This window comes from Accipiter gentilis, chromosome 11, assembly GCF_929443795.1.
Source record: "Accipiter gentilis chromosome 11, bAccGen1.1, whole genome shotgun sequence".
NCBI lineage: Eukaryota > Metazoa > Chordata > Aves > Accipitriformes > Accipitridae > Astur > Astur gentilis.
The window spans coordinates 31,943,916-32,053,353 of NC_064890.1; the positions used below are offsets into that span (position 1 = coordinate 31,943,916).

The 109,438-nt window shown below is 39.5% G+C and overlaps 2 protein-coding genes across 7 annotated transcripts; one reads left to right on the forward strand and one right to left on the reverse strand.

Annotated features, from left to right (window-relative positions):
- Positions 1 to 49,757: 49,757 nt before the first annotated feature.
- LOC126044602 (arg8-vasotocin receptor-like) lies at positions 49,758 to 51,991 on the reverse strand. The gene is made up of 2 exons (XM_049814512.1): positions 51,025 to 51,991; positions 49,758 to 49,957 (listed from the first exon to the last, which is right to left on the reverse strand). Exons 1-2 carry the CDS (start codon positions 51,938 to 51,940, stop codon positions 49,758 to 49,760), a joined length of 1,116 nt encoding a protein of 371 aa, XP_049670469.1. The 5' UTR covers positions 51,941 to 51,991.
- Positions 51,992 to 66,694: 14,703 nt separating this feature from the next.
- Positions 66,695 to 106,842, forward strand: PNPLA8 (patatin like phospholipase domain containing 8). Of its 6 annotated transcripts, none has more exons than XM_049814508.1 (10): positions 66,695 to 66,816; positions 67,999 to 68,852; positions 69,718 to 69,867; positions 71,100 to 71,251; positions 72,254 to 72,348; positions 77,105 to 77,276; positions 82,135 to 82,192; positions 84,407 to 84,601; positions 103,666 to 103,861; positions 105,957 to 106,842. In XM_049814508.1, exons 2-10 carry the CDS (start codon positions 68,022 to 68,024, stop codon positions 106,229 to 106,231), a joined length of 2,124 nt encoding a protein of 707 aa, XP_049670465.1. In that variant the 5' UTR covers positions 66,695 to 66,816; positions 67,999 to 68,021; the 3' UTR covers positions 106,232 to 106,842. The 6 variants fall into 6 exon arrangements, with proteins under 6 accessions (XP_049670465.1, XP_049670461.1, XP_049670462.1 ...); XM_049814504.1 differs by having other exon boundaries at positions 66,816 to 66,925; positions 67,639 to 68,852; XM_049814505.1 differs by lacking the exon at positions 66,695 to 66,816 and adding an exon at positions 66,826 to 66,919 and having other exon boundaries at positions 67,639 to 68,852.
- The last annotated feature ends 2,596 nt before the right edge of the window (positions 106,843 to 109,438 follow it).

Sequence of the window (109,438 nt, forward strand, 5' to 3'; positions counted from 1 at the left end):
TGCCAGCTGCTTACTTTTAGAGCAGCTCCACAAAATCACATGTTGGCATTGCACTTCTCCTTTGTCTTTTATTAAAACTCCTAAATGGGTAATATTTTCCTTCTACACATAATCATCAATACTAAACATTCAGATGATTTAATTCCATGCATATCACATTTCTGTTCTAAGTGTTTGATGCAAAGGGAAACAGTACTCTTAAAACTGATGAAAACCATTGTAACTGAAAACATTTATTTAAGACTTGAGCCAAAACATAAATCTAGTACGAAAAATGTAAGAGAAGAGGAACTAACTTGTGATCCTGAAGGGACTATAAAACATGCTATAAAAATACTTTGAAAGTGGTTTAAGAGAGGGCCAAAGTAACACAAAATATCAAACTTTGATCCAAATTCCATCTCCCATGACCCATTACAACCACAGCACCACTGCCCGCTGGCTTCATTTTCATTACTATGACGAAGGGAACATAAGTCTCAGGGGTAACGGGCCCTGCAAACATACCCAGTATTGAATCTACTAGAAGAACCAACTAGCAAGTAAAAGAAAGATGATTTTACCACCCCTATTCTATAGATCTAGAATCATACAGGGAGGTGGATGCCTTCAGGAAAGTTGGGAAAAGGCTCCAGAGCTTCCAAATGCCAGTCTAGTATCTCAGCCACAAATCACGAAACCACAAAATCCCAGAAATGTTGTTTGTACCAGGTCTCTGGAGGTCACTTCATGTGGCTTCCCTCTCGGAGCAGCTCTGCCTCTCCTACTGCCGCAGCCCTGATGCAGTGGGACTCTCCGGGCTGGGCAGCTCCCTGCCAGGAGCAGAGAGAGGACAGGGGCCCTGGGTACTGGCTCTTTAGAGACCAGGCAGTTATTATTTGTTTTGGAGGAAGACTTTTAAATGACTTTTAATATCCTCTGGTTTTGCTACTGTCAAGAATTTGTCAGCAAGGAAAAAGAAAATAACATGGACCAAGAATGACAGTGGTTTCCATCCATGTCCCATCTCTACTACTTTAAGGCTGCAAAAATGCCATTTTGATTTTAAGACGGCACGCAGAGCTCTGCCTCGGTGGGTGAGGAGAGCATCATCATGATGCAAAACACATCAGAATCGATGGAGGGACTCCCATGCACCGTCCTATAACTGCTCCAGTTAGGGGCAAATGCAAAGAGAAAATATGGTCTTTGACACAGCTTCTCAGAATTAGTACAAATACTTTGGCACTAGCAGTTTATTTTTGCTAACACATACATACGGCTTTATAATTTTTTCACAAATCTTTTGTAAACCTTCCCATTGCCATATTTAGCAAGAAAAAGAATAAAAAGTAGGTGAAAGGTTGGAGAAGAAGGGGGCAGCAGAGTCTCTTGCAGACTTTGAAGTTACAATGGCATTAGAGACATCCCAGGATGATTAAGGGAAAACTAGGAACATCCATTTGAATCCATGGCAGTGGAACAGCATAATCCTCCCATACTAAGCCCTGCTTTGTTTTCAGGTTGCGCTGCTGATCCTGAAAGAGAAATCAATGGGAGAGTAAAAAGGAGCCTGAATACTGTTTATATTCTTTGGAGTAAACAGTGTCATTCCTACTTCTGATAGCATCTCCCAGGGCTGCCAGTTGCCTCTAAACCCTGCCTTTATCTGCCCATTTCCTAATTCAGTCTCAGAAGTCAATCAGCAAAATCTCCACCTATGATTTGTAAGTATATCTGGAAATATATTTACGTACAGGTTGAAGTTTTTTTCCTAAAAAGTAAAAATGCCAAGAAATATAAACCAAAAAAGCCAACCTGCCACTACCACTACCCAGGCTTTATTATGTATTTTGACATACTTCTGTGATTTGAGACAGGCTCAGCATATTCTGATTAAAAGTGTGAAAACACATTCTCAGGGGAAGAAAAAAAAAAAAAGTCAGATCCTTTCCCCAGGGAAATTGAAACTAATTAGCACAGTATTTGCCCAGATATGACTGAAACATACCGGAGAACTTAAATGATGGAAAGAAAGAGAAAGATCTTGTCATTGATAAATCCTCTTATTTCCCATATGGCATTCCAATTATTTCATTGGGTCACACCCCCACAACTATTAATAACTCTGAACACCTGATTCTAAAGGAAACCTCTGATTTTAGCAGCATGGATGTTAGAATATGCAAGCTGTCTTGTTTGACAGCCTGAGCTACCCATATGAAGTCTGGTAGGCTGCAAATAGACACTATTTTCCACACAAAGAGCCTTTCTGCTTGAGCAGCTCTCCTCAGACATCACCACCAGCAGCACAACATGATTTCCAAGCGAGCAGCTGCCAAGCTCATCAACAGGACATGGTAATACTGAAGCATAAGGAGCAGACAGGAGCTTACCACCTCCAGCAGACTAAGGGATCTGTACTGGGATGATGTGGCTGGGGTTTAGCTTTCGACAATTTGCAGACCCCGAGGAAATGGTGTGTCAGTGGGCACTAGTTACATGATCTCTTTTGGTTTGAATTTTTACTGAGATTGCCTTGCATGTATCTTATCGCCTTCTGTAAGCTTTCACTTATTTTCTAGTGTTTTCCTCTATTCTTTGCCATCAATATTTAAGTGTAAATCAAGTTTATACCACGATGCAGCGTACCCAGGGAATATCCTTGGGATGCTATTTTCTCCATCATCTGAAAACTGCTTTCCAGGATCAAATAGGAGTTGCCGACTTGCTAAATCTTATGACTACTACATTTTTTACTAATCTTCTTATTTGGTTTCCCCAGCTGTCATCATACTCAATGGGATTTAATTTTCGTAGCAACTTGCTTATCTTTGAAGTCAGTGTTATCCCTTCATAAAATCCTTTGTGTGCCAAAGCTTAGGGGAGACACTCTTTAGCATGCTCAGCTTTTGCAGCTCCTATAGGCAACCTAGATAGTCCCAGCTAACCACTGTAGCTAGTATCATGTTAATTCTGCTCTGGGGATCAAACATGCTGTTCAGCAGCCCAGCTTAGCTGGAAAGGCTAAAATGAAAACAGTTTTGGACACTGCTGACAGCCAGCAATATTTTTCAGAACTGAGGGCAAAATGAGGATCCCTTTTCACTAACTGGACTGAGGGCATTCAGGTCTCATTCAACAGTCTGAACTAATTTACTCATTTGTCTCAGAGTTCCTAAAAAAAAAATCCACTACATTCAGATGGCACTTTTCAGCATTATGGGCCCTTACTCCTGTTTTAGGGGTAACACACATGCTGTAGGACAAGAAAAAAATAAACAGTTTATTTAACGTATTTTCATTCTAAGATCTAAAGGCAGATTTGGTATTGAAAGAGTTACTTTATTTATCAGTCTGGCTTACAACCGAACAGTTTCACGGCTGCTAATCAGACTAGAGCAGCTGCCACCTTCAGAAGAACATGTGTGTGCCAGGATGTCTGCTGCTTGCTTTATAATTTCCCCTGTACAGCTCCATGGGCTGCTGAGTCCTTCCTCTCACATCTGAAGCTCACGGCCAAAGACAAACAACTTTCTGAAATGAGAGTTTGTAGATCTACAGCACTTTCCACCTGGAAAGAGGATGGTTTGTAGCATTTTATAAGTTTTTCTATTAATTCCAGCACTCAAGTTCTCTCCACCCTTTAAAAGCCACAGCAATCACTGGCAGCAGCACCTGCAGGGCAGAAGCCAGAAAAGGATCCAGCCCTGATCATCTGCACAGGGAAGGGAGAAGACCACCAATGGAGACCAGCTCCAGGTGGTGTAATAAGCCATATGGGTTATTTCCACATGGGTCAAGCCTTGCTCTTGAGTTTAACCTGGCCCAGTTGTTTCTTCTTCTAAAAAGTAGGAGCTGCTCAGATACTGTGTTGGCCATGGAGATCCACATTGAATTGGTTGGCAAATCTGCAATGTATGGTAGGTTTCGATCTTAGAGATGTTATGCTATCAAGAGAGATTACAATAACCAAATACATAGACACATACTGTAGAGGAAAACAGGAGATTACTGACTTTTTTAATTACATCTTCTGTAGAGCAGGCATTCTTTTCCATATCTCACAAATGTCCGAACTAACCAAAAAGAGGTAGCGTTTCATGTAGTGGGTAGAACCTTTTTAGATTGTGAAGTTTTGTAATAGCCAGAGGACACTGTGGGTGCAATTAGACTATTTGGGCTCAAGAGGACACTGATGACAAATCAGCAAGATACCCGCTGGGCACCTTTCTACTGCTTAGACTCACTAAGTAAGCAAAATATATCCAGGATGGTAGGAGGGAAGTGTCATGTATATTTGCCATGTTCTTGCACTTACGACCACTGCTGGAGACAGAATGCCAGGCTAAGTGGACCTTTGGCCTGAGCTGCTACAATCATGCAATGTTTTGACATTAATTTATGATCATTATTATGGTAACTTTTAAATTATTATTCAAATGTAAGGCATTTGAAAGAACTTTGCATACATTGATACTAATAATTATTAAAAATGCATAGTTAATTACATTTAAGGATGACTTCAGTGGAACCATTCATGACAATTCATACAATCATTGAAAGAACATTGGCAGGACAAAACTTTTCAGCATTTTCCATGTCTTCCGTGCTTTTTAATGACAAAATAACCTTGCTTCATAAGTGTGCATGATAGCAGTAATTCTGAAGCTGCTTTGTTATGAAGCCATAAAACAGCTTTCTTTTCTGCAGAATTAAAAATTCAGTCTTGATCTAGCATGCTTTAGAATACGGGAAGAGGTTTGTATGTGCACAACTAAAACCATTGTATTGTCATAAAGTCTCTTCAAACTGTCAAAACAAATATCTCTTGAAACTTGAATCAAACTACAGGCAGAGAAAAAAATTGATGCCATGAAATTGAACATTAATAAGCTTATATCTATGTAGTCTGCTTCAGCACTTCCCATGTAACTTTAACAAATGCGCATCTACTAGGATTAAGATTTTCTTTCTCCCATACGGTACACTTTCACCAATTTTCCATTTATATTTTGCTTTCAGGGAACAAACTCAGTGAACTGAAGTATCATTTTAAGTATTCTATAGTCACTTGTAAATTCCAAGTTGTGTTTTTACTACCCTTTGCTGATAGAGTCTATCATGAGGCTAGAAGATATTAAAGACTTTGCTAATCGAAACTATTTCTATCATAGAATTCAATTTCCCCAGGACAAAAGCTTACCCTTTCTTCCCAAACGTGAAACAGTGCTAATACACACCATGAATTAGTTGTGCTCAGGAAGAAGGTAGCCCCTAAAATCTGCTTTAGTTGATTCCTTTTCCTAAAGTTCATTTTGTGCTGACAATAATCTTGCAGCTATCAATTACGGACATAAAGAATGTGAATTGATTCTCATAAGAATGGGACCATCACCTTCTTTTACCTTCCAACCCCAACCCACAAAAAATAACCAGAAAAGTTTGCACCATCACCACTGAGCAGTGCTTGACCATCCATCTCCCACCACAGCCAGCTACGCTGGCCGTGAAGGTGACTGATGGTGTGCCAGATTCCCTCCTTCTCTGTTCCTGAATCTGGTTCTTCATCTCAGCACAACCTTCACCATCTTTCAGCATCAAATGGCCCTGCTCCCCCATGCTCTTCACGATAAAAGAGCCTCTCACTACAGGAAAGACATGGAGGTGCTGGAGCGTGTCCAGAGAAGGGCAACCAAGCTGGTGAGGGGCCTGGAGCACAAGTCCTGTGAGGAGCGGCTGAGGGAACTGGGGTGGTTTTAGCCTGGAGAAGAGGAGGCTGAGGGGAGACCTGATCGCTCTCTGCAACTACCTGAAAGGAGGGTGTAGTGAGGTGGGTGCTGGTCTCTTCTATCAAGTAACTAGTGATAGCACGAGAGGAAGTGGCCGCAAGTTGCACCAAGGGATGTTTAGATTGGATATTAGGAAAAATTTCTTCAGTGAAAGGGTTGTCAGGCATTGGAACAGGCTGCCCGGGGAAGTGGTGGAGTCACCATCCCTGGAGGTGTTCAAAAAACACATAGACTTTGCACTTCAGGATATGGTTTAGTGGGCGTGGTGATGTTGGGTTGATGGTTGGACTTGATCTTGGAGGTCTTTTCCAAACTTAATGATTCTATTCTATTATTTTCATGCATCCGTCAGCTGCAGGATGTGGTGCAGCAAAGCAGCGTAGCTTTGGGTAGTGCGGTGCAAAGGCCACAGACCCTCCACGCTGCAGTTTATGTCTCTCCCATACTTGGTTACTTCTTTTCTCCTTTTTTTTTACTTTAAAAATAGCTTTTTAAAGGTCTTTACAAAATGGGAACAAAGCAAAAAATAAAAGTGGTAATGCTTTTTCTTGATTTATTATTCTCTTCATTTCTTCCTGTCTGATCACTCACTAGCAGTTTTTGCCATTTGCAGTGAAAGCTTGGGCTTTTGCTTTGCATCATAATATCTCATCTTTAAATTTTTAGCCATTGGTTTATACAACATAAAATTATTCTGGAGATACCTTTTGAATAATTCACTTTGGCCATAACATGTATTCTTTAAATAAAGTGTCCAATGTTCTCATGTTTAGAAGTCTGGATAAGTATTTTTCAGCTTTGCGGTGAGTTTTCATTTCAAGCTGCAGATACCACATCTCACCTTAAAGAGGTACAGCCACAGGTCGTTGTTTCAATGAACAATTTCTTTGATGATCTGAAGCGATGACAGGTGCTGCCTTTGACATAACATCCTTTAAAGAGTGGCACAGCAGCCACTTCTTATTCAAGTTAAAATAGGAAAGTTACTCTTTGTTTGGTAATTAAACAGTAGCAGCTACCACCCACATGACTCACAGACTAGCTTTATTTGGCAAAATAGAAGGTGAGGCAAGCAGGTAAAGATGTTTCTATGGGATCAACTGCAAAAAAAACCAAAAAAAACAAAAAAACCCAAAAAAAAACAAAACAAAAAAACAACCAAAAAAACCCAACCAAACAAAAAACAACACAGAAAACTGCCTCCTGCTGCTCTGCCCGTCTGCATTGAGGGAAATGCACTGCTGGCTGCATTTCTGTAGATAAAGAGGGTTGTGCTGAAGAAATACTTGAATCTCTCAAGAATTTATCTTCCAAGGAAAATCTTGCCAGCAAAGCCCTGAATACTGGCTGAGTATCTGTGCCAAGTGGCAGCACTTTCATCAGTCATGCAGAGCTGACTGCATTTTACAGGAAGGGAGACCACTGGGACTATGTTTCCAAACACCACAAAACAAAAGTTTATTTTCTCTGTGAGAGAGCAAAGCATCAGCTTTTGCACGGTTGTATTGATTTTTATGGTGCAGTCATTTTCATCCTCAGAACACCCTAACAGAATAATGGTATGTTTAAAAAAGTACAGAAGCACCATACTAACTTGATGTGCTGATGATTATTTTCTACATAATACACCTGCAAACACCAAAGGGTAAATGAGATATCAAAACTCAAATGAGAATTCAAAGAATTGGGACCACGACATATGCCTGAGGTACATTGTAATCTCTCCTATTCTTACATAGCTATGGCCAAAGTGATTTGGTAGTGATTCTTTTAACAATGTGACCATCCTGATCTTTTAGACCTAGAGGAAACATACACCAAGCAGACAAGGGCCACAGATGACAGAGGGAAGCAATCTAATACAGGGGGTAAGGATGATTTCGTCTTATGCATTTTCTTGCTTGCTTGCTTGAAGTTTGTAAAAATGTTGAGTAGCGTTTTTAAAAGGGAAAATCTTTATCGTTAGAAACTTCTAAAATAAAAAACCCCAAACTTGATAAACTGCCATAGGCTTCACAGCTGTTCTAAACCCTGAGTTACTCTCCTCTTTCTTTTGTTTTCCACTTTGTTTTCTTTTTGTGCCAAAAAAAAATAGATCTTCTAGCTCATAACCTGATATGTTACAGTTATATCAAACTACTCGTTCTACTAAAAGCAGAGCATGGGTTTAATCAGAGTGAGCAGCAAATCTCTGCAAAGGAGATTTTGTTGTTTCGCACCAGAGTCTTGTGTTTCTGGGTCACAGTTCAGTGGCTGGACATGTGGATGCAGCTTAGCATTCACCTTGGGAATTCCAATATTTGATTTGCATGTATCTCTACACAGGCTGATTTTGGCAATGCAAACGCACATATTAAAATGAGAAAAAAAGCTGGTTCAAAACACCTCTCCAGACTGTATAATAATCTGTTTTGCATTTTTTGTCCCCACTCACAGATTTTTAATATCCTCACAATCAATTCTAACAGTTCAACTTTTAAGAGATATAGTGAGTGCCCTTTATTAAATCAGTGCATTTCAATGTTTGTTTGCTTTTTTTTATAATAGTTTTCTCCAATGTTTTACCTTGCAAAATAGCAGCAGCTGCTAATAAATGTAGCCAGCTGATTAAATGAAATTCTGCTCTTTGCACTCTCAGATCTCTAATCTTCTAGAGGCAAATCATGAACCATATTCAAAGGCCGTGTGGATTTTCTCACCAAACAGGGCTCAACAAGATACTGTTCCTTATTATACCTATTCAGTTGCAGGAGGTTAAGGTAGTAATGCCATGTGCCCTCGCTTCTGTTTGACAATTTATCATCAAAACAAATTGCTGCAAGTACCCTAAAAGCATTTTATATATAAAAGCATTGAACAGATTTGTATCCAGGCAACAGCTGTAAGCTTCTAGATAAATTGCCTATTACTCATTGCTTATAAATTAGTTGCAGCTAATTTCTCTTGGCAAACAACATCTGTATAGGCCTGATAAAGGGAAGTGATTAAAGTGTGTTTTAGGAAAGCTGACAGAACACGTATTGTTTTACCAGTCTCTGGTCCTGCTTTTCTTGTGGATTATGAATCTGAGAAAGACCCGCTGTGATTCTTAGCAGTGTTGTACACACATGCAAATTCGGACCATTGCAGAGTTGCTGACGAGGCTGCATGTTTCTTTTCTGTAGATGGAAATGCTGCTTATTATTTGCACTCCTAAGAATGTTAAGGATGATACAAAAAAAGCATAAGCCAGCTGAAAAAGCATCCTAATAGAAAAGAAGAAACAAGGTGAGCACAGGCTCCTGAGGCCCCCAGTGAGCCCAAAACCTGCTGCTGGTTACAGGCAGGTAACAGCAGAGTCCCTGTTTTTGTCATAAACTGACCACAAATATCTCTCACTTCAGGATCTGGTTTGTGGCAGATGCCTTCAGAAGTTAATATAACCCACAGCATTTTAGAAACCACAGCTCTGCTTACAGACCAGTTGCTGGATTTTGTTGTGGTCACATCTGTATTGGTAAGTGAAATGGAGCGGGAGCTGCTCCTTGGTTCTGAGACAAAGAGTACGGCATAGTGCAGCTGTACAGCTAAACCCTCTGATTCCCCCTAAATGAAGCAGTTATATTAGCATTGTATAGAGAGTAGTATTAATATATTATAATATTGTGATGTATAATCAATATTCAGATATTAGTACATTATTATATTTTATGTAATAATAAAATATGTCTATATAAAAGATATAGTATGTTATCTCTATAGTAGTTATTAAAAATTGACCTATTATTGTATTATTATATAGTAAACTAATATATTGATATTTATACATTATATAAATATATTTTATGTATTAAATATACCTGATATGGTACATTAACGTGCTACTCTTAATATGATGCATAAAATTTAATATGCTAGTATGGCTGTTTGGGAACGCTCTCTGGCTTGTGCTAACCACCCCAAGCCCAGACACTGTTTGGGAAGCACTAGCTGACGGAGGCCAGAACGGGGCCAAAGTCTGTGCAAACATTTTAGCAGATAGTGAGCACATACCAGAGCTTAGCACCAGTCCTATTAATGTACTAATGCGCACAAAGCCTATAATGCCTTCAGCCTTAGACAAATGCCTTATAAAAGACAGATCCTCAGTTTAATCCTGTTGGATCAGTAGGGCTTTCAGGACACCAGCCAGTGCCAGAGGAGGAGGTATCACCTAGACATGTGGGTCTGGAGAAGGAGAAGCCTTGCCTCTGCCTTCAAGTCACCTCATATAGAGGCTTTGGGGCAGAAACGGTGTGAACAGCCCCAGAGGAGAAGTGGGGTATGTCCCCTGTGCATCATGCCTAGGGAAAGCAAGGGTGAGGATGCTCACCCCGCGGCTAAGTCTGAAATACAATCACTGCCTTATTTGTGGAGACCAGATCAGCCCACTCAGATCAACAGCCTGTCTTGAAGACCTGCCCCGATCAGATTTTGCAAAGGAAGGTGCAGGGAGCCGTGTAGCAGGCAGACAACAGCTTGAAATCAGAATCCTCTCATCTGGGTCTGGTGAATGTGCATTTGACTCTTAGAATTTCAAAATACATGCGAAGGAGCAACATAGTGCTTCTGCATGTTTTCAGTCTTTTTTTTCCTCTTATGCTTAGATGCGTTCAACTCTAAGCTCCCTAGAAAGACTCTTATATATTGAAAAACATTAGTTTGTAGAAACTTTTGATAAAAACAAACTTCTGTGACAACAAATCCACTTCAATTCACATGAAAATGAATTCATGAACGATAGCAAGAGTGTCTTTAAAGCACTGGGAATCTATTTATCTCTGTTTCCCTCTTGAATTAATATGCATTAATACTCACAATGTAATCTAACAGTGCATACCTTCTCTATTTGCAAACATTTGCCCATTGCAATTATTCAGTATAGTTCAATTAGATATAATCTATATTTATAATCCCAGATAAAAACTGTAAAGCGGGAACTGTAAAGTTTATAGTAAGCTGTTGAAATATAGAAAAAATATTCACTCACACATATACTACTCTCCCACAATAGCTCTGATTGTAGTTAAGGCCTTTTAGTGTTTAACTAGAGCAATCTGATTTTTAAAAGCTTTATTTTCTTCCAACCCTTCAAGGTGTTACACCTTTCTTTGTTGTCTCCTACTAGTTTTGTACAGGACTGTAATGGAAAAATACCTTGATTTTTACAAAGGCACTTTTAATTATACCCCAAATCTTGTTCCTGAATGGGAGTTGATTTCTGTATTTTCTTCCAAGCCAATCTTCTAAGTTATGCATTAGATGTTTGCATCTAAGTTCCCCAGTCAGAAGTATTTCCAGTGGCTTTGGTAGGATTTGGATCAAGCTTTAAGTCAGAAGACAGGAATACATTTTCTATATAAATTGTCTCTTCACCCTTCTTTCGTGGCCCAGTGAACACATGTGTAACAGAACCAATTCACCTGTCTCCGTCCTTAATACCACTGATGGTTAATATGCATAAGAATGTCATTGAGCCATTGCTCATAGGGAACTGTATTCTAGAAAGGGGGACTACCAACACAAGCCAGCAGAGAGACCTAGATTTAAAAAAACAACACGCATAATTCACCTTCCTAATCAGTGACACAGCAGTGTCATGTTTCTTGAAGCTCCCAAGAGCAAAAGCAAAATCCTCCTCCTGATTTCTTCCATCGGTTTTAATGGGACAAGAATCCATTCCCAGCCGCAGACTACTATTTTAAAGCTACTTTGGATATTTTTCCTAGTTGGAACTGATAGATTAGAAATACCCCTTCTGATTTTTACTTGCTACCTCTCCCAGCCAGTGAGCTTGGTTTCCTGTTATATATATTTATAGATAGCTAATGCATATGTAAGGAACATCTTTACCAGAAACATTGACTCAGTTGATTAGCTTACCAGCTGTTTCTGCTTACCATGAATGTTCAGCTTCCCCCTTTTGGATACCTATCCTAGATCCTAGAGCTAGATTTGCCAAACAAGAGAGAGAAAGTAAAAATAAATGCTTAGTTAAATAAGCTGTAATGGTTTTTTAACTTAATAAGATCCATTGTGCTTCGGAAGAAATGTATTTCCTGCTGTCACATTCTTGTTTCAGTTCTTTCCACTCTCCTTAGATATATATCTATCATCAGCTGCGTTTTCTTCCTTTGTTATAGATTATTTCTGTTGATATCATTAGTTTGCCCTTCTTGTCTGGCCGTGTGTCTGTAGGGCTTCTATGGCGGATATTAAGCTGCGTTAGAAAATCCCTTCCCTTAAGCCTCTTCACAAAAAAAGGAGAAGTGACATATATATGGATGCTGGTCTTTCCCCTCAAATTTTCTTTGGGAGACAAAAAAGAGACATTTTCATCTTTATTCCGATAGCCAAGGCAAGAAAAGAAAAGAAGGGTAATTATTACAGGTGCGAGCTTCAGCCATCAAACCACTTACCAGGGAATAGTCAGGGCTGTTGATTTCACTTGCACAAAAAAGTATTTTTGCTAGAAAGGTCTTATCCTTAAATCTGTCAATATACTTCCAAGAAGTATATTGTTTGCTTTTGAAACAGAATAAAGATGGCAGGCTTTGAGGAGGAGGTGAGGAAACTGAGGAGGAATGTTAGGACTGTTGTCCTTGAAATTCAGATTTCGGAATTTTCTGATAGCCTCTCCATGCTTCAATGTATGAAGTGTGATATTCTAACCTCCCTTTGGCATGCTTCTTTTTTTTCCTGATTTCAGCATACACACAGAAAAAACCTCTACAAAAATGTTATTTCCAGCCTCTGCAACTTTCTTGAAAGTCTAGCAATCAATAACATATTAAAGCCCAGGCTGCTCTTTTTCAAACATTGCACGAAAGCCTCAGGTAAGCTTCTAGTTCTCATATTTTCACCAAAAAGCATGACAAAATGACTCAAGCATGCACTAAATATTTAAAACAAAGCCAAACAACTCCACCCCCAATATATATTTGTTCTTTGGCTTAAAATCACATTTCATTGCTTTAGAAGAACCTGTGAGTCTGTTCTGCTTTTAAACTGGCAGCGTTATGACTGCTACACCTCCACAAAGAGTGAAGTAAATCAGCAGCAAAAAATGACCAAAGCAGCGCCTTTTGGCAATATACCACAGTATGGTTTTTTGTAGTTGGCCTTGAGTCCTGAGCAGAGCTAGCACCTTCCTCAGGCTTGCAAAGTGGGGCAGAAGGAAACGTCAAAGCTGATGCTTGGCTCCTCATTATTTATGACGAAAATTCTGGAAGACTTTCAGTCTTATCTTACCTTTGGGACTTGTGGTTCTGGGGTGTGCAAGCAGCTGTGCAACCACACTGAGCCTGGCTTTGAAGGTCTCAGTCACAAGGATACAAGGAAGAAGTGAATGCTGGAAGCTAGCTGGGCAGGCGGCCTGTTTATTTACCTTCTTAGCCAGACTTTCCCAGGATCCCTGAAGCATCTATCTCCTTAGGGTCGGTGGGGAAAATCCCTCTAGATTGAGTGGTCCTAATCTTATGTTTGTATTAAGTCACAGACAACTCTTTCACTATGGTTTTGAATGGGAGCTTGACAAAACCTGAAGCTTAGCCAGAAGGGAACTATGGAAGCTGTTGCTTAACCAGAAAGGAGTTTTAGTGCATTTTTTGGATGAAGTTTTTCAGCAAGTTCTCACTAAACTGAGACCCTTGCAAGTGTCCTGTCTCCCCTATTAAATATTCTGTCCAACCATCAGGAGAAATTCTTAGACAACTGAACAAATATGAAACTAAATCTAATAAAACTGCTCTTGACTGCATTCTCTTTAAATTAGTAAAATCACCCAAGACAACAACTTAGGCTAGAGTAAGTGAATGATTGTTAAATGGTATTATTTCTAAAGATTAAGTAGCAGCTATGGAGAGTTCATTACACTAGACTAAATTGGTCTCACTTGGAAAAAATCCCAATAAATTGGTTGTCCTGGCTAAGCCAATTACAATTAAATGGAGAAATGGCACCTTCAAGTAAATACAGAAAGTGAATTAAGTATAACCTTCATGGGGACCTGTACCTTTAAAAGACTGTTGTAGAAGGTATTCCCGTGAGTTAAGGACTTTGAATGAACTACACTTCTGTTCAACCTTTGGCTGTTAGCAATCACCAAACCCATGATCAGGAGTGTCAGGCATATGATATAACAGGAATAAAACCTAAGTAGAAGGCTAGAACAAGTAACGCCTCTGCAGAAGTAAAGCTTTATAGTATACTGAAGACATTTAAAGAGGGCTTCAAGATACATTAAAAAAAAAAGACATTTAAAATGCCTGAGACGCCAGTGAAATTTTAGCCATTCTTCATTCAATCGGACAGAAGGAACTAAACCCTAATTCCCCCAAATCTCAGTAGCTTGACACGTGTGGCGTTGTATGCCACAACAGTGTCTGGGCCTAGGGTAGGCTCGGGTGGAAAGTGGGGGTTGTAATATTATCAATATTCATGTTAAACTCAGTATTCAGTAAAAACAAAAGGCAGGGGACCAAACGTAACAAGATTCAGGATGTGTGTTAAAGAGCAGTTCTTCGGCAGCATTTGAGGTATTCTCAAAAAAGCGCGGCGTAAAGCTGAAAGAGCCCATGAGCTGTGTTTCATTCTGCTTGCCCTAAAGCAGAGTTAGAAGACAAGATGAATAGGTTAATTGCTCATTAAATTGCAGAGTAATTCCTTGTTTTTTCTTCAGTGGAAAATTCTTGTATCTTTGGAATGATCTGCAGTTCTTGCCCTGTACAAACCTAGTGCTGGTAATAGTATTAGTAACTAGCAACATTTCTCCTGTCTTTTTTCCCCATTCAAATAATATCAGCACACACATATATGCATTAGAAAAGGACCTGTGTGCACTTGCTGCTTACATTGCTGAACACTGCAGGAGAATTTTGAGTAAATTCACTAAAAATTTCAGCTGGAATAAATGGACTCTACTATGCACAGGGTCACTCTTCAATGCTGTGTGATTTGTGATTTTGAAGCCTCACAATCTGAGCAGAAAACTGAAGCTAAGCGTCTGCCTTCCTGGACAAGTATTCTCACCACTAGACTGTAATTTCAGAACCAGACACCACTAATGATCCACCAGATAAGCCAGCTTTTGGCACATTTGAAAAGGAAACAAACTAAATATTAGCTCTGTTCAGTTCTCCAAAGGAAAAAAAAGGGGGGAATAAGAGAACCATCTCCAAGAGAAGACTCAGCTTTGGAGACAAAATCACAGAACAGAAGAATTTTAGGTCTACCTCTTTCTTGAGTATTTGTTTGTTGGCTTGTGTGGGCCTTGACACCTGTCCTTTGCAGTTTAGTGGGTGCGTAGGCACCTCATACCAGTGCTCTAGTGTCCAGGCCTCTTCCAACCATCTAACTCATGGCAAGTTCTGCAAGGTCCCTCAATGGATCTTGCTCTTACTTGTAAATTCACTTGTTAAAATGAGTGCTCTTTTTGTATATTCAGCTCACTAACTCTAGTGTGTTTATACAGCCATAAAAAACCAATCAGATAATGAAATTGCAGTAATCTCTGCTGACATAAAGTACAGAAATGACATATCTGATCTTCCTGGAACCATTTAGTTACATATGATTTCTTCCAGCCACCCTTCTCTATATTTGTCATGTATTTATACTGTCCACATTCAAAAGCATTCATAACAGAAATGAATTATACCATCTGGTCTAGATGACGAAAACATTTTTAGATGAGAGCATTTGCCATCTAATGGATACTAAAAGACCTAACTATGAGAGACTTGTTGACAGAATGGCACCAAAGTTTACAAAGAGTTGAAGCAAACTTGAAAAAAAAAAAAAAAAAAAGTACATTGTGCAGTTCAAATCCTTTGGTATCTGTGAATGAAGTCACATCTTTTTATCCATCCTGAGCAACAAGAGGAACAGATGAATTCAAATCAATTACTGTTCCTAGGGTGCACTTCAGCATACAGCAGGATCCCCACTGCATTTCTAGACTTGGCTTGAGCTTGCTCCCAAGTCCAAATTTGCCTCTCACCACATTTTTTGCCAATCAAATTGTGACCAGAGGCATATTCATGTTTACTTGCAGGGTGATGGGGTAGATGTCACCCTCTTCTGAAATACAAGAAAATACGTCGGCTCCCAAGGAGCGCTGCTGAGTGTACACATTAGCTTCAGTCTGTAAGTCCCTAGTGAATCTAACCAGATCATTCCAATGGGAAAGACTACATTTGCATCCTTGTATGTCATCTGCCTTGTAAAAATATCATCTAATGATAACCGCTGCCTTTCTTCTAGAAGGACTCGATATTTCTGCAAGGATTGCACATTGGGATTTCTCAGAAAAGGAGATATATGTAGGTTAAATTTCCTGTAAAGAAAGCTATATACTAATAAAAAATATGCTAGTGATCACAAGCAGGATTCCTCTTCTAATGAAATATATGGCACGGTCAGAGATGACTCTTTAGTTCTACGTAATGGAAGGAAGATATATCTCAGAAATAAAATGTGTTACATTTGAAATGGTGCCAGGAGTTAAAAGGGAGACTATTTTGATTCATTTCCACTAGCCTCTGCAGAGGCATTATAAAGTTGGTGCGTATCATTGGAAAGTCTATGCTGCCTATACTTGCTAAATTACTGCTCCCCCTCTACTCAATGGGCCAGTGTGGAAAGCTACACCACCATTCCAAGGTCAATGTCTTATCTCCAAGGCACGCAGGAGCTGTCAGTCTGTCCCACATTTTCCTATTGGACCCATGGAAAATTTCCTATAAATAACCCTGACCCAGATTGAATATGTAGTATAACATAGTCTTATTTTGTCAGACAGCTTTTCTAGTATGTCATTTACACATGTATATGGCAGAAGCTGTGAGGGAATGTAGCTGGAAATAAAAATCAAGCTGTGGCATAGTTTACTTGTTTTCATGCAAGCAGTTTTGTTCTGGTATACCTTTAGCTACCCTGAAGGGCATACATCCTTGACCGTATTGTTTTATGTATCACTTTGACTATACCTGTTCTTAAACCAATATAATTAGTGCCACCCCCACCCCCCACAAATTTCCAGTTTTCTATGTTCTTTTCAACCACATCCTATACCTGGGACAGGCTACTAGCTTTTTAAGACCAGTTGCTGTGATCCCAGTTCATTTAGGACAGCAATCAAATTGGCTCTGACAGCTATCCCAAGCAAGGGAGAGCTAAATGCAGAATATATAAATTCTGCCTTGAATCAAAGGTTCCAGCACTAATTTCAGTACAGTTTCAAAACTGAAGCTGTAAGGAGAGTTCTGCCAGCTTGGGATCACCAACCATCATTATACAATAAAATGTTGCTAACAAAGCTTCCGGCTAACGCTGTAGTCACCCTATGTATTGATCTGTTCTCAAATGAGATGGGTGCAACACCTAAAGCAGCATTTTCCTCGGTCCTTAAAGGTGCCGACCCCCTTTGAAGCACACCGCAAATGGCTCCCTACCAGTCCTGCCTTCTGGCATCCTTCTTTAATCCTGCTTTGTAAATGCAGCAAGTCATGTCTTGACTGTGGGTAGACATACACTGCACAGTGACGGAAAGGAGGAATAATATGCCTTCTGTTAGGCATCTGTATCGCCCTTCTCTCTCTGGCTAGAAAGGTCATTAATTGGTGATTGCCTGTGCTTTTGTTTCATTCATCTCAGGAGAGGTTATCTTGTGTTTGTCACAGATGTCTTAAACAATGTTCTTTTATTTTCCTTAATTGCATGTTAGAATAAGAGGCAGAGAAGGAAGTGGTTATTTGTTTCTTGGTCCAGCTCCTCCTCAACCTTTTAAAATCCTTTCGAAATCCTCCAAAATTGAAAGGCTATATTCTTTCCCCGCATTCACCCCTAACATTAACTTATCCAAAATATGATTAATTTTCCACAAAGGATGATGGAAAAATTATACACCCCATCCTCAGACCTGCTACAAAGCTTTGTTCAGAGACATTGCTATAGTCCTCCACAGCAAAACAAGCTTATTCTTATTTACTACAAACTGGACACAGCTATTTGAGAATCATCTGAACCTCACTGTATATCATTGTTTATTAACAACATAATGGCTTAGTCATGCCAAGATTCTGTGTGAGGGTGCCTTTTTTCTTTTTATTTTTATTTTCCTTTTCCTTTTCACTCTTTCTTTGAACATCAACAATCAGCTTTTCAAAATGAAAAAAAATGGTAGCTGCTTTGTACTGACCACTTGGGAAAACGCAGCTACTCAATTAAGGGACTAAATGAATCTTGGAGGGCTTTAGCTTCAGGATCTCATTTCTCAGAACTCATTTTTTCAGTTACGCTACAGTATCCACATTAATGGCATTATCCTGCCACATCTGAGTACACTGTTGGGAATCAGCAAGGCTCCCTGGCTGACACGAAAAGAAGAACACTCTCTACAGAAACTTTTTGCAATGGATGATGATGATGGTGGTGGTGATGAGTAAGGAGGAGAGCTTCCAGTTTATTTTTACTTTTTCTATGTTTAAAATATTCATTCAAGCACATCTGTGTGTCTCTAAATGCACTACAATGTTGGATGACGAGCCTGTTGCTAGGCTACTAACAACATGTCCTTTTATATGTCTAAAAATACATTTAACTTCTCTATTTAATGATGATACTTCCTCTGTATTCTAAAGCACACGTGATTATTGCAGAGCACCTTGAGGCTTTGGGAATATGAATGTTTTATTTCCTGTTACACAGCCCTATTTTTAAGATTGTTACAGAATCTGGGATGAGGCATGAGTGCTCCTGTTTCCTAATTCATATATGCTGTTCCTTTCTTGGCAATCATAAGAAATAGAGCTGGAAAGGACTTTAAAGGTCATATTACTTATCTGTCTATATAAGGCAGGATCAGCTAAATAACTCCTGGCAGACATTTGTCAAACAAGAGTCTGAAAGTTTCTAGTGATGGAGATTCTTTGACCTCCCTAGGCAACCTAATCCCATCCCTAAATATCCCCACTAGAAGGTATTTCCCCAATATCCAACCTAAATCTCCCGCACTGCTCTTTAAATTCATTACCGCTTTTATGAAATGCACTTCATGGGGTTTGCCTGACTAGACAGATTGAAAAAACATAGGCAACAAAAGCAAAATTAGGTACCTGGCCTTTTTCAGACTACAAAAAGACAGTCATTTCCGATAAATAGAATAAAGGCAGCTGCTGCTCCTGTTTCAGACTGAGATGCAAGTCTCTCAAACATTTTAAAAGGGGAAACTTCCATGCATTCAGAATTCTGTATCTGGTTTCTTCTCTTCCTGTTGGAAAGAAACATCGTAGAAGAGATCTGATACGAGTTTGAGGGATTATTGAGGGAGGTCAGCACAGAGGCTATACTGAAAACTTATGTGCAGCCTTATGTTCCTGCTCGTCCAGATTGTTCCACATAAGTACCAGTGAGTAAAAGTGAACATACACTTAATTCCTTACAAAGTCAAGGCCTTGGCTGTCATGGGCTGGAGAACCAAGTCTCTGGTGATGGAAGTGGATAGTAGATGGGGTCATACAATACTGTATGAGTAAAGGAGCAGATTTTCCCTATCACGATGAGGAACACCGCAACAACCTGCTTCAGAAGGATACCTGCACAAAGCCCAGACACTTGCAGCGTGGTGGTGGATTTCTAACACTGTTGCTCCGAATAATGTATTTTGAGCAAATAATGGGTATTTTGGTCTAGCTGCTGAACGAGAAGAGGAAAAGATCGGAAAGTGAAGTAAAAAATGCACAAGTGGTGGATCAATGAAGTCTGGTGCCTTATAGATTTGTATCTTAAGGGTGATCTTAGGCATGGATTCTTCACAGCCTATTCATCAGGTCACCAGAAGGATGTGTCTCCTCTGTCAAGCTATTGACTTTCATGAAACATGGAAAACGCAATCCTGCTTTCAGTTTTGGCTAACGAAAAGTTATTTCCATGACAAACACAGATAGTTCACATGTTCTGATGAGGAAGGCCTCCAAAATTAGGTCAATGTTAAATAAAGTTATTGCTCTGAAGTAAACAATAAGCAGCATTTTGAAAACGTCACAATGGAATGGTATGGCATTTTAAAAATGAGAATAACCACAGCGTCAGAAGACATTAAAAATGTTAAACTGAGTCCTTAATAAAAAAAAAAAAAAAAAAATTAAAAAGGAAGCTACCAAGAAAATGGCACTGTCAGCTCTCAGCAGACTGTCTGCCCTACCCTGGAAAATGATAAAAGAAAGAGGGAGCTCATACAGAACCAGAAAACCTGAGAGAGGACAAAGAAAAGACCACAGAGGAAACCATTGTGTTGGAAGATTTGAAGAGGTGAATGATCCTTTGATGTGTCTTACTGTTTGGGGTTTTTTTCCTTTTCAATAGAGACTGAATGGAACCTACACCAGAAAGTGTTTGGGATTAAGTGGGGTTTCTACTGAGAAAAGACAGCTCTTCCTAGGAAAATGATATTAAAAACTCACAGCAGTGACCTCTTCACTCTTAGCTCAGTACAGATCTCAACACTCACACTCCCCCACAGCTATGCTTCCCAGGCAGAAAGCAGCATAATCCCTAACTAAGCAAAATGTCTTCTGTTTGTTAACTAATTGCCTTTCATACAGCTATCTGAGTTAGAAATCTGCCCATATTTTACTACAAAAGCAGAACGCTCCTACAAGATAGTGATTACCAGAGGCGGCAGAAAAAAGAGCACTGGAAAGAAACAAGACTTCTATGTTTCTTCTATGTATTCTCCAAGGTGCTCATGTCAAAATCCTCTTCCAGGACAACTGATACAGTAATTAATTCAGTAACAAAAATTCAGTATCTCTAAAAAAAATTTCTGGCAGAGACAGAGATGTGATCATCCCACACTAGTCAGCACCTTTCAGGCTGTACCTGGAGTACTGTGTCCAGTTCTGGTCCCCACAATTCAAGAAAGACATGGACAGACTGGAGAGGGTCCAAAGGAAGGCCACAAGGATGATCAAAAGGCTGGAGAACCTGCCCTGTGAGGAAAGACTGAAGGAGTTTGGTCTCTTTTCCCTGGGGAATAGAAGGTTTGGGGGGACCTTATCACAGTATTCCAGTACTTAAATGGCAGCTAGAAAGAGGACAGAGGCGCTCTCTTCGCAAGGAGCCACATGAAGACAAGGTGCAATGTGTACAGGTTGCACCAGGAGAGGTTTCATCTCAATATAGGAAAGAAATTTTTTACAGTGAGAACAATCATTCCCTGGAAGAACCTTCCCAGGGATGTAGGAGAGTTCCCATCACTGGAGGTTTTCAGTATAAGATTGGGCAGGGTGCTAGATAATCTCATCTAGGCTCCCTTTCCCATGAAAGGTTGGACCAGATGATCTTTCGAGGTCCCTTCCAAGCTGGGATGTCCTATTGTTCTATGATTCTAGGAAAATAGAAGTTTACATTAGAATTCCTCCTGTTACTTTGACTGAAGACATCAGAAATTAATTTTTTATATTTCCTGAATATTTCTTTGCTTTACAGAAATTAGATTAACATAAGAGGCATTCAAATAATGGTATGGACATAGAATGCGCTAGAAAGAACTTATCAAAGGCTTATGAGAATGTAAATGAGTGCCCAGAACCAAAATCCTGGATAAACCACTAAAACTTTGGGTAGCTAAAATCTTAATGTTAGCTTTTCTATGTCTAATTTTGGGGAGCTAAAATTAAAGTTCCCCAGAGCTTGGGCATCAGGAACAGTTAGTGCAAATGAAAGTTCTTTTTAACTTTAAATCTGTAAATTAACAGCAGCATTGTTCACCATTGGCTGCACCTCCAGAAATGACTTATACCTGTGCAGAGCACTGTGGCAATAATTTAGCTGAAGACAATATGAGGTGTAAATCTCTGAAGAACAACCTCTCATTAGCATTTCATTTTCTTTGATTGCTGCTTTCCACAAATTATGGTCAATGCTGGCATACCTTATAATATCTGCTCAGAAGTGCATTCAAAGACAGGTTTCAGATGCAATAGAAGAGAAGGCTGCAGGCAAAAAAAAAAAGAAAGGATAAAAAAACCTGTCATCTCTGGGATTCATCTCAACCCATCTTTACACGCATAGGTCTGAACTAGTCATCCTAGGCTTACATTATAAACACTTTAGAATAACAGAAACTTCCAAAGAGGGTTTTGCATAACCCATCATAGGCACTTACTCAGTGATGAGATGAACTGCCTTTTGGAGATGCCCACTGACAGGAAGAGAGACTAAAGGGAATCTGGTTCAATGTCTTCTGCCTTTTAAATGCCCAAATTGCAATCTACATAGCACAGCATTAAGCACATGAAAGGGGAACGTGTACCTCTATCCATACTTAAAATAGACCCCTTGATGACTGGCGTCTTCTTTGTCTAAGTGTTGCCTTGTTGCCTGTGGCTGAGGTTCAGCCCTGTGCAAATGTTCAGAACCGCTTTGGTTGAGGACACACTACACAGCACATAACCTCCACCAAAATGCTATTAGTTTCCCAAAAGAAGTCCTCCGAAGGGACAAATCTTTTAGAAAATAGAATAGTGTTATTTAAACATAGTATTTCCAATAACACTGGGTCTCTCACTGCGCAGTGTAAACAAGTTTTGGAAGGAGGGGAAGAATGTTCCCAGCAGTCGCAGCATTTCACATGTAACCTTGTGTCTAACCATCTTTTATTAGCAGGCTGGAATCAGTTCCTGCATCAATGCTTGGAGTTTCTGGATTGCTTCCCTAAATCAGCTAGTCTTTCAGGCTGTGTAAAAGCCTTGGTATTAGTGGGCTTTGTACTACACTCCAGAACATCAAACATGTAGCAACTGCCACAACTAACTTGTAAGAATTTATAGGTGGGATCACAGGAGCTCTTTCAATTAAATTACAGCAGTCTGAAGACATGTCCCCAGACACTCATTTCTGTCCTTGAACTCGAGATTACAGCCTCTACAAGAGGGCTCTGGGATGGAGGGTGGATCCACTTTAGTGCACACTCACTGAAACGTGCACATCTGGTTTGACTCATCTTCAGCAGTGACTTAATGTCACTGGAATAGATCAGGTGTGTTGATGTTTTCTCTAATAAAGTCTTGTGTTAGCTGGGAAGTACTTTACAGTTGAAAGGGGCTATTCCTGGAGCCAAAAGCTGCTACAAAGAGTGAAGGTGAAGCTCGACAGCGACACAGCCTTGTAACATCACTTGGAGGGTGTGAACTGCACTCAGCAGGGTATATGATGAGCAGCACTCCCAGATAACCATTACCCCCAGCACTTCTCAGTAATAGACAGCTGGAGTTTGGGAGAAAGATGTAATGTATTGAAATCCCGCAGCTGTTTCCAAAGTGATCATGCCTTTACTCTTGCAAAGCACATCAGATTGAGCTTTGAAACTGTGGAGATCCACATTTAAGGAGCACCTTATTGCTGAATCATGGTATTGCACGAACGATGTCAAGACAGTTTCTTATGCACAAAGATTTATTAGGGTGGTCCATACCTCGTGGCATACATGCATTATAAGAGTGCAAGTTACTTCTCAGACAAAATAAAAAATAAAAGAAAGAGAGAGAGAACGGGAAGGGGAGGGCTCAAGGAAAAGGATGGAGAGAAGGAGAAGGAGAGGGGCAGAAGGAGAGGGCGAGAGGGAGCGGGAGGGAAGCTGTCCCCTGTTAGCCAGCCAGCAAGAGCAGCAACAGTCCTCCTCTGGATGCTCTCTCCAGTGCAACAGGTAGCAACACCGAAGATGTCAAAGAGGATGATTTCCATCATGCTTTTCCCCTCAGTACTTTCCACTGTGATTTGCTCAAAGTCCCTTGTACTTGTTCCAGTTTATGATGCTGTTAGCACTGATTGGAATATGCTAATTAAGTGTAAAAGTGCTGCATATCCATTAGCTGTTAAGTTTCTGTGTACAAATATTATTGGATAATATTAATCCCATATTTAAATGACTGCTATTTTCTGTGCTTTGTGTTATTGCTTTTTCTCTGCTGTACACTAAAACCTGCAAAACAAGAGGTGAAGGACAGGCAGGGGGAAAGGGTGCAATTCTCACACCGATGGTGGTCACCTCCCACAAGAAGCCACCCTAACAACAATACAGGGGTTTGCAGGCACAAGTTCCTAAGGCCAAAGGCACCAGAAGGACACATGGGGAAAACGCTGCCACAGTGGCTTTGGAGAAACAGTGCCATGGCACCTTGGAGCAGAGATTGCATCAGTAAGGTTGAGAGAAGGCGGCACCTAGGGCACTATAGACAGTACTGTGATGCTGACCATCTTCAAAGCAGAACAGGATTAGCAGAAATATGATTGCATTTTCAATTTCTTCTGTGAGGAAGTCTCACCTAATAGCATGAACACTGCCCTGGAATACAAATAGGAAGTCAGCAAACAGACCTGAACCAAGTAATTTCTACTCTGACGGTTAAAAAAAAAAAAAAAAAAAACAAAAAAAACCAAGCAAAAAGTAATAATAAATGAACTGACTGGCGTACATCTGTGGAGTGATGCAGATTAAATAGTGTCTATGAGAAGCAATCATTAATATTTATAAAGAATCTCAGCAGCAGCCAAAGGATGAAGGGAATCTTCAGAAAATTTCAGACTAGCAATAAAACAAGTTAGGGTTATAAGAATGACAAGTTTGCATATGAAAGGAAAATGTATCAATTTCCTGAAGGTCTTGTAATATATGTTCCTCCACAGTTCCAGTATTCCTACATTCAGAGAGTGAAGACATTTTTTAAATAAACCATTGCACTGAGATCTGACAGGTTTCGGTGACTTGGGAAATCAGTACTTGGACTCTTTAGTCAAGCCTTGCAAAATATATCAAGAAGTTCAACTAAAATACAGTCAAAATGAGTTCGCAGACAAAGCTTTCAAAAGAAAAATGACTCTGGCAGTAAAAAAAATGTAGAAAAATTGTTCCCTCTTTCCTACAGAACTGGTGTTTGTTACAGACGCAGTCGCTGAGTGCTCAGATGAGATTCCCACAAGTTAAGCAGCAGAGGGAATATTCCCCTCCATAAATTGTTCCATGCAGCAAGTTTTATATGCAGAAGTTTTATAAACTGAAAGTACCTAAAAGCTTTTGCTGCGTGAAATGCAGTGGAAAAAACCCTGTTCTGGTGTAAAAGTCTGTAAAAGAGGAACAAAGGAAAGCAGCTAGTACCAAAGCTGAAGAAGGGGTCACTTCGTCTCGCTGCCCGCAGCCGTGTGCATCCATGTTAACGCGCTACTACACTTGAATCTCAGGGGCCCTTTAATTCATGAGAAATTCATTTCTGTGTAAAAAGCTATCGCTTGTCCTATGCGAAGCTTTCATTTCCATTTAATTATGTCATAGTAATAACAAGCTGCATAGGCTTTTCACCTTGGAAGCAAGCTAAGAACATTGACAGAAAAGTGTGCTTTTGTATAGCCTGACATTTTTCCTGCCTTACCTGCCGTGCTCATACTGTCTGCTTCAGGCAACCATGTTTCTGTCAAAGGACCACAGTTCTCACTTTGCTCTGTAGCTGTGTTTTGCCCCCAGCGTATCCCCCAGACACCGACCTCAGGCTTCCCCGACCTCACACAACTGGGTCCAGAAAGGGAGAATACTGCCAAGGAGGTCAGAGCAAATTTCTCATTCCCCTTCAGCAGTGACGAACGCTAACAAAACTCATGTCTGAGAGAAATAATACAGGGCTCTTCTTAAATCATATTGTATTCAGAGCTAGGGTCAAGCAGAAGCCAAATTAAATGGATTAATCTTACTAGAAGTACTTCAATAATGAGTTGCTGTGACATGATCTTTCCTTCAGAGATTTCAAGCAAAAATAATTTTCATGTCTGGCTAAAATGACTGTTTGGGGCAGCACACAGTTTATTTTGTTTCTGGGAGACCATGAACAATGTCTTAAGTATCATGAAAATAAACAGACACAGCTCCATAACAAATGTGCGTCTAAGACATATTAATATAATTAAGCTTTTGTCTCCACAAACAAATGGTAGGAGGTATGGGTTGTAACTGCAGTAGTTTTAGACAGATGGGATTGATTTATTTCCCTGTAAATGGTACACCTGAAATACTTGAAAAAGAAGATACAATACCACTCTGCATTTTCAAGGTCACCGGCAAATAGCATGCAATGCATTGACACCCAGATGGATGAATGATTGCATTAATGGCACAGTGACAGAGGCAAAGCGACAGCTTAGATTTTCGCAGATGCAATGTCAGAAAACCAAGAAAATGTTGCTCCATTCTTGACAGGCATGAGTGTGAAAAGATTTATACATCTTTTCAGGATGAAATACACCCAAGCAGAGAGGCATTTGATCCCTTTGTTACAGATCTTAAGTTCCAGTTTCATTCATATAAGAGCACATAAATTCAGGTATGTGTGTCCTGTCAGTGTTGGTGAATACTTTACTGATAAATCCTCCTGTGCCACGTGAGAATGGCCACTCCAGTTTCAGTGGCTTGGAATTTACCATATTTGACCAGAAAGAATATCTTCAAAAGAGGCTACAATAAGTAATATCTCAATGCTCATGATTTGGTGATTTTTTTAATCTAGTAAGATGGAAATATCCTATGGAAATCTTTGCTACAGCAATAATAATTGAGCTAAATTTAAATGAAAGATCCATAGCTGATAACAGAAAAGATAAAAAAATAGATAAAATACAAACATTACTAGAGGCAGAAAATCACCAGGCTGTGAATATTGTCTTTTGAAAACTAAGCCACATTTGGCCAGTGATTCTGGTAATGATAAGGATAATCTTGAGGCAAGCTGCAAAAATGCAAAAGAACATCCATCTGCACATAGTCACTTAATGTACAATGACCTAAATTTTATTCTACTATACACATATACACACAGACATGAACAAGAATGTTAGGGCCTCAAAATCAAGTGGTTAAATGGACTAGCACCAATCATATGCTAATCTGGATAATCATAATGCACAACATGTCACACATATTGGAGACAATGTAGAAGCCTGTATCTTCCCTGTGCCTACAATAAGGATTAAATTTAATGCCTGATTGCTGCTATTTTTTCTGAGACCTTTGTGTCATTCAATACATAGTGTTCAAAAACTTTCTCTAGTTGTTTGATGATCAGCTTAATGCTTTAGCTGTTGCATGCCAATCAAACTTTGCATTGAACATGGGAATTCATCGTGGACTTCCTCTATACTATTTTTCTTGCCAATATCTGAGCACTCAATACATATAAATGCATTTTCATGGCATCCTGTTGAGATAGTGGATGTTAAGAGCTGGTTTGGAGTTGCACATTGCTTGATTTTTCAGACTATTTATCCTTATACATAGATTTGTACCTATAAAACAAAATACACACTCCTTTTTATTCCATAGCATACAAAGAGGGAAAGATGGTTTTACCCTCAAGCTTTTGATGATATTTCAGATTATCTGGACTTAGACTTTCAAATGTAATGATATAAAAACTGGCACCCTGAGCTTAGCTGTGGCAAGCTAGTGTAAAGAGCGGAATGCAGATCAGAACTGCCCATAGTAGCCTGTGTCGCTGAGGAACACATGGTCACACTGTGTACTATTTCGAGTTTCCTAACAGTTGTAAATCTTTTGGCTAAATATATCCAAATATACTTCTGTCCTGTGTTTCCCACTGTGCTCTAGTTGGGAAATGATTAAAAATAGACAAAAGTATTGAAAGATTGCCAGAAAGCTGTATCTGAGTGCACTGCTTTCCTGCAGAACTTCTAATAAGAGATAAGTCTCATACGTAGTCTCACTAAGGACTGGTGAGAAAGCAAGATAAGTCTACAATGATGCATATTCATGTGTTACATGAAGAGCTGAAGCCTGGCATTTCATGTGATTTCCTATATCCTAATTAACCAGCTAAACAGCAAATCATCTAAACCAAACTGGAATATCTGTGAACACTCTTAAAACCATCAACAGTTGGTTTTCATGATGATTTTAAAGTCTGCAGAACAATCTAATAATAATAATGATAGTCAGTAATAAAATTCTTTTTATTGCTTTAAATGATTGACTGCAGAACTGTGATTATACAAGCAGGCCTTTCTGCCCTTTTTGAGACTGCCTGTCATGATGCAAAAAAGGATCTCATGTGGCATCTTACTTGTACTGTCAATGGCTTCTAATGAGATCTTTCTAAAAAGATTGCTCAATCCTTTACACAAATAGAATTTAGCATTCTTCGTGTCAATACCTATCAGACAGGAAATATTTTCAGGTTATAACTGGAGCTGCACATTACTGTTAAATTCTGACAAATTATATACCATGTCTATGTTGTTCATGTCAGTGCCACAGGCTAATCAGCAGTGTACTTTCGGGGTTTTCATTCCTTTGGCCAAGCTAGAAACTTAGTCAAGCTTTAGTCATTCAGCTTCTTGTTAAACATAAGAAATGAACTTTTTCAGCCATTCATCACCCATGCAACAGATATTCATGGAATGTTTTGAGGAGGATTTTTTCACATGTGTTGTCCATGGGAGGTACTCTGCTGGATCTCCTACTCAAAACCAAGGAAGACTGGTTGGGGCTATGACAGTCAAGGGCAGCTTTGGCTGCAGTGACCACAAAGTGAACGCTGAGGGAAGCGAGAAAGGTAAGTAGCAGAGTACCTAGTGCAAGGGTATAGGGAAGATGAAACCAGACTCTTCGTGAAGGTGCTCAGTGATAGGATGAGAGGCAAGGGTCACAAGTTAAAACAAGGCAAATTCTGAGTAGACAGACAGATTTTTTTTTAACCCTGAAGGTAGTCAAAGACCAGAAGAGCTGGCCCAGAAATGGTGTGGAACCTCTGTCCTTGGTCCTGAGCAACCCGAGTTAGGTTGGACCTACTCCGGGTATCGGACTGGACCAGATAACCTCCAGAGGTCCCTTCCAACCTAAATTATTCTAAAAACTATGACTAAAGACCCTGGACTTCAGGAAAGTGGAGTTAGGCTTGTGTGAGGAGTTGTTACATCGCTCCTCATGGGAGGCTGTTCGCACAGGCAAAAATGCCCAGGGCAGTCAGCTGGTCTCAAAGGACAACCTCCGTGATGTGTAAATACAATTCATCCCAGTTTGCAAGAAAATGGGCAGGAAGAGCAGAAGGCCCACTTGGCTAAATAAGAAATTCCTAAGTTCCTGAGTGAGCTAGATAATGACCGGACTGATGACTAGAAAAATTAAATGCTACCCCTATCTTCAAAAAATGGCAAGAAAGATGATTTGGGGAGCTATAGGCTGGTCAATCTAGCCTTAGCCCTGGGACGAATCTAGAGCAAATCCATACAGAAGTCATTCTACATGATGCTGAAGTGCTTATTCAAAAAGGCACAAACCATACATTCAAGGAAGCTTAGTGCAGTCTTCTCAATGGGCAGCTCTAGACAGCTATTAGATGCAAAATGAGTGTCGAGAAGATAATACAGCAGCCTGGATGTATTATTTAATAGATTAGGTTTTCAGCCTCCAGTTTTTAGTCTGAATGGTAGCTGGACAATCAGTGGGCTACTCACAGTTTTTCCTGTACTGAAGTATTAGCTGTATTGCTATGATGTTTGCATATTACTGAGTTGTCAAGAGGACATGGAAATTCCTTTTTTTTTTTTCCCCCACAAGTCTCAGCTTGTTGATTGATGTCATGTTCAGACTGTCTTTTCTCCAGCCTCTCACCACTACTGCTACTTTCTTAGAGTGCTACTAAAGCTACTCCTGCTTTCCTAGAACAGTGACATTAATCAGGCCATCGAGTTAATCTGACAGAAAACTAACACACACCCCCAAAATGTGTCCATTACTCCTGAGTTGGTGTTTTTTAAATTATATCAGTTTGTGAACGTGAATGTTAGATCCAGCAAAAGGCAGGGAAGGATACAGACAGCTAGGAATAAGCCAAAGGTCATGGACCAGTTTTCTCATTTTATTTCCCCGACCCAGCTCCCATCAGTGTCAGTGTCAGCACAAGGGAGAGTAAGATCATGAACAGCTACAGAAAGGAACTGCTCTTCTCAACAGCAGCAACCTGTTAGATTGACAACTGTACTCTAAGAAAACCCTGGCCATGTACAATAACTCTGCTTCAGGAGGAACACATTTATGCACAGAATCACCTGTTTGAAATGGTTTTGACTTCAAAGATTTAGTGTTATTGTTCATTATTTACCTTACTGTCCTGCTTAAGCTCTGTCTGAGATCAGGACCTCACCGTGCTAGATGTTGTACCTACCTAAAGAGATAACCTTACCTTTAGAATAGCTACGAGAGATGAGAGGTGGAAGGAAAGTGATTATTCCCCATTCATAAAAGGGAAACTGAGGCACCAAGTGATTCACAATTTTTTAATTTTTTTTGTCAATCCTAGGGAGTGTGGATGCTCAGTTCCCATCCATTTTAACAGAAGCTGAGTATTCAAAGACATGAAAAAGCTCTGTAAATCCTACCCTGAATGGATTCCCAAAAGCCTCCCTGGAATTTAATGGCAATTTTTTTTTTTTTTTACAAGCATTTAAAGTAGCATATGCATATATGCCTATGTTTGTGCAACTTTCTGGCTTTCAACAAGCAGCCAACTCAGCATATCTTTGCCTGAGCTGGATTTATTTGTACTGCTCTGTAGAATATCACATAATCCATTTACAGGACAGTGTGTAAATGTTTTGGGTAATACACAGGCTGAACAGTTTATCCTTATATACTTACCCAGACATGGGCCCTGTAAACTGCTCAGCTTGCTCCGCCAGCTGAATTTTCTAAATGTCATGGTCAGCTCTTTGAGATTTGTAGGACACCACGGGCAAATTTTCCACGCTCCTTTCAGTGGCAATGGCCCCTAAGAAATTCTCTCTTTGCAGGGCATTGCCAGCGTCCAAATTGCAGGCACCAGACTACACAGTCACCCATTAGCCACAGGCTTGGCCACTCCAGCCTCTTTTCTGGCCATCCTAGAAATACTGGATGCCAAAGCTGCCCCCAGCCAGCCAGACTGTCCCTCATACATCTGTGCGTATATAGGAGACTTAAAGAAGACATACACATAATAGTCCTGAAGTCACTAGAAAGTTTGCCACCTGTTTTGGCTGTCCAATCACCCAGTTTCACCCTTTCCTCTCAGTCAAACCTGCAATCTATAAAAGTAATTTCTGCTTGGAATATGACCCACATCTGTGTCCACACAAATCCCAGTGAAGATTTCGCGTAACGTTGGGAGTGAAACGAAGTAAGCCACTTCCTGATGTGTGCTGTAGATTACTTGAGAGAAGAGAGGAAGGAGGCAGGCTAAGAAAAGAGAGCTGAAAGACACAAGAGCTTTCTGGAGATGTTTTGGGCTTAGGAGACAAGACTCAGAGTGAGAATTAGAAGGAAGAGAAGAATATGGTAAAAGGCAGTCAACAATCAAAGACAGGCAAAAGAAGCTGATTGTAACTCGGTTGACTTTAAGCTAATAAATTGAAGAAACTGTGAGTGGAAGGAATGAAGGAAAACAAGAAGCAGAGCAGCCTCGTTCTCCTAAAGAAGCGTTAGCTGACTGAGGGGGAGGCCCCTGAGCTGGATACCTCAGCCCTGCAGGTAGCCATCGCATACTCTTCCCTTCCCAGCCTCACCAAGGAGCATGATTAATACAGCACTAGCTGTAAGCAGACAGCCCTAACTTTCTGGAGGATCCCTTCTGAAATCACATCGCCTCTGAACTCTGCTCAGCTATGATACAGTGACTGTGTTATGTCTTGACAGACACTTGTTAGAGGGAAAAGATGTTCAAGTCACATAGTTTAAATAAAACCAAGATCAAAGCCACACATAATTGATTGCCAGCCAGTGAGCTCGCAATCAATACCACTCAAAATCAAGACCAGCAATACAGCAGATATACCACAATACCAGACACTTAGAAAATGTTAACATATACCTACAAATTTCTAACCACCCCCCTATGAAAAATACTAAAACGTTCTACTCCCTCTGATACACGCCAGCACCCAAACACGCTTGGGTGCATGCACATCCCACGTGCCCTCACCCGCGTGGGTTATATGCACCAGACTCTCCTGAGAGTGAGGGGTCCCCCGCTTGCACATCCCTCCTGTCGCAGATGTGGGTGCTCCACATCCCATGCTGCTCCCTACAGCCCCCTAATTCAAAGCCGGTCACAGATCATCCCACAAGGTCATCTAAGCTCGCTCCAGGAGTGGGTCCTTGCTTGGTGCACCCCACGCTGCCACTCCAGCTGATGGGTGCAGGCTGCTCATCACATCCAAAGGGGAGGACATGCCGTCAGACAGAGGCAGAAATGGCGATGCTGGTGAGGCAGCTTCTGATAGTGTCAAACCAGATTTACACTATTGCTCTGTTCCCACTCCAGGCAAGTGGCAACTCCCCACTGTTGCAAATTTTCATGTTTATACTGCTTCTCAAGCTGACTCCTTTGTCTCAAAAGTCTCTTCCTAGTTCCCTTGTTCCTGTTTAATCTGGCCAACGTTTACCCTCCTCTTCAGCATGGTCAGTCAGGCAGATGCCCTCTCATACAGTTTGGGGTATCTTACTTGCACACCCCATGTACACTCACACTCCCATCCAACAGCAGTTGTTATTCAGGCCACCCTGCCAAGGGTGGGCTGTGCAGGCACCCCTGAAAAATGCTGCTGGCACAGCGCCTGAGCTGCCAGATCATACTCGATGAGCATATCACAGCCTCAGGGAAACTTCTGTGAAGATGCCAGTAAAATCTGTGGGGAGATACCTCATGTTCCCTGTGGAAACTGAGCCCCAGACACAGGCAAAGCAGTGCTCCACAACCTTAGTCCAAACATCGGGTTGCTGGGTTCGTCCCCAGAGTGTCTTGCCAAACCCTTCATCACACGGATCCCCAGACACACAACTCTGAGCGAAGAACGAAGAAGACAGAGCTACCAGCTACGGCTGCAGAGCCACTGCCAGCACCTTCCTTAAGCAATAAACACGAAAGGAAACCCCCTGGTTTCTGCTTGCCTGTTGTTAAGATATGTGCAAAAGTCGGTTGTCAAGTTCGCTGAGCTGTTTATTTCAAACACATCAGAAAGCTATTTTATTACCAGACTTCACTGCAGTCAGTCTTTGGTGTTTTATATAGCAGGTACAGTAGAAATACCGTAAATAAATGGAGAGGCAGTTTGAAATGGGGTTTGGTGCATTACTGTCAAAATAAGAAGTTCTAAAAGTTCCCTGAGCATTTTCTATCTAAAGGGTCCATAAAGTTATAATGTTCTTTTCATTTCCACAAAGTACTAGAAAAAAGAAGTGGTTTAAAATGTCACGGTCTTAACAAGGTAAGTGGGCTGAGGAGTATCAGGGTGTGCGAGAGAGAGAGAAAGAGACTACTGGTATCACACCCTACTTTCCCCGAGACAGGCCCGTCAGGCAGACAGGACACGTGATACGGAGGATTCCCTGTCCTCTCTCCACCTGGCTGAACGCCGTGACTCAAGGGATGGGGGCAACGGCCACGAGTTCCCGCCCGGTGCAGCAGGCGCGTCTCCTCCGTCACCACCCCACCGTTCCAGGTGCCCTCGCGTAGTAGGTACGAGGCTCCGCAAGTGGAACCAAACAACGCCGAGGACGATGGTTCATCGAGCCTGGAGGTGTCACCGAGGTTAAGTCGGCCTACGCTCTGCGTCAAAACCGCTTCCGTAAAGAAAAACAGACGGGACATTGTCATAGGAGACTTCCTTCTGAAGGCAACAGAAGGCCCAATATGCAGACCAGAGCCACTTCTTAGGGACGTCTGCTGTGTCCCTGGGGTCTGGGTTAAAGAAGTGAAGAGAAAACTTCCTACCCTGGTACGTCCCTCAGATCATTATCCATTACTGATTTTTCAGGTAGGCAGCGATGAAGTTAAACAAGTCCAAGGGCAATCAAGAGAGACTTCAGGGCCTTGGGGTGACTGGTTAAGGGACTGGGAGCACAAGTAATGTTCTCCTCTAGCCTTCCAGTTGCAGGGAATGATGAAGGAAGAAACGGGAAGAGCCAGCAGATCAATACCTGGCTCCGAGCCTGGTGTCACCAGCAGAATTTTGGGTTTTTTGATCATGGGTCGGTCTACATGACACCAGGCCTGCTGGTGACAGACAGGGCGCACTTGTCTTGAAGGGGGAAAAGGAACTTTGCGCAGGAGTTGGCAGGGCTTATTGAAGCGGCTTCAGACTAGATTTGAAGAAGAAGCATAAAACCAGGCTCACTAGAGGTAAGCCTGGGGGCAGCATGCCAATGTTTGAGGGACGGGGTGTTAGCAAGGTCCTTCAGTCTGCTGGATCAGTGGAGGTAGGGGATGGAGAGCCATGCAGCAGCAAAGATGCAAGGATTATTGTTATGTTAGAAACCACGGAAGCACCTGAGAATGGCCACACAGCAGTTAAGGTTTCCCCACTAAAAGGTGGCAGAATCAATAGCCCAGGGTGCTGGTCTCTTCTCCTAAGTAGCAAGTGACAGGACAAGAGGAAATGGCCTCAGGTTGTGCCAGGGGAGGTTTAGATTGGGTATTAGGAAAAATTTCTTCACCCAAAGGGTTGTCAAGCATTGGAGCAGGCTGCCCAGGGAAGTGGTTGAGTCACCATCGCTGGAGGTATTTAAAAGACGTGTAGATGTGGACATGGTTTAGTAGTGGACTTGGCAGCGTTAGGTTAACAGGTGGACTTGATGATCTTAAAGGTCTTTTCCAACCTAAATGATTCTATGATTCTATATAAATCACCAAACTCATTAATATTTAATGTTTAAATTAAATAAAGTTTCAACATATTTATCACACTTCCTTTGTTCACTAATCTGTCTCAAAGAAACAAGGACAAGAAATAATCTGTCACTTGGTTGTCACAAGGACGTTAGCCATCTTACTATCACTCCTCCATTTGTAAAAATCTAGCCTACTTGTCAGACAATTAGTGAGAAATGAATCCCCTTCTAACGCTGTCTGCCCCCGTTAAAGAAGAAAAATGTTCTGTCTATATCTCCCCCGTCATGACCTTTCTCACTGAACATTTAGTCTTATCCAGACAAGAAGGTCTTGCTATCCAAAGCTCAGTTTTGTCACCCACAGTATTAACTTTTCCCACTCAGGGCTTATGTGGACCCCTCAAGGTGTCATGCCTGCTAATCCCTTACCCATCTTGCTGTCATTTTGGACATTTTTGAGACCGCTTTTCAAAGAATTATATCCCTCTGTGTGTGTGGAGCAGACAAGTAACACAGGGTAGCTTTAGGTAACTGTATTAGTCAGTTAACCTGTGTAGGCTGTCCAAATAGTTAACAGAAGGCTGATTTTTCTGGAGATCGTCTCCAAACATTGAAGATAGGCTCCTGCTCTGACCTGCCCTCTGTCCTCCCCTCAACTACATATAAAACCTCCCAGCTGGGTCTCCTATGCCACCTCTGCCACAGGGCTGGTGTACCCTCACCAGCCTGATTCTCCAGCCATTCAGGCTGAGAAAATGCTGGAGGACAGCAGGGTCACTTCTCTGATTTGTGGATACAAGGACACGTTCAACGTGGAGGCAGAAAGGGTGACGAGAGTATGGTATCCTCCTCCCACTGCCACGTTCAGGTGTGGCTGGGCTTGTACCTGAACCAAAGAGTGAAATCAAAATCAAGCACTCCCAGGTTCAAGAGTAGAGCTGTGGCCTAAATTAGATCTTGCCTTCCAAAATACATACCAAGAGTAAGGCAGCATGAACTTTTGTGGGCCAGGTTCAGGCAATCAGACACAACGAGTGACTCCAGAGAGCTGAGTGAGCGTTTTCACTTTATTCACTAAACCTCCGTTCTAGCAGTGTGCTAGTGGCAGGTCAGCAGTAGTGATGAAGTAGCTCTGAGGACGCATCCAGACCAATCTTCCCATCCTGTTAAAATTCTTGCTGCCAAAAAGTAGAAATAAATAGAAATAGCATAAATTGCAATCTGAGAACAAAACAAAACAAAACAAGGAAACCTCAACAGGTCTGCAGGATCCATAAAAGGTTTTCCACCACCTTGGCAGAACTTTGCAGTATTCCAAAAACTACTTCACGTAACTCTAGTTCAGATGCACTAAGTCATGATGAAATCCCATACAGCAGACAACTTCTTGACTATTTGTATACTGGCATAACTCAAGTGTGCTTGGGAAATATAATACAGAAGTGTTATGGTCTTAGAAAATTGACAGTGAAAAATAGAGTAAATGAGCATCCTTAAGTTCTCCATCAGTAGGTCTTGCCTAGTTACAAACACAGGGCTTTGAGCCAAAAATAGAACTGCTGAAGCTTATGATTTATGCAGCATACTCTGCTGGACAAGTCCCTGAGCAACCCGAACTAATTAGACCTGTTCCGAGCAGGGGGTTAGATTCCATCTCCACCAGACATCCTTTCTAACCTAAATAATTGTATGATTCTGTGATACAATATCTAGACCTTTTCATTTAAAGTTAATCTTAGTATAAGTTAGTACAAATTCTCAATTTTTGATGGGCATGTTTTTCATAAAGGAACAGCATGAAATGCAATACTTCAACAAATTTCTGGAGAAAATGATTGCGTGTTGCAACGTAGGACTTACCTCTCAGTGATGTGCCTTTTCAATGAACTATGCCGTCTCCAGTAGGATGCATTTCCCGTGGGAAGAATACCAGGTCATTTTCTTTATTACACTGTGCAGTACCTGTGTGCTAAAAATTGCTGGAACCCCCAGTTCATATTGCTAGCATGCCACTTGGTATGACAAATTTCAAAACATAAAGGCATTATTTACACACGGAGGTTTTTCATATCATTATTCCATGATAGATTTATGATTTAACAATCATGTTGCCTGGTTATTAACTTCTTTTTCATTTGCATTTGAAGTCCAAGAAGTTTTAGTTTGTAATTCTTTTTCACATAATGCGGGTTTTAGTAGCTATTCAGAAGAACAGTGTATCTAGCAGAAATATCCTTCAGAAGCTCAGTTGGCCGTAACAGCATAAAGGAGACACAAACCTGACATAGACATATGGTTACAGAGGGGTTATAACACTATCTATATTTGCTGAGTCCCCCCCCAGTCATCTCTGCGGTCATTTCAAGAGGTGGTATGAGGGCTGAGCATTGACTACCCAGACAGTGATCTCAGAGCATTCTTCTGAAATCTGTGGTATACCCGGTCCTTTCGTATTTGGTAGCACGTTGGGGCAACTATTCTCCCAGCAGCAGAGTTGTTTAAATAATGCATATTTTTTAAGCTAGGGAATTGACAACAATATTATATTGAGATCAAGTCAAAATGGAGAGATTCTTCTAATTTATTGAGAGAGAAAATTGAAAACACATCATCTTGTTTCATTTTTGCAGATGAATCCTTACTTATTTTTTCATGAATTTATAAACTTTAAATGCAAAACTGATCATTCTGACATTTTGCAGTTTTTTTTTCTTACACCTTTTTAGCTGAAACCTTTCACTGAACTTGAACCAAATTCTCCAATTGATTCGATTCTCTCGGACAAAACCAACAAACAAAGCCCATACTCATCAAATGAAGGATTCCCAGGAACTCCCATAAATTCCTTTATTATGATAGCTACAAACTATAAAAAAAGGAACACTTCGTACACGCTTCCCTGGCAATGTTAGAGGAAAGTCAAAAGTAATCCTTATCTCAAATCTGAGGAATAACCCAGTAAGGAGGATGGGAGACAGCTGTTCTGGCCTCACGAATGCTTACTGAAGCCTGCCCATTTTCCTCCAGTAATCACGCGCTTGACCCCAAATCCACAGCAAATATCCAGTCCTGCTGCGGGTCTTGCTCGCACCCGTCGTCCTGGCTCCATCTGCAGCCGAGCCGCGGTGCCTGCCGCCCCAGCGCCCCGTGCCTGAGCCGGCTGCTGATTTCCAGCCCTATTTCTTCGTCCTGCTTGCAGGTCCCCTTGGCGGTTGAACTGGGGCGAATACCACTAGCCAGGTACCACAGCCTAGCACGCTCGCAATCAAATTGGGGGATAAAACTCCTTTCACAGTTCGCTTTCTTCAAACAGAGATCAGAGACAAGCCCTCAACATGTAATTGGACCCTTATTAGTTTGAGAAGCCTCCGTTCATTTAATTGACATTCAGTAAGACGAGTATGGAATGCTTAATGGAAATAGGGATGATTTTTTGGCACTTTTACTTAACACCCAGTTTCTTTGACGTAGGCTGGCTTGTTAGGATATTAAAATTAGAACTGAGACAACCTTACAGGCTTCACACTCTTACAACTTGCTGTAGTTCCCATTTAAGAATACTTTATAAAAGAATTAATGTTGTGGCCCTATGACAAATTTCTCAGAATAAGCCAACAACATGCTTTTCCAAATAGACATACACAAAAATAGTGAGAACCTTAACAGCTGAAGCTATTAAGCTAGCTTGAAGTGAGGAAGTGGACTCACTGGTATCCTTGGTACCGTTCCTGTTTATTCTCCATGATTATTGTATTCCCATCTTTATTTAAAGCAAACTTTTAAGGTTCTCACTCCTCCCCCCCCTCCCCCCCATCTCATTTCTTTCTTTTCTTACCCATTTCAGTCCCACGATTTTCATATTGAGGAAGACAAACACAAGTACCTTTAAGAATGAGAATATAGTATAACTAATTCGTATTTAAAGTTATACCTGTAATTAATGTCTGTTCTTCAATAAACAAGCTGTTCTTTTAAAGGCTTACACTTCAAAAGCTGTTTTTTGCTAAGATTGCACATATCTTGGCCTCTTTCTTTAACCACACAACTATGGGTATCTAAAATACACGTTGTATATCACACTGCATTGCAACTTGGAGATATTGGAAAGGTTCACAGTAGTATTTGTTCCGTGGGTAGCTGATGAAGGCAGAAAGAGATGCACTCATTTACTTGCTAGCGTTAATTGCCAGTGCAGTGTTGCTCTTTTGGAGTCATGTTTTGGTATCTGGGCTGAGACTGCTGAAGGATGGGACAGGCTGGAAACCTCTGTGTTCAACAGCTGAGGTACAGAGTGAAAATAAAACAAACTATGTTAGGAAAATATTCATAATTTCAGATTACTGTCCGACTGAAAAGGATTCACAGTTTCTATCTTTGGCCACCTGATAATGGTGCGTTTAGTCTTAAATAAAGTGGTGAATATTTTATGGACGGAATAGTTTTTATCTATCTGTTTATACAGTACTCGGTATAATCATCTTTCAGAGACTGTTTTAAAGGCCTTTTTCATAGAGTAGATGATAAGGGGATAATGAAGAGAATAACTGGTTTATATAACATTCTCTCCCTCTCTGACAAACAAATCAGTAAGGACCAGAAATCCACTTATACGGCCACATACGCCTCACATAAGAATAAGATGTATATCACCCTTTCCTCCAGATATTATGTAGAGCGTGCCTGGGACCAGGGCAGTCCCTGAGGACAGTTCACAAGGGTTCTCCCAGACCCCTGCGTTACTTTGAATCCTCATGTCTTCAGCCAGACCTAAGATTAGGAGACCCAAAAGGTGGCAGGTTGTTGTCACCCAGTAGATGAGTCAATCATTGAAACTTTAATTTTGAACAGAACAATCTCAAACTTTAGAAAAAAAAACCCCAAGGCTTGGGAAGAAAGAGGTGCCAGATTGTTCAGGCAGCAATCAGTTTCAAACCACAGACATTAAAAAAAAAAGTCATATAAGCAGCTTAAAATTTGAACTGTTCATCTGCCAAGGAACAAGCTGCAAACTTTAATAGTTATTACGTAGTCTGTAGATGTTCTCAGGGGGGTAGGAAAAAATTAGCAGAAATGCTTCTGTAATTGTGTCATACAAATTGGCATTGTTCTCTGCCCCTCAAACCTATATTTTCGTCTCTCTGTTACAATTCGCTGTTCTGTAGCGTATGTGCTGCAGAAAGCTTGCTTAGTAACTGCCTGTCTTCTGCAGTCTATGCTTCCTTAAATGTATTTGCTTATTATTGAGGCAGACTGCAAATGTGCCACTCAATTACACAGCAACCGAACAACTGGCAGCACACACGATCATTGGGGTAACGTCGCATAGCGTGGAAATGGTTCATAAACATCGTTCTGCCTGTGACACATTAAGGTGTTCAAAAATAGTGTTTTAAAGTCTACCCAGGGAGAAATAGTCCCGTGTTCTCCAGAGACCACAAAGGAAACCACAGGTTTTCACATGATGCAGCCTTTTGCCAAACCGCTCTTCAAACCAAGTAGATGCGATAAACTTGTTTGTTGATAGGGATGCTGTAGGATTGGGCAATAATCGTGCTTGCACTTCACTGTATTTTTATTCTTGTAGTAAGTGGTCTAGTCCTAAGTAGCCTAGGACATGAAGAAGCTTTTTAAGTACCTTCTCCTCCAACTCGCCTTTACATTAAATGGAAAATTTATTTGTATGTCTGAAAGCGTATGTGCACTTGGTCTCAAACCTTGGTTCAGATACATATTTTTTTTACCCAGGCCAGTTTTCTGATTCATCTTGTTCATCACATGTGATACATTAAGCACTTTCATCTCTGGGTGATTAGTCACATTCTGAGCGTGCAGCAGACCTGGGGGAGCACAACTGTATTGGGTTTGCGTGGCAGGGCTTTGGTAGCGGGGGGGCTACAGGGGTGGCTTCTGTGAGAAGCTGCTGGAAGCTTCCCCCATATCCAACAGAGCCAATGCCAGCCGGCTCTAAGGTGGACCTGCCGCTGGCCAAGGCCGAGCCCATCGGCGATGTTGGGATAACATGTTTAAGAAATGGTAAGAAAGTTGCTGCACAGCACCTGGGAGAGAGGAGTGAGAACATGTGAGAGCACCAGCCCCGCAGACCCCAGGTCGGTGCAGAAGGAGGGGCAGGAGGTGCTCCAGGTGCCGGAGCAGAGATTCCCCTGCAGCCCGTGAGGAAGACCATGGTGAGGCAGGCTGTCCCCCTGCAGCCCAGGGGGGACCCCACGCCGGAGCAGGGGGATGCCCGAAGGAGGCTGTGACCCCGTGGGAAGCCCGCGCTGGAGCAACATTCCTGGCAGGACCTGCGGACCTGTGGAGAGAGGAGCCCACGCTGGAGCAGGTTTTCTGGCAGGACTTGTGACCCCGCAGGGGACCCACGCTGGAGCAGTCTGTGCCTGAAGGACTGCAGCCCGGGGAAAGGACCCACGCTGGAGCAGTTCGGGAAGAACTGCAGCCTGTGGGAAGGACCCACGTTGGAGAAGCTCATGGAGGACTGTCTCCTGTGGGAGGGACCCCACGGTGGGGCAGGGGAGGAGTGAGGAGTCCTGCCTCTGAGGAGGAAGGAGCGGCAGAGACAACGGGTGAGGAACCGACCCCAACCCCCATTCCCCGTCCCCCTGCGCTGCTGGGGGGGAGGAGGTAGAGAAAATTAGAGAAAAACGGAGAAAATTGGGAGTGGAGTTGAGCACGGGAAGAAGGGAGGGGTGCAGGGAAGGTGTTTTAAGATTTGATTTTATTTCTCATTACCCTACTCTGATTTGATTGGCAATGAATTAAACTAATTTTCCCAAGTCGAGTCTGTTTTGCCTGTGACAGTAATTGGTGAGTGATCTCTCCTGTCCTTATCTCGACCCACGAACCTTTCGTTATATTTTCTCTCCCCTGTCCAGCTGAGGAGGGACAGCGATCGACCGGCTTTGGTGGGGACCTGGCATCCAGCAGGTTCAACCCACCACAGCAATGAAGTGTAAAATACTTTGCCACTAACGAACACTCACATAAATCTTTTGTGTTACCTTTTACACCAGAGGGGTGAGACATTTTGAAATAACTTGAATTAATAAAACTAACTTATTAATTTTTAGAGTTCTGGGGCAGTCTGTGAAGACTACAATTTCAGGAAGCAGAGCTTAAAAGAATTTTCAGAGTAGTATTTGAAGAAGTATTTCCATTTCTATTTTCCCATTCTCATTATTACAAGGTAAATCATCGTTTGATAATAATGTGAAATTATGCAGTGCTAAAATATTAACTTTGAAGGTAAAGGATATTTCTGCACTACTCTGTTGTGACACTTTCTAGCTACATAGCATACTCACAATATACTTTCATAATGTTCAGTGTTAACAGAAATGTTGAAATTTCTAGGAAAAATTAATACTGTTTGCACAATTTCTTTCTTTTACAGATGCAGGAGGTTGATGAACAATTTGAACGCAGTTCGGTTCTGAGATTTTTGTCTGAATCAACTCTACATTTCCCTCCAGGACACAAATGCATGTATAAACTTGTAATTGATTTCTTAACCTGAAGGCGGAGAAAATATTTTAGCTTTGGAGACCAGTATAGAAAAAAACCCCAGAGTATCACAACTTAAGCAGTTTGTATCAAATCACAAGATCCAATTTTAACATATAAACACATCTATTTCTGACATGGATGTTTTTATTACAAAATGATGGACTTTTACCTGAGAAATTGATTTATAGAACAGTATTTGATAGCATTCTAAGGATAGTCCTTTTGTGCCTCCAGATGTTTTACAGATAATGCACATAAAATACTATATTTCTTTTGATCAAAGTCTCAGGTTAACTCTTTGTCTTATATGAATGAATTAATTCTATCTTGCAGCTTCAACACAGCTTAAAATTCAATAGGTTTAGCCTAATTTTACATTTATGATATTCCTCCCATCCGCTTTGATTTATAGAAAAGAATCTTTATTAAAGGAAAACCTGAACCTACTGAATTAATACATAAGTCAGGTATTCAGTCAGTCTGGTTCCTCCATTTCAGTGACTGAAAATGTATTTTTTATAGTGTCCCCAGGTAATTAAAAACAAAATTCGACACTTCTCAGCTTAGAGACAGTCCTTGCTTAAATTGCAAGCAAGATGAGCTTGACTGTCTCGTTCTCAGCAGAACAAAAACTCTGTCGTAAGGTAACCCCCTTCTCTTGCAGAATCACTAGGGAGTTTCTACCAAAAGTATCACACTAAGGTGACATTGTGGGGAAAAGGAGTTAAAAGAGAAAGACATTTACACGTCTATCTGTTTATGTGTTGCAGAGATGCAACCACGTGTCATCTCCTTTTGGCCCCACGGAATGAGGAAGAGGTGGAGGTGGGGGAGCGTTGGGCAGAGGACCTCTGCCCTCTGGGGTCCCAAAATAGCCGGTGGCACCCCAGCGGGACTTGCCTGCACAGCCATCTGTATGCACTGTGCAAGGATGTCAACTTCCAAGCTCTAGTCGCTCGCTTTACTGTGTTCATGCCCAGTTGGATATTTAGTGCCCTGTTTCATCACAGAGAGAGCACGAGAAGTCGCTGGGGATGTGAATGTGCTACTGCCTCCAAAACGGACATCACCCGAGAAACTTCTCGATCGCTTTGCCCGTTTGTGTGCTCACATCCATGGGCAGACAGCCTTGTTCATAATACACGTGGTCCGGGTCTGATCCCCTGTTGTCATCGCTGTTCGCAACCTAAATAAGCGCAATACGCTGTTGCCATCCGGCGTGCACCTTTAGCACGTGTGCGCTCTTAGTGCCCTCTGAGGGAGCTTTTATATGACTCCTTACTCCTATTCAATCTGCCACATCCTCATCAGGGAGCCTTTGGCAGGGAAATTTCCCGAGGACTGTCTATATGCTGGGCATGCTCCATCCAGGATCTGCAGGAGCAGCAGCAGAGCAGCCCTGTGGCAGCTCCGTGTCGTTAATTAGTGTATTAAGCACATGCATATCGGCATTCAGGCACCTCTGGAGCTCTCAGTGTTTGACTTCCCATCGTATCATTCCTTTAATACAGTCTACGTGTAAGTGTCATACGGTCCAGTATTATTCCTCTGCGTGGATGGAAACAAACCAAGCCCAAATGCTACAGTGGAGTTTTTAATCTCTTCTTTCACAGCAGATGCTTTAAACTCCAAGATACCCAAGTGCTGAGGAGAAAATAAGGATTTCTTTCCTGAGGTTTTGCTCACACGTTTTTTTCTGAACAGATAGTTACAGCGGAACACATGCCATCTCAGAACATAAGATTGCATCAGTCTTGTTAACAGAAGATCAGGAATATGAATCACATTGCCACCAGACTGGAATTTGTATTAAATGTATCAATAAGCAGTGCGTGCACATCATGACTGCTTGCCAGAAGGCTCGTATTCTCTATGATGAAGTACAATTTTTCCCATCAGTAAGTCAAAAGCTGGAGCCACTCAGCATTAAATCATCTGAGGCCAGACATCTATTAACACATTTAGAGACATGGGCAAACATTTCCAATATACTGTGATAGCTAGCAGATAATTTATTCCTAGTATCTCTTCAAAGGCGGTGATATAGATAATAATTGCACTCAAGAATAAGCTAAAGAATACAAGACCAGCATCTTAAAGCAACAATTTTGGTTTAATATATACACAACTAAACATATAAACATGAAACAAATTTTTAATGTTTTGTGTCAAAATACGTTTTTGGGTAGCTTCATGGCTTCAATTAATGTAACAATAATCTTGGAACCAAAGAACATATCTATATCTTTTTAGCAAAATAACAATGTCAGAGCTAAAAGTTGCACTTGTGATTGAAATCATGCCTTCTATATTATTTTGTCTTCAGAGCTGGTCTACATATGTTGCACTATGCCAAGTTTATGGGTTTTTTTCAAACTTACTGTAGGTTATATGCTGATTTCATTTAAGTAGTGATGATGATGATGATGACGACGACAACGATGATGACAAGAATAGCAAGTCTTTCTTGTATCTGGTTTTAATATCTGTTACTGCATCAATTCTCTTGAAAACTGGTTACTGAGATGTAAGGTGATGTCTGTCTCTAGTTGTATCCAACTCCCCAGTCATAATTTCCACAGATCTTCAAGGTCAAAAGGGTTTGTCTGACATTTTTTCACACTTCTTTCCCAAATGGTATTGAAATATTTCCTCCACAAGGTCGTACTGATTCTTGTGTTGTTAACTCAGAATTCAGGAGATTTGATGCTAATGGGTAATATACAATTTCAACAATTTTTGGCAAGTATACTGAAATGGATGCAAGAAACATAAATCCATTCTGAAGATCTTTCAGAGTGTCAGTCATGATACAAAAAAAGCATCTGATGAATACAATAGCACTTGGATATGTTTGCACTGCATCTCTAGGGCAACATTTGGATGGAAATTCAGGAAGCCTTTGGTTAGAGTTTCATTACCTCCAAAGTTTATTATGGAGCTGGATGATAGAATAGGTTAGGTAAATTAGTCGCTATGATCTACAGGTGGGAAGCATATGCTTTGGTTTGCTGTATTGGCACGAAAAGGAAGCAAAAGGGAGTGGGTATGGCCTACTCAGTTTCACTCAAAGCCTATTCTTTCTTTCGTTCCTGAAAAAGTGACACACAAAGTAATGGAAATTTTACAGAGGGCTTGTAAAGATGCTCAGAATTCACCTTCTTAAACAAGGTGACCCTCAGAAAGTTCTCAAATGGCAATAGCAGGAGCATCATACAAGCCCAAGAAAAAGACACAGCTTCTATCCTTTTGTTTCAGAGGCAAATTGAAGAGAATCTGGGGTACCTTTGCAAGAGATTAGGGTGGGTAATGTTGGGGAACTCTATTGCAGAGTGTCAAGCTCTACCTGGGCCCGTGAGAGCATAGAGGGGCCTGGTGTTGGCACACATAGGACTGAGGAGGTGGGTTTGGGGATGGCAGGTGGAGTTTGGATGCGGTAGCCTAAATTGCATCAGGTTTTACTTCTGATTTTCTAACAGTGTGATTTCCTTTCAATTCAAATCTATATGGGTCAGCTAATACAGTAGTAAATAAACTATTTCTGACTGCCTTGCTGTAAGTAATACAATTCCTATTTGAACTGTTTTCCTTTGCAATCCTGTTTTGCTGCATGTATGAATCATCTGTTTCACAATCATGGATGTTTCCTGCAGATACCCAGGGCATTCGGGGCCAAATCCCTACCTTATGAAGACAGAAAATGGCTTGCTTGCCTTCCCCCCCCCCACCCCGCCCCGAGGAATCCAACCCAAAATGGATTTGACTGAAAGAACTGGGTAGCTGGATCGTCTTGCTTTGCCTTTGTCTGCTCATGATACTCTTCAGCCAAGAATAGCTAACATTCGCAAGCTCTTGAGGATACTTTTATCCTGGCGATGTGTTTGGGAACTAGACAATAAAGCCATGTCTGCGTGCCATGTCTGCCTCACATAAGAAACTGCCAGTTTTCCAACTCGGGGCTCCACATCACACTGAGAGTCTTCTCCCAACAACGCAGAGACAGGAGCAGTTTATTTGACACGATGACTGGTTGCCATTGCCAGAACTAAGTGATCAAAGTGAAATTGGCAGATGAGTTTGGCACTGTCTTTAAAATTTGTCAGCATCATTTAACTGAAAGATTAAAAAGCTTATCACCCAATACCTCTGGCTTCAGTATTCACCATTTACAAGTATCTGCACTGGGGCTGGCTATGAAAATACAGCAGCAGTTCTGTAGAATGACAGAATTATCAAAAGATACTGTAAAGAATGCAAAACACATGTTGGGATTTTCCTTTCATTCTACTAGGAGTTTGGGGGTTGGGTGGTTTTTTTCTGTAATAAATCTGCACAGAATTGATAGATTACATTGTCTTTGATTCTTCTTCTCTGTACTGCAAAACATAAACCAATAATTTTTAAGAAAGAACGTAAATCCTTTTACTGAACTGTGCTTTTCCCAAGTGGTAAGAAATCCCTGTAAAGTAAAACAAAACAAAACAAAACAAAAAAACACCCAAAAACCAAACCAAAAAAACAGATAACCAGAAATTATACTGCAGTGGCTGTATCAACAACATAGCCATTCACTTCAAGAGTGTGAACTTCTATGCTATGTATTTTTCTGCTCAGAAAATATTTGTATGAGAAAACAGAATCTAGGCATTGATGAGGAAGGCTTTCATCTGATAATTGGATTTTTTTCATTTGCACGTGCTTCCACAGTGCCTCCAGGGACTTGTACGTTCAAGTTTCTGAATCTCCCATATGGATTAAACACCCTCGCCAGACTACAGTGATGTGTCACAGTCATCCCCCTTAATGAGACACTGTAATGCCTATTGGAAAACTAAGTGACAGTGAATTCGAAAAGACATAGTCCAGCTGAAGAATCAAAATGTAGAGGAAAACAAGGGCACAAGATGTTCCCACTACAACTCCCAAGAAAACTGATGGCCAAATTTACAAAGAGAAAAATTTAATTGTATTTTTCGAAGTCTTTTTCTTTAAGAATTAAGAAAACTCCTGTAAAGGACACTTTCTTAGGAAAAAAAACAGAAAAAAAAAAGGACTATCAAAATGAATTTTCCATCATTTAAAAATGAGTTATGACAGAAAATGTGAACCAGAACCAAAGTCCCCATCGAGTATGTTTGTCAGGTGTCAATGCTGCCCATGGGGCAGGCAGGGCAGGCCACGCAGGATAATACTTACATCTGGAAAATGCAGCCCAATTCACTTTGCTAGGAAAAAAAGGCAGGAATACCTGTGTTCAAATACCTCCTGATGGACGGAAACTAAAAGTGTCTGCAGCCTGTAGTCTGACACCATAATACAGTGACCTTTATTTTTCTTCTTAACAGCAGGACTGATCTCAGGGGAAAGAAAATGAAAAAAATCAGAAGGAAAGCACTTGAGAGACAAAAATATCATTGTTTTGAACATTACAGACAGTGAGCATTCATTATTGAACTTAAGAAGTTCTGGCATTTCATTCATTACATGATCAAAATATCTGAAATATGGATAGTTAATCTTGTTCTCAGACTTTTATAGGACACATTGAGCTACTCTTGAGAAATCAAGCTCTACCAAATTATTTACAGAGCCAGTAACAAATACATGAGCAACGCAGAAATGTAAGTAGTAAAAGTTATACTTTTTAAATATCAGAGGCCAGATCAGGTGATGTAAAATGGCACAGCTCCACTGCGAGCTCTGAGCAGTACTGTGACTTAGGTCAGTTCTGGATCTGGATGACTATTTGCATGCAATTTGAATGCCTGTTTTCCTTGCAAATGTATACCTTTTTTTTTTTTTTTTGAGGTTTTCAATGTGTTTTGCTGCAAATCCAGTAGTGCAATGACACAGGTAATTCCCTGAAGCATTTCTATTTACAGTGCCTTTCAACAGTGCATATTTTACTACGTAACTAACTGCAGTCAAAGGAAGTAGAAAAACAAAAAAACCCCACCATTAACTATTGGAATAAGTCCTAAGGGCAAACTTAACTGAGAGCTAATTTGACTGAAAGTCTTAGAAAGTCAGTGGCTGAATATAACAAATATCCTATCAACAGTATGGATTGTATCTTGGATGTTCATACCCCAGATATGGACACTGTCATTCGAGTTACAGAATTGCTCTAACAGGGAGTGTGTTGTGGGGTAGAATTAACACCTATTAATTAAAGAGAGGGAAAAACAAAACCCAGCAAGAAAAAAGTATCAATTACAATTATGAGAGACTTCATACAGATTCTTCCCGTTCCTGTCTGGCTCTGGTACTCTCTTCATCCACCCTCTTCCTCTGTGTACTTGCCAGAAAGACCTGTTGTTCTTGCCAGCGGGACTGGGACACTAGCTTTTCCCATCATAAAGAACAGCAATATTTGGTTCGTACCCCTATCTGGTCTAACTATACAGGGAACAGAAACCATAGAATATTCAGTCATACCAGCACACATTAACCAGAAGTGTTAACTACTCCTTGTACAGCAGCACTTCTCACAATCCAATCAGTGTTTAGTGTAAAACAGTATTTTGAGTACAATTTAAAGACTATTAACCCCACACACACTTCTATAGCTTTTCTGTTGAAAATTGAGATTGCTAGCACTCATAAAAATGAAATGTGAATAGCACTGATGAAACACAGTATAATGTAGGCAGATGATACGCAAGTATCACCAAGAATCTCTGTGAATGCAGCTCTGTTCTCACCTGAAAGAGCCTTGCTGATATTCCTTCCATACTCCTCTGATTAGATTGCAGACGCTGAAAGGGGAATAAATAGCTACCTGCATAAAACACCCACAAACTAGCAAGCAAATGGCATTTTGAGGTAAAGAGATGCAGATTTATTTTTATCACAAAGGGGAAATAATTGAATTTGAGCCTGAAGGGGTTCTAAGCACTCTCTGTCAATAAACTGCATGCCAGAACAAATAGGTCTTAATACCAAATGAAAGTGTACATTCCTAGCACCCATTTTTATTTAAAGTATGTATACGTACGTGTATGGGGGGGCGCGGGGTGCTGAGTTAACTGCTTGCACATCAGGGAATGCATGGAAGATCAAATCCCATGGTGTGAAGCCACAAACCTGGACTGCTACTATGCCACCGATACCTGTGATTCACAGTGGCATTTGGAACTGAAGTAGGCGTGCAGTGTCACAAGGACATCAAATTCATTTTTTAAAAATGATACTAAGCTCCTTGGCATTTTATAAATGTATATAAGGAGTTAATTTAAAACAGGTATTAATAATAGCTGGCACAGGATTTTTCTGAATTTCTGCTGCCTTCTCAAGATTTGCCAGACTGTCCCCCAATCACACCAGAATGATGAACAATTAATGGTTCAATTCGAAAACATATTCAAGTCTAATTATGTCAGACTCCTTTGCAATTATGTTTCAATTTGTTGGGCCAGTTAGTTGCAAAATTTTACTACTTAGAAATCCAGAATAACAGAAGCAAAAGTAGTTTAGGACACAAAATATCTAAGATACTTTTATATATCTTTGTCAGTTTTTACAAGAATTCATTTTGATAACACAGTGATGATGGAAGTACTGAGTCAGGCTTGCACAACACAGAAACTTCCTGTATATGCTACAGAACTGCAGAGAAATATATTTACAGAACAAAAGACAATTTTCCAGCTTCCTTAGCCACAAAACCAGGGATGGTGGTAAAATATCGGTATGTCTTGTGAACATAGCAAATGTAACAAAACCAAAAAAAAAACATTCAACATTTATGCAGAAGTACTGTTTTCCTCAGGGTCTCTGTCTACAAGATGAATGCTCCCCGTGATCATCGATTCCTCTTGAGCCAAGGTGTTCTCCTGCTGCTTATTTGTGCAATACGGAATGTGGCCACAAAAATACATGTAAATCCATGGGTTGGTGCAACTATTTAAATTGCCAAGGAGCATGATAATGGTGAATGCTGAACCTAGAATGAAACAGTTAAAGGAATAACAGAGTCAATAAAGCACTTGTACCAATAAGTAACATCTTCACAGTCTCCTGCTTTCTGGTGTGCCTGTTCACACGTTAAAGTTAATCTAATAGTAGGAAATTCCCATTTATTCAATGCAATTTGTAATTGTTGAAAGTATGAAGCACACTGTATTGTATGCATCTCGGAGTTAAATAGTTCCCTATAGCTCTTTTTTGATGTAGCTGCATTAAATTTAAAAGCAATTACTAATCTGCCATACAGATACAGATAAATACAGATATAGATATTGATTTAAATATATGTAGATTAAGACTCAAATTCACACAAAGACAGGAAGAAGTCTTAAAACAAAGATCGGAAGATTTTTTTTCCTCCATCAGACAGAGTTATTATCTTTCTTTTTCCTTTGGTTTATATCTCTGATTTTAGAATAGGTGAACTTAAATAAAGTCACGTACAGAGTCTGCCTTTCACAAAGAGGCAATACTATAAATTTGACAAGATTAATCTTGCTTACAGCATGGTGTTCTTTGATACCTCTCTCTCAGGCTTGCTTTTTTGCTTTATAAACAGCTGTTTTACAACTTTTAATTGTTTCATATTGAACTACAGAGATTTCATCAGTATGATTTCAATATTTAAAAAAAAATCAGATGTCTTATAACACCACTGTTCTATCCAGTAAATAAGGAGTTAATTACTCCTTTTCAGCTCAAGACCCCCAAATACTGCTGCTATAATATCTAAAATCTCTAAAAGTCTGAACCATTGCTGGAGCAAATGATACTTTTCACTGTGCTGTTCGTTAAACTTTAAATGGTTAATCACTCAAAACACACACACAAAATACAGACTTGTACAATGTTTTGATCACATACCACATTAAGTTCTCTGTACCTAACTAAATAGAGCAGATAATCGATCCAGGAATTTCTTTTCAATCATACTCCAATGAACACATGTAACTTTTACAAAAGCAAAGTGCAAACATAAAGCAATATAGCAATGTGCTAGCCTGCTACGCAGTTAGTTACGAATGAGGATGGAGAGTATCTTACCTTCAGTCACGACACTGGGGAACCACACAGACCACAGCTGTGCAATGAAGAAAGGTGACCAACAGAGAACATACGCAACAACTGTCACCACTGTCATTTTTACAGTCTTGATCATAGCCTTTGAAATACAGTTCACACTGCTTGCTCGGGATGGCAGGACTTGCTTCTGATTTGTTACTTCATATTCATTCTGTTTTTTCACATATATATTTCTTTTGATTATTTTGCAAATCTTAACCTGGCACGTGATAAGGATGGCTGAGGGAATGAAGAATATAACTACAAAAATCCAAGTCACATATGCCCTCGGGCCCCATGGCTGAACAAATTCACCCCAACATTCAAAGATGCCTGGAGATATTTCAGTCTTAGAAAAGATAAATACCTGTGGTAGGCTAAGAATCAGTGATATAGACCAGCTGGTGCAAATGGGGATGTTCCAGAGAGCTCTCTTCTTTTGGAAAGTGACCATAGGGTAGCAAACCGCTTGGTATCTGTCCACTGTCATGACCACTATCATATAAGTAGAGGCAAACATGCCCAGCAATTGTAGATACTTGATAGTTCTGCACAAGAAATCTGGCCCTATGAAAACATCCGTAATATCCCATATGAGTTGAGGAAGCACTTGAAAAAAGGCTACCACTAAGTCAGCGATGCTGAGGTGAAGCATGAACACATACATCCTAGAGAGCTTCTTTCTTCTTCGCCACAGCACCAGTATGAGAATAAAATTGCCCACAGACGCCGTCAGAAATATGACCCCCAGTACGGCAATCTCTACTTGAGCTAATTGCTCGTCTCTTTCTGGTCTTCCAACAGGATCTGACTGATTTGTCAAACTCAGGGATCTGTGAGGAGAAGGACTCTCAGTCTGATGTGTGTTATCCTGCATAGGAAATGAAAAATTCTTCATAGTGCACAGAAGCTACTTACTTAGAGTAGCTGCTACTTGCGACTCAGGTTGACAGCTGTGAAGTACTGGCTAGCAAACAGACCAGCCTGGGTTCGGGTTTCGGTATATCTTCAAGCAAATCTCCCCCTGTTTGTGTGAACTAAAGCAGTGGGACCGGGCTCCTGATAAAATTCTGTCTCTTGCTGGCATGCAAAAAGGCTTTATATAGGCTCCCAGCAGACAGAGCCTTATGTAACGGCAGAGCCCTCGGGTAGGCTGCAGGGACCGCAGCCAATGGCAGACCGAGCCACACAATTGGGGGAAATATATAAATAAAAGGCAAACTTCAGAGGCTCAACGTAATTCAATTACTCACTTCAGTCAAAACCCGCACTTGTAAATAGCTGTGGCCAAAATCATACTTAGATGATCTTACTCGGGAGAGTTCTCGCAAATATGTTTTTTACGCAAACCAGAAGCGCACGCTTCGGCTGAAGCGGGAGGAATGTTTGTACGTAGACGGAAAGTTGGGCCCCTGAGCTCAGGCGCATCGTAACTGCAATTCTCTAGGCTCCTGGGGCACGACCACATCCTAAATGCAGCAGAGACAAAGAAATGCTTTTTTCCATGGCTTTTTTTTTTTTCCCCCCCTTCTTTTTTCTGGAGTCACCTGATTCTAAAAAAAAATAAAAATAAATAAAAATTTGAACTGCCCTAAAAATAATCTTCTTCTTTCAAGACAGGGTCAAGACTTAGAGGTTTTTTCTCAGCAAAATGAAAAATAGCACATGTGAAGTAAATTACTTTTAATGGGACCATGAATCTACTGAGAATTTAATAGAAAAATAAGTGAAAATTCAGTGGGTAATCCAACTGAGGAAAAGGTCTCTATGATGAAACAATTGTCAAGGGTCTCTATTGTACTCTAGTGCTAAAGGCTGGGAGGTCATTTTTCAGTACCTAATCCTTTTTATTTTTGTGGAGTAAGTTGTATCATGACCACAAGAATTTCGTTGGTTTTGACCTTCCAGTATGACTTTTGCGTATTGTTAGTGGCAGATAAGAATAGCAATTTTGATTTAATTTCATTTGTTCTCCCTCAGTCTGCCCTCTTAATCACAAAAGAGAGATTTAATAAAATGAATTAATTCAATATGAAAGATAACACATGTTTGTATGCAATCTTGTTTGAAGCTACAGCACTCATATCCTTTTGGTTACAGTCAGGAGACTGGTAATTTGAAGTCTTTCTGAAGAGGAAACGGATAAGGTTAAAAGTATGTCCATGCTGCATGTATAGGACATAATACTGAACCTACACTGAATAACTGCTGTGATCATCACTATGTTATAAAACCAGCTCAGGAACCTCATAAACAGACTGCCATCTCTTTGGCACTGTCATCAGACAGGAGAAGGGCAAAACTCATAAACAGGATGCTGAGGTAGACTACAAAACAGTGTGAACTCTTTTCTCTCCCTCTTTCCCCCTTCCATCCCACCATGGGACTGATGTTAATATCTCAAGCGAGAGTAAGACTACGAGAACAGACAGCAGACAAACTGAATAATCTCAGGAAACTTTGCCACTGACAGCAGCTATAAGTATCCATAATCCGGATTTGGCTGAAGGCTGTTGCAGCTGCCTGAGCCTACAATGCCTTTTCTCTAAGACCGTGTTGCAGAGTATGAATCACAACAACTTAATCTAATATACCTGATAATTTTTTTCCTAAATGGAAGCCTATTTGTAGGAAACTTGGATTCCTGAGGTCGTTTCCTTTTAGTTTTCCCCCCAGTTTGGAATCTATGTCCAGAAGTGGGAAACAGCATGGCAAGACCATAAGGGAACAAATGGGTTTGCCTTTACCCTCACCCTCCCTTCACGCAGCAACTTTCAGAAAAGCGACTGAACTGGCCACAGACCACGAACCCCTGGCAATTCTGCTGATGGCAGACACTGCGCTGTACAGCAGGCTGGCTGATCTCCAGCTCCGCCTTCAGATGGAGACAAAATTTCAGGTGTGCGCTCCAAAATCATTTACCTTGACCACCCTCACTCCATGAGTTAGCAAAAAGCCAGGTGGGATCTTTATTATTCTAGCAGGATGCAGAGTAAACATGTACATCTAGGCAGAGCTAGGACTAAGTGGGTTGAAACAGGAATGTGTTGAATGGAAAACTAAGCTCAGGGTCAGGCATGGAAGATAAATTTACATTTCATGATCTGAAAGGTGATCAAGGAATTACATGTAAAAAGACCAGAATATGCAACACAAGTCACTTCTGGGGTTAGTATTGGAAGACTAACCAGAATATCATACCAGAAGCATATATTTGTACGATTTTCACAATGCATAATATATGGGCAGACATATATTTCAGGTAAATGTGTTTTATCACCTACACCTAGAATAGTTCAGCAAGATCCCTGGGAATACGCAACTCTTCCTAGGCCTGCACACGCGTAGGCAGCACAGTGTCTGGGCAGCAGACGTGCTATAATAGGTGTCAGACCCCGCATGTGGACTTAGGTTAAAGGGGAAGCACGCTGCGCAACAAGCAGCCTTTGCCATGTTCATAAAAAGTGGGGGTGACCCTCCTTGTACAAACTGTCCTGGTGATGTAAGACTCTACTCCATCTTGCATATCATCAGTTCAATATAAGTTAATAGTTCCATAACTTAATAATTGTTCCCTTTCCATCTTTTTCATGTGTGCTAGCAGAGTTTCAAGATAATGCTATATTGAAATTGAATCCATTCCGGGAATATAACTCACTGAGAAAAGAAAAACAGGGTAACAGATGAAAATGTTTAAGTAGTCTTAGCTGTTCTTTTACTCCAATAGTGTCCTTCTGTTGCCCAGCTTTATTTCATTCCAAACCATATCTGTCCAAGTTAAATTCTTTTCCTAAATTATTTACTTTCAGTAGCGTGGGAAGGCACATTTTAATTAAATTCTGCTGAATTTCTCAGTATGTACTCTCATCTAACGTTTGTTGGTTAGCTAGTAGTGAGGAATTCAGCTCACGGATTAAGACTTAAATTCAGGTGTCTGCTTAGAATTACGGAATCACACAGCTGCCCAAGGCAGGGACAACACTGAATCCAGACCAGTTTACTTAGGGTTTGTCCAGTCAGGTCTTGAAAACCTCCAAGAGCTTAGACCCCAAAACCTCTCTGAGTAACCGGTTGCAAACGTGTAATTATTTTCATTGTGATACGGTTTTCCTTACGTGCCACCAGACCCTCCCCTGATTCTGACCACCTTCCCTCGTTCTTCTGCCATGACCTCAGTAAGATCCTGGCTCGGACCTCTTGCCAGCCTCCCCGTAGGTCCTGGGGAGCACTGTTTGGCCCCCTGAAGCTGTCTCTCCTCCAGGCTGAACAAACTGTGTTGGGAGCCTTGCAGAAAATGTTGCATTCAAGGAGTTAGTCATCTTGAATGGGACATGTCTGCTCTACAGAGCCTTGTACTTAAAGCCTGTGCTGGCGCTGGTGGATGTTATGACAGAGAAGATGTCCCAGCCTGTCAGGAGAAGACACATGATTGTTCACTACGCAAACTAAAAGGCTCCACGGCGTGGGAGGGAGGAGGAACCCCTGCACAGATGGCATCGTCTGTGCAGTGTTCTGGGGGAAGATCCATCTGATGTCCATCCAATGCGGCGTAAAAGCAGGGTTCCCATCATTGGAAGGGACCTAAGATTTCCTTGCGATCTATACTTCTGGTTTTACCCTATCTTATGAAAACAGCTATTTTACCACACCCTTTATTGTTGCACACACACACCCCCCCCGGTGCAGAGCACAAGCCCAGCTCCCTCAGGGACACCTTCCAGCCCTCCGATCACCTTGACGGCTCTATCCTGAGCTCACCCGCGCTCATCAACACCTTGCCCCTGCAGGGGCTCCACAACTGGAGGCAGAATTCCAGATGTGATATAACAAGTGCTAAGCAGAGGAGAATAACCACTTCCCTCGACCTAGGGATTGTGTGAGCTGTGTCAACTCCCATCACATCCAAAGGCAATCGAGGCTTCAGTTCAGTGCCTAATCGTAAGCACAGAATACTGTCTGAGTTGCCCTAGGGTATACTGAGATGGCCCAAGACTCATTCAGCATAGGCTTTACCCTATCGTTGTGTTAGGATTGTGGAACAATTTAACTTTCTAAAATCTTTCCATGTAGATTCCACGGCATATTATTTTTCAAATATTACCTTGGAAGATGAGATCTTGCCTAGTTTGTTGTTATTGTTGCAATACGCAAAATTCCAACATTATCCAAATAATAATTCCTTCATCCTTCCTCTGGCATTTGGTACTTTAAATTTATGGTACTCTCAAGTAATCCATCTTTACTGAGGCTATACAAGAAGTAAATTGGTTAAGTTTTTTTTCTGTATGTAATTTTTTCTGGCTGAGTAATCATTTCAAGTCACTTTGCAGTTCAAGGAGATATTTTCAAAGCTAGGATTTAGGCAAATCTCAGCCACAATTTCTCCTGTGGCAAGAATACCGACTATACTAGCCTGAGTACCTTAATCATAGAATCACCGAATCACAGAAGTACTGGTTGGAAGGGACATCTCGAGGTCTTCCTCCAGAGTGTAACTGCCTATTGAAGTGTGACTATCACCATCACTAGATCAGGTCAGACACAGCTTTGTCCAGCCGGCTCTTGAAATCTGTCAAGTATAGAAATTCCACCCCTCTGGGCAGCCTGTTCCAGTGCTTTTGGTGAAGAATTACTTTCTAATGTGCCTCAGAACCTCCCACAGTGGCCATTGTCCCCTATTAGATCCCCTGCCACCACTGAGAAGAATTTGGTTCCATCAACTCCATAGCCGTCCTTAAAGTACTTACAGGCTAGTATTAGATTACTCCTTAACCAAATCTTTGTCAGACTAAGCAATCTTTGTTTTCCAAAACCTGCATGAATTGCAGTGCATTGCAGATGCTTTTTTGCCAAGCCAGGCAAGGAATAAAAGCTGAGGCAGAAAATACGTGCATTTTAGTGTTAAAAGACCCCCACCAACTTCTAAAAACCAGCAACTCTTTCATCTCATGACAGACATTACTTATTAAATACAACTTGTGAAGATAATAGGTTTGCACTCTTTTACTTTGGAATGCATAAATAAGTTCTAAAAATTTTCTATTTAAGAAAAGATCAAGTGGAAAATACTGTTGTCTGCTTTTGATTTAAGAAACACTGGTCTGCATCTTTTCTCTGAGATTCTGTAGTTCTGAAGAGCTGGTAGATTATTGCTACTGCACTTGTCAAGCCATGAAAACCAATTAATTAAGAAAAGCAAATTTTTGCATGATAGGTTACATCTCTAGTGGATTTTAGAGAAATAAAAATTTACTTCCTTAGCATTGATGTGATTGTATTTCTTTTCAAACATTAAAATGTAAAAACCAGCTACCACAGACCTTATAGGGTGGAAAGGACTAAAGCATGCAGTAAAAGATTCAATTACCAGGAAGACGGTAGAAACATTTACTTCTTAATATATTTTTATATAAAACGTTTACTTAGTAATATATTCTACAGCAGAGAAAAAGGGTCAGCATGGTATTGCACTGAAATTGCCCTAGTGATAGAGAATACATTCGAGAAGATGTATTAAGTAATGTAAATACATACCAGTAGCATGAAATTTAACGACAACTCCTTTTGGAAGTAGTATAATGGCTAGCAAATGGATTCTTTCATATAGGAGATTAGCCAAAGTTACACAAGTACTGTTCAAGGATTTAGCCTGTAGCACGGATGCATTTACAGCAAGGTAGATTCATATTTTTCTTCTTCATTTTCATATTAAAACATTGCTTATTTCCAGAATGTGGTGGATAAACTACTTCACTGTAAGTCATCTTTACTGGACTAAAATTACTTACACATTTTTGCTGCTGTACTGGTACAACCTCTTACAGTTCTGGTTTCTTAAAAAAAAATAAATAATCCCACCACTAATTCAATAGTTGTATTAACATACAATGTTCTTTCAACCAGGCTTAAATGGTTCACTCCAACCCTGTGTAGTTAGAAAGCTAGTAGAGAGGGTCTACGGAACTAAAGCAGCCTCAAATGCAACAGCTAAAGCCAATGTGCCAACAAAAGATAGATAAAAATGTATTGCAGACAGTACTGCAGACAGCACATATACAATCATGCATTGTAGGCAGCTACTAATGGTGTTGTCATGACACGAGAAGACCAAAATGATGAATACTGCCAATAACTCCATTCCTCAGAAAGAGTTACGCTTTGATTTGGACAAAAACACTTTGGGGCATGCTGAAGAATTTTTAGGGAAGCTAAAAAACTATTAGAAAATGTCAGGACAACCCAAAATCTCATCCATTTCCAGTCCAGACGCACTACAAACTACCCTTAACTTTTCAAATTAACATTATAATGAACGCAGGACAACATTCTGTCCTGCTGTTTATATACCAAAAGTGGAATTTAAAGCCTTCCAAGTGGATCTGGCTCTTAGTTGTGCACATGCGTTTATTTTGTGTACGTGTGTATGCGTGTGCAAATGATGCTTACCTGTGCACACACGATCTGGATGCCTTTCACTTTCCATGAAACGATGTTCACTTCCCCGATGAGTAAGTTAACTGTGTATTTAAAGGAAGGGGATGTTACTTTACTAAGATTAAAAGCAACATAACAACAAATCCAGCTTTATAGCCTTAAAAAGTAGGACTGCAACACATCAAACTACTATAATTACTGTTAGGCAATATTTTGGAACAAGACTCTCCTAAATTAAGTGCATCCTTCAGTAGGAATTAGCCAGAGGCATTAAAGCCAGAGAAAAAACAGCTGGTATGGGCCCCCTGTGACTCGTAACTCGGCATGTCCCAGGTACTCACCATAAAACAGTACCACTAACTACGTACATCATACATTACTACGCGACTCTTTCTAATCCCTAAGGAGCTTATGTCTGAAAGAACAACTTTTTAACCTGTTCCAGTAAAAGGTTTATTATTGACCAGTGCTGACCTCATTCTTTGAGTATGCTTCTGATTTCACAGGCATTACTGACAGCAGTGAGTGAGAGTCCCACTTGGCCCAAAGCCTGCAACTGGTTTGCTTAATTGATGTACTTGAATTATGGTGGTAGAATTATCTTCCACAGCTTGTAAACCATTCTCTAAATAACACCCTTTTCCCATTGCTGCTGTAAAATTTTATGCAACTTTAATAAATAGTGCTTACCCATACAATACTGAGCTTTTACTGGTACTTCTATAACTTTCATCAGGCTACTTTAAGTTGAGATAGAAATAAATCATTTCAAATCAGGTACGCAGGCTTCTGCCAAAACCTATCTTTTTTATCTGCAGCATTCCAGACAGTCTGGATTCTCTATTAGGACACTAAATGGCCAGCCAGCTCACCTGCCACCAGGGCCATGGAAAACGACTGACAGATAAGGAACCTCACCAACGCTGGTCAGAGCAAAGAAAAATGGAGAAATAATGTGTAGCTTCAGGAGAAGGAACTACGACAGACAGACTTTGAAGAAGAATGACAAAGTACTTTTTCCACAGATGAGAAGTTATAAACAGAGTTTTTTAATAAAGGGAAAAATGCTAAGATGGAACCTAGCATAATACCTCCAGGTCTGGTGCAAAGGTCAGACAAATTTCAATGTTTTAATTAAAAAACAAAGTAAATAGCAATGACTCAGTTTCTCTGACGATACTGAATAAGCAATTGCAAACAATGTGGACAGTGAATTAATTCCAGTGGATCTAAAGAGACTGTGTGTTTTGACCTTCTTCCGTTCATGCCAAGAACTTTGTCTGGCACTTGCACAATCATACTCTCAACCAGACACTGCAGTAACAAAATTCACATCTATCAGTTCTTGAGTGCTGAAAGATAACAGAATGACTATTAGAGTAATCACAGGGGGCTGAAAAGGAATTCTAATATGACCTCTAGCATAAGACTGAATTTCAAATTCTAAGTAATCAACTGCATTATTCATAACTACTATATCATTATTTGATTAGTACACTCTTGGGTTTAGCGGTTAGATTTCTAGGATGCGCAAAAGCGCCGATCAAGGCCAGAGACCATTGACTATGAGCTGTGGAGGCACAGGAAATCAAGGCTAGCTGTGTAAGGCACTTCAGATACCAATTCTCAGAGCAGAATCCAAACCCCTGACTTGGGGATCCAGAATCCTGACTCAAGGATCCAAGCACCTTTACGTTGTGTGGGAAGCAGGAAGCTGCCTGGATTTAGCGAAGCAGGAAAATGAGCAGAGGGGGGCGTAGCTAAAACCCAGATCCAGATTCTAATCTGAAGTCTTAACTCCGAACGAGAGCCAGGTACCTTTACCCATTCAAAATGCAGAGCCTGTAACTCTAAAGGTGCCTTACAACCATTCCTTCAGGGAACAGGCTGGGACTTGCCCAGTTCTTTCAAATGGGGTGAGATAATGGAGGTTCCTGGGAGTGGAGAGGAGGAACAGATGGAATAGAAGGGAAGAGGAACAGGAAAAAGGTCATTGACGATATCTAGTATTACGCTATTTTCAATGAAATATTTGCCCAGGTGATGCAAGAAAATGGGGTGGTCAGTGCTATTTTCAGCCTGAGAAGGTTTAATCACTCATTTCTGATTCCTTAAGAGAATTTCCTGTTCACCAATTTATTGGCAAGGCAGAATGGAAAATGCTTTCTCTTCTTGTTGAAACTAGGTGACTACGCACAAAATAATGGATGAGTCATGGAACCAAGAAGAAACCCTGGAAAAAGGGACATAGTTCTCTACCCTTGTGGCTAAAGCACTCCCATCAGAAGGGGAATGCCACAGTCTGGTGTTTGCTCCTATATATACATTTTATACCAAAAGCTATTGTGTAATGAGAATAATCTGAGGAACCAAGACAAGAAGCTATGGCCATCTTGGTAGATGACTTCCTAACCATGAGGCACAAAAGTCATATTTATTTTTGCACTTACCCATCTCTTCCAGTACACTTACTTTTCTCATTTGGAACAACCCCAACAGGAAAACCATCTCAGGAATCACTTGGGTCTTTTCTGATTCTAGTTCCTAAGGCTGCTGGCACTGCCCAGTGCAGCACTGAAGATAACCAGGCTGGCTTGGAGGCTGTGCAGCCGCAGTAGCAGCACAGAGAGGGAAAGATCAGGTGGGATTTTGGTGGGATCTGTTACGCTTCTAGTACTGTATGTGCATATCATGGTTTAACAGCAGTGACGTCTGTGCTGGTTATCAGTCCCATACATGCACTACACATCTATACATGTCCACGGTGCAGACAGTAGCTCAAATCCCGCAAGCAGTCACATTAGTGTGGTGCCACAGCTATTTGAACTGCCGTTTTAATGGGTGATTCAGTGTGGATGTACCCTTGGGGAATCTGACCCTCCTGCTACACTTCTTTTGGAAGATGTATCTGGGAGAGGAATGGGGTAACAACCCACAAAATTCACTGGCTGCTGGGTGAACTGATTACATAATATTTAGTACAACAATTTCTAATATTCCATGAAAATGAGTTGCCTCCTTAGCAAACATGTTGCTTCCATATCATTTTCTAAGATTCAATGACAATAAGCAGCAAAGCAGCCTAATTACTTTAGGTAATTGACGTAAGACAAAGATACTAAGCGGTTGCAATGTAAGTCTTACATCACCTGCTTTTGGGATTTACAAAAGGCAGTTTCACAACCATGCGACTACCTGGGAAGGACAGTTTTCTCTGCAAGTTTCTCTTCTACGTGAGTTGTTTAAGCCTTTCTAAGGCTTCAAGAATTTTTAGTTCTTCTTTGACAAGAGCAAAATATTGAAGGGAAGTAACGGAGATATAAAAGCAGTAAGAAAATAATGTAGAAATGTTCCACTTGATTATTTGCAGTATTTGTGCCAAAAACCGCAGCCAAATGAAAGGCTGCAGAAAGTATCCATGCTATCATAAGCATGATATTTTGTGTCTGTGTGCAACAGTCTTCATTCTCATTATTTTGAGAACTTTCAGTGAATGTTCATTGAAGTTGCAAATTAATTTTTCAATATTCTATCTCTGAAAACAAGGAAAATTTTTCCCATTTTTGTCTGCCATCTAGTGTTAAGAGGCAGAATATCTGTGTTTTGCTCTTGCAAAGCTTAAAATACTTGGGAGCACGACACAGCTTCTGCCTATGTCATACTATGTCGATGAAAATAGAAAACAGCATTTTCCCTAAGGCCTAATTGAAGATGTTAGATTTAAGCAATTATCTCTGATAGATACCATTATTAGCAAAATACTAATGTACGTTAATTTGTCACAGTGCTTTGAAATACTTGGGTATTTAAAATTTGTTTGTCTCTTAGGTGACAGTGCTGTGTTTCCAAGATACCATCCATAATCAATATGGCAAATAAAAATAAAAACCCTGCCTGTGTATAGTCAAATGCTATTCATATAATACCTTTGCATCAAATGTACAGTGAAAGTATATGCAGAACTGTTTTCTCGGAATTAATATCTCACCCCCAGAATTGTTCTATTCAAGTGTAATTCATCTAAGATTAAGCCACTGCACTCTGCAACTGGAATAGCAATGAAGAGTAAGACTTAATTTTGTAAGGAGTTCCAGAATTAATTAATTTCAGTGTATTTGCACCCCCTTTTATAGTGAAGGAGAGTGTAAGAAAATAGAAAACTTTCATATTTTATGGATCAAGAGAGAGAACCCTAGAAAGACAAGTTTTGGAACAATTATTTCTGGTAAATATCCAATTCTTATCAAACTGCCTCATAACGCATTATGACTTTCTCTCCAAGTAGCAGTCCGAGACAAACGTACAAATGTGAGTGCTAGAAATAATTAATGGCACTTAGACGTATAGCATACATATAAATGAACACAGTTAACTCACTTGTAGTATGGACATCACACTACATTGGCTATAACATGACAAAAATCACATACACCAAAGAACTCTCATTAAAGTAGGAAGATTTACCACAATTTTTGATCTGTAACTTGATTTACAAAATTTACATCTTACCTACAAAACCACGTATGAACATGCACATTGAGAAAACATTTTGAAAGCCTTTGATTTTTTTAATTACGTTACAGGGATAGCACTCATTAAAATCAAACTACTTTCAGTGTTGTCCTAAACTGGAAACTATCATGTTTTAAAGCACCACTCTGACAGAGCTCGAGTGCTGAGTATGCAACCTAAAAGAGATCAGTAAAAAAACCATCAATAATCACAACAAATTCTTGCTTGAGATTTCCCATGGAAAGTATTGAAACAGAAGTATTTTTAAAACAGTAAATGGACGTCCTATTAAAATTAAGATGTGTCTCAAAATGCGATAAATGGGATCGTTTACACACTACGTGAAAACTACTGTAATTGGAGTTAGCCACCCTCGGAATGCTGCAGGTGGATTCATGTCTCATCTAAAAAGTAGCTGTTTAGTCAAATGGGATGAATCAACTCAGTTGTGACTATTAAGAGAGTTTACAAAATTAGCTTAGTTGCAGTGTCTATCTTTTAAATAAATAAATTGGAGATCATTTCTTCTTAATGTCACGACCGCAGGAAAGAAAAGGCTAACTTGGCAAAAAGTTTGAGGAGGTGTGGATGCAGAATTTGTGCCTGGGAATACAGAAATTTATCTTTTCTTGTCCAGCGTTTTTTAGTTCTTTCGGAGAGTTGTGTGTGGTTGTTTTGAAAAGCTGATGAATCATGGGCCTCTGAACACGTCAGATCAGACAGGTCTGTTTGTCCTCAGGGAGAGCCACGTGGCAAGAATGCATAGGTTTGTGTTTAGACCTGAAATGTGAAGTCCTTGAATCTTTTCCTTAGCAAAGGTATGAATTGCCATACCATTGTACATATCCCAGTGGTGAGACGAATGCCTGAGCAGGCACAGAAGAGAATTTTACAATGATATTATGAGAGAAAGTGTGACTGTTTAGGAAGAAGCTATGTGCAGCTAAAAGGGATCAGTTGCCACCTACCTCCAATACCGTATTTGCCAGTCAAAGAGAGGCAGGATGTGCCCTGGCAGCATGAAGCTTAACGTGGCCAAACCTCCTTCTTACTGAAGTGGTAGGTCTTGTTTTGCCTAAGCCTTTGATGTTGTAAGAATGCAAGGTAGCCTGTTTAAAAGCCAGCTCAGACTGTGGTTTCAGATGGGCCACTGCTTTGTAAGTCATCTGATGAGATCCAACTCAGTTCACCACACTGGCAAGCAAACAAGAGTCCTGGGGCTTGCACAAGGGCAGACACAGTTGGGGAAGCTGCTTAAGCTAGCATTGCTACCACAGTCTAAAACGTATCAGTACTGTGTTGCTCTCATAACAGTAAGTGGCCTTTACCTGAAGAAACTCATACCACGATGGGCAGCAAAACCTCCCTGCTTAGCTACATCTGGCACTTAGGGCAGACGCTACTACTGTTTGACCTATTTGGTTTAAAAATGAGGTTAACCACATATAATGAAATCCCACGATATATTTTATCAAAATAAAGAATATTCTTTTTTTACAAATAGCACACAAGTCTTAAAAACAGTTGCCAGGAGTAAACCATCACTAGATATCACAGCCAGATGTGTAGTCATCCACAGACAAAGCAGGCACACCATACCTGCGGAACAGGCCACTGGAATCCAGAAAGCAGCAACTCTGAAAGCATTTAGGAGGGCACAGATGAGCAGCGGGGTGTGAACTGTCACTGTCCTGTGCAAAAGGTTCCTAGATAATACGTGGCTCACGAGCTATTTGCGGCCACTGAGTACTTCAGTGAGGAAGTGATAGTGGAATACTGCCTTTAAGTCTTGCCTGGATACTCGCTTAAGAAAGCAAAAATTTCATTGCATTGGGTTTACATGACAAGGTTTTGGTAGTGGGGGAGGGCTACAGGGGTGGCTTCTGTGCTAGAAGATTCTTCCATGTCCGACAGAGCCAATGCCAGCCGGCTCCGAGATGGACCCACCGCTGGCCAAGGCCGAGCCCATCAGTGATGGTGGTGGTGCCTGTGGGAGAACAGATTTAAGAGAGGGGAAAAAGTTGCTGCGCAATAGAAACTGCAGCCAGAGGGAGGAGTGAGAACATGTGAGAGAAACAGCCCTGCAGACCCCCAGGTTGGTGAAGAAGGAGGGGAGGAGATGCTCCAGGCGCCGGAGCAGAGATTCCCCTGCAGCCCGTGAGGAAGACCATGGTGAGGCAGGCTGTCCCCCTGCAGCCCAGGGGGGACCCCATGCTGGAGCAGGGGGATGCCCGAAGGAGGCTGTGACCCCGTGGGAAGCCTGCGCTGGAGCAGGCTCCTGGCAGGACCTGCGGACCTGTGGAGAGAGGAGCCCGCGCTGGAGCAGGTTTTCTGGCAGGACTTGTGACCCCGCAGGGGACCCACGCTGGAGCAGTCTGTGCCTGAAGGACTGCAGCCTGGGGAAGGGACCCACTCCGGAGCAGTTTGTGAAGAACTGCAGCCTGTGGGAAGGACCCACGTTGGAGAAGTTCATGGAGGACTGTCTGCTGTGGGAGGGACCCCACGGTGGAGCAGGGGAGGAGTGAGGAGTCCTCCCCCTGAGGAGGAAGGAGCGGCAGAGACAACGGGTGATGGACTGACCTCAACCCCTATTCCCCAACCCCCGTGCCCCTTGAGGGGAGGAGGTAGGGAATTTGGGGATGGATTTGAACTGGGAAGGAGGGAGGGGTGGGTGGAAGATGTTCCAAGGTTTGTTTTTATTTCTCACTCTCCTACTGTGTTATTAACCAGCAATGAATTTTAATTTCCCCAAGTTGGTTCTGTTTTGTCCATGACAGCACTTGGTAAGTGATCTCTCCCTGTTCTTATCTTGATCCATGAGCTTTTCATCATTATTTTCTCTCCCCTGTCCTATTGATGGAGAAGTGATAGAGCGGCTTGATGGGCAGGTGGCGGCCAGCCAGGGTCAACCCACCGCATTAACAGGAGGCAAAAAAGGAAATACAAATTATACAGTTAATATTAATGAAATATGCAAGAGCTGGAGACTGTCTTGATTGGGAGATGTAGAAAGTTCAATCTTTTCAATTTATAAAAAAGATGTGATAATAATTACAACATGCAAGGGATGTAAATTTTCCTTTGGGGAAGAAAATAGCTGGTAAGAAAATTAATTTCACTTTTTAATTTGTGACAAAGAACAGAAGCAGATGACGGGCATCTGAAACTACAAATGAAACATCACCCTCATCAGCCAGCCACGGCAGGCAGCTCATTCACCACCTTTCCGCATCGCAGGCCTGCTGCTGCTCTTAAGCCTGGCTGGGTAATACCGAGGTGCCTCCTAACTCTGCCACACCTCCCAAACCAACACAGTATTTGTGATTTTTCTCCGAGCACGGAGCGGGAAACTCAGGACCACAGGCCGCTCCCGCCCGCCCAGCCGCCCTGAGGTGAGGTGAGGCGGGCCCCGCCCCCCGCGTGCCGCTCCTCACGTCGCCACCCCGCCCCCGCCGGCCTGCAGCTGGCGCGCATGCGCCTTCTCCCCCGCCGCCGCCGCCGCGATGAGCTGGCCCCGCCTAAGCTCCGCCCCGCGAGGCGCCCCGCCGCCCAGCGTGACACCGCACGCCCCGCCCCTCCCGCGGCGGCCGGGGAGATCGGCGCGTTCCTCAGCTGTTTCCGGCGGTGCTGGGTGCGGCGCAGGCGCAGTAGCGCGGCCCAGCTCGTCGCCCCGCCGCCGCCGTCGTCGTTCTCCTCCCGCCCGCTCCGGCGGGGCGGCACCGCGCGGGCCGCGGTCCCTGCGGCCGCCCCGCTCCTGAGGGCGGCGGAGCAGCCCCGCCTGGCGCTCGGCGGCGGCCCGGGGAGGAGGCGGGAGGCGTTGCCCTGCAGGTACCCGCCGCCGGAGTGGGCCGCGCCGCCGCCGCCGCCGGCGGTTGTTTGTGTGTGTGAGGGGGCAGCAGGAGGGCTGGCCGGTGGCGGGACGGGCGCTGAGGTAACTGTAAGTAAAGGTGCTGCTGGCTGCTGCCGTTGCTTCGGGGTCGGCCTGCGCAGGTAGTTGGCCTGCCGGACCTCCTCTGGCCCTGGTCGGGGGAGCCGGGGAAGCCCGAGCTTGCCGTTTAGGCGAGGAATGGGTTCGCCTCTGCGGCGTCAGCGCAGCTCTTGTGTACCCTGGAAAACTCTGATCCACCCCAGAAACATCTTTGTAGAGCGAGGAGTATGTACTGCCCTTAGCTCTGAGGGTAGGAACGTTTCGTTGAACTTGTGGCTTTGTACTGGAGCTCTGCTCAAAGAATTGGTGTCCTTTCTCCCCTGGGAAGAGTTCTGGAAAGGTGTGGTAGTACAATGACGGTTTCATTTGAAATTTGGTCGCTGCACCAGGTAGTTTGCTAAAGAGATGCAAATTTACTGGAAAGACCGGCAAGCAATTTTCTGTACGCCACTTGAGTGTTTTTGACAAGTGTTACGCGTTGCTCAAGATGGACTTAAACTGGCCTTTAAGGAATAATGTGTAGAAATTGAAATGTTGGGGTGATGCTACCACATGTCCTGAGCAGTAGATATCCCCATGAGGCTATTTGATTTGAATGTTTATCCGACTTTACTGAAAGAATAAATAAGGTGCATCTGCTTTAAGTGACTCTGTGATTCTGGTTTAACTTGTTACTGATGTGGGGTTTCCGTTGTTTGTTTTTTTTTTTTTTTCTTTTTCAGGTAACACCACGATACGAGACTTATTTATTGAAATATATTTTCTGGGATGAAGTAGACAAGCAACATAGAAAAGGTGTAATTATTTATAAGTAATGACAGTTCATTTATCGTTAGACGCCTATTTGTTCATTGTGATTAACCCAAAAAGTCTTTGGTGGAAGCAGAGAAACAAATACCTGTATTTGTACAGACCTAAAGTCTGCTGGAGGATAAATCATGCCATTCACCCGAGAGTTTTTCATACAAGCGAGCCACAGTGTAAATGGGCTAGAAGCAGAACGTTTTGGTACAACAAATACATTTACAGCCATGAATTTTTATACTACAGAGTTTCTAAACTTCTAACTTCTTCTTCCAAAGGACTTAAAAAAGTGAACAATCGCATGTCACGAATTAAGAATACTATAGAATCTGTTTCAAAAGCAGTGTCTGGCACGCACAGTGAACTGGTTTCACGGATAGCTCGATTAAAGTCACACTCAGGTACTCTGGGAAAAGCAAATAAAAGTAATGCAGATGCAAGTAACATCCATGCAAATCTAGAAAATGATAAACAAGTCGCAGATGCCAGAACTCAGGAGGATTGCAACAGAGGCCCAGCTGCAAAGAAATCCACTTGTGCAAACGAAAACTTGGAGCCTGTGTTAGTAAGCTCAAGTGGCACTGATCAAGATACTGAAAATGACTCAGCGTCTACTAAAACCCACCTTTTCCATGTAAGCTACTTTTCTACAAATTTTGGAGAGACTTATAACTTTTTAGCTGATCACATTAACTGGTACTTTAATAATTCTGTTATGGATCAAGAGAAAAAAAGGAATGGTTTCGTACAGGACTCTCAAAGTGAAGAGAGGAATAAGCTTGATTCATCAGAAAATACTATAATGAGTGAAGACAAGACAGTGGATTCAGCAGCTACTTCAGCTCCTGAAGCAGAGACTCTGGGTGCTGAAAAGACAAACGCTGCTCTTCCAGTTTCCACTAAAAAAAGTATTGCAAACTTTCTTTCATATCCCAGTAACAGTGTACAAGCTTTTGTAGACAGTTACATTGGTGGGTTGGTTCCCAAGTTAAGATCTGATACAAAAGTTGTTTCACAAGAAAAGAGTAAACAGCCAGAACAAGAAGTGTCTGAGAAGGATGAGGAGGACAAAGCAAAAGAGGCTAAGACTGCAGAAGAGAGGGAGAAGCATCTGTCTCTTCAGAGAGAAAAGGCAAGTCTCTGTTTAGTGTTATTTATTTATGTATTATTTCTATGTATATGTATATTTTATACAAGTGTATATATACGCTGTGCCCACATATGTGTATATACCTATCTGTAAACTTGGATATATACACACACACACTTACATACTTAAATAAGTGTACACCTATGTAGGTACTTATATGTAAGTACATGTGTATATGTACACATAACGCTTATGTGTATGTACATGTAAGTCCATATGTATCTATCTAAATAAGTATATATCTACACATATACAAAACCTATATGAACTTATGTATATATACGATACATAAGTTATGTGTAAACTTGCATATACATGTATGTACTTGTAAATAAGTATATATGTGTATACATATATAAAAATGAGTAACTTTTTATATAAGTACATGTATGTATATGTTTTTATGTAAAGCGTGTATACGTATGCACGTGTGTGTATAGTATATACATATATTTAGTTCATATATATGTAGAGAGAGAAAGTACATAAATATAGGTAGATCTAGTTGCTGCTTTTGTTGTAGCTGTAGTAATCTTACGCTCCTTCGTGGTCCAGATACTATGATTTCAGAGTTGCCCTGAAAATACATCTGAGTACATGCTGACACATGTTTGTCTGGTGCATTGTTGCTGTGAGCTGCCTTTATTTATTTTTCTAGTAAACAGCCAAACGGTTGCTTGTTTACGTTTAAGCAATGCTTAACTTGGAGCCTGTAGCAGATCTCTAGTACAATATGTTGTCCTACTTCTGAGAAGTCTTAAAATAACAGTTTGGAATTAGTCTTGACAAATTTTACATATTTCTTACAGTAGTTTTATGTTATTTTTATAACTTTATCTTTTTTTAGATTATTGCAAGAGTGAGTATTGATAACAGGACTCGAGCTTTAGTTCAAGCCCTACGGAGATCCTCTAATCGAAGAGTCTGTATCAGCAGGGTTGAAGAACTGACCTATCATCTTCTAGAATTTCCGGAGAGCAGAGGAGTTGCAATTAAGGTGCAAATAGTCTTTATGCTTAGACAAAAAATAAATATCTGACAGACAATTGACATAGAATAACATAAAACCTTATTCTGTGCATTTGTGGGCTAGTCATATTTTCTGTTTGTAGAGAGTACAGTGTGAGTGTCTCTCTTTATAGCTATTTTTTTAGCTGGTTCAGATTTGTATGCAAACTATCAGTAGTTTAGCTAAAGGCTCTTAAGATTGCAATGTTTAATTTAGAAGCATACAGCTTGTCATGTGGATAGATAGTATAGCTTATTCTAGTGGTAGACGAAGGTTGTACACTGTGTTCTCTGTTGCAATTGACCGGACGGGAATGTACGGTACAGTTGATCTGCATATGCACAACAGTTTTTATGCTTGTTTGCATGCTTCCTCTGAAGAGAGATGACAAGAGTGGAATATAATCACCATATAAATTCATGTAATCTAGTCCTACTCATTCTCTTTTCTGCAGTGAGAGGACAGGAGGTGGGTGGTAGACTATTCTAGCAGTACTAGCCAAATCATAGCATTTGTCAGTCTTGTGCCTTTTTCCACAAGATATGACAGATGTGTGACATAGATTGTAGAATTGCTGGAAAAGAGATCTTTGGGAATGGAGTGCAGGCCAGATGAATCATCCGGGCAGGGTATAGGTCGGGCATCCACATGAATAGATGTGAATTACTTTATTATGAAAGAGTACATTCACTGCTCCCATTTTGATTATAATACTCTATATCTGTGTGATAGTAATCGTACATTTAAATATTACTCACTGTGAGGAAAAAATGTAATTTTTGTCTTTAATATTAGTGTACTTAGAAGGCATTGCCTGTTTTGAAGCAGTGTCATACTTATTCAGCAAAACCTGGGCTACTAGCTATACTTCGCGTGCTCCATACTTGAGTTTATACTTGGCCAGTGTGACCTTAAAGTCAATAAAACTAAACTGCTGGTAAATAAAGGTTTCTAGCTATTTGAAACATGTACATTTCACCTTGGTTGTTTAATTCTGGTAGGTAGTTACTTCAGCAACGAGGCGTGTACAACATCATATTGAAGTCCTTTCTTTCCCTTGTTAGAAAGAGAGATGGGTAAATACAGATTTAAAGAAGTTTTCCTCTGAGTTTAACTAATATATTACTTTTATACTTAAATACCAAACTAGGAAATTTAAGCATGGATTCTTTTGGTATAAACGTATAATTAGAATGAAATATCTTTGTATTTATCCATAGGAAAAATTAATCCCATGCCTACTGCGACTGAGACAGGCAAATGACGAAAGTCTTCAGGCTGCTGTTAGAGAGACTTTAGCTATAATTGGATATACAGACCCTGTGAAAGGCTGGGGAATTCGAGTCCTCGCTATTGATGGAGGAGGAACAAGGTGAGTCCTCTGTTTTTTTATATACTTGTAGCCTTTTTCATACTGTAACTGGAAATAAAATTTCAGTTACTCTTTGATAAGTTTGTGCCCAAAGATGCAATTTATGATTTACGGTTGCATTTGACTATCCAAGTGATGGATGTTATTTTTGCATGCATTTGTGCTTAAATTTCCATGCATTACTAGACCTATGACACTGAAATGACTTACCTGTTTAAAGTTGGCTACACAGTTAAGTGCTTGGGTTGGCTCTTTCTCCTTTTGGAAGTAAATTAAATGGTTATTTGATTTGGTCTGGTCACAAGTCTAATCTAAGAAATATAAAATCGGTGTGAAATGCTAGAAGTAGTTTATACTTTTATGATTGTGTTGCCTTGTACTTTTCTGGAGGGTGACCTGCCTCAGCAGGAATGGTCTCGTGAAAGAATGAATAGGCTACTGGTGAAAGCTGTTCTATCCATGCTGTTGATTTATATTTCTTCTAAAACTAATGCTTTTTTTCTTTAATTTATGCACTGCATGTCCTTAGTTACACATGCTCTAGTTCTGCATGAATTTATGCACCTACCACAATTTGTAAAGAGTAGTAGGAGAAGCCTGTTCATTAAATTTGAATTCTGATGTTTACTAAAAGCTGTGTTTATAGCCCTGTTAAGACCAAGCTTTAAGTGCTGTGTGGTCTAGATGCAGCTAAAATCTATCCTGAGTCTACATCCACAGAAGATAATCATCCCTGAGCCTTTGCTACAAAACAGTATGGCTACAAAACAACGTGGCTATAGCTGTTGAGTACTATTTTTGATATGCCTGAGTATGTCAATTATATTTAGTATTCATCATTTCATTTTAATTATGTTCTGCTACTCTTTCATTCCCTGAAATATTCAGGATTCTTACTGTGGTAGTTAGTTATAATTAGTTATAATTAAGCAAAGTTGGGCTTAATTAGAGCTATGTAAGATAAAACTACCATTGTATGTGAAGGGGATTTTTGTGTTTCAGGGGTTTAGTTGCACTTCAGACTCTACGGAAACTAGAAGAACTAACTGGAAAGCCGGTTCATCAACTTTTTGACTACATTTGTGGTGTAAGCACAGGTAATTGTTAAGCCACAAGTTGGAATTTTGCTACCAGTATAGTAAAAGAACATCTGAGAATAAATGTAGATTTTGCAGAACTTGCCAGTTCCTGGCTTTAAGTATAAGCTGGGAAAGTACAGGTGTGATTTTAAAGTCTTTCTTTTCTTCTTCTGAATAAGAACTTTGGGTGATTCATGATACGCTTTTAACTTCAAACTGATTTGTCATTTTTTCAATGACTGTGAAACCTTCATTTTGCACACAGCTACAGATATCTTAGATGTTTATGAGGCAGTGTCCCTCAGGGACTGATACTGGGCAATAGTGTTTCCTTTCTTTATTAATGACCTGCGCAGCGGGACAGACTGCCTGTAGCAAGATCTTGGATGATGTAAATTCGAGGAAGTGGTCAGTATAGGGATGCCCTCTGTTCAGATTGGCCTGTACAGCCTGGAGAAATGGCTTGACAGGAACCACCTAAGCGTCAATAGAGCCAAGTACAAAGCCCTCCATCTGAGGTGGGCTGACTGGCTAGAAACCAGCTTTGTAGAAATAAAATTGGTCTTTCTGGAACAAGTTTAACACGAATCATCAGTGTAGCCTTGCAGCAAAGAAAGCTAATGACCTATTGGCTTCTATGCACAAGAACGTACCCAACAGATTAAGGGTCTTTGGCCACTGTGTGTCTAGTTTTGGGCTCCTTAGTAGACCCTTAATCTGTTGGATACATTCTTGTACATAACTGAGTCAGTCTGGGAGAGGGCCAAGTAGATGGTTGGGGGCTAGAGGTCATGATTTACAGGGAGAGTGCAGGGACTGGGTTTATTCAGCCTTGAGAAGGCTAAGGGGAGGCCTTATTGCTCTTTCATCTAATGGGAAAATACAGAGAAGGTGGAGCTAGACTCTTCTTGAAGGTGCACAGTGATAGGAGAAAAGCCAACGGACAAGTTGGAATGTGGGAGGTTACAATTAGGTATAAGGAATCACATTTTCCTTGCAAGGATGGTCAGACAGTGGAAGGAGTGGCCCACACAGGCTGTGGAAGCTCCATCCCTGGAGATACTCAAAACTTGGCTGAACAAGTCCCGAGTAACCTGTTCTAATTGAAGCTGTTTTAAAAGGAGGTTGGACTAGATGACCTCTAGAGGTCCCTCCCAGCCTTAATTACTCTTGTGACTCAATGATAAATTACTCTTCTCTAGGAAGTAGGGAATTCTAAAGCATAAATTTCTCTTAAAAAAAGCAGTCATCTCCTTCGGAAATGATGCTAGACCAGTAGCAGCATAATGTTGATTTCTGGCATAAGAGGTATGCTGTAGTTCAGTAGCTCATTTGCCTTCAGAAATGCACATCCTTCATTTTTTTTTTTGCACTATACTTATCTTCCATACAGTTTAATTCAGAAATAACATTAAATGCAGATCACCATGAGTAGATACAATGTTCACATTTCCAGACATTTGCTTAATAGGCTCAAAATAGTAAAGAGGAGAATGCTTAACGTCTACTGGACAGAATTTGTAGGCACAATGTAGTTCCCTGCTTCACATTTTTAATAGTATTTGAAAAAAATCCTTTGTTAGTTAATTTAGCAGTAAGTGGTTGTTTCTTCAGAAGATAGATTTGCTACAAAACACTTCTCCAATGTCTCCTTCAATAATTTTTTTAAAAACATTTTATCTTTGATAGAGAGGCCTGATGTTCTTAAATCAAGCCCACTACTCTGATTAGAACTAACTTAAGTCACTTGCCTATTGCTGAGCACAGTATCAGGGCATGGAAGCACCAGAAAATCTACAAGCACATACAACACAGTGATGGCCACTGAACTTTTTTAATGGGGAATTAAGTTAATGTAGATTCCATACCAAGTTTGTGCCTGTTCTGTGGAAAAATCCAAAGATGAAAACAAGGCAGTTGAAAGGAGGAAGTGCTATTGCCCCATGAACTGAGCTGTTGGGAATTCTGTAGGTGAGTGTTCTCTAGAGTATGACATGCTTTCATAGATGCACAGAGCACTTAACCCATTGAGGACGCCTTATCTGCAGGTGTGCTGTGGATGTGGCTTTTATGTTCTTTTCATTGCTCATGCAGTCTCCAAATAGGTCAAAGATACTTCTCAATAGTGGTGCACTTATAATTCAGTCAAAGGGAGCAGTTTATGACATCAAGAGTATGTAAACAGGCAAAGTGCATGCTACTGAATTTTCAAATGCTAATAATTAGCGGTATTCAGATGCATCATATAAGGGATTCAATCGTTGACATACTGTGATGAAAGGTTCTCTAAGCATATTGTTTTCCACTGCATTTTACTACAAAGACATCTGAATTGTACTGGTCACTTTGATCATCAGTTTTGGATGCATGTGAAACTTGCATCCAGACACCTTGCATCCAGAGGATATTCTCCCAAAATATTCCTCCCAAGTTAAGAACAGCGTAAGGCTAATGCCCCCATTTATTCTCCCAGCCTTCAGTGATTTGCAGATGAGGAGCCTCCTTAAACAAAGCTGGTATCTCTTTGTGTTGATGATTTTTTTTTTGCCCATGATGTCTCTCCAGTTTTGAAATGCATTTTGAAAACCTTTCTGATGGAAGAAGTATTTTTTTTTTCAGTAGAACTCATCAATGACAAGTCAAGTCATGGTATTATAGAGCTGGAAGCATCCTTAGGAGGTTATCTCATTTCCCAAGGGAAGGATCAGCTGTGTGTGTTTAAGTATTGACAATTTTCAGAGACTTTGAATCATGTCAGACCTCTTCAGAAAATCTGTGCTAGTGCTCTGCTGTCTTTACATTTGGGGGGGAACAAAAAAATCCAAATGTCTAATGTGGATCTTCCTGCTGCAGTTCAAATTTGTTTCCTCTTGTCCTGACTCCCCAGAACATGGAGAACAGATTCTTTCTTTCCCTTTGCAGCAGCCTTCTGTGCATTTAAAGGCTTTTGTAATAGCCTGTTTACTCAGGCTTTCCTTACAGACCGATTTCCTTGACCTGTGATTGTTTTGGGGGGACTTTTTTGTGTGGCTTTTCTTTTTTTCAATTGGTCCACATCTTTTTTGAAGAATGTCGTTCAGGTCCAGATATAGCACTTCAGCTGAAAATCTTACTGGTACTGAATAAGGAAGGAATACTTTTATCTTTCAGGTTATATTCTTGCCTATCTTGTGTCATCTTAGCCAGCTGTATCCCTGTGTTCTTCAAGATACGCTCCTTAGCCTCCCAGGTTTTATTTAGGTATTTTTTTCCCCCTGAAGTGTTGGCTGTCAGGGCTGAGATGGTGGCTGGAGCATAGGAGTCTGTGATACAGAGCAAGATGTGATGGAAGCATCAAACTTTTTTACTGGACTATCTGATAGACCCTGCACTGTCTTTGATTTTTGACCTTGCTCTCCTGTGAGTGTCTTGTTACCATGCAGCAGGTTTCAGCAAAGCCCTTTAATGTTACCTTGACTCTGATATTATCTACTGCCACTTGTGCGCTGATGCGGACTGCAGTCTTTGGTGCTGTTTGTCAGGAGGTGAAGTGAAAATGAGTTTGCATTTGGTATGAATTTTGGCTCTTTGTCTTTGAAACTGTTCACCAAAATAGCAAATGCATGGTATTTTAGAATTGGTGCTGGAGAGTTAAGAGGAAAAGAAGGTAGCAGAGGATTTGCAAGATTCAGGAAAATGGTGTTTCTCTGCTGCTAGACGTTTACCTGTGTTGAATAGAGGCATTTTGTGATTTGGCAGTTGAGTAAGTTTCTCTTGATGAAATTTTGATGTGTCAAGTAGGCCCAAGTTATATTAAGCATGTGTGCTACATTTAAAAAAAAAAAAAAGAGACCATTAATCCACCAACACTCAGCTATCATGCTGGTGGGGTTTGTGAGAGCAAAAGAAGCTTGGAAGTCATGTTTCCTTTAAAGCCACCTGTAACTTTCTTTATGTAGTTCTTTCTGCATATGTGCTTTATTCTTACTCTTTTTCAAGAATTTACTCCTTTTTACATTATTTTTATTCACACCTATTGCATTCATGTCCAAATTCGAAAAATCATGTGTCCTAATTATTCCTGATGCTTAATTACATGTTTTCACAGTATTGCACAGTTAGATTTAAAGGTTGTATATGTCCCTTTCAGTTTAATATATCTAAGAATCGTAGTGATGCATTAATTGTATATTTCCACAGTCTTTTTAATGGTATTCTGGAGCCATGCTTTTTGGATACTGTTGTTTTGTTCCTACAAGGGTAGGTCATAACGTTTTTTAGACACACGCTAGATGGCAGTATGTATGAATGACTAATTATAAAAGGTTGCAACCAAATGTATTCTGAACTGGTCAAAACTCCCTTCTTATTACAGAATTTTCCTAGAATTTTTCTTTACTGACTCAGAGTTTGCCAGAGAGCAAGTAATGTACCAAATATATTTTTAATACGACATCATAGATTTCTCTTGCTCATTTCTCTTTGCAAATAAAGCAGTGGATTTAATTTGCTTTCTGCCATGTACTAGTTTGCAGGGATGAATTCTGCAAAATGAAATAATGCCAATTTTCAACTTCTCATAGTTCTGTTTTTGAAAGTAGACCCCTTCTATCTCATATATGTCTTTTTAAAACAGTTTGTGATCTCTGAACAGGAATTTAGTGATATAAATGTCAGTTGATCTACCCTTTTCAGGATAGATACTCTGCTAACCTATGAACTACATTAAATGGTAATCCATCTTTATAATCTTACTCCAGGCTATATTTTACATTTCAACATATTTCTTTTTCAGGAGCTATATTAGCTTTTATGTTGGGGTTGTTCCATATCCCTCTGGATGATTGTGAAGAACTGTATCGCAAATTAGGATCAGATGTTTTTAAGCAGAATGTCATTGTTGGAACAGTCAAAATGGGTTGGAGCCACGCCTTTTATGACAGTGATATATGGGAAAAAATGCTAAAGTAAGTAAAAAATTATCAGGGGAAAAAATAATTAGTATAATGTCTGTGAGAGGCTTCAGTTTTGTTATTTAACTGGTAAGCAAATTCTTAAAACAACTAGAAGGGATTAGCATATACTCTCATTCTTTTGAAATCACTGTTTTCATGTTTACCAAAACATTGAAAGCCTTTAATGTTATGATTTCTGTTTCTGGGGAATAAAGTAAGCCTTAGTGCACTGACTTCTGATTATATTCCTGTATGCTTGCCAGCTCTGCTTGATCTCGCTCATTATAGATCTGCTACAGATTTTACTAGCCACCTGCTGTGCCTTTTTTCTTATAGGAGACATGGTGAGAAATGAAATAACGTGCTGTAGTAGGGATTTTTAATCTTAGCTGGTATATTGAGGGGTTTTGCCCATTGCCCCTTTCCTTGAAAAGGGAAATGAGCTGTAAGGGTTGCAATGAAAAAGTATCTGCTGTGTCAGAGTTGCCAATGAAATGGTGTTTGTTCATAGATATGTATACAAATGCATTAATGGCTATTCAGAAAACATCACTGGGAAGAATTATTGTATTACAAGTTTTGTTACTTAGTTTTATTCATCTGTATTTGTATTGCTAGTTCTATTTATAATTTTTAGCAAACTAATGTTGTAGTTTCCCAAATAGTGTTAGCTGGCACTGCTACTGAAAGAACTGAAACAACCTTCCCTGAGAGCAAATGTAAAATGGTAAAAAGTTTCTTTGGTTAAATAGTGACAAGTTCCTTTGTGGGAACATGATGAATGCGTTTTATGGGATTGAAAGAGTTTTTTCTAGACATTATAGTGGGAATACCTGTCCTGCCTGAGTTTTAAGCGTCTCACTTCTTTGCTGAAGTGAGGAGAGGGGCTTCCAAGCACTTCTCCTCTGTGCTTTTGCATATTTTTAGGAGTGTGTTTATCAAATGAATATCATGTTTTTCGTCTCAGATATCTGGAGTTCCTCTTTTTTGAGAAAAGCGATTTTACTCTGCCTTCCCTCTTTTCCTTCCCTGTCCAACTAAAAAGTCTTGTGAAAATCAGAATTACCTCATGAAAGTATTTTACCTGCCTTCAATTAAAATGCTGTTATTCTTTGCAGCTACATGTAACACATGAGGGAGATAAAGCCAGGCAATTATAATATTATCCATAGATTAAATTAAAAATTAAATATACAGGACAACAAATGACTTTGACCTAATTCTGCAATCTTGAAGGGAGATGCTATGCCTACATGACATTTTATTGAAACAGCAGGGATTCCTGCAGGCTTCCTTGTGGTGTGGAAGCCTAGAACTAAGAAGGGAATTGAAAGGATATCTAGCATCTCTTTATGGCAATAAGAAGGTCAGGTCTAACTTTCAGTCATTGCATGGGAAAACTGCTTTATGTTTTGTTTTAAATTTAAAAGGCTTACTTGTGCTGGGTGGGTTTTTGTTGTTTAAATGGTAGTAGACTTGTCAGCCTTGCTTGAAATAGAGACTATCTGTTTAAAATCTACAGGCATGCAATATATATTTAGCCCTGCCACGACGCTGATGGTATTATTTTCTGTCAGAAAGTATTATTGCTGAAAATAATTAAGCTAATGTTGCATTAGGCTAATGTTGCGTGCATTCATGAGGCGTATTACAAATTCCATTTCAGAAAATGACAATTTCGCTTAACTAACTTTTTATTCTGAGTGCTGTAGGGAATTAATTTTATGTCTTGCGTATATGTTTATTTTAACTCTTCTTATGCATTCCTTGAATTACAATTTGAGGACTGGTTTTAATCAGTTACTTTTATTACTTTGTGCACAAAATTATACTTAACTGTACATCAGTCTATGTAATGCAATATTAAGTTGCATTTGTAAGAAGAACCTAGCTTATAGTTCCAAGTTTTCTGTTTTCTTTTGACTGTTGTTTACATATTCAATTTTCTTCTTTCAAGTCTTGAGAAACTACTGGAGGAATTTGGTGAGCAGCTAGGGGTTTTCACATGCTAGCTAAAATCCCATACTGGGAATTTGTAATCTTGAGAAGCAATCAAGCACTATATAGAGGGTAGGGTAAAAGTTACATGTTCTGTTGGTAGGAAAATGGATAATGTATGTGTTTGGGATTATAAGCAATACAACCCAGTATTTGTTATGCAAATTGAAGTATAAATTGAGACTGTTCTCCAGTAACTGGATGGGCAACACATTCTGTACCATTTAGTCCCTCCAGACATACCTAACAGATTTTGCAGCATTATCAGTGAGGTGTTCTGTATCCTTATGGCGCATGCAATAAAAGTCTGTCCTGTAGGTTTGGTAAAGATGTCACAGTTTCCTGGTACTTTTGTTGTTGTTGTTAGAAGGGGGTAAAAGTTGCAGTTTTGCCTTTCAAATTAAATGCTTTTTCTCCAGACTATTTGATTGCATGCTGGCTGTAGCCCATTAGACTGTTTCTTTAAGCATATGGTTGGCAATATGTTCTTCATAGCATTACTGAAATAAGTGTTGTAATATTAGTGACTCGAAGCAATGAAAGAGCAACATTTGTATAGGAAACTTGTTTAGATGGGTCATGTCTAGAGGACATATGTCACATACAGACACAAACAAAGCAGATAAATGGAAAAATAGGATGGCAGATGAAATTGTGTCAAGTAATAACCCATGAGTGGAAAAACATGATTAGAGGTTTTAAACTAACTTTAATATCAGAAGTGATTTGGATGTTGTCATGGACAGTTTAATGAAACATCTGTATGCTTGTGGTCAAACAAGATGATGCAGTGTGTGATGGTTGGGATTGAAAAATACAGAAAATATTATAATGCCGTTATATTAATCCATAATACAATTTCACTTAAAATACTACTTACGGTCCCAGTTACCCCATTTTAGAGAATGCTTCTGTTGCAAGATTGGTAAAAAGTAGCCAGTGACCTAAAGACAACTCGCACAAAGGGATTGGGACACTCTATTGTTAGAAAAAGCAAACAAGTTAAAGCAATAATTTGAGATAGTAAGGTATCTTGAGAATTACCGTTCTCCTCTTTTCTTCAAGAACAGGGGACTATTCAATAAAATTAGGAGACTTTCTCTTTTAACACAGTATGTGAATAAACTGTGGACTTAATTGTGTTGTGACTTTGCTAAAGAAAATAATTAATTGAACAGCGAGTCTTGAAAAAGACATTTATATAAAGTATTAATGCTAGCAACAAAACTGAACTAAATTCAGAGGTGCTATTAAACTTTTCTCTTTAGACCTTAATGTCTAAAGTTGCATAGTAGTTTAAGGAATTTCTTGTAAGTACTCTGAAACGTCAGTTCCTGGCTTTCATAAGAAGCAAGATGTGAGAAAATAATTTTTCAGTTTGACGGTTCCTATAATTAAGCAGTGGATATTCCTTATGCATTTTTTTATCTTTATATTCTGGGTTTGGGAAAAGAATATCTAATACAGGTATTTAGGAAGAAGTAGATGACAGTGATGCAAATCAGTAGACGTCTTTCATATCTCGCCTCTGTCAATCTCATCTTTTATTTCTGTATATTCCTACTTCATGGTTCTGTGTACCTTCATCTCCTTCTGTAGTCAATTAGTGAGTGCAGATGGCACTCCTCCTTCTGGTTGGTGACTGGAATTAATGCATTTATTGGAAAAAATAAAACAGCACTATTGATGTAAGAATCGTCAGCAGCAGTCTTCAATCATAGGACTAGAAGCTGTCTCCCTTCCTCCTTTTCAAGGACGACACGTACACAGCCATCCATCAAGCAGATATCCACTAGTGGAACAGTAAATTGTACTACCTCCAAATACAGTTTACTGTCGATGTTGAGGACTACTGCTATTGTAACATTTAAAGCTTCTTTTATCTTCTGACCTGACTAGATAGATAAAGGTGTTGGTTTTTAACAGTAGAAGTGCTACTACCTAGTGTCACAGTAGTGTGAGCTATAGATGGATGATCTCTTAACAGTAACACATGGAATCACCTTACTTAAAAAGAGTAGCAATACTGAAAACTGCCTTTGCAGAATAAGGTAGATGCACCACCTGTGTTTGTATAGGCTGTGTTCAAGGGGAGGAAGAAAACTTGCTGATTTAAATGAAAGCCTGATTGGAGTCATTATGGATAAGCAACTGCTCCACAGAGTTTTATACCTTTACTGTAAGCAAATCCAGATTGAAATAGATGCTGATATGGGATTATTGGCTAGTACGCTGATATCTTCCAGTCTCCTACACTATGCTACCTCCTAGTTAGTTAGAACACTGACCCTAATGCTGATGTGATGATAAATTACAATGCTGACCATTTCTGTGATTTCACTGTCAGTTTTATTAAAATGTATGCATATGAAAAAATTCCACCTCAAAAAGGGATGTTAAATGCATACTGAATTATTGTTATGGAAGATTACATGTAGATGTTTTAACTTTCTTCTGAATCCTGTAGAATGGTATCTCTCTCTCCTTAGCTTTTGTTTTCATAACAGTCCAGGAGAATAATTTTCATTCCTATAAAACTGCTTAATAAAGATCTTAATTTTTTGATTCTTAAATGTAGCAAAATACTTTGGTTTCCTCTCACAAAGCAGTCGAGTAATCCTGATGATTTATGGTTGAGTATGCAGTGGAGTAACTGAATCAAGACCTCATTCGCTCTTCAGACTTATTTCCAACAGCCTAGAAGGTTTGAAATATTGGTCCATTGAAGGCAACCATAGAAATCTGATTATTTAAGTGAAATGCAAGCACTGTTTCTTTTAAATGTAAAGTTCTCACAAGTAAGGATGATAAAAATGTGTCTTTTGATCATGCTAAACTGATGGAGCATTTTCAATTTTTTCCTTTTTTGTAGAGAAAAAATGGGCTCAAATCTTATGATTGAAACCGCAAGAAATTCCAAATGTCCGAAGGTAAGTACAGTTTTCTAAGGTAAATATTGCGTATTCCACAAGTACCTTTAACAGTTCTGAGTAAAAGTACTATCCCTAGAAGAATATTGGATAAACAGTATGAATGTTGATACACTCTCCAAGTTTCCATATGAGATAGCCCATGCTTTTAAAGGATAAAAATTCATTAGATTCCTAAACTTCTGCAGCAGTTTCTCATATTTTTATTTAATACTTTAAGTTAGAACATGTTTCAGAGATGTTAAAAGGCTTATAATCAGAGAAATACTAGGTCAACTTCTTGAAGTTGTGCAAAGTTTGGTTTTTTCACATAAGAGAATTCTAGTTTCTGGAGATCCTGTCACGTCAGCTGTCATGTGTATTATTGTGTAGTGAGAGAGCAGGGTTTCTCCTCACTTTATCTGGATTGCCAGGTTTTCTCCAGTCGCATTCATAGGCCCTGAGCTCTCTACTCTTCCTGTATGATATAAAGGGCACTGATTAATTGGAGGGGTGTTATATACAGCAGCAGCACGAGAGTGAAAGATGAGAAGGCATGGGTATTTTATTTTTGGTGAAGGATAGGGTGTGAAGAAGAGAAATATAATAGCACATATTTCAGAACAATCTGTAATTAACAGGTGTTTTGGTGTCATAGCACTATATTCAATGCTTTAGCGTTAAATGGAAGATATTCACATTTTTCTAAACATAGAAACATGTGCTTGAGTGACTGCGTTCCTAGTCCATGTCTAAAACAAGGACATGAAAAGGCTGGAGTGGTATGTTGCTTTCTGAGAGAGAAGCAATCCTACATTGACTTGAAAGTTATCTTTGAACCGGGGTCTTTGGCTTCCTTCCATGTTCTTCAGTAATAAAATGTCAATATAAATAGAGTTGAAACTAGCTATTCCCAGTAATCACTTTGTAGTGCTGGCAGCGGTGGCACTCTTTACAAGGCACAGCAAAATCAAAATAAAACATGCAGTTGTGTGCTCTGCTGCTGTTAAATTCATGGTGCGATGAATTTTTCCAGAAGGTGCTCAGCACTTTACAACTTACACTGTATAATGAAGTGGAAGTGTATATGGGTATTACCAAAAAGAAATTCAAGCATTGGTTTGATAAATTTTCTATTAAATTTTCCAAAGTTTTTTTCTTACTGCTTCTAGTAGTGCTTGAATCAAACCTTCCTTTTGACAAAACCAGGAAACTTTTTCTCCATCAAGTGATGGAGTACAAATTATGCATGTGTTTTGCTTCTGCATTGTCATATAGAAGTTACACTTTTCTTGTGTTCTTTTCTATAAGGATGGCCTTATTGTGAATTAAATGATTTAACTTACATATGGAAATGAATACAGTGATATCGCAGCATCACCTGCTAGTGCTGTTGAGTAATGTTTCACAAAAACACCCTACTCTGTAAAATAGTAAACAGAATTGAACACTCGCTTGGCTGCTGAAGAGTATTGTTCTGACAGTCCCAGGCTGGGTGCATCATCACTGAAAGGTCTTGCACATTCTAACACTCATGCATAACTATAGGTACTCTCACCTCGTGATTATATCTGTAAGGTGTAATTTTTTTGCAGTCATATGCTTTGTTTTATGGAAATACCATTTTGGCTTTTCACTTAGATTTACATACGCGATTTTTTACTGACATTTCAGTGTCCTTACGAAAATCCTTGAAAGATTTATGTTTGATTCTTTTGGTTTTTTCCTTTGGGAGAGAGTCTTCCTGCAATCCTTTAACTTGGGTTGCAACATTAAGCAGTCATTTTCTTGGAGAAAGAAATATATTGACATTTCTAACATTTGTATTTAACGGCATGGTTGTATTGCTGGTTACAGACTTTAAAGAATGAACTACTATTCATAAAGGCAAAACATTTTAAAATCATATAGATGACACCAGCTTTTTGTTTAAGTATCAATGGATAGATATTGGTAGAAACAGAATAGCCAGTGGAAACAATTAATTTCAGGTTAAAAATAGCATTTTCTTTAGGGAGTTTAGGGAGGTTTTGTTGTTGGGTTTGGTTTTTTTACTTTCACTTTTTAAATTTTAGATAGGCGTTATAAAAAAGTAAATAAATAATGAACTGAGTGGGATTCCAGAGACGCATTTAATGTATAAATTGAACTTCATATTGTGGGAAGCTGTCATTCTCATATTATTGTTACTATTATCACCCTATATAACTATTTTTGTTTCTCCTAACTCACTAGGTAGCTGCAGTAAGCACCATTGTAAACAGAGGAACACCACTGAAAGCATTTGTTTTTAGAAACTACAATCACTTTCCTGGTGTTAAGTCTCATTATATTGGAGGCTGTCAGTATAAACTGTGGCAGGCTATTAGAGCATCATCTGCTGCACCAGGTTACTTTCAGGAATATGTTTTGGGCAACGATCTTCATCAGGTAAGTTGAAATAATCTCCTTTTAGTAAATGTTTTCCAGTATTATACCTCAGAAAAAAGTTGTCTGAATTTCTGAATCAGAACTAAGCAAACAAGTTGGTAGCAGAAAGGAAATCTGGGATGGATGGGGTAAGAAAGGAAATTTTTAGCTTGTATAGCCCTTATAAAACTAGAAAGGGTATAGGCTTAAAAATCTTAGTCTTCTCAATACAAGCTTAAGCTCTTCTGCTGTTCCTTTCTTCTCTGCCTGGAAGGAAACCTTATATGAGTTGTAAATTGCCTCTGACTTCCTGCTTAGAACTGGTATTTCATTGAGCATTATTTCACTAAACAGATGGTGCGACTTAAAATCTAACAATACTGTAAAGTGTGAAAAAATCAAGTTATGCATTTCAGTGTTCCTTTTATTAGTGTGTAATTTCAGTTTATGGTCTACTTTTAATTCGTCCATTGATAGCTTATTAAGCTCTACCCTGCTTCTGAGCTAGCAAAAAGAGTAAGAGATGCCACGGCAGTAAGATTAAACTTGGAGGACAACTGCAAAAGAAATTTCCTTGAGGATAAAGCAATGTCTCCTATCAACAGTGTATGCTGTTTTATTGTATTGTAGCTTCTGTTGGTGACCCTAATTAGTAAAGAGCAAGGCAAGTTCATTTCTTTAGTAGTTTTTTAACCATTGTGTTCTTGTCCTCCAGTGCCCCTTTACTGCTCTGCAGTTCTTTGAGTTTTAAGAGAATCCTTTTTACGGTACATATTAATTTAAAACTATCAGTATTGATTTTTAAAATGATCTGATGCAGATCTGCGGCAGAAGAGACTACAAGGGGTGACTGAACCCCAGACCTTCAACAAAGACAGCATAGGATTCTGTCACTTAAATCTAAAGGAAGCATCTATTACACTTCTGTCATATTAATTCCTGTCATGGCATTAGCCTTAACTACTAGAAAGCAGTAATAGCATATTTTGAGTACCTGGATCGCATACAGAGTTTCTCATGGTGTCCATTAGAAGGCTGTGTAATCTCATTAGCATTGTAATGTGCATAAGCAATAGTGAAGTTTAAGACTAACAGATAAATAAGGAATATAAGATGAAATAGTGAAAAAATCATTAGATTAAGAGATTATAAACAGAAGCATTGATACAGAGAAGCAGCTAGAATTTAATCTGAAAAAAACCATCATACTTCTATATTTTGGATTAACATGTATAAGGAGATGGAATAATTATCTTCAGCTGTGTATAAAGTTCTAACTGAGTTGGGGGGTGAATGGGGAAGGATTGCTATGGAGGGCGGGATGGTGCTACTACATCAACCAGATTCTGAGAGTTCTTCCATTTTACTGTTTCCCCGGTTTTGTTTAGGGTCTTTCTTTTCCCCTTCCCCAGGCCCAGCCTCCCCAGTATGCTACATCTTGTTATCCCTAAAACGTTTTAATCAAATCCTACCTGAACTAAGCAAATAAGTTTTGGGGTTTTTTTAAAGCTAAAAATGGAGTAACACATAAGATATTCTAAGCCTAAGCACTGCTTGAAATCCTGAAATGTGTTCATCTTCCATCTGGCCAAGTAAAACTGGAAAGAGAGCTGCTTTAGCCTTTGGAGCTGTTCCAAGCTGCTCCTTAACTGCTTGAATGGGTCAGTGTTAAGCTATGTGAAGCACTTTTCTTCCTCTTCTCACCTTCCCACCCCCTCTTTCCTTGAATTGAGAGTACATCAAAAATCTGTCTGTGCTTCTGTATGAAGAATAGCTAAATAAACAACATGATTTTTAACTTCTATGCAGTGCTTAGGCAATTACTTGTCTTAACATTGTTTCTCAATTGCCAGACTTGTGTGAAATATGCAGTAAGGTGTGTATTCATTTCATCTGTATTCACTGTTAAGTCTAATATACCAGACTAGAGAATGTATGATTAGTGTTAATAGAGATCAGATCTAGTATTCTCGGACACACAGAACTAAAATGAAGTCTAGTTAATTTTTCTTTACTCCAGAGTCTTTGGACAAAGCCCTTCCATCTGATCTTACCAACACTGTTTCACAAACTCACCATTCTTTTCTATTTGATGTATTTTAATTACTAGAAAGCAAGGGCTTAGGATGTGGTTCACCTTTGTAAGCCATAAAGAACTAAATATTTTTTCAGTACTAAAACTGTTTATTGTAGTAGAACTAGATGCTAAATTTTCTGACTTAAACTTTCATATCATCTGAAAATCTCTCTTCTACCCAGGCATGATATTTAAACACTTTTGAATTCTTTTAGAATCCAAAGGTTGTAATCTTTCATGGCTTTCATGCTTTTCTTTCCCCAGATTACGCTTTTCTTACCACATCTCTATTTCTGTAATTATCTATTTTGTGGGAGATGTGCTTGGTTTATTATGGCTTGCCAGCTAGCGAGGTGCTACGTGGCAAATGCTACATGACTGTCTCGGTGCAGATTTCTATCTTGGATTATAAATCCACTACTGCACACTCAAGCTACCTTGAATTACCTTGTTTTAACCCTGGGGTAAGAACCTCCATGCATGTTGCAGACTGTTACCCTTATGTTCTTGGGTGTAATGGTACCTCAGTGAAAAATGCAAGGTAATCAAGAGTTTTGTCTCTATTAAAGTATCCAAGATTAATTGAAAAGAATACATATGCATAAATACCTTTTTAAATAAATAAAATCCTAAATGCAGTCATATTCCTGTTTCAAATAGCTTTGTGATTATTTTTAAAGTATGTTAATAACTCTTAGTCCTTAGAGCTCATAACATAAATATGAGATAGTAGATTTTCGTTAAGCATCCTTCAGAATAAAGTGCACTGCAATTCTCATGTTAAGTTCCTCGGCCAGGTCATGTATGATACTAACATTTGTAGTTGATATGGAAATACTTAGTCTTTTCTATCTTATCATTTTAAGCCTGTACACTATAACAGGCTGGGCTGCTTTTGAACTACAGAAATAAATGAAGCATAACATTGTTAGACATTCTCAATAGTACCATGATTTTTGAAAAGTGAATCAGCACAGTATGCATTAATTGTAAATAATAATTTATGCCGAAGGCTTCAATATTGTAGTACAGTGTCAGAAAGTGGCCTTTTGAGGTGTTTTTTTAATGGATTGGAAGCTTCCATTAATTAATCAGCAGAATCTCTTTTTCTGAACATGAACTATGCTAGTTTCTTATTAAATTATATATAATCTGCTTCTGCAGTGTTGATATTTCTAAATAATTCAAAGATAGAGATGGCCAAAGTGTGAAAATGATTTTAAAATATCTGTGAAAATTCGGAGTAGTAAATATAATGAGATTTGTTTCCCAGCTTTGAAGTTTGGGGCTCTAAAGGATTATATATAGAGACCATGTTTTGTATTAGCTTATCAGTCAGTTGTACATTTAAGTCTGAACGAAAAGCGCTCTGGCAGTTGATCTGACTTAGGACTCTTCAAATGTGTGAAAATATTTATTTTGATAACGGAAATTTAGTGGATTTATTTTATGGTTAGCCTGCATATTCTTGTTTTATGTTATCTAGCTTTTGTTGAAATAGGAGTCCTTTTGCAAACTGTATGAAGTAGTTCAATGAGAGTTACGCATAGGGTTGAGATTAATTCATAAAGACTTTATGTGTGACTCTAGACGTATATGCTTGAATCATGCCTGAGCTGAACTGTAGCTGTTTGCTTTAATGCTCACTTTTCCATAATCTATATATTTATAAATCCATGTGTATTTGTGTACACACATGCATGCCCTTTCTCTGGGAACGTTCCAGTCTGACTTCCTATACTAGTCACTGTAAATGTTCAAGGGGATTATAAAGTGTGTTAACTTTTTTAATAAGGTAATAAATTATTTTTAAAATTCCTCTGATGTAATTGTTTAGAAAGAGGTTTCTAGGTGCCTGAACACTTACTCTTACTCGTACTGCAGATAATCTGATGCCAGGTTTGTTAAATTTCCACAAAAAGTAAGCAGTTCAAAACCAAATAGCAATATTTATGTTCAGTCAATCATGCCATGCTATCTGGTTCCACTCTGTCAAGTAGGAAAAAACAGTGCAGCTGTTGGTAGATGAGGGGAAGAGGATTAATATTCTTTGTGGTTCAAAAGAGGAACACATTAACATTCAAAGGGATTTAATCCCTGTAACATGCTTCTCCAGGAACTGTGCAAGTCAAGAGAGACGAAGTCATGATGTTACAATATAGAAGCTGTATTGCCACATGTCATCTTTTTTATTTTAAAATCTATTTATGAAGCACTGAGGGCTCTTAACCTCTCACCAATCGTGTTACAACCAGTGATTTTTTTTTTTTCCCTACTTGCCACGGAGGGGTGTTGTTTCTTGTATCTATTGCTCTTCTCTTTTTTTTTTTTTTTCCCCCCTACTTGCCACGGAGGGGTGTTGTTTCTTGTATCTATTGCTCTTCTCTTTTTTTTTTTTTTCTTCCCCCCTGTAGTGTGACAAGCATTTGGGGTACTCAATAATGTCACTTCAGTAGACGGTACAGTATGCTAAATTACCAATTAATTGAAAGAGTAATTTAAGATTTAACAAAATCATTATGCACACTTCATTTGCTAGGTTTTACAGTAAAACCTAAATTTGTCCTGCAGAATTAATTAAAAGGGCAGTAGGGATTGTGGGTGGGTGGGTGGTGATGGTGAGTTTAACAAAGCCACAGATTTTTCTCAAAGCAAAATATACTCAATTTAATACAAAGGACTTGATCATGTTTTTCTTGACAGCTCCCCATTATTCCATTGCTGCATTACAATTCCATTTATTAAAATGCTGGTGTTAACTTATAGTAGCGTTCAAGTAATCATATTTTCTTTGAGCAAGATCAGGTAGTAAAGTGGTTAAATTGGCAGCTAATCTGTTAGTGGCGTTTTAATAATGCAGGCGTAACAGGATGTGTGGTGAGAATACAACCTAGAAATAAAATATATATAGTACAATAATATGATGTAACTAGAATTTCAAGCGTCACCTTCATTAAAAAAAGATATTACACAGTTTCTTCATATTTTTCAAACTTTTCCCTTCCTTTTATTAGGCAGTAAATCTGTAAAGCCGTTTCATCTTTGTAGCTTGTTACAGGAGAGGCCTTCAAAAGTGATTTGCTTAGTGGATCCTACCCTAATTGGTTTTACATGGTAGCTTTTAAAATTAGATTCAAGGGTGCTTCCCAGGCTCTAAGAAGACATAGAATATAGGTCACATTGAAGTTCTTTTCATTCTTAGGATATGCCACGGTGATCAGTATGCACCAGAGCTTATACAGACTGTGGTTTAATAGGTGTATCTTGTTCTCACAATGATAGAAACAAATATTTCTTTGTTTCTCTGTCTACTTGTTGCCATACACATTTTCCTACAGCCTTCAAGGCAATGTTGCCTACTGTTTAAGGAAGAGGGAATTTACTGGAATGTGTTAGCTACGTGGATATGTGCATTTCTTTTTCTCTTATGGATTCTAGAGGTTTGGTTAGCAGCTCTTAAGGTGGATGTGCATGATGCAGTTTACCAGCCTTCATGAAATTGCTGTGGTATTTTGCAGAGCAGACTCTTTGCAAGTTTCTGTGCAGGGACTTGCTAAGTGACATGTTATTGGAAGATTTGTTTAGTGAAACTAAATTGAGAGTATATTTTGTTTAGGCATTTAACTTGGAAACATTATATTTTTTTATCTCCAATGATTCATAGTGATGCTTTGCTAATGTAGTTTTCAGAGTGCTTATTAAAAAAAACCCCAAAACAAACCTCACTCTCAAATGAGCTGTATTACATTTAACTATTTTTTTTGCTTAGGATTCTGAGTCCATATATCTTTAGGGACACTCTTTACCACTAATATTTGCTATAAAACAAATATTGTAAAACCCAGAGGAGGCTGGTATATGAAAAATTAAGAACTGAGTCAATTTAGTAATCTCTGTACAGACAATCTAGGTTGCTGCTCTCAAGTTCTGATGTTACCAGCCACCATTTCCTAGATCAAAAAGAAGAATTTACTGTCAATTCTTGACAGCTTGTAATTTTTATTTTCCCAGGTTGTATATCTGTCTAATACTGACTTGAATGGGGTCATATTTCCATGTGAAATAGCCTTGTGATATTCATTGCAAATAAAAGCCTAAGAATGCAGTGGGACTACGGATATACTTTCTACCTCTTCCCTTAAGGAAAGTTTGTTTGAGATATACAGTGGTCTGGTGTTTCATAGGAACAATCACTTCAGGCTTTGTCAGCTACTATCCAGCCTCTGATTTGCTTTCTGTATTGTAGTTTACGAAACTGCCCTCTTCTCATCATAGATACAGGTCTTAATACTGTGATAAGAATAATCTTCGCCTTGTATACAAAACGTGCGTAAAGTCAGTTCAACACCTAGTGCGGTCCCCTTAGTCAAATAGGGCACAATGTCGAAGCCCTATTTCCTGTACTGAGATTCTCTTCCAATACAAGGATTAATCTATAGTGTTAATTTTGCAAATCTCAAATCAGTTGGCAGTCTCTTCAAAGATTTTTTTACCTTGCAATGTTTCTTTTACTTGGGGATATATTTACACTGCTGTTTTTAGTAAGTAGCAGATATATTTTAGATTTTTGGCTACAGAATTTAGAATTATTTTGGCTGGTATTTTCTTAGGGGAAAAAAAGGAGGGGGGGGGGGGGAGTATAGAACAAAACAGTTTCCCTCAGGTCAAATTCAGTCCTCTGTCGTAGTTGCCAAATGCATCATAGACTGTAGTTCGTAAACATGTAAAGCTGTCTTTGCTGTTGCTACCCTTGCAGAAGGTTATGTCAAGAAGGCATTTTTTCATTTTTCTCATGGCCAGAAAATTTCTCATTTTCACTCTGAAGTCTATTCCTAGCTAATGGATATAAACTCCCTGTGCCAGGTACTGTTTTCTAGTTTGTTTAACTTTTCTTCTTGTAGTATTTACCCTTCAGACGTGTATATAGAAAGAACTCATATCCTTTTTTATTTTGTTAGTCTCAATATGCCAGTCTGTCTCAATCTTGCAAAATAGACTCTGTGTTCTCTTGAGCATCCTAATGGTTCTTCATTGCACCTGCTGCAGTTGGAGTAATCTTTCTTGAAACTGGACTATTCAGTGTGTTTTGGCATGACCCAAGATATACTGTGCAAAGTTGAATGATACACCAGATTCAAAATTAGCATTTCTAAATTAGAAGCAAAATTCAGAGGAGTTAATTTGATCAGGCTGGAACACTGTATTCTACGTGATGGCTTAACGGTGTCATGTATTTCCTTTTGCAGAGGAAGCTACAGCTTAGATTTACAGTTGCCTTTTCAACAGCTACTTCATGTATAGGTGCTTTAAATCATTCTGTGATAATGCTCTACTTGGATCTTTCTCATAGTGGGTCTGATTGCAACTTAGTTCTGAAGAGCATAGCTTTGTGTTTGTGAGCACTTTGCTCGGCTATCTGTCGTCTCCTTTGGGTTTCCTTAGGGTTATTTACAGTAAGGCCTTTGTATTTGCAAAGCCTCTAACTTTACAGTAACGGATTTCATTAACATGATAGCGTGCTTTTGAGAAAATAATGAGGATGAGCCTCAAACCAACTGTTGAGTAGCTCTGATGGAAAACAGTCCCAGCCGGAGAGTTCCCTGTTCAGTACAGACTTCTGTCCCATCTGATTAGCTGGTTCTTTCTCCAGTGTAGTCTCTTTCGTTGCTTCCAGTGGTCTGGTATGTAAGGTGCTTTATAAATCCATATTTTCTTCATCTAAAAATTTCTGTTTCAATTTCTATCTGCCTTTGATAAACTCAGCTTGTATTTTATCATCTAGGCATGTATTTCTTAATTTAGAGGACTCGTGAAAATGCAGAGCTTTTTCCTTCAGTTCTTTCTCCCCCTTTCCCCACCCCCCACTGCGGATACAAGTATTAGGTAGTTCATATCCAAATCCTGAACCCTTCATGTCAATTATCTCCAATAATTAGTTCACGTTATTTCTTAAATTTTGTCCATTTTAAGATCAAATCCTTTAGTTGCGGACCTGCTTTGTTTCAGTTGCAATGAAATGAAATCTAATTCCTTAATACAATTTTATTCTTTTAAGTAGCTTGCATAGTTTTATAAATAAAGGGGTTTTATAGGAAATCCAATTTCAATTTGAAATTACAATATGAAAGATGAAAAGAAATTTGTGGAGTCTGTAATAGATTTAGTTTTAGAAATTGTCTGCAGAGTTAGCTTACAACATTCTGATTATTGTGCAGTTTTAAGCAGATGAATGACCAGCAGGTTTTGAGTAGCATTTATCAGTGATACATCCAATAATACGAATCACCTGGATTCCCTACGGATTACTACTAGTGTTCATACTCTTCCATATTTTTCTCAAAGCATTTTGAATTTCCTGACGTTTTACTATTACTTAATAAACTGGCAGCTAAATGTATAGACCAATTAGGTAGCAAAACTAATATCAATAAAATTAATCAGATTATTGATATAAAAATGTATTGAGTCTTAATATTTCTATTGTTAGCTTGGGAAATGAAATTTAAAGAATTTTGAAAATCTGACACAGTAAGCTTTCACAAGGATTAGGATATCTCTGGATCTGGGATTTCTTGCTCACTTGTGGAGGTTTTACATTAATATGATTCTTTTGTGTAACTACTAGAGCTTTCTCCTTAGTCTGATCCACCCTGTCATAGCACATAGAGTTTTTATATACTTCTTAAGTTGAAGATTTGTCCTTTCTGACAGTATTTTAGACCTGAGCACCCTAGCATGATCTGAGTGCAGAAGGATTTTATTAGAACTATGGGTTGGGTTTTTAACTGTACTCTTGAACCTTGCCTGTGCTTCACAGATATCATATGGAGAACCTGAGTTCAGGCTTGTGTTTGGGGCCCATGTAGATTCAACCACAGGCTAGGTTTTTTTCTTAGGTTACACACTGATCCTCACTTGTAATATTACAGGTAATTAATCATTTAGGAACCACAGTTAATATACAGACTATTTTGAGGATGTGTCCTGCTGTTCATTGCAGAATTCATTTAATTAAAACTGTGCTGCACAGCTTATGCTTTTAATGAAATAATTGACAATATATTTTATTGCCAAATAATTCTTTCTTTTATGATGTCTGCTAATATTTAGCAAATCATCAGTACAGTGTAAGAGTACATTTTCCATATCTGACATAAACCCATGAATTCAGTAATGTCTTCAGAGTAGCTCGTCATTTTCTGTGAATTAATGACTCACTGGGATAAGTTAATAATTTAAGATAATCACCTAGCAGTCTACCTCAGCCAACCATTCATTCTAAAGAAATGTCAGGAGCAAACATGGCTAATGTAGGGTAAAATAATGTAAAATATATTATTGTTTAGCTTATAGTAGAAACAATGTTGATAGCTCTCAGAAGCGTGACATTTGTGTGTATGCAAATAGTGTGTTACGGTGGTGTTAGGAAAAAAAAAATACTGTATGGGAAAACAGTTGTACTGAAAAGCAGGCTTTTCAGTAAACCTTCAAACTTGATTAGATTTTTTTTTTTTTTTTACTTTATTTAATGTGATCCTAGTATAAAGTGTTCTCTTTTTGCAGCTGGTGCAGTGGAAGTACAAATGTAGCTAATGTACCTTCTGGGTTTTTTAAAGTGTCAAAGACAGCAGTAATGGAAACTTTTAATATTAGTGTCATTCAGTAATATAAATACAAATGCATTTAATTTTCATTTTCTGTACAAACATTTTCTGAAGAATTTTGCCATTAACCAGTTCAAGGGGAACCCCTTTTTCAGTGCACACTTGAGCAGTACTTGTCACAGTTCTAGAGTGTTTGGTTTTTTTGGTGTCTGAAGATTTTGAGATAGCCTTAAACAGTAATGAGCACAAGATATTTATTTCAGGAATTGAAAGGAGCATCTCTGCCTCTCCTTAAGTAACGGAATTGGTTCATTCTGACATTGTTAGAAATTGTGTATAGGAGGATTGCATTAATATCTGTCACCAATTAAGGACTCTGTTGGGAATCAGTATAGTGCGGAATACATTATAATTTGTATGTAGTTGACCCAATAGCATTCCTATTAGCATGATTATGAAGCAAGGGTGAATCTTTCTAAATAAATTGCATGAAATATTTGTATAAAGAGATAACTGTAGGTCATTGTTGCTTTATAGACAATTATCTAATTTATTAAAAAATCCTTTCTCACTCATCTCTCATGCAGCAAAGCGGATCAGACCCACCATTAGAATGAAGCTAAACCAATTTGTTCTAGTGCGCTGTACATTTTAGACAGAGATTTGTTAGAAATATTGACACCACCATCCATTGCTTGTCACCAAGATAAAGAGGAGACAATTCTACTTCTGTACTGTTTCATGTTTATAAAACATTATATATTTTATGGGGTCCAAATAGTTTGTGCAGGGACATACAGAGTTCCTGTACTTGCCAGGAGCTCCTCTTCAGCAGTTTCATCCTCAGTAGTACTGTGACCAGACTGATCACTTGCAAGAGGAGAGCCATGATTAATGTATATTTCAAACATTTTTTTAATATATTTAACAGAACAGGATAATCATGTAACCTTTGTATTGAGAAGAGTATATTTGTGCTGAACAGTATAGATGCTAGTTTATTGTACAGTTAAATCTGAATTTATAGATTCCTTTTGCACAAAGCATATATTAAAAACTGTAATTTGGTAGCCCAGTGATGCTTGACTAAACAAGCCTTAAGCCTTATATGTGAATATACTGACATTCTCATAACAGCCCTGGGTGCCCAGAGGAATGGGAGGACTAGGTCGGGATGTGAATCTTGAAGTTATCTGTATGAATAGATCTTACAGATAGTAAAAGAACTTTCCTGTTTCTCATTCCTGTCTTCTACTCTGAGGACATTTGCTTATATAAACGTATTGAGCTGATTTTACAGAATGATTTAACAAGGCGTACCCATTTTACTTATGCAAACTAGAGTAAATTTTTTAGAGTAGTTATTTTAATTTTTCTAAGAAGTAGCCTTGTTACAGTGCAGCAGCTCTTCAAACTCCTCATTTGAAGCAATAAGCCTTGTCTTTAATCTGCATATTTGTTATATTTATGTTGACTTTAAACATAGAATTTAAAACATACTTTTCAGAAGTCCCTTCAGAATCTTAGCCTGTCTTGTCCTAGCCTGTGATAGCTTTGTACTAATTCTGTCTCCACTTTTTCACAAGGACAATGAAAGTAAACAACAGAGCAAGTCTGTAAAAGTGAACTAAAATGCAAAGCATGTCCGCATAGGCAGTGAGGTGAAGTGGTTACTATGGAACCAACAAACTTGGCTTCCACATATCGGACTTGGTTTTCTAAAGTTATATATCCTTTATCCACTGCTAGATTATTTTCTCCACAAAGTTTAGCTCATAGGTATCTTCACCAGAGGGTTTTTGTTGGAGCATATGTGTACAAAAGGTGCATTTTTCCTGCTTTAAATGATGTATGATCTGGTAGTCAAATAGTGAAGGACCCTCCCCTGCCTATTTTGCAACTATCAAAAAACTTATCGAAAATATTAGCTCCGGCTTTAGACTTCTGGCTAACAATCAGCAAACCCTAAAAACACACTTACAGTGGCATGGGGAATCTTTTGGAAGAAATCTGTATGAAAAAAGAATTGAGATCACTTGGGAATTAGCTGATAAAATATTAAACAAAACATAACAATTAAATATTCCCCACTTGGGCAGCCTTTGGCAAAAGACTGAAAGTAATGGCCTAGTCCCTGAGCTCATTGCTTTGCTATCACTAAAAGCTTGGTTTTATATGTATTAAGCTCCATTTTAAGATTAATTTGATTACTTCCATTATTTTTATTAGAAATTTTTAAAAAGCCTTCTTCCCAACTGTTCACCTCCATAATGACATTAGGAAGGTTATACTCTCTTTTTCAGCACTTAACTTGCGTTAGCATTCCTACTATGGCACTTTGTGTTTGGCGTACTGCCAGCAAATTAAGTTGACTCAAGTGTGGAGTGGTTTTGCAAAGTTCAGCAGATGAAGAAACATCTAGTACTTGCCAGTGCACTGACCGTAGCAGCACAGAAGAACGCAAAAGGGAAGGGTTGACTCATGTATGTTTGGGAAGTGAAAAAGAGAGTTTGCAGTTGGATTGAGAACTAGCTAAATGAGAAGAGATGGTGAAATGTAGGGAAGGCCAGACAATCTCAAGAATGGGATAACAAGAGAGAATGAGGGGTCTGCTCTGGCTGTTTGCCCAACACTGAGTCCTGAGTGGAAACTCAGGACAACTGCACATTTTTGTGGTCATCGGTCAGCAGTTTAGTCATTCGAAGAGTTCCTGTAAGTTACCCTTTCAGTTACAGATTCCAAGGTATGAGTTGCATGCATGTTTGCGTTTTCCACAAGACTTAGACTGGACTGACAAGGTTCAGTTTCTACTAAGAATGGCTTTTAAAATGTAATTTCATTTTACATCTAAAATAATGTGCAGCTATGATTCATATACTATTTCTTTAAATAGAGTAGAACCTTAGGAGAATTGGAGAAGGACAGGGCCTCAGGGAGTCATCTGGTCCAGCCTCCTGTTCAAAGCAGGATAAATCTCAAAGTTAGGTCAGGTTGCTCAAGGAAGGCCTTGCTCAGTTAAGTTTTGAAAATCTCCAAGGATGGAGATTCCACAGCTTCTCTGGCTCTTACTCTGCACTTTTTGAAAGAGTCTGGGCTGTGTCTTCTCCCCTTTAGGTAGTGGAAGACTGATTAGATTCCTCCTTGGCTTTCTCTTTTTCCAGGTTAAGCAAACCCAGTTCCCTGCATCTCTTCTCATACGCTATGTGCTTCAGCCCCCAAACCATCTTAGTGGTTCTTTATGTATTCCAGTTTTTCAGTGCCTTGTAACGGGGTGTCCGGAGCTGTAGACAGTATTCCCAGTTTGACCACATGAGTACTGAATAAAAGGGGATAATCATTTCACTTGACCTGCTGGTTTTGCTTTTAGCCCAAGTGTATGTTGATAATCTACTAGTTTTAGTATACTCTTCATATTATATCTCTTTTTCTGTGTGTACACAGACATACCATATCATAGCAATATATCTAATAATATAGATGAAAGGAGGGGCATTTGAAGACATTCTAGTCTGTCAAAAAGGAACTGGTAAATTTATTAGGAAATGAAAAGGTTTAGGGCTGTGCATAACGTCAGCATTGCTTTGTAGAATTCGAATTGCATCTGAAGCTTATTGTATAATTTAAAATATCACTTTTTATCAACAAGATTTTTACACCAGTATATGTGGTATAAAGATCCTTTTTTATTTGTATTATTGTGTTTATAAGAAGGCTTTAGATCAGAGTCGTGCTATGCTAGTATGGGTCCATGAAACGGGTGCTTTTCAATTATAAATTATGTTCTGAAAATATATTCCATAAAATAGATAATGGGCAGAAAGAATGCAACAGTATTCATACACTTTGAAGGTTGCATTGCGTCACTGCATTTTGCACATCTTGCTAATGTTTGCATTTGCTGATCGCTATACTTAGAATCATTCTAAAATGCATTATTGTCTAAATACAATTTTATTCATGGAAAGTCAGACACATGTAACTCCCTAGAGCATGTAGTGCAGCTTGTCACTGGTATACCTAGTTTCCCTAATCTTTTCAGCGATTCTTGTATTTTTCCCAATAGCACATCACAACTATCCACTTTGCTGTATTTCTAAAAAGTATTTTACTAGTATTTGCTTTTGTTTGTTCCCCAGCCATGAATGTTTTTCAGTCCATGGCCTGAGTCAATAAATTTAATTGTTTGGGTTAAACTTTTTGCTTCTGGATCACTGTTCTTGGTTTGTCATTCTTCACTCCTGTGGAAGTATGCTGGGAATATCCTAATTCTACCATCATACTAACTGAAAAATTTAAATTTAAGACTGAGATATAGGTGGATCAAAGACAAGAGATTGTACCAAGAAACATTTGAAATTGAGTGGACTCATTAAATGAATTACTTCCTCCTGAAAATAGAGACAAACAAGCATTCGCATTTTGGCCCACAGGCACCTCTGTACTGATAGATCAGCTAAATTGGCCTTGTCTACTTCCAGTTGTTTAACTGCATGAAACTTGAAAGTGGGAAGAAATCACATAGAAACTAAGATGGTAGAGGAAGCTATTGTGTTTAGTCACCAAGAAAAAAAAAGTAAGATACCAAATTTAGCTGTTCTCCAAAACAAATTGACAGACTAAATACATAGGAATTCAGAGCAAGGATTGGTGAAGATTCTTGTGATCTCAGTATAACTTATGTACAAAACTGCAGAGTTGATCACTTGGAATTCTATTCCAGTGTCTCAAGGACAAGCATGAAGAAGGATATGTCATCATGTCTTAAAATTACTTTTTAAAAAATTTAGATCTAGCTTTCGTATTTCTGTATTGCTAGTTTAATATATTTCTCGGGAAGGACTTTTTGTCCAGTTTTATGAAGATAGAGGAATTATTCAGAATCCGGAAGGTTCGTTTCTATTTTTTAATCTTAGAACTGGAAAAATCTTTGTTGTTTACAGTTTTCTTAAAATTCACATACATGTGAAATCATTCCAACTAATTTTAAAACTTGTGAAATATTTTTCCACAAGAATTTCAGTCTTTGACATAAGTAGCTCTAAGGCTTCTGGAGCTGCAGAATTAAATAAATTATTACAGTGTTTCCTTCATTGCGTCCTTAATAGTCCCATTTAACTAACATTATTTACTGCTTCAGTAGTTGATCATTGTAAGCAAAAGAGCAATATGATGAACATCGTTGTTTAACAGAGTAAGCTGATTTGGAGCACAATATTGATCAGGATGTGGTCATTATCAACCATGGAGGGGAAGAAAAAAAAAATCAGTTGCCTGCCTTACTGAGTCCTAACTTTCCCAAAATTACATGTGTCTATATAAATACTAGAAGTTCTGTTAAAGGTGTCTACACTGAAAATTACTAGGAGTAGATATTTACAGTCATTTCAATAAACCTAAATTGGAGAATATTTAAATATGGAAATCATTGCACAAAGCTGTTACTTATCATCACAATACATATTTGGTATGTGTAGGTATGTGTACTTTACCTTCCTTTGATCTTTTATTTGCAATATTACAAAAATACTGTAGTATTCTACTATTATATACCCCCTAACTTTTGGTAACACTAATTTTCCTATGGTGAAGCAATCATGTTTAATTAAATTATATTGACAAGATCAGTGGAAATTATTTGGTAAGCATGTTTTTAATCTAGGATTTAAAGAAAGAAGCAAGCACCACAAAGATAACTATTAAGATTTTAGATTAAGATTCATGGGGAATTATATCAAGAACAAAAACATCCTTGTATTTAGTTTTCTGTGTAGAAGCTAATTTAGACATAAGCAAAGGATAATAGGCCTGAAGAGGCCATTCATTTTAAGTGTTTTGAGCAAAACGGACAGTATCCAAAAGGAGTTCAAAGAGCTTTTTGTAGGTTGAAATGAAAGCTTAATTAAAAAAAAAACCCACTCAAAAAAACCTCAGCTCAGTAATCCTGTTTTTAGTTATTTATCTAGCACAGCTGTAGTTAAAAGAAGTTTCTTTAAAATGTTTATCAACTCCAAAACCTTTTTTATTCTGAGCTATTCCCGAGTAGAGTTGCTTTTTTGTTGTTCTTGTAATGTGGTGATCAGGTATGGGACATAGGGAGTTCAGGGAGCATTAGGATATAGGGAGCTTTTGCATAATGTTTATTGTAGTCAATATTCTGTTTATTTTACATGTTTTCTTTGTATAGATTTTGAATGGCTATAAAGATCTTCACCTCTGTTATTGATAATGTTTTCAGCTTAAGTTTTGCCTTTATAACTGCCTTTTTTTAGGGCATTCCCAGTGTGGAAAGTCCTATTGCATTCCAAGTCCAGAGTAATCTTAGTTGGAGTGAAGATCATCTTACTTCCAAGAAGTGCTGAACATACTTTTTGAGATCTGCTGGATCAAAATCTCCTTGCCTGAATACTTCTCAGACTTATTGTCAGTCAAACTAATTCTTGTTAGTTGTAAAGTATTTTATCCCACCCTCATCACCTATGCTTTTGACATGTTGCTAGCAGAATGTCTCTCCTCACTTCCAGACTTAGAAGAGTAGCCTTTGTTCCTCTTGGTCTTGGGCTGAATTCTGATCTTCAGACAACTTAAAGGAGCATCACGTTCCCAGGAACTGGTCCTCAGGGGGGAACTTGAATCATCCTGATACCTGATGAAAGGATAATACAGAAAAGTTCAAGCAACCTAGATTTCTCAAGTGCATTGATGACAACTTCCTGGCACAGCTGATGGAAAGGTGCTTTGCTGGACCTGATGCTTACAAATAATAAAGAACTGGTCAGGGACATGAAAGTTAAAGAAAGCCTTGGCTACGGTGACCATGAGATGATGGAGTTCAAGATCCTAAGAGAAGGGAGCAGGGAAAAAAGCAGGACTACAGCCCTGGATTTCAGGAGAGCAGACTTTATCCTCTTCAGAGCTCTGCTTGGAAGAATCCCATGGGCTATGGCCTTGAAAAGAAGAGGGGTCCAGAAGAGCTGGCTGATCCTCAGTGATCACTATCTCCAACCTCAAGAAAGGACCTTCCCAACAAGTAGGATATCAGGCAAAAGTGGCAGGCGTGGATGAGCAAGGAAGTCCTAACAGAACTCGGACATAAAAAGGAAGTGTACAAAAGGTGGAAGCAGGGGCAGGTGACCCAGGATGAATACAGAGCTCCTGTCCAGTCTTGCAGAGATGGGGTTAGGAAACCAAAAGTCGGCCTGGAGTTGAATCTGGAGAGGGATGTGAAGGGCAGCAACAAAAGATTCTACAAGTACATAAACAGCAAAAAGATGACAAGGGAAAACACGGGCCTGCTACTGAATGGGGCAGGGGAGCTGGTGAAAAATGACATGGAAAAGGCCAAGATGCTTAATGCTGCCTTTGTCTCAGTCTTTACCAGTAAAAATGGCTTTTGGGAATCCCAGGCCCCTGAAGCTGGGAAAGTCTGGTACAAGGGGGACTTAGACTTGGTGGAGGAGAATCAGGTTAGGGAACAGTTAAGCAGACTGGACATACATAAATCAATAGGGTCTGATGGCTTGCACCTGTGAGTGCTGATGGAGCTGGCTGATGCCATTGCAAGGGGACTCTTGATTATCTTTAAATGATCAAGGTGCTTGGGAGAGCAAATATCATTCCTATCTTCAGGAAGGGCAAGAAGAAAGCTCTGGGGAACTACAGGCTGTCTGGCCTTAACCCAGTCCCTCAAGAGGTGATGGAAGAAATCTTCATGGAAAGGATTTCCAAAGTCATAAAGGACAAGAAGGTGATCATGAGTGGTCAGCATGGATTTATAAAGGGGAACTCTTGATTGACCAACCTGGTGGCCTTCTGCAATGAGGTGACTAGCTTGGTGGACAAGTGGAAAGCAGTGGATGTTGTTTGTAGTAATAACTATGCTTTTACTGTAGTAAAGCCTTTGACGCTTATGTGCCATAACTTCATAGACAAGCTGACAGAGCGTGGGTTAGATAAGTAGACAGTGAGACGGATTGCAAACTAGCTGAATGACCAGGTCCAGAGGGTTGGGATCAGTGTCACAAAGTCCAGTTGGAAGCAAGTCACTAGAAGCGTACCCCAGGGGTGAATACTGGGCCCAGTGCTATTCAACATCTTCATTAATGACCTGGATGATGGGACAGAGTGCACCTGCAGGAGGTTCGCAGATAATACAAACCTGGGAGGAAGGGCTGGTACACAGGATGGTTGGGCCACTGCTCAGAGGGACCTCAACAGGCTGGAGAATTCTCATGGCGTTCAACAAGGGGAAAGGCAGAGTCCTGCATCTGGGGAGGAATAACCCCATGCACCAACCCACACTGGGGACTGACTGGTTGTAAAGCAGCTTGGCAGACAGGGACCTTGGGGTCCTGGTGGACAACAAGCTGAACATGAGCCAGCAATGCACCCTTGTGGCATAAAAGGCCAACAGCATCTTGGGCTGCATAAGAACAGCGTTGCCCACAAGTCAAGGGAGATGATCCTTTTGGCACTGCTGAGGCCACATCTGGAGTGCTACGTCCCATTCCCCAGTACAAGAGACACATGAGCGTACTGGAGCGAGTCCAGTGCAGAGCCACAAAGGTGATTAAGAGACTGGAGCATCTCTTGTATAAGGAGAGATTGAGAGAGCTGGGACTGTTCAGCCTGGAGAAGAGAAGGCTCAGGGGGATCTTATCAATGTGTATGGATAAAGTATGGGAGGGAATGAAGATGAGGGAGCCGTACTCTTCCCTGTCATGCCCACTGACAGGACAAGAGATGATGGCACAAATGAAAACACATGAAATTCCATCTGAACATAAGAAAATCTTTCACTATGAGAGCGGTTAAACACTGGAACAGGTTGCCCAGGGAGGTTTTGGAGTCTCCATTTGTGGAGATACCTCAAAACCTAACTGGATGTGGCCTTGGGCAACCTACTGTAGCTGACCCTGCTTGAGGAGGGGGGTTGGACCAGATGAGCTCAATAGGTCCCTTCCAACCTAAATGATTCTGTGGTTTTCCAAGTCTTAAATCCAGGCTGTGGCATCCTGTGTAATGATTGGGTTTATAAAGTAGCTTTAGCCAAGCTTAGCTCTTGTGATTTTTTTTTTTTTTTTCCTTGAATCTGCAAGTAGTGATTTGGATTTTATTACAGAATAGATCCTTGTAATACCAGTAATAAGCTTTTCAAGATGCAGACTTTTTGATGGTTTAAGAAATTATCAATATGCATATCTGTCTTACCTAAGCCCAGGAAGCCTAGCTGTGTGGCTGCTGCATAGCACAAACAGAAGAGTTGCACAAAAGATGGAAATGAATGCTTGTTTGCTTTAATTGATTTTATGTATTAGTGCTGTGCTAGTTTAGTTTATAGTTGCAGTTTCTTTTATGACCGTGTCTTATGTATAGTACTAACATTTGTATTTATTTTTAATTTACAGGATGGAGGTCTGCTTCTAAATAATCCTTCTGCACTGGCAGTTCATGAGTGCAAGTGTCTTTGGCCAAATGTTCCATTGCAGTGTCTGGTATCGCTGGGCACTGGTCGATATGAAAGCGAGGGAAAGACCAATGTCACATACACTAGTTTGAAAGCCAAACTCACAAACGTTATCAGCAGTGCAACTGATACAGAAGGTTGGTGTCTCAAGACACATTTGTATTGTGACTGTTTTCAGGTTTTACGTTTCTTATAATTACAGTTCTAATTTGGAGAGCAGTCTGCAACCTTTTGTCTTTCCCTTTCTCCTCTCTGCCCACCCCACTGAAACTACTTCAAACATGTCTCTTTGTAACTCATCATGTATAGTTGGTGTTTTAGTACCAATATTGCAGGTTTTCTGGACATGATAATATAAACACGTTTCTTAGCATTATGTCTGTGAATCTTCATCTTCACTATGTTGTTGCTAAGCTCTTTGAGTTCAAAACTGTTAATATGAGGTTGATGACGTAGGTATACTAAAGATAAAAGATACCTTAAAATTATCAGAATGACAATAATCGCAACAAGCTTTATACAAAGTGGTATGTTTTCACTTGTGCTTCAGGATAAAGCCATACTCAGGAATTCATTTCAGTAGAAAAAAATCATATTTTCTTATATTTGGGTTGGTTTTCCCATAAACAGAAATGCTTAATAGTCACTATAGAACATTGATTTATTTTCAACGGCTTAAGAAAACGTATTTTAGTTCTGTTCTTTTCTATACGTGCTTTTCCACATGTGCTTTTCCAGGGACTAGACTGTGTCTGCCAATGGTCATGACTTCCATTGCTGTCAGGAGGAGCCAAGCATGTGTTTTCCAAAATAAATCCTGTTCCTAGGATGGGACTACACTGGAACTCTATCACTAGCAGTTTACATCTGTTTTGTTTTTATAAACAGGAAATATTGATATGCAGATGCTGTCCCTCCCTCCTGCTAAAGGAAACTGATACTGTAAAAAGCTAGGGAACAAGAAATACTCTTATGGTCTAGATCCCTTACTGCACGATCTCCGTCAACTGACTGTCATTAGTAAGAAAAAAATCTAGATTTTGGGCCACCTTTGGGTTTTGCACAGTTGTGGAAAGGCAGTGAGAATTGTGGGAAGGACACGCGTGCTGTCCACAAGGGAAGGAAGTTTCATTGCAGCTGAAAATCAGGCAAGAAATTTGATGGGGAAGAGGAGGAAAGAAAAGTTCATTGTGGAGACCAAATGGAAAGAGAGGAGAGTAGATCTGAGCAAATGGGAAGTTATATTATGAAGGAAGAAGGGGAGATTATTAAACCGGGCAAGAAAGACTGAATGTGGTGAGACAAGAACAGAGATAGAGCTGAGTAATTTACAGGAGGAAGGACCGAGCAGGGAAGATTTCAGGTTAACAAGCATCTTTTGCTCTAGTCTTGCCCATGATACTTTTTTCACTTTAAAGTTTTTATGTAACAGTAGATGTTTAAAAGAATGGAGGAGCGTGGTAAGAATGCAAAGAAGATGGAAATAAAAGAGAATGAAAGATGAAGGAAGTCATGGAAATGGAATTTTAAGGGAGCCAACAAAGAGGAGAAAGATCTAAAAGGAGAGAGAAAATAGGTTATAAAAGAGAGGAAAAAAGGAAGAGAGGAACATACAAATACATTACATAGCCAGTTTACTATTGTACTAGTTAACTGAACCGTTATAATTTAACTTGAACATTTTAAATTAAATGAATGTTAAATTCAAACCCAAAATCTGTAGGAATATATAAAAAATTAATCAGTTGCAAACAAAAGAAAGCTTTAAACCTTCATATTTTTTACTGCAGTCTTTGAGATTAGAGAAGAATATATAGCTGTCATTTTCATAATACCTACTTCCGATTGTACTGAGTGTAACAAATCATGGGTGTCCTGGATGGGAATACGTAAGTTACATTCCTGCTCTTCAGAATGCACTCTCACTTGTAAAGGAGTGGAATGGACATGTAATTAAAAATCTGGATAGCTGCAAAGCCTTCTTAATTGTCATACCAGTGAAGTTGTCTTAGAATAAAAGATGAAGCTTTTCCAGAGTAAACAGAGCTACAGGGCCATTTGCAAACCTTCTAATGAGAAAGGGGTTTTGATAAGGCAATGGTGGAAAAACGTTTACTCAGCCAAGCAGTACATATTTACACTTACTGCATCTCTCCAGAGCACTTGTTCAGGAGTGGAGGACTGTTTCACTCATGTAAATATGACCATTTCCTTCATTTGTTTTCGATACAGAAGTTCACACCATGCTGGATGCACTGTTACCTCCAGATACTTACTTCAGATTTAACCCTCTTATGAATGAAGACATACCTCTGGATGAAAGTCGTAAAGAGAAACTCAATCAGCTGCAGACAGATGGAATTCGTTATTTAGAACGCAATGAATTAAAACTGAGAAAAGCTGCAAAAATATTAACACAAGAAAAAACAACTTTGCAGAGACTTCAGGACTGGATAAGATTAAAGGCTGACATGTATGAAGGCCTTCCCTTTCTTTCCAAATTGTGAATAGGTAATGCATGAAAGAACATAAATGTAAATCTTTTTCCAGAAAATCCGTTCAATCCGTTCATCCATTCCTCCTGTAAAGGAGGAATGTTTATTGGGGGTAAATAACATCTTTGGAATGCTATCAGAATTCTGGAGAAAGCAATTCAGGATGGCTGTTTTGTGCACACTTACTTGATACAAGGTTTTATGGTGTTAATTATTTTTTGAACTTTACAGATCTTACTGTTGCTCTACTTAAGTTTCTTAAAGTCAGTAAAACTGAAAATTATGAAAACAATTGTGCTATGCATTTTCGGATATACGTACCATAATTATGGTGGCAGTAAAATTTTATTTGTCAACTCCCAGGCTTATTCAAAATTAACAAAAAATAAAATCCTCATTCACTTCACTGTAGGCAGTTAGACCTGTTAGGCTTTTATGTAGCCAGTGAATTTAATAGAAATGTAATGTTCTTACAAAAACTTTGCCTGTGTTAATTGCACTTTTACATTTGAAAGATAACATTTAAATTCTTTTTTTATTTTCAATGGGTTTTGTACATAACAGTATTGAGTAAGATGTTTGGATGACTATAAATGGCTTATTAAATTATCAGAATTAACGGGTATTTTGGGGACTTGCTGCTTATTGTTTTTATTGGGATAACTTCAGATTGGTTCATTCATTATTTGAAAATAATCCCAAGCCCCAAAATCTCACTTGAGCTGCTATTCCTGTCACAGGATAAAAGAAATAATATCTTGAAATAGTTCATGTGAGCGAGCAGCTTACTGCAGAATCATCAGTTTTGGATGCCAAACTTCAGGTGTCTCTAGTAAAGAAGAAAATTGGCAGTAGATACATGAAATATTATGCATTTCCTTTTCCTTTTGTCTTCTAACTTTCCTATATGCATCCTCTTGAAATTACCTTAGAGTTATGAAATTAACATTTAGAGCTCACTATGATCTTACTGCTCATTCCTTTGCAACTTTCTGCATATGTCCAGAAGGGTGGTGTGTTAAGCTATGACAATACAGTACGTCAATGAAACAACATTTTCAACAACAGGAAGGTAACTGTGAGTTCTTCAAAACCATATGACTGCACCAAAATTTGAGTTAGACACAGCTGCTGTCACACGCTGGGCAGGTATCCATTAATAAGATTGCTTGACAGGTTTCTGGGTGAGTTTTTGCCTCTTGGTAGACAGCTACAGTACATGAAAATATTTACTAGATAAAATGTCTGGTTTATGCAGTAGATAAAAAATGTCCAGTTTCACCAAAAAACAGTGCATTTGTCACTCTGCCTTTTGGGACCAATCACCTGCCATTGCATTATCTGCTAAAAATAATATTTACTTTGATGGTCACCTTCTGTACTTGTCATCTTAAAAGATTGAAAATTTTATTAGGCTGCCTTTAGGAAAGGAAATTTGAGGAAGATAGCTGAGATCCTTCGTTATCTTAGGAGTTTCTGCATAGTATTCTGTGACTGCAAGAAAACATTTGATTTGGGCTGTTCTTTTTTTCATCTGACGTATTTTTAATTTTTACTTGTGTGATTTTACTCAGATATCCATACTTTTCTAGTGCTCCCTCAGTTCTCTGGCTTGTTTTTGCCAATGAAGCTAGGAAGTGTCATCGGTGTATAAGCTGTAGCCTTCACGTTTTTTTAAATTGCTCCCAATGCAAACAAATTCTGGGTGCATAAGGACTAAAGAAGCCTTTGCCATTCAGTATGTGAGCAAGGGACAAGAGGAGAAACAGAGAGAAAGAAAAGTTAAAAAGCTACAGCAATTTGAAGATAAGAAGTGAATGTATATTGTTCACACCCCCCCCCCCTTTTTTTTTTAACCTAGGTGAACACCACAAGTAGTTCCTTGAAATGGGCAATAAAAATACTAAAAAGGAAAGTTTTATGATCTTGGTGCAACTGTACTTTATACAACTTCCCTTCTTCATTCCCATTACTAAGAACTGAGTAAAAGAATAACAAAAGATCAAGCCTTTCCCATTGGTATGAGATAGTTTAAGCATATAAAAAGGAAATGTCAACATCCTTCTGCTCAAGGCACCTTGTATAGAGTTAAGCCGTGTTGCCAACATCCTAAATCAAAATAGACAATATAGGATAGTCTCATATAACAACATACATAATACACTTCTTCCCTGGCAAAGACCAAAGTCATGGCATCGTTCATCAGGCTATCAAAGGCATTATTCTGAATTCATAAGTTTCCAGTTGAGGCTTTTGGGGATAATTATTTAAGAAAATGCTTACCTGTAGCGAACAAAGTGATAACATTTCCATTTAACTTTTATACAAATAAAACCTGTGAGTTACTAATGTTCAGGCAGTGGGGTAAGTGCATATACTGAGCTAGGCTTTGCAGGTGGAATGTCGATTCTGTTTGCCATAATGCAAGAATTTTTCTTCACTGAGAAGTTCTCAAAGGACTTGGTACTCTTCTTATGGATAAATTTACCATTATACTAGGAGTTGATTAGAGAATGTCAACTAGGAAAACTAGGAAAGCTACCTGTCTTTTGAATGAGTACAGAATATCTTAAATTAGATTTATTTAAATATCAGGTTATTTCCAGTTCTTTACGAGTTGCCTAGAAAACTTCCTCTACAGCTCTGTTGAAAAAACAGTCATTCTGTATAGAGCCTTGGCTTTTCTAATCTGCCTTCCAGAAGACTACATTAAATATATTCTAGGCTGATGAGTGCAGCTGTTTGGCTGACTGTTAAGATCCCATATTTAAGAAGTTAGAATATACTTGCTAAGACATCTACATTGTTTCCGTGTTACTTGACAGGGCCTTTCCAAGTTGATTTACATAAACGCATTTAATCAGCTGACAGGAGTGAAGGCAGGTACCGTTTTGCCTTCAAAAGGATACTTGCAAAATGGTACTTGCAGCTGGTTGCTTCTTTCTGCAAAATCCCAGTGTGTGTAGCTTCAGCCCCCAACCTAGGACATGAGAAGTGGATGGGCTTCATGCTAGATCTCTGTAAAGCTTGATTTTAATCTTTGGTTTGTACTAAAGCAAGTGTGGTTCTGAGTTGCGTAAATATTAATATTTGAGATAGAGCAGATGCACGTAAAGAGATGTGATGGGAACAACACTAGGTAAACCTCTCGTGAAACAGTGGTTCACTTTTGTGCCTAGAGAGGGTAAAAATGTCATAGCTCTTAAACTGATGAGGTCA

Excerpts from the sequence above, each read along its gene's own strand:
- PNPLA8 (XM_049814504.1), top strand. The coding sequence starts at position 67,731 with ATGACAGTTCATTTATCGTTAGACGCCTATTTGTTCATTGTGATTAAC. Across the intron at positions 69,868-71,099 it reads GCAGAGGAGTTGCAATTAAG|GAAAAATTAATCCCATGCCT; the intron begins GTGCAAATAGTC and ends ATTTATCCATAG. Across the intron at positions 72,349-77,104 it reads CATTTGTGGTGTAAGCACAG|GAGCTATATTAGCTTTTATG; the intron begins GTAATTGTTAAG and ends TTTCTTTTTCAG.
- LOC126044602 (XM_049814512.1), bottom strand. The coding sequence starts at position 51,940 with ATGAAGAATTTTTCATTTCCTATGCAGGATAACACACATCAGACTGAG. Across the intron at positions 49,958-51,024 it reads CCCCAGTGTCGTGACTGAAG|GTTCAGCATTCACCATTATC; the intron begins GTAAGATACTCT and ends GTTTCATTCTAG.